The sequence below is a fragment of the Cryptomeria japonica genome, chromosome 7, assembly GCF_030272615.1.
Source record: "Cryptomeria japonica chromosome 7, Sugi_1.0, whole genome shotgun sequence".
Taxonomy (NCBI): Eukaryota; Viridiplantae; Streptophyta; class Pinopsida; order Cupressales; family Cupressaceae; genus Cryptomeria; species Cryptomeria japonica.
Genome location: NC_081411.1, coordinates 400,300,925 through 400,445,103, shown reverse-complemented (window position 1 = coordinate 400,445,103; position 144,179 = coordinate 400,300,925). Strand labels below are relative to the sequence as shown.

The following is a 144,179-nucleotide window of genomic DNA, read 5'->3' as shown; positions in this document are numbered from 1 at the left end:
CATCCAGTTCCCAAGGTTCTCCTACATCCGGATAGTTGGCTTTGAGGGTGCTCCTTTCCGACTTCCGCGATACCCAACCGACAAGATAGTTCTCCTGGAAGTCGCAAGACAGTCACGTCCAGCGAACAGTTTACTCTGAGACAGGAAGCAATCTGGATTCGCCTTCCCTATGATTATAGGTAACCTTGATGTCCATCTAAAGAACCCGGCCCAAGCAGAGGAATCCTTTGCAGAACTAGCCTCTTACAACCTACAAGAGCATTTTCCAAGGAAATGCTTTGATCACGACAATCTGGCAAAGAGAGCCTATGGCAGGCGATACAGAGCAAATGAATCCGTTGAAGATTATTGGAAGAACTACTTCGATGACTATGAGGTCCAATGACGCGAATATTCAAGGCTGAGTGTGCAGCAAATGCGACTCTATGAATATCGTTGGGTCCCATATCAACTAACAGATTCAGGAAATTGCCTACAAGTCCGGGAATTTGAGGCAGTAAGACATCTTTTGCCAGGCATCGATTGGTCGCAAGATCCAATCACTGATTTCGAGGCGGTTATGGCAGCCCCAGGAAGATATACTGACTAGTGGTTGCACCAGCAAATTGAGCGACTGGTTCATGAGGGAGTCCAATTCACCTACCACTTGATGGGTAACCTTGATTCTCAGTCCTCCGAAGATGAGGGAACATCCAGTGCACCAAAGGAAGAGGTTGAAAAGCCTAAAAAAAGGAAGAAGGCCAAGGCCAGCAGAGGAACTCGGACATCTAAAAGAACAAGAAGGGAAAAGATCCCTATTAGGAGATCGGAGGTCACTTCATCATCAAAGGACCCCAGTTCATCTGATGATGTAGTTGAACTAGATTATATACCTGCTCCGCCTTCCCAGAGTGATATTGACGCATTTGGAGTTAATGATCCTCCTGCACCCGACGTGATAGATGTCGAACTAAGAGCCATTAAATCAGCCGAACCTGATAATCAAGTTGAGGAAGGAGAGATTCCATCCGCCCAGGGGATTGAATTGCATGAACCCACCCAGCAAAGCCACCATGAATTGCAGCTCCATAATACTACCAATGATGACTCCACTGTTGAAGGAGAGCAAAGGACAAATGAGACCCGCGAGCCTGAAAAGACTGAAGAACAACCATCACATGAAAATAATAGGCAGTTGTTCAGTGAAGTGGGAGAGAATTCAGCTACGAGCAAGGAACTTGACACTTCCTCTACTCCTCCTGTAACGGAACAGGTACAAATATGTGATGAGCCGGCTGAAAACATTAAAGAATAGAGTGCTAATTTAACCATAGCATCAGCCCAGACTGTACCTCAAGAATGGTTAATTGCACGAGCTCAGCGTAAGGCAGCCACCAAGCCACCCATTGACTTGGAGGACATCTTCTCACGCATAGACCAAGCCAAGGCCAAGGGAAAGAAAAAGCCTAAGGCATATTCCCGGATAACCCATGATGAGCAAAGGAACCGTACCCTTCATATGGCCACCCCGCCTGTCGACAAGCCAGCAGATCAAATTAAACTAGCTGATTATAACATCACGACTGTCCCCATCGAGCAGGCCACTAAGGAGCAAGAAAGGGAGGAATTCAAGGATTCCGTACAAAACGTGCTCAGACAACTCGAAGAGATAACAGCTGAAAAGGACATGTATAGAGTTCGTGTTGAGCAGACCGAGGGGTACATTGATCAACTCCTGAGACCATTGCATAATGCTTCCGAATCCCACATTCCCCCTACAGCATTGGCGGAAAGGACCACCACAGAATTTGAGGAAGTATGAGATACTGCCAAGGCCGTCAAGGAGTGGATGCGAGGCATTAAAGAAAGAGGAGAGCAAATCTTCAAGGATCTACACGAAATGACCCTCCATAGGGAAGCCATTATTATCAAAATGTGTAAGCTGAAGAAAGAATGCTACAATACTCATGAGGCGATTGCCAAGGCATTGCCCCTCATTAGGGCTCTATTTTGGACCTGCTCTCAGATCCCTGCTGCTGATACTATCTTAAATCCCTATAGTGTCAATGCTTTCAAAGAATGGTATTGGACCCTCAACATGAAAGACGACATGAGGGATAATATCAATAAGATGCATGATAAGTGCGATGACACATTATCAAATGTGAAAGATCTTGGTGAAAGAATCCTCAAATCCATGGTTCTCGGTTGGAAAAATAGTATGGAGGATAGTGAGGTGCAACCGCAGTGGGAGGACAGGCTTAATCCCAGGGTCACTTATTTCGTAGAGGATCTAGATTTTGCTGCTGGGCTACAAGCAGACATATCATGTTTTGAAAATCACAAGTCATACTAGAGAGAGGAGTTGGAGAATTTGGATAGCCTCCTATAGGGTATCCATTACAAAATGTTCAATCCACCTATGCCGCCGACGACTGAATTATTCAAGTTATGCCTGAGATTTCAAGACTACGTTCGGGTAGAGCGTGCAGCCGATCGAGATATCTGGGGAGAGTACCTGCATGATGAGGTCGAGTTCATCACCGAGGAATCTAGAGCTGGAAAAGAAAAAAGCTTTCTTTTTGTCTCAAATCTTGAAAAGTGCACTTTTTGGCCAAAGGGTCATATTTGACTTCCAAGTCAACTGTAAACTTTGTGTATGTGCACCTTTTGAATTATTTTGGATAAGTTTTAATTACCTTTTTAGGTAGCTATTACTCCCTTTGGGGTAGTTGCTGATATTTACCCTCCATTTATGGGTATGGGTACCTTTTGTAAGGATGAATCTGGGCCACTTGTTTAGATTAGATCTTGGCCATTCATCTGTTTTTGGAAGCCTATTTAAAGGGGACTGGTTTTCCCTCATTTGGTAAGAAGTTCATGGATTGTTGTTGAAGCTCTGGCGAAATTTACACAGGATATTAATGCAAAATTATGACTGTTCCAATTTCATTGTGAGTGCATGGTCTCCTTCTTCACCAATTTGAATCATTCTGTTATGTTTCTTTCATTTCTATAGCATTTTCTAGATAAAAATCTGATAGAATCCTCGCTGTTCATACCATTTGGGATTGACTGACTGTCATTCCTTTTGCATGGTTAATCTGAACCGTCTCATATGCTTAGTTCGGCTATTGAACAATTATTGAATGAATGTTAAAGTTCTGAAGATGTGTTTAATAGCATGAAAACTCTATTTTCCTTGAAGATCGCACTAGATTCATACAAGTATTGTGCTTAAATGGCTGATAGTGTTTAATCTAGTTATTTGGAGGTGTCTATCTATTTTTCTTAATATGCTATCTTAGCTAAATAATTAGATTTCCTGTATCCCTTTTCCCTATCCCTCTTTTTTCCCTTTTTTTTATCAAGAAAAATCCACTGTCTTGCTGAAATAGTATCATCCAATCGAAACCAACTGATAACAAGACTGTTAGAATTTTAGGGAACTCATCCAACAATTATCCATATCACCGTAAGTCCCCTTTGTGTTTCCAGCAAAACACATCAAACCACTGAGTGATCCCGCAGTCAAGACCTGACAATCAAAACCTTGAGGTCGTCCCCTTTGATCAACAAAACCAGCATTAGGGATTTCCTTATCTCAAGAGAGGATAGGATACTCAGCGAGTACATTCTATTCTGCATTGGCCGGATGAAGTCTCAAGTTCAACGATTTTAGAGGCGTCAACAGTGATCCACATTGAAAGTGAAAGGTGTCGCCAGCAAGTAGTGCTGAAATTTTTGTATGGCATAGACCATTCTGAGGGCTTCCCTCTCGGTGGTACTATAATTCTTCTCGGCTTTCGACAGCAAGCGACTGGCAAAATAGATGGGATGGTCCAACCCATGTCCCCCTTCCTATGCTAGCGTAGCCCCAATGGCATAGTTCGAGGCATCCACGTGTACGTGGAATTCTCGGTCCCAATTTGGATAGGCCAGAATGGGTACGGCCACCAGTCTCCTCTTGAGTTCCTCAAATGCTTCCCCCTATGTCGGTCCCCATATGTACGGTTCGCGCTTCCTTGTCAGTTTCTCCAATGAGAATGAAAGTTGAGCAAAGTTCTTAATGAACTTCCGGTAGTATCCTATATGTCCCGTACCTTATCCGGGTCAGTTTTTAATCCAGCTTTACAAACAATATGGCCTAGCAACTTTCCTTGCGGTACCATAAATCTGCATTTCTTCGGATTCAAGGCCAGCCTGGCCCTCCGGCATCTCTCCATGCATTCTCGCAATGCCACCAAGTGAGTGTCTTCACTACTAAAAATCGACCCGTCATCCAAAAAGGCCTTAAAATTTCCCACAGACATCTTATCGAAGATGTGAAGGACTATCCTCTGAAATGTTGTCGGAGCATTGCACAAACTGAACAGCATTCAGTTGTACGCATAAACTTCGTCCTCCACCACAAAGGTGGTCTTCAACTTGTCTTCCTCAGCGATCGAAATCTTATTGTATCCGGAAAAAGCCCTCAGCTATCGAAATCTAATTGTATCCACGAAAAGCCGTCCAGAAATGAGTACATTTCATGGCTAGCCACCTCCTTCAGGGTGTTGTTTGTGAAAGGTATAGGGAATGGATCCTTGATGGTGACTGCATTGAGGCACGGAAAATCCACGCAGATACAGATCTAGTTGGCCTCCTTCAGCGAGATCACGATCGGCGAGAGCCACTCACTTGTCTCCAACCGAAATATGATGTCGGCCTCCAGCATCCGTTCGATTTCTTCGTTCACCTTGGCTGCATAGTTCTTATGCATGCAGTACGGCCTCTTCCATACTGGCTGGGCTCTAGGGACCAACGGTATCCGATAGACACACCGTTTAGGTGGGACTCCTTTCAGATCTTTGTAGGACCAAGCGAACACGTCCTTGTATTCCATGGAAACTTTGAATGCTGCAGCCTTCAGCACCGGGCTCCAATCGTCTCCCACCCAGATATTTCGAGGGGTGGCAGTGTCTCCTAAGTTTGTCTCCTTCACGGTGGGGTCTTTGTACTGCATTGATTTGTCCTTTGAAAACTCATACGCCGGAACATCATTCACTCTAGCGTCTCCCTCCTTATACTCCCTGTATTTTGGCGAGAACTCATCTTTCTCGCCTAGCTCTTCTTCAATTTGCAGCATGTGGCACACAGGATGGAATACTTCATAATCTTCCATCTAGTGGAAGAGTCTATTCAATGAGACGATGTCGTCTTCCGAGCAGCCATCGACTTCAAGCACTCCATTATTTGGTTCCATCTCGTCTCTGCCTTCATAGGAATCCCACTCCAATCTGTTTGAGTCTTCTAAGTCAAAGTCGGATGAAGCAAACTTCTCACTAATGGCCTGAGTCCTCAGATCAATAACGTACTTCCGCCCCCCTTTCTCCATGGAAAGAAAGGGTGTTCTTCCAATTGTGGTTCACTTTTGCTGTGACCAGCCACCCTCTCCCTAAGATGGCATCATAGCCCTTCTTTTTAAGTGGGATTACCACAAAATCCAATAAGAAGGGTTGTGTGCCAATGGTCACGGGCTGGGCCATTAGGGTGTCGAGTGGCTTGATACCGTGTTGGTCTGCTCCCACCAAATTGAATGTGGGTGGCCATAGTGTCAGCTTCCCGAGCTTCTTCCATGCATCCTCCGATAGCACATTCACCCCAGATCCTTCGTCCACGATGGTGTCCTTGAGGATAGTCCCGAGGATTCCCATTTCCACTACCGTAGGATGCCGACCACTATTTAAGGCCAACAACATTAGATCAGCCGAAGGGCTGATCGAGACTTCCGTCTGGGTCACACCTGAAGGTGTGTGTGGTGCTTTGTACGATACTGAGAATGGTGGTCCTTAGTTGTGGCATTGTGTCCAGAAGGTCCTTCACCCTTATCAACACCTCCATCTGCGAGACATGCCCAATAATGTTCTTTTTTGCTTCAATATGGGATGAGGTACTCACCACCTCTGCATTTTTTCGTCATTTTGTCGTCATCTCCCACTCAATGTCGGCCTTTGCCTCCCGTAATCTCTCCTCTGTACAGTGGTCGCAATAAGTGGCCTTCTTGGCCTGAGCTCAGTTGATTGCCAGCACTTCTTTATCATCGCCAGTTTTCTCAATATTGAGAAGATTAACCCCTGGCTTGGGGCAATTTGTGTCGTCGTGGTCTCCAGGACCGCACCATCTGCACAAGTTCTAGGGTGTTTCCTCTTTCTGGCAATCCCACGCGAAGTGTCCCCACTGGTTGCAGGCCCGACACTGAATCATCGGCTGTCCTTTGGCATCATACTGCATTCGACTCCGGTTATTATTATTATTATTATTGTTGCCTTTCCCTCCCCTTCGGTTACCTCCGTAACCGTCGGATGATGTCGTGGTGTAGGCTTGAGGTTTGGATGTGCCCGCTGTAGCGGAGGGTGATGGTTGCTCCTGGGTGAAAAGCACCTAATTCCCTCGTGTCTTCATGCTGTAGGGACATTCTTTGGTGGAGTGTCCCAACACTTGGCAAATGTCGCAAAAGGCCTTTTTAGGACAGGAGCCTTTTGTATGACCTTCCTCCTTACACTCCGTGCACCACACTTCCTCATTCTTACTGGTGCTTCCCTTCATACCTTTAAATTCCTTCATCATGCAATGCATGTCCTTCTGGAGGGGTTGCACCTTCTTGCTCGACCCCTCGTCGCTGTTACTTCTCTTGAAGTCCTCCTCCTCCCTAGAGGATTTGTCTTTCTTCTTCCTCAATGTCTTGCCTTCACTTTCCAGGTCCATTGCCCGGTTATAGGCATCTTCGTAGGAGGTGGGTGGTACAATTTTCATTTTCCTCCTGAGGGATGATTTCAAACCCTCCACAAACCACCTTTTCTTTAATCCATCACCAGGCTGGTTGTCCATTTTGCCCAGCAATTACTTCAGACGCCGACTATACGCTCGGACGGTTTCGTTTTTCCCTTGCTTGGTACTCAGGATTTCCGCCACGATTTCATTATCGTCTCTAAGAAGTCGAAACTCTATTTCGAAGGCTTTATGTAATTCGTCCCAAGTTACCAGCTTCATTTTATCAGCATCATAGTACTAGTTGATGGCTACCCCTCGTAGGGTGGGGGGGAATTTCACCACCCATTCCGCTTTGTTAGTCACACCATTGGTCGACCAGATTGTTTCACACGTACGGCGATGCTGTACCGGATCTTCTTTCCCGTCTCCATTAAACTTAGGCATTTTTTGCCGATTCGCCATCACGCTCCTTGGCGGCGGCCCAGTCTACCCTCCGGAGCTCGAACTTGACCCTCCAGGAACTCCTCCAGACACTGGTCCTCTCGACAGTGCTCCGGACAGTGGTCCTCCCGACGGTGCTCTGGACACTAGTCCTCTAGATGGTGCTCTGCTCAGAATTGGCACGTTGGGTCCCACCAGGTTACTCCCCCAATCGAGGTATGATGAGCCCGAACCGAACAGATTGCTTCTAGTATCGTGCCCTTGTGTCCTCCTGACACCTTCGGTTGCACCGGTATCTCCAGCCTCTCTGTTTTTAGTCTCGGTCCCCTCTTCTCTTCTGGTCTCGGCACCTCTATATGGCTTGTACGGCTCTACCGTACTCCCCTCACCAATCTCTTCCAACGTCAAGGAAAGGTCCCCCAACCACTTTCTAGTGGTTTCTATTAGTACGGAAACTTGGCCCTCAGCACCCGAGCCATCATTGCCAGTTGCGCTTTCTTCAACAAGTTTCTTCAGTCGTCCTCGACGTTCCGCTTGTTCTAACCTCAGCGTCCTCATTGCTGCCTCGTGCGCGTCTTCTTCCTATTCCTTCGGCACACGGTTTCTATCCTTCTTCAGCGTCAAGGGCATCAATTCCTTCTTGTCGTGGGGTTGAAGGTTCGTCGACGGCTTTTGTCACGTTCCTCCTCCTCTCGTCGACTCATTTTCTTCAAATTGCTGCAAAATTTGTTGCCAACGAGTCTCGCAGTAGGTTTCTTCTCAACGAGTTTGGAGAGCAAGGAATGCTTGTGCCAACATGCTAGGCAAGTTGTTCATCAACTGGTTTACGGCCGGACTTACACCAAGGGCACTCCACACTGTGCTCTCAGGGACATCCTCAGTTGTGGCCTCCCTCTGTACGTGAGTTTCGATCGATGCCTATAGGAAGCAGGTGAAATCCCTTGTCAGTGCTCTCTCTCCTTCGAACAACTCCTCTGGCTCTTCCTCGGGATTACTACTTGTCCCCTAGCTCACTGGTTCCCATTATCATTGTGCCATGTAGTATGTTCCTGTCATTCCGGGTTTAATTTGGCAACGACACCAAATGTTTTGCCCCTGAGGGATGTGTGTGCATTCAATGCATAATATTACAAGAATATAGAAAAGGTAGCAGTACACAAGGATGCAAGTGAGAAGAACTCATATGTCTGTATTCATTGATTCCACAATACCAGTACATTCAAGCATAGTTTCCGTTCCGCCTATCACATCTCGAAATAGAAGCCCAAATACATATATATAGGTGTCAGTACAGGTTGTCCGGTGCCAACTGCCGACAACCGTCATGTAACCACCGACCCTTAACACCCGTAACATTCTAATTACACTATGACATAATTACCCGACAACAACTGCATGGAATCCTGATTGCGTATGAGATGTGTACCAATTTTGAGAACTCATTAAAAAGAAAAACAGCCTTTAAAGCTTCGAAGAAGGGTAAAGCAAAGGAGCAAAAATCCAGTGAAAGCTTAGAAGAAGATTCAGAGGATGAAGTTGCTCATCTTGTTAGAAAATTAAAAAGAGGATCTAGTAAATACAAGGGAAAGTTGCCTTTGAAGTGCTTTAGCTGTGGGAAGATAGGTCACTTTGCATCAAAGTGTCCCTATGAAAAAGAAGAGGACAGTGATGATGAAAGAAGTTCGAAGTTCAAAAATTCCAAGAGGTTTGTGAGAAAAGGAAAGAAGTTTCAAAGATTCAAGAAAAGTCTTTATTCGAAAGAAGTGATTCCTTCTTTAGCAGTGAGGAAGAAAATCAAAATGATGAAATTTTGTTTATGGCTGTAGAAGACACTCAAGAAGAAGAAGAATATTTTGATGAAGTAGAGGTTGATCTTGAACAAGAGCTGATTAGTGCTCTAAATGAGATTAAAAAATTAAAGAAGAAAAATCAGAATCTTAAGCAGTTGTTACAAGAAGAAAATAACAAATTTTCTAAGAAATCTATGGCTTTAGAAGCTGCTAAAAAGATGGTTGCTGATCTAATAATTCAATCTGAAGAAGCAAGAAAGACAAAGGAAGAGCTGAGAAAACAAATAAAAGAAAAGGAGCTCAATTGTGAGAAACTTGATTGAAGCTGAAGTTGTTTCTTTGCGTAAAATTGGAAAAACTTCTAAGTTGCACAGCTTGGAGTTCGAATCATAAAAGAGTACTTTAACTCTTGATGGACTACTGGATTCCCAAAGAACATCTTGTGACAAGCAAGGAGTTGGACATGAAGAGGGTCAATCTTCCAAACCACCTAAACAGGAGCAGCTGAATACCAAAGCTAGACGTATAAGAAATTCTTATGGCAATGATAGAAATTTTGGTTTTCAAAGATTCAATAATTCCTTCTTTAATGGATACTGCTATAATTGTAATTATTATGGTCACAAAGAAACAAACTGTAGGAGATATCCAAGGAGGGTTGTTAACTTTGAAAGTAGAAATTCATTTGCTCCTTTACAGAACTACAATATTATTTGTTATAAATGCAATAATTTTGGTCATTCTACAAGGTTCTATAAAAGTGTTTTGATAGATAAGTCTAAGAAGGTGGTTCAAAAAGAAAAAGAGGAGAAAAACAAGAAAACTTGGAAGAATGAGAAGTCTAAATCTGAAGTACCTTTAGTTGTGCAAACAGCCTTTCTTGCACAAAACGAGAAGGATATATGGTATGTTGACAGTGGTTGCTCTAGGCATATGACGGGTGACAAGTGTAAATTTATTACTCTTAAAAGGATGAATGGTGGTAAAGTCGGGTTTGGAGGTAGTTCTTCTACAAGAGTTGCAGGTATAGGCACTCTTGTTTTAAATGATGGTGAGACTAAAGTAGAAAATGTTCTTTATGTCAAAGGCTTAAAACATAATCTATTGAGTGTCAGTCAATTATGTGACCAAGGATATGATCTTTCTTACAATTCAAATTGTTGCACTATAAGCAAAAGTGAAAAGCTAATTGCTAATGCTACTAAGGATATGATCTTTCTTTCAATTCAAATTGTTGCAGTATAAGAAAAAGTGAAAAGCTAATTGCTAATGCTACTAGGTGTTGATGTGTTTTTTATGCACATGCGAACACAGAATAAAATACCTAAAGGGTACCTTATCCTCTCTTGAATAAAACCTCCGAATGCTGAAGATGTCACGAAAAGGATCAATCGGGATGACTTCAAGGTTCTTTTTGTAGGATCTCTACGTGTGGATAAGCTCTTTGTGGTATGATGTGATTTTTGCTGGAATCACAAGGGGACTTACACTTGATGACCTAAACGTCTGATTTGTTGGAATCACAAGATTTTACTGGCTTAGATTTGAAAAAAAAGGAAAAAGAACGAGGTCGAGGAAAGGATCTAATTCTGACACTAGGAATGTAGGAGCAATGAATGATCTTTGATGAAATTCTAACTAAGTCTTGTTTTGGCATCCCAAGACCATCTCCACAAGGTTAGTGCGATCTTTGGAGGAAAGCTTTATGATGTTCAGATCATCACTACAAGCATAGACACCATCAGGCTGATGCATATCAATGAAGAAGCGACAATTGAAGTTAAGCTTAAGCTGAATGATTCCAGTTGACTACACAAGGCAAGTCTGCAATCAACAAACTGCTATTAGTATGGATATACGAATTTCACCATCAATCAAACACGTTTCTTCCACTCATCTAATAACATGAAATCAAAACTAAGAAGTATAGAGACCATGCAAATTGTTGAATCGACTCATAGATTTCACCATTCCTTCAATGAAGTTTTACAAGTCTTTTACAACATCTTGGCAACAATCTTTGCCTTCTCTCTCTACTCTACTCTAATTGCTATACTATTAACTGACTATTCACTATTTCTAACTATTCACCTTCTAACTACTGACTATTGACTAACTATTGACTCCCTATTCACTAACTATTAGCTTTCTATTAGCCTTTACAAAATGAAGAGCTGGGGCTTATATAGTGCCCTTAATACAATTCAATGGCTAAGATCAATTTGAGATCAATGGCCAAGATTCTACAATGAAAACCCTAATTAGGGTTTGTTACAACAAACTCAATTCTGACCAATGAAATAAATGTATTAATTGGACACATGTCTTCTCTGGAATATTCGACCAATGGATAGCCGGGGTAGGTACATCGAAGTTTGTGCCACCTTTAATGAGTCAGGTACATTGAATCTGGACATGCTGAGGTGGACCAACCCGACTGGAGGAGTGATGACTAGGATGCCACCTTGTCTGATACTTGCAACTTGGTAGATATCCAATTCGATGATGCTGAGAAGCTAGCTTTAATTAATTCATCTGAAACTATCTGCTTCTTCAACGAACCCTTGCTCTGACTTCTTTTGTCTTTGATGTGCAGGATGATGATGTACCTCGCCTTGGAATGCTGGATTGGAAGAGGTTATTCCTGATGATGCTTGACCGAAGAAGGCCGTCCTTGTCGATGCTAGACGGGAGGTCTCCCTTGTCGATGCTAGACGGGAGGAGGTCGCCCTTGTCGATGCCCGATCTTCTTTGTTGAGAGTCTGCTAAGTAATAGATCCTCCGGCTTTGGGTGGTTATTTGAAACCTACACAAAAACTTAAAATTAGTCTTTGAGCATCATACCTTAAAGCATGAAATTTAAGACCTTTCAAGGGTATAACTGAAGATATTAATTTGAAAAAAGACATCATGCCTTTTAGCATCATGCCTTTTATCATGTCTTTTTTCAAATTAATATCTTAAGTTATACCCTTGAAAGGTCTTAAATTTCATGCTTTAAGGTATGATGCTCAAAGACTAATTTTAAGTTTTTGTGTAGGTTTCAAATAACCACCCAAAGCCGAGGATCTATTACTTAGCAGACTCTCAACAAAGAAGATCGGGCATCGACAAGGGCGACCTCCTCCCGTCTAGCATCGACAAGGGAGACCTCCCGTCTAGCATCGACAAGGACGGCCTTCTTCGGTCAAGCATCATCAGGAATAACCTCTTCCAATCCAGCATTCCAAGGCGAGGTACATCATCATCCTGCACATCAAAGACAAAAGAAGTCAGAGCAAGGGTTCGTTGAAGAAGCAGATAGTTTCAGATGAATTAATTAAAGCTAGCTTCTCAGCATCATCGAATTGGATATCTACCAAGTTGCAAGTATCAGACAAGGTGGCATCCTAGTCATCACTCCTCCAGTCGGGTTGGTCCACCTCAGCATGTCCAGATTCAATGTACCTGACTCATTAAAGGTGGCACAAACTTCGATGTACCTACCCCGGCTATCCATTGGTCGAATATTCCAGAGAAGACATGTGTCCAATTAATACATTTATTTCATTGGTCAGAATTGAGTTTGTTGTAACAAACCCTAATTAGGGTTTTCATTGTAGAATCTTGGCCATTGATCTCAAATTGATCTTAGCCATTGAATTGTATTAAGGGCACTATATAAGCCCCAGCTCTTCATTTTGTAAAGGCTAATAGAAAGCTAATAGTTAGTGAATAGGGAGTCAATAGTTAGTCAATAGTCAGTAGTTAGAAGGTGAATAGTTAGAAATAGTGAATAGTCAGTTAATAGTATAGCAATTAGAGTAGAGTAGAGAGAGAAGGCAAAGATTGTTGCCAAGATGTTGTAAAAGACTTGTAAAACTTCATTGAAGGAATGGTGAAATCTATGAGTCGATTCAACAATTTGCATGGTCTCTATACTTCTTAGTTTTGATTTCATGTTATTAGATGAGTGGAAGAAACGTGTTTGATTGATGGTGAAATTCGTATATCCATACTAATAGCAGTTTGTTGATTGCAGACTTGCCTTGTGTAGTCAACTGGAATCATTCAGCTTAAGCTTAACTTCAATTGTCGCTTCTTCATTGATATGCATTAGCCTGATGGTGTCTATGCTTGTAGTGATGATCTGAACATCATAAAGCTTTCCTCCGAAGATCGCACTAACCTTGTGGAGATGGTCCTAGGATGTCAAAACAAGACTTAGTTAGAATTTCATCAAAGATCATTCATTGCTCCTACATTCCTAGTGTCAGAATTAGATCCTTTCCTCGACCTCGTCCTTTTTCCTTTTTTTTCAAATCTAAGCCAGTAAAATCTTGTGATTCCAACAAATCAGACGTTTAGGTCATCAAGTGTAAGTCCCCTTGTGATTCCAGCAAAAATCACATCATACCACAAAGAGCTTATCCACACGTAGAGATCCTACAAAAAGAACCTTGAAGTCATCCCGATTGATCCTTTTCGCAACATCTTCAGCATTCGGAGGCTTTATTCAAGAGAGGATAAGGTACCCTTTAGGTATTTTATTCTGTGTTTGCATGTGCATAAAAAACACATCAACACTAGGGCAGCAAACAATCTTTATATTCTTGATGATTCTAACAGTGAAACTTGTTGCTTAAGTCAGTTTGATGAAGCTTGGCTATGACATAGAAGACTTGGGCATATGAATTCAACTTGATTCAAATCAGCAAGAAGGAAGCTATAAGAGATATGCCACCACTCGAAAAACCAAATAATATAGTTTGCAAAGACTGTCAAATGGGGAAGCAAACAAGAACCAATTTTCAACCCAAAGACTTATCCAGTTCCAAACCACTTGAGTTAGTCCATATTGACCTATGTGGACCAACTAGAACAGCAAGCTTGCAAGGTGAAAAGTATATTATGTTGTTAATAGATGACTTTCCACATATGACATGGGTTACTTTTTTTAAAGAAAAATCAGAGGCTTTAGAAAAATTTAAAGCATTGGTTGAGAATGAAATGGATTTGAAAATTAAATGCTTGCGCTCTGATAATGGTGGTGAATTTACTTCTAATGAATTTGTGAGTTTTTGTGAGCAACATGGAATTAGGAGACAAATTTCAGCACCTAGAACACCACAACAAAATGGTGTTGTTGAAAGGAAGAATAGAACCGTGCAAGAGATGGCCCATAGTATGATGAATGAGGCCAAGGTTAGTGATGCTTTTTGAAGAGAAGTTGTTCACACAGCTATGTATATTCAAAAAAGAGGCTTGTTAAGAGCCAAATATAACAAGATACTTTATGAACTATGGAAAGGTAAACCAACAACTGTTAAGTACTTTGACATTTTTGGTAGTCCTTGTTATATCAAAAGGGATGATGATAATCTAGGTAAGTTTGATCCTAGATCAGATGAGGGTATTTTCTTGGGATATTCTTCAAAGAGAAAAGCTTATAGATGATTTAACAAAAGGTTGCATAAAATTGTTGAGAGTGTTCATGTAGAAGTTCATGAAATGACTAACACTTCTCATGAGAATGGTAATGGCAGCAACAATGGTCAAAAGGAGGAGGCAAGTAGTGTTGTTCAACCCTCTTCTTCACAATCACAAGGAGGAATAGCAAATAATAATGCTCAGAATACTCCAAAAATTTCACAATCACAAGCTGGAAATGCATCTTCTTCTAGTGCACAAGTCGGGACAACAAAGACACATTCTGAAAATGAATCAGAGAATGATTTTGGTAAGACATTCTACAAGACTCCTTCTAAGTTTGAACAAAGAAATCATCCTATTTATCAAATTTTGCCTGAAAATAGGACTAGAGCTACTAGAAGGAATGTGAATTATTTTGAGGATGAAGATGTTTCTTTGCTTTCTATGTTTGAGCCTAAGTGTTTTGAAGAAGCAACTGAAGATAAACATTGGATAGCTACTATGAAAGAGGATTTTGAGCAGATTCAAAAGAGTGACACATGGGAGTTAGTTCCTAGACCCAAAGACAAGAATGTCATCGGCACGAAATGGGTCTACAAAAACAAGCTAAATGAGGATCGTCAAGTGGTAAGAACAAAGCACAATTAGTTTGTAAAGGGTATGCTCAAATAGAAGGTGTGGATTATGACGAAACCTTTGCACTAGTAGCACGTCTAGAAACTATTAGACTCTTTCTTGCTTTTGCCTCATATAAAGGTTTCAAGGTGTTTCATATGGATGTTAAATCTACATTCCTTTAAGGTGATTTAAGTGAAGAAGTTTATATTGAGTAGCCTGATGGTTTTGTGTTGACTAACAAACTTGATTATGTTTGCAAGCTGAAAAAGGCTTTGTATGGACTTAAACAAGCTCCACAAGATTGGTATGACAGGCTGGACAAGTACTTGCAGCAGCAAGGTTTCAAAAAAGGAGTTGCGGACAGCAACTTATATATAAAAGAAGAAGGTAACAGCATTTTAGTTGTTGTTGTTTATGTAGATGATCTGATTTTTGGGAGTGATTGTGTAAGTATGAGCAAGGAGTTTGCTGAAAACATGAAGAAAGAATTTGAAATGTCTATGTTGGGTGAGTTGTCTTACTTTCTGGGTCTTTAAATTCAGCAGTTATCAAATGGTATATTAATCTCTCAAACAAAGTATGTTAGAGAAATGTTAAAAAGGTTCAGAATGGAAGATTGTGATCCAGTTAGTACGCCCATGGAAACAGGATGTAACTCAGTAAAAATGATGAATCTCCTAGTGTTAATCATACATTTTACAGATCTATGGTAGGCAGTCTTTTGTATGTTACAGCTACAAGACCTGACATTATGCAGGTTGTCAGATATGTAGCTAGATTTCAGGCCACGCCAAAAGAGATTCATATGTAGGCAGTGAGGAGGATCTTTAAATATCTTAAGGGTACAATGAATTTTGGTTTATGGTATTCTAAATGTTCAGATTTCACACTAACAACATATACTGATGCAAACTGGGGAGGCTCTGTAGATGATAGAAAGAGCACAAGTGGTGGTGCCTTCTTTGTTGGTGGCTGCCTTGTTTCTTGGCTGAGTAAGAAACAAACATCTATTTCTTTATCCACAATAGAAGCTGAGTACATAGTTGTTGTATCTTGCTGCACTCAGGTGATATGGATGAAACACACATTGCAAGATTTTAAGATTGAGTATGCAAATCCTATTTCTATTTTATGTGATAATACGAGTGCTATTGATATTTCAAAAAATCCAGTGTTGCACTCCCGTTCTAAGCATATTCCCATTAAATATCATTATTTGCGTGACCAAGTTGCTAATCAAATTGTCAAGCTGGAATATGTGTGTTCTAAGGAGCAGATTGTTGATATATTCACAAAGCCGTTGCCACATGAAAGTTTTGAATATCTTAGGAAGAAACTTGGAGTGCTTTTCACTCCACCACTGATTTGTAGTGCCATTGATGTCAAAGGGGGAGCAGCAAGACAGGGGGAGTTTGGTTCAAGTTTTTAAGTTCCGTTTTGTTGCCATCAATGACGGGGAGATTGTTGCAGTGTCATTGATGACAAGTCTAGCCATGTGTTCTTGGCTGCTCAACTGTCTAATTGGTGGCTTTAGACAAGTTTATTTCTTGCCAAATGGATGTTTGCAGAATATGTTTTGTCTATATTTTGGTCACTCTATTCGGATCTGCTTCCAATTGCATTATGAACAGCTGTTGAGTGTGTAGTGTTGTGATGTGCTAGGTTTCTTCCATAACTGTTCCAACTTCTTCAAAACTTGTCTTCAGTTTTTTAAGTTCTCTGTCATTGCAGGAGAGAATCCATCAGAGAGGAATCTGAAACGTATTCCTCTGTCTGAATGCTTTCAGATTGCTTAAGCTTATGTTTGTAACTATTATGTCTCAGCTGCATGGAAGTTGATTGCTTATTCCTGTCGATTCTGGAGTTTGTTTTGTAACTGAAGATTATTTTCAGAAGTATTGTTCTTACCTGTAAAGGAGATGATGGCGATGAAATGTTCTAGAGGCCCGATGTTTGTTTGAATAATAAAATGTCACGTCTCCTGTTTTTTTTTTAAACTGAGAAGCATAGAAATCTGATGCATGAGATATAATTCAGTTTTTTTTCCAAAAAACTTACGGATTTGGTGAAGCGTCTAGAACGTTTTTTTTAAAGCATGTCGACGGGATTGGTGGATGTCAGTAACAGCTGCGTCGGGTTCATTCTTCTTATTTTGTCTTCCAGTTCGAAATGATTTATTGCTCTTTTTGATGTATGAGAATATAATGGATTGTTTTGGTGCTGAGAAAATGTTGATGTGAGTGCATTTTTTTGGATGATGTCTCTGCGCGAGAAAAAGATTAGCTGGAAATATTGTGCTGAGTATAATACTTTTCTTCTGAAAATAAGTGTAGTGAAAATTTTGGAGAGCTGTGTATATTCAGGATCTGAGAGTACATTGATCAGGGTGCTAAACGTCTTAAGAAGTTTGAACCTTTTCTATACAAAATGTGGAGATATTGTGTTAAGATATGTAGCTAAAAAGGAGGAAAGCGGTCGAAGTTACTAAGTGAAAGATTTTATGTGCGAAAAGGTTGAGTGCATACCAAGTAGTGACTGCAGCATATCTAGAGTTGATAAAATATTGTGTATGTGCAGTATTGCAGTTTCTGTATATGATTTGTTGTTTGTAAAAAGGGAAAGTGTGCATTCTTGTAGGTATCTTTTTCTCAGCATGTTGCTGGTAGGGGTTTTATGAGTTTCAATATAAAACAGAGAGCTTATCTATGTATCTCTTTCAATTAATTTCATGTAAAGGTTGGAGCCTTGTAGCTAAGGTTGGTGCCTTATGTAGTAAGAGTGGGTGCTCTTTGATGTAACTGGGTTGGAGCCCATTTTGGATAGTGAGTACTATGGTTTTTTTACTCAGTTGGGTTTGCCATGCGATAAACCTTGTGTCTCTGTCTTCTGAGTTTCAAGTGTTCATTTTTCATCTTATGTTCTTATTTGTGTTGAAAACATTGTTCACCCCCCCCCTCCTCTCAATGTTTTCTGCTTGCTTTTCAGTGTAATATGAAGCCTTGTTTGTGTCTGATTTTTTTTGTTTTGGCCTGAGTTTGTTGTGTTTTGCTGTGGTTTTCAATCACAGATATAGTGCAGATTTATATATAACTTTGCTATACTTAAATTGAAAGAATTATTCAAATAGCTTCAAAAATAACACGGCTGGAAAAATCCAGATTTTAACTCAGACTACAATATTCATTTTTTCTTTGCAATAATGACAACCTAGATCACAAAATATCATTTATTCTCTAAATAGCACATAGCCACAAAATGTAGCAATGATAAAGTCCTTGCTATTCACAAAATCTGCATTAAACAAGCTCCAAACCCTAGGTGTCATCTCCAAAATGTCTTCAAAATGATACGGCTGGCTGGGATAGTCTTCAAACAGCAAATATTAATATTTTTGAGTTATTTCTGCCTCCCAAACCTTAGTCAGCCCCTTCTCAATTCAGACGTCTAGCTCCCAGCTTGAAATCAGCAACCAAACATGGTACGACCTAGCCAAAAATGGGACAACCAGCAATATAAGAACAACTAACAATCTCTAAATCTGAACTCCAAATGATCAATTAATACAGCTGTACTTCCTGTGTGAAAGCACCAAGTGATTCTCCAGACTGTATCTTTCAACAACGTGAAGAATGTTGCTCATGAGGGATTTCATCCTCACAAACCTCTAAGAAATAATCTCCAACAAACAAACTCTTAAAATCTCCAACCAAGCATGCCGAATGAACTTCACTACTTTGCTTTTATAACAATCTCAAGGGGCTTCACTCTTTCCACCAATCAATGTGAGATAAATAGAGTCACTTTTTAGTTTTCCCAATGTGGAGTACAAAATAATAAAGGCCCCATTCACTTCTTTAAAAATAAATCATCTTTACTTTATAATTGGCCCTTTAATAATAAATAACAATAAAGTTAAATCTTTTAATTTAACTTTATTTAAATATAACTTTTTATCGTTATTTTATTTAAACCCACTGAACTAAATGAAAATTGAGTTGCTCACCAAAACTGAATCCACCGACTATCCTCAAAATTGTTAGCCTACCAGATGACTTTGTCAATGCCCATGACTGACTTACTATAAATAGTAAGTATGCAGAAACCACACCAAATCACCTCGAAATTGACTGAAACTGAAACTATCTAGGCCAAATGTCCCCAAGATCCCTTAGATGTCCTGGTTAGCCTACGGGACCATAGAAAAATAGGCTAACAACAAAAATTTATCGAATATGCTAGAAAGGGGACATTACAGGATGACCATCCCTATAGCCACCCAATAATCTTCTTATGAAGAGCACACGAATATACTAAGAGTGGGGGGAAGGGGGTGAATTAGTATATCAACAAACTTTTACTTTTCAAAACTTGATTAGATGCAATAGCAATACTTTAAAGCATGATCAACCACAAATGCAAGATCTAACAATTAGAAACAAAAGAACACACGACTTATGTGGAAACCCTTGCAAGAAAAAACCATGGCAAAATATTGCTTTTATAACTTCTTACAGATTTCGTAGGCTCCAAGCCACAGGAGACACCAAATTACTTCAAATGATTTCATTAGGCACTAACCCACTGGAGACACCAATCCCCACAACTAATCACCAACTCAACAAGAGACACCAATCCCTTTGAGGCATCAACCTCCAAAAAAATAAAGTGAGTCGGATGCTAAGTCATCATTTGATAATCCGCTCTTTGAGTAGGATGATGGAGCACTTCTTAATTTCAATAATACAAGTGATAACAATAATAGCATATGGGATCCAAGTGTGGTGTTCAGTAATGAGATGGTATTAGTTGATTTTCTTCTTAAACCACCCAATATCGTTGATGTTTTTCTTCCTATGGTGGTTCATAATGGATTGGATCATGACGGTATGATGGTTGACCTTAAGGGCTCACCACAAGGAGAGGAGTGTTATAATGGTTTTGAGATTGAAGAGTTGTAGAGCATTAGTGTTAAAACTTTTAGCATTAGAAAATGTTCTCTAGATGAAGATCATATGAAGATCAAAGTAGCACACCTCAACATGGTGGAGATACTTACTTGGTAAGTTTGTTAAAGATCATCAACATGGGTTCTTGGTGACTAATGATGATGGGAGAAGCATACCGTGGGAGGTTAGAGACCAAAAATGCAGAAATAACGTTGTTACCTTTTCATACAGCCACTAAGTCCATTTGTGTTCATACAAGTGGATTAGAGAGAGGTTTTGAGCAAGATATGGAGTTCTACTAATTTGGTCACACTTGGAAAGGTGTTTTCAGCTGAGTTAATGATCATATTGTTCATTTGGCTTCAATATTTTCAGTATTGTTGAAGTTGTTCTTTGGGGGTGCTGATTTTTTAAAAATCAGAACATAAATTGTTCATTTCAGACTTGAACAGCTGTAAGTTTACACATTTTCAGACCATTTGGCCACTTGACGGTGTTAGTTAATGATTTCAGATAAATGGAATGACTATTTCAGCTGACCAAGTTCTATGTTGGATAGGTATTTTGGTACAAAATAGTTATTGTTCCATACCTTCAGCTTACATTTGTGATTTGGGCAGCAAATCACCACTCAGTCATGACTACGTTGTTAAATATCAAAAACTTAAAATTGAAAAACATAGCAGCAATTTTCTTCAAACTATCCAAATGGTGCAAAAAAATCATAATAACAGAAAACCAAATTCTGAGGAGCTTTCTAATTACATGCAAATAATTGCTTCTCTGTTGGCTAGAGGAGTTGGGGAGCTTTTCATGGCGGATGTGTTATAGCAAGGTACATCAAGAAGGTGTTACAAACCTCCTATGTTGGTTTGGGATCCAAGAATCTTATTGATGATGCAAGATTGATTAGATGTTTGAGAGCAAGCAATTTTGGGGAGGGAGGACTGTAATATCTCCACTTTTATGCAATGTTGTTCTGTGAGTTTTTGGCCAGTTTTCGAGTTTTCCTGTAAGCTTTTGGGTGGTATGCTTGGGAGAAATCCAAACTTCTTGGAGGATGCAGGTTCAACATTTCAAGTTTCATGTTGGTGGCATTGAGCTCATTTGGTGTTTGTCATGCCCCATCAACATAAGGTTAAAAATCTGGAGTCGCTTAATGTTTTAATCCCCACAACCAGGGTAGAAATGTTATCCAATAGAGATACAGCAATCAGTTTAAGCAGTGATTACGAGAAATCCCATAAAGTGTGATTGATAATAATTAATGTAATCATTAAAGGTCATGATGCTGTTCTAAGGACAGCGAAACATATTGAGTGTTATTAGTAATAAACAAAAAATATTTAATAAGCAATGACCATATTAAGAGAGCCCAAAGATTGTTAAATATCAGCAACCTCAGAATATTAAAGCAGCGATTAAGATTGTGTATATTGAGTATCAATAATAGAGATCAAGCAGCAACTAATTGGTTAACAAAACAATTATTGTTTAAGCAACGATTAGAGACTGAAAAGACATGTCCTATTTGGAAGGAGGTATCTAATCCCAAAATCATAGGAAGAAGAAGAGAGAAGGAATTTATCAAAAAATCATCAAACAAGAGAACAGAATCTGATATAAGGGATCAGACTTTCAGGTATACAGTAATTACACATTGCACCAATAATTTGGTATGAAGACTAAATGTCTATGGCATTGAAGGAGCAGATCATTATTAATTACTGGCAGATCATACTTGCTGCTGATCATATTAATTTACAGGCACATAATATAGAATTACTGGCAATCATCGTTATTACAACAGATTGGTATGATGTGTCCTACTTATGAATCAAATACTTATTTACAGTCATAAAATATCTGAATACTATTAGGAATAAGGGCAGATATATGGCCTATAGTATAGCAGCTATAGCTGTTACATGTATTCTTATTTACACATATAACAGAAATAATAAGATCTATATTTGTTAATTAACAATTTGCATAATTTCACATATATATTCATAACACATGAGAAGTTAGTATACTCATAGCCTAATCCTTATCATTCTCTATTGCCCCTCATGATGATAGGTTGGTTTTGTTAGGGAAAGGCGGAGTAATACCTCCCAAAATAGATAAGCCCCAAGAGGTGGTATGAACAGGTGTTCCTGAAACCCTTGGGCCTATTTATGGAGATTGGTTTCCTAGCGCCTTAGCAAGTAATTCCCATCCTCTATTAGGGTTGATGGTTAGGAAAGAAGTAAGGATGGGGGCTTAAATATAGTAACTATCAATTGTATTATAAATACTAATTGTTCTCTAGTTTTAATAATCTAATTTAAGGCATAATGATGTATAGTGATGTATGTTAATCATTGGGAAACAGGCAACCTCCTAGTAGGAGATGTTACAGTGTTAGAGATTGCTATGACGCTTTCAAAAGCATTTTCAGGCTCCTGTTGTATTCTCCAAGCTTCTTGGTGAGCACGCCTATTTTTAGTAAGACACTTGATTGGCTCCAATCATTGTCCTACATCTTCAATATCATCCAAGTGTGATCAGAATTTGATTCAGATTCAATTTCAGTGGATTCCACAACTTGGGTGAGTTATCGAATAATTAATTAATATTTCACTAATGTTGTATAATGTTGAGAATAATAAAAGGACAACTTAATGTAATAGCCCATTGGAAAGGTAATAAAATGCTTTACAAGTTGGATGCCAAGTTGAGGGGGCCTTCACACATGAAATATAATAATTATTTCAAAAAGGTCAATTTTTAAGGAAAAGTAATCATTATAATTTCAAATTGATTACTTTCCCTCCAAAAGCTATTAAAGGAGGTTGAGGCGTCTTATTTTCTCATGCTAAAGATTTTTTATGCTGTTATGCTGCCAGATTGAACCTATTTGTTCCTCGAAAATCATTTGAGGACAAAAACCCTCCTTTGATTGCTAGTTTCCAATTTGAAAGACAATCCCTAGCTAGGTTCGAGTGTTTCCATTCTGGGAACACACTGTGCTTCAGCAAACTTCCAGTTTTGGGGTTTCTAAATGAAGATATTCTAAGTCTTTTAATTGCAGATTTGGGGTTTGTATTTGGTAATCATTTTCAATTTTTTTATTGTGTTTCAACAGAGTTCCATAAGGGTTTCCGATCATGCCATACACCTATGTTGGAACAATTTGTACCATTCTTTTCTTGCAAGGAATGATGTGTTAGGGTTTCAAAATACTTAAGACTATGTTTGTTGTACTCCTTTTAGCTAGATGACTCATCCAAGGTGATTTTTGGAGCTGTTTGTAGATTGTATCTTTTACCAAGAGGGCCATATCCCTGTTTGCAAGACTTGTGGAGCAAGGTGTGTGGGTTTTAGATTTTGAACACTTAGTTTTGGGGATCTTTTCTGTTGGTTGAAAATTTTGTACACCTAGGAACGCGTGCAAAATTATGGTTTCAGCCACAGTGTGTTAGTTAAAAACTCACCTAATTCTAAGGGAAGGCTCCCCTTTTTCCTACTATTACAAATTTACTATAACATATAAACACTAATCTAACTTGGGTGGGACCACATCCTTTTCTCTTTTTCAGAAAAGATGATATTCTTTTCTCTTTTCAGAAAAGAAACTATAATTGAAGTAACAAATACAGAAACTTAAGAAATTCCAACAACTACGAAGATGCTTATATAAAAGGAAGCAAAGTTTCCATGAAAGCACAAAGTCTTCCGTCACTTCTCGGGACGGGAATGTAGAAGCTAAACTCAAAGTCTTCACTTTTCTACTATCCTATCTACCTTTCAAAATGATTAGTGTGATAACAATACACAACATACAACAGCTCAAAGTCTATTGATATGATGCATTCCAAACTACTATAAATAGGAACAATTACAAGCACAAAGTTCTTGTAATTTTCTCTATCATGAACACTTAACTATGCTAATTTTATCCTCAATATTTGCAGCACAAAGTCTACAAGAAATTAGATTAAAGCTCTTTCCAACAACCTCGCTAGAACCTTAAGTGTATGCAGAAAAACATATCACTGTAAAGTAAGAACACAATGGATATATGAACGAAGCCTCAACACAAAGTCTGAAACTCAAATGTCCTCTTTATATTGCTTGAGAATCCAATTTACAAGTACATAGCACAAAGTCTTTATCGCTGTAAATTTCTACAAAGTTTTCTTGTTTGCCATAAAGATAAAAATTACATAGAACACCCTCCAAAATATATATGAGAGGGGCTAAGAGCAAAAAGTGGGAGAAGTCCAACTAACTAAGACTTATTCCACAACTAACTATGACTTATTCCAAATTACAGTCCTGTTGTCTTTCAGCTTGTAATTTGTTTACATGTAATTACAAGTTACAAAAATACAAGTAATGTGACTACTTGTAATTACAAGTTTTGATATTACATGTAATTTGTCCAAAAGGAAAAAACTTTCTACAATAAAACAAAGACATAATTCAAGCACCAAGAGACACTTCTTGTTCTTCTCTATTCTTGGCCATGAAAGCTTGAAACTTGCTAATTGATTCCTACAATTCATCAAGATTTGGACCTGTTGTATTCCTTGCAACAACAACAGTTTTGATGATGACATCGAAATATCTTACTGTTGATACTATATGTTCTTCAAGAACAATCTGCATCTTATCAAGGGAAATTTGGCAATTCACAAATCTATTGATTGAAGTCACTATAAACTACTCGGATTCAAGCTCCTGATGAAGCCTTGATTCCAACTCATAGAGTATCACATTTTCAAGAAGCGACTCTTCATCTTGACTTACCATCTTGCAGGACATTTTCTCAAAATTGGAGATAATATCCTGCTCCACTTCAGTACTCATTTCTAGAGCAGCTTCTATATCTTTAATCAGGTCCTTGATAACTAAGGATTTATTGATCATAAGCTCTTCAACTTCAATGTACCTTTCTCTATTTGGTATCACAGTGTTGTTGCACAGGATTTCCTATTTTCCTTGATCCATTTCATGCCAAACTTTCAAATCTTTTTCAATGGATTCCAGACTTTTCTTAAAAGCCTCTAAAGTCTGGTTTAGCTTCATCTTTGATGCCCTTACATTGCCCAACACCTATAAGGATTTCTTCACCACTTGAGTAGTTTGATCTACCAGTTGATCTACCCAAGAATCAATAGCTTTTGCCTTTTGAGCAGCTCTTTCAACCTGTTTGATGGATTCCTCAAAAGTGGAAGATGTTAAGGGATCAACCTTTTATGAAGATCCGGTGATCTTTTGGAGCACTAAGATGAGTTGTGCATTTTCTTCTTTGAGCTTATCTTTCTTTGCTAAAAGCTCATCATAACTTTGAACTAATGAAGCTACAGAGTCTTGAGCATCATGCATCATTCCAGCATGTGTATGCTTTCCTAATTCCACTCTTGTGAACCTGTAATCAGATAGCTGCATTACCCCTTGTGTCTTATCAACAAGAGGTTCCGCTACCTTTAAATACTTCATCTTGTTACTATACACAACCACTCGTGAAACTATTTTGGCTTTCTGGCAACCTTTGATTTGGATTTTCTGAGTTGTTGAAAGACAAACACATCAAGAGAAATCTCTTGCTTTTTCCTCTTTGGAGTGATTGAGCTCAACCATGGTGGTAAATCTAATGAGCTCGCCTCAATAACAGCAACTGCAGTTTGTGTAGAAACGGGCTCAACTTGTACTACAGTTCTCATTCTAGGGGAGGCCTCGGTCTGAACTGTTGGCCGCATTATTGTACACGGGAGTAACATTAGTTAATTATGTGTAATTGTTTTGGTTAGTTGGCAACCGAGGGGTGGAAGTTGCGGTGCGACGGTTGGCGCTCGCACCCCCTCGGTACCCTTTAATACTCCGGAATGTAACTTGTAAAACACACTTATTAGGAATAGAACATCTGATACACTTTGTCTGATATTTACGGCATTATTCTGCGTTATGTCCTCTATGTCTTAAGTTATTCACCCGAGAGGGCAAACATTTGGCGCCGTTGCCTAGACGAACTCGGGAACGGAAGACACGGATGGCGCACAGACACAATGGGCCTACCCGTTGGTGAGGTAAACCCGGAGGCCGACGACGCGCAGACAGAACTGTACACACGAGAAGACACGGCAACACGAGAATTTTCGATTTTGCTCCAGGTGGCCATTCAGACATACGTTCGACGAGAAGCAACGGAGGCAGAAATCCCACCAAGTGCCGTGTGGACAGCGCTAGAGGTTAGCCTAGCAGTAAACCGGTTGATGAACCACCTCCCCCGGTTGCTTGCACAGGCATCGCTGGCACAACAGGCCCGCTTGGAGGAGATTGCCCAGGAAGAGCGACGACAACAAATCCTGCAACGCTACGAAGAGAACAGCCGACAGGACAGGGAAAGAGATGGCGACAGGCCAGGAGGGAATTGAACTGTGAACTTCTTATTTTCAAATAAAAGTGTCATTGACACGAGTTGTACTTGAGCAGATGAATTAATAAAGACATGTTTTGATTAAAGAATTGAGAGTTATGGAAATGTGCGACAATTAATGCCAAACCTCTTGAATAAAGATAGAAATAGAAAACCGGAAACGAACGAGTGGGAGGCCGCGCAGAGGGCTTTGATTCTGGAGCAGCAAGTAGAACGTAGACGGAGGCTGAGGCAACTTGCCAAAGGAAGACCTGCCGAAGGGGGGCCCGAGGGGAACCAAGGAGGTGTCACGGAAGGTGCAGAGGCCGACGGAAATTTCTACGCGTCGCCAGATCATCGTAGGACGCGGAGCCACGAAGAATTTTTAGAAGAAACAAGGTTACGGCGAAGTCTAGTCGAGGAGCCTCGGGATCAGTTTAGTCGAGGAGCCTCGGGATCAGTTTAGGAACTTATCCCTCACGCCACGGAGTGAAGATCGCCAACGGGAAGCAGGAGTAGGAGCGTGTCAGAACGAAGGGGAGGGCAACAGTACGGGTGTAGGTGCCACACGTGACAGGCAAAACACCGTACCTCCAGGACACACCACCAACACTACCGGAGGTAGCAGCGCAGGGCCACAGACACAGACACAACCGCCTCCAAGAAGACGACCAGGGATGGTGAGCAAACAGAAGTTACCAAAGTTCACAGGGGACGGCAAGGAAGACCCCTTACGGCACTGTCGTACATGTGAGACCATTTGGTCCGCCAACGGAGTAACAGACCACGATGACCGGGTACAGCAGTTCCCAGCCACGTTACGAGGAGTCGCCATAGATTGGTACTCCGATATAGATAAGCAAAAAGTGGCCACATGGGCTACCCTACAGAAGGAATTCACGGAGGAGTTCCGGTTGCTTCGTGATGACAACGAAATTGTGACAGAGATATATAGTACCAAGCAAGGTACTAAGGAGACAGTACGAGCATACAGTCGGAGGCTGAAAGAACTCTTGGGTAAAATGGAGAGCCAACCGGCTGAGGGCTTAAAAAAACGATGGTTCGTGGAAGGATTGAAATCCTCCCTATGGAAAAAAATGAAGATTGTACCCCCGACGTCAAATGACGACGCCTATAACAGGGCAATGGATTTGGAAAGCGAGTACAAAACATCAAGAAAGAAGAAAAGTAATAGATATTCATCTGACGATGATGAAGATTCTGACGGAGAGAGCAGTAGCAGTAGCGAATCAGGTAAAAAGGTACATGCGCTCCAGAAGGACATGGAACGAATGCTGAGAGAATTCAAGGCCATGAAAGGGAGTACAAGTAAGACGGAAGAAACTGAAGTATGGTGTACAGACTGCAGGAGTGATGGACACACAAAGGGTACTTGCCCGAAGAAGGCATTCTGTGAGATTTGCCAAATGATGGGACACTCCACCAAGGAGTGCCCATACAATATGAAAACCCGAAGCCCGAACCAGGTGTTGTTCACAGAGCAGGCCACAACATCCGCACCAACGGGTACGGGCCAGCAGACTAACACAACAGCATCATCTGGAGGATACCGGGATAATAGACGCGGCGGAGGAAGAAACAATAAAAATAACAACAACAACAACAAAAACCGGATCCAGTACAATGCCAAGGGCCAGCCGATGATTCAATGTAGGGCCTGCAATCAGTGGGGACACTTCGCCCGCGATTGTCCGAAGGAAGCCAACACTCAGCACCTCTGCTGATGGTGCGGGCCAGGCGACCACGAGGACGCAAATTGCCCGAAACCTGGTGTACACCTTCTAAACATAGAACCTACGAAGGCAGAAGTATTGGCAATCACAAGGGTGCAGGCTAAAAAGATTGCCTACCCAAATCCCCACACAGAGACCGAGAGAGTACGGGAGGCCAGAGACGAGATCACAAAAGAAATGGCCGCACACGGACAAAACAGTCACCAGACAGCAAGTCCACCATGGACGAAGGGAGAAGAGGAAATCTTACGGCAAATCTTGCAGGTAGAGGTACCGGTAAAAATTCAAAACCTCCTGGAGAGTATGCCGCAGCTAAAAACGGCTATTTTAAACTCTGTACCCCCACAAGTAAAAACGAAAGAGGTCGTGCGCCCCACAACCAACCCCGCGTTTAGGGAGATCGCGAACCCCGCGGTCGACCCCATGTTGTTGGTAGTCAACAGCGGACGCCACCCGGCGGTGGTAGAAATGGGTATACTAGGGACCACCCTAATAGACACGATTGTGGACGGAGGGTCAGGAGTAAATGTACTCCCAGAAGCGACATGGAAAAAGTTGGGAAAGCCTACGTTGTGGCCCCCTACGTTCAACCTACTAGGGGCAGACCAACATGGGATTAAACCCATTGGTACCCTCATGGGCCAGCAGGTGATGGTCGGCACGCAGCCATTCGTGCTGGATTTTGTGGTAATCCCCTTAAAGCAGAAAGGATATGACGCCATCCTGGGGCGGGGGTGGCTCATTGCAGCAAAAGCCAACCATAACTGGAAGCGGAATACCCTTTCTTTGGAAAACGTCGGGAGGAAGTACGTAATCGATCTCTGTACGCAGATGGTGAGCGAGGAGTTAGCCTCTTCCTCCGACTCAGAGTCCGAGGGACACCAGTTAGCGAAGGGTGGAAATAGATGCCGCATGGAGCCCAGTGATGAAGGGGTGTTAGAACTGGAGGCATGCTCAGGGGACGATGAGGACTCCTTGAATGGCCTCTTCCATTGGCAAATGGGAGATTATGAACTATTTACACCATCGTGCAACGTATTGAGCATCGAAGAAGAACCAGATATATTTCCCCCAGAATATGGCGAGTATAAGGAAGGGGAGGCAGCAGTGAATGAGGCGCCGGCACACCAATTCCTGAAGGGGGAGCCTATTAAGTATCAGGAAGCCACGTTAAAGGAAATGAATCTCGGGGAGACAAGTGACCCCAAGATCATCCTGGTCGGAGATGATTGGAATCCAGTGTTGAAGGCCGCAGCCTTCAAAATTTTCCTGGAATACAAGGATGTCTTTGCATGGACATACAAGGACTTGAAGGGCGTGCCCCCAGAGCTATGTGTGCACCGAATAACGTTGGTACCAGGAACCCAGCCAGTGAGGAAGCGGCCGTACCGAATGAACAAAAATTATGCTGTACGGGTGAACGACGAAATTGAGCGGATGTTGGAAGCAGGCATAATCTTCAGAGTACAGACAAGCGAATGGGTGTCCCCCATTGTGATTTCCCTGAAGAAAGAGGCCAACCAGATCCGGATCTGTGTAGACTTCCGGTGCCTAAACGCTGTCACTGTTAAAGACCCGTTTCCCATACCCTTCACAGACAGCATCTTGGAGGAAGTAGCTGGACATGAAATCTATTCCTTCATGGATGGATTCTCTGGTTACAACCAGATATCCATCGCGGAGGAAGATAGGCTGAAAACAACTTTCGTGGTGGAGGACGGTGTGTACGCATACAACCGAATGCCCTTCGGTCTATGCAATGCGCCTGCCACCTTTCAGCGCATCATCTTGCACATCTTCGACAAGATGTCGGTGGGGAACTTCAAAGCATTCCTGGATGATTGGTCTATTTACAGCGAACAAGACATCCACTTAAAAACTCTTGGAGAATGCCCGGAGAGGTGTCGGAGGGCAGGGTTGGCCCTCAACCCGAAGAAATGTAGATTCATGGTACCACAGGGAAGATTGCTGGGAAACATTGTGTGTAGAGAAGGATTCAAAACGGACCCGGACAAGATTCGGGTAATAGTAGAAATGGAACCTCCGACGGAGGTCACAGGGGTAAAGTCCTTCCTTGGTCATGTGGGGTACTACAAGAGGTTCATCAAGAACTTCGCTGAGGTGTCCCACCCGTTGGATAAGTTGACAAGGAAGGGGGAACCATACATTTGGGCAGAGCCACAGAGCAAGGCCTTCGAAGAGCTGAAGACAAGGTTGATGGCAGCGCCCATATTGGCATACCCGAACTAGGATAGGGAATTCCACGTTCACGTAGATGCCTCAAACTATGCCATCAGGGCTACATTAGCCCAAGTAGGAGGACACAGGCTGGACCACCCCGTTTATTTTGCCAGCAGATTGCTCTCGAAGGCGGAGAAAAACTATAGTACCACAGAACGTGAAGCACTCGGTATGGTCTATGCCGTACAGAAATTCCGTCATTATCTCTTGGCCACACCATTCACATTTTATGTAGATCACCAGGCACTCATGTATTTAGTAAACAAGCCCATTATCCAGGGGAGGATAAGTCGTTGGCTATTGCTACTACAGGAGTTCACATTTTTAATTGTGGTAAGACCTGGGCGAAGCCATGTCATCGCCGACCAGCTGTCGCGGATCAAGTCGGGGGAACCTCCAGAGGGAGTAAATGATGATTTCCCGGATGCACACTTGTTCCAAATAGCCGTGCTCCCTTCGTGGTACAAGAAGATTGGAGAGTACCTATCGACGTCTCAATTTCCGGAGGGTACGCCTCCTAGGGAACGAAGAAAGCTCGCATTAAGGAGCAGGACTTTTTCGCTCATCAACGGGTTACTTTACAAGATGGGGCCGGACCAGATATTAAGGCGTTGTGTCATGGAGGAAGAAGTCTCGAGTGTATTAAGGGAGGCACATGAAGGGCCCGCAAGTGGACACATGGGTCCAGACACCACAGCTCGAAAGGTGCTTCTCGCAAGACTATGGTGGCCAACGGTATATCACGACGCCAGGGAATGGGTCGTGAGGTGCGACACTTGCCAACAGGCGGGCAAACCTCTGAAGCGGGACTTGATGCCCCTCAACCCGTCACATGCACAAGAACTCTTTGAGCGATGGGGACTCGACTTTGTGGGTCCTCTTAAGGCCAGTCGCGCACGACGGTGCCGATACATTATAGTTGCGACAGAATACTTGACCAAGTGGGTGGAGGCAAGGGCCCTCCAGGATAATTCGGCAGTAAGCACAGCGAAGTTTATTTATGAACAAATCATTACGCAATATGGTATACCTATTCAGTTGACCAGTGACCGGGGAGGCCACTTCGTGAACCATGTCATACACCGGTTGACATCAGACTTCAAGATTTTTCACTCATTCTCAAGTCCGTACTACCCACGTGCCAATGGCCAGGCGGAGGCCACAAATAAAATAATAATGTCGGTGATATATAAGTCTTGCGGAGTGGAGAAGGATGACTGGGAGGAGTGCCTACCGTCAGTACTTTGGGCATACCGAACGACCTACAAAGTAACTACTGGACAGACTCCTTTCCAGCTGATGTATGGACAAGAAGCCATGGTGCCAGTTGAATTCATGGTACCGAGTCCGCGGATTGCCATCGATAATCGCCTTGGCGACATGGAAAGCCTGAGGGAGAGGCTGTACGCGTTGAACAAATTGGACGAGCGAAGGATGATGGCTCAGTGGGCGACAGAAACAGCCCAGCAAAGACGGAAGGTGTGGCACGACAAGCACCTCCGGCGAATGAATTTTACTCCCGGACAGCTGGTGTTAAAATTCAACGGGAGGAACGAAATTAAACCGGGGAAATTCAAAGTCCGATGGTTAGGGCCCTTCCGGATACGTGAGGTCAATACGAACGGGGCGATAAAGTTATGGACACTGGACGGGAAGGAGATACCAGACGCAGTCAACGGGTCGAAACTGAAGATCTATCACGAACGGAGGGAACCGGGAACCCCAGTCAGTCAGCCGCTACAAAAAATTGAAAAACTTGAAAAAAAATATATATATAAAAGAAAATTTGAAAAAATATATATAAAAGAAAATTTGGAAAAAAATATATATATATGAAAAAAAAAAAAAAAAAATAGAAGTCACCGTACGGTGGGGAAGAGAAAGTGGCCACCCTACGGTGGGCCCACCAAAGGTGGCATCACCGCACGATGGAACCACCGTGCGGTGAAACCACAGACGGTGGAGCCACCGTGCGGTGGAACCACCGACGGTGGAGCCACCGTGCGGTGAAACCACCGACGGTGGCACCATCGTGCGGTGGGACCACCGACGGTGGAGCCACCGTGCAGTGGAACCACCGACGGTGGCACCACCGTGCGGTGGAAGCCACCGAAGGCCGCGAAAAACATAAAGCGCCGCAAGGTTAAAACGCCGCACACCGAAGGAGACACCACGCTGAAGGGAAAAGGAAAGAAGACGCCGAACCCCGCACCACCACGCAACGCCGCACACCGCCGAGGAAAGGTAGAAGCTACCACGGCGAGGAAAGGAAGAAGACATGACCCCGCACACCGCCATCACCACACAGCAAGGAGTGAAGGGAAGAAAACACCGAACACCGCCGAAGGAAGAACATAGGGGCGCACCGCACAGTAAGTATGGAGAACAAATACACCATTGGTGCGCACAGGCAGGTACCTCCACCGTGCGGTGGGTAAAATCGCCACAAGGGGACCGCTTAGGGAGAACGGGATTTCGTGGCCAACAAAGAAAACGGGAGGAGTGGCGTCACCTAATTCTGCAACTCCCCGTCGCCAAGCGGACATTACAAGTGTCGTGCACTTTTTCTTGGAGGTAGTTACCACCGCACGGCCACTCCAAGTCCGCACAATCCCACGCAGCCACAGCAAGGGTTACGCGCAGCAGCCGCAAAGGGAAGAATAGAGCCACAGGTAGACCAAGTAGCCGCACGAAAAAGAAGGCCGTTACGAAGGGTAGAATTTTTATAAACAAATCGGTTACAGGGAGATTAATGGATTCAGCAGGGAAAAGAAGCTGGAAGAAACAGCTGCACGCTTCCTCCAGTAGCAGCCAGAGGGATAGGAATAGCAACATCAGGGTCTTAGCATCGGGAGTACGTATTGCAGGCGGCACCATGGATGCCAGCGCCCGGCAAAAACAAAAACAGAAAGTACCACAGGCCGCCGCAAGTGCGAAAAACACAGTGACGCCACAGAATGTTACTTTCGAGGGCCTGAATGGATTCGAATGCCGAAAATGGTGGCAGGACACCCCCGATAATGACCTGGTAAAGCAAAACCTCTGGAAAGCACAAGTAGAGTGGGCTATTCGGATGCCCGTGTTCCCTATCCGGGAGTACGAGGGTGCCCTACACTTCATGGTGGACACCTTCGACAGGCATACATGCACCAGCACATTTGAATACCTCCGGAGGGATGTCACTATATCCTTCAAAGCGAGGGATTTCACGAGGGTATTCGGCATTCCGGGCAGCCAGGGCAAGAAAATAGACCTGAAGGCCAAGAAGATGACACAGGAGGAGAAGGAGCGGTGGATTAAATTAGTCTCCCGGAATTTGACCACAGCAGAGTTGGACAACGTGGCTAGAGCCACGAAGAGTCGCGGAATCCGCAAGACTTTTGTTGCGAAGGGCCACTGGAGGTGCATCATGGATGTTATCAAGAGCAGATTGACAGGGTCGGGCAGGGCGTCGGACATTGCCCTCCCTCAGATTATGCTGATGAATGGGCTGATGAATGGCATCGTATATGACTGGGCAGCGTTACTGGCAGAGCGTATGTATGAGTTTCTGACGCTCCAGCATCGCACATTCTATATGCCTCATTATGCTATAGGGTTATTCTTGGAGGCCACGCGGGAAGTAGTGCCGGAGGACGAGTTGGAGGTACGGCCACAGGGACCGTTGGCAGCGGGAGAGCCTCCAATAATGTATTGGAGGCACTTGGACATTGGGCACTCTTCCGCGAAGCGGAAACGGGCGGTGGATAGGGCCTCGACCTCAGGGGAGCCTGACAGCGGGAGGGAGTACAGTAGCACGGAGGATTCGGAGGAGGAAGATGAGGAGGACGATAACAGCCAGGCAACGGAGGAGCCTATACGAGTCCAGTTTGCCCCACCTTTGTTACCGATGGGCACAATTGTGCCAGCATCTGGAGTAGGCGGCACTTGTATTCCGGCCTTCGGGCAGAGCCACACGCCTGTTACACTTGGTCCCCTCCAGCACGAGCACCAGGGAGCACCGTCGGGCCCAACCACAGCGGCACTTCCCGAGGACATGGCAGAGTCAGGGATGGAGGAGTCACCGCACCGAGTAGTGGTCGAGCAGGGGCCGACGGAGGTGGCGGATACCGAGCCTCACGTGCGGTTGGAGGTCGTGGGTAGTGACGCTGTGGTGACTGTTTCTGCTTCGTTGTTGGAGGAGCCGACGACAGCGACCCATCCCCCGGTCACAGAGATGCGTGCTGACCTCGAGGCTATGCAGAGCTGGCTCACACAACGGTTTCAGATGACCCTGGCATAGCCGGAGGGAGCTGTTGTATTCTCACCGTGTCAAGAGATTGGAGCGGAGGTAGTCTACTTGGATGACTCGTCAGGGGAGGCACATGGACTCACAGTTGGGCACGAGGCAGGGGAGGTCGCCTCTGGGCAGGCACCAGGAGATGGTGCACCTTCGATGGCGGAGGCGATACCTTCACAACAGGATGCAGTAGTGACCGTTCCACCAGGGATTTCCTAGTCTTCGGCACAGACGGGGGAGGATGTTGAGACTTATCTCGCTGACATGGCTGATATGGTAACGAGCGGTGGGCGGGTAGTGGCCGCCGCCCAGACGCAAACATTGCAGCAGGTGGTGGTGGAGCTAGAGCAGGTCCTACAGTTTATGCGGGTGGGCTGCCCGATAGCCTTTGCTACTTGCTTTGAGTCTCAAGGGTGGCCGACTACGGAGACAGAGGAGATGCTCCAAGCTTGGAGGCTGCGTCAGCCCGTTGTGGAGAGTCGGGTGACGGCAGTTGTCCGCGAGATCGAGCAGGTCTACCGGGATGCCTATTATACATTGAGGCGTACACAGTAGGAGTCTGCAGTCAGGGAGGCTTCCCGAGTAGCGTTGGAGAGAGAGGTGGCCAATCAGCAGGCCTCATGGGCAGCCGAGAGGGCGCAGTTGTTGGCACAGCTAGAGGTGGCCCGCACAGAGACGGCTGAGATCCGGACAGCGAAGGCCGAGGTAGAGACCCGCCTGGCAGCCGAGCAGACATGGTTGGCCTGCGCGACGGAGGCAGTGGATACTAAGGAGAAGGAGCTACTGGAGGCAGCACACATGGTGAAGACAGCTCTAGAGAAGGTCCTCGTAGCGGAACGGGATGTGCCTGCACGCACTCAGCAGGTGTATGAGCTTCGTTCCCGCTTGGCGACCCAGACACCGCCATCTCACACTTCTACTTCAGGGACGCTTTCTCAGCCCCCTCCCTAGTCCTTCACATATCTTGTATAGGTTGCATTATCTCCATTTTTGTAAGTCGCCTGGAGATGACACTTCTTTTTGGGGGGGATGATGTTGGCGGCATTATTGTACACGGGAATAACATTAGTTAATTATGTGTAATTGTTTTGGTTAGTTGGCAACCGAGGGGTGGAAGTTGCGGTGCGACGGTTGGCGCTCGCACCCCCTCGGTACCCTTTAATACTCAGGAATGTAACTTGTAAAACACACTTATTAGGAATAGAACATCTGATACACTTTGTCTGATATTTATGGCATTATTCTGCGTTATGTCCTCTATGTCTTAAGTTATTCACCCGAGAGGGCAAACATGAACAACAACAAGTGTTTGCTCGGATGATACATCATGACTGGCTTCAGTCATGAACTTATCAAAGCTTACAGCAGAGGTATCAATTTCAAGAAGTGACATACTCGATAGAATAGCATATGAAGAATTTGCATCAAAAACATTCTCCAAGTTATCATGTGAAGCATTCATAGATATATATGTTGCTGATGATGTTACAATGATACAAATAGACACACTTGGCACAACAAGATCAATGTGAACTATAGAAAAAGAATCCACATCTGTGTCTATTGGAGACATAGGGACATCCAAAGACAATTGGGGTATGCCCATATGAGGAGAATATAAGTTCAAAGTAGTAGGAGATTCTGGAGTATTCTCCTCTTGTGATTCGTCCTCAGGGTCAATGACCTGAATTTGCCCTTGGGGCTTCTCTTTTCCTTTCAAAGACACCTCTTCTGGAGGAATAACCAAAGCTCTACTAACTCTTAGCTTGATTCTGGTATCGGAGGAAGAAGCACCCTCTTTGTACTTGACTCTCACGTCAAACTTATGCCCAACTAGTCATGTTGAATCATCCTCTGCTCCAACTTTAATCTTTATGGTTTTAACATTATTGCTCTTTAACCAAGCATGGGTATTGGCAAGGATTGACTGAAATCTGTCAAAAATTGAAGTGCATTCCTTTTGTGACCATTGTATAGATGGAAGAGGAGCCTCCACGACCCTTTGTTTAGTATACTCTGGATCAAGTATTTTCCCGTCATCTACCATGCCTTCTAGAATCTTGGTTAGATTCAGATCTACAATTTACTCCAAGGTAAGCCTACTATAGTCCATCTTCCTGATGTCTTCCTCCGTACGAAGATCAACCCAGATATCCTCAAGGCAATGAACATGAGTGAAGGCTCTCTGGATCTTATCTTTCATCCCTCGATAGTCAAAATCTTTCCTTGCTTTGAACTTCTTCAACTTGATTTCTTGAAGCTCTATGACCATTGCCTTGGCTCTTCAACTTGATTTCAGTATCTACCAATTTGAAGTGGATTATGTGAGGATATATTGATCCCTAACTTATGTTGAGCTAATTGGACTACATGAACTGTCATCAGCTATCTAGCCAATTCCATCAGGATAATCTTATCAGTAGGGTATGTTGGAAGCATGTATGGATGGCCTTCAAAACAGCCAACTCTCATGTAAGTGAAAGTCAGGAACTGAAGAAACAGGCATCCGTACTCATTCACTTTCTTCCAGGCTGCCTCGGACACTCTCTTGTTCTTAAGTGTCTTGTCAAATAGACACATGAAATGACCAAAGAAAGCATCCTGCACCCTCTTATAGTGAATCCTGCTAGGTCTCAAGGTGAGTTGATCATAATATTTCCACACTGGTACCAGCGACTTGTCACTTTGGTGGACAGACCTGGAAACTGTCTTAGTGACACTACTATGTATACCAGGTAGGAGTCCATGTAGAAAGTTAGAGTGGTTGGAACTTGTAAGAGTTGCTCACACAGGTTATCGTTGATCACTTCACCCCAAAAGATATGAAACTGAGCTTTTCTCATGACCACAATGTATTTGTACATCCAGACCTCGAACACATTAGATTGCTTCAACCCCATTATCCTACTCAGGAGCATGATCATGTCACTAATTTCTTCAATGAAATAAAAACTATATAATTTGGGCCATCAAGACAAACAGGTCCTGGGAGTCTTAAGCCATTTGGAATTGATGTGCCTTATGCAATCTAACATTTTTTGGTTGTAGTGATCAAGAGCACTCTTCATGGAGATGTCTGCATACACTGGAGCAGCAGGAACCTTAAAGATTTTATCAATAGTTTCTGCATCCAATCTAATAACAATATTGCCATCATCATCCTTGATTCTAGTTCCAAGGTAGCCATTGGGAAAGTGGAAACCAAGTGGATATGACAATTCAAAAGCAGTTGCATGCTATGATTCGGTGACTCTTTTTCTCTCTCATGGAACTTTGACATATCAACATGCCCAATCTCCATATCTTTGATTTCATCGACAAGAGAGCTCACTTGAGAAGGAGAAATCTCATTCTGGTACTTGTCATATTTATACTTCATCTTCTTGTTGGAAGGAGATCCTGGTTCTTTTGTCATCGAGCAAGAATCTGTAATGCTGTGATGAAAACCCCAAAGAGTTAAGACATCATCACAGGCTATTGGAGAGGACATGACACCGTCTTCAAATGAAAGATCTTACAAAACAATGCCCAACTCTCGACTTATCATGAGATTTATTATGGGAAAGGGAAAAAGAGTGGACAAACTTGAACGATGAGTTATGAACAAGACACTGATAGTGACATGGGCAAAATTTTGGATCTCAGGAGGTGGAATGCAAGTGGATAGCAGCAAGCTTGGAAAAGTGGAAATGATCAACTCAAGTTAGGGAAAAACCTTGACACTTGCACTTGCAATCGGGTCTTGGAGACCCGAATGCATGTAAGCAAGCTTGCATAATAGGTATAAGCTCTTGAAGACCCTATTGCAAGTAAGTGTTCTTTGAATGATAGATGGAAGCTTGCAGTCAGTTCTTCAAGACCCGATTGCAAGTAAGTGTAAATGCAAAAGTGTTTAAGTATAATCAAGTTTACCATAGTCATTCTTGATTGCAAGTGCAAAAGATAGCAAGGAATACACAAACTTGCAGTCGGCGGTTTGAGACCCAACTGCAAGCAAGTACATAGGGAAATGCCAACGTATGATAAAGATGAGCTTGCAATCGGATCTTGAAGACTCGATTGCGAGCAAGCGAACAATGAAGGCAACAATCTTAGAGAGCATACTTGCAATCGGAATCTTAAGACCCGATTGCCAGCTGAACGTAGAGGGGAAAAACATTGAAGCTGAAACATGACAAAACCAAGGCTTGCAATTTGGTCAAATTGCACTGTTAGCCAACAAAACATACGCGAAGAAAAGAAATAAAAGAAAAAGCAAACGAAAACCATGCTCTCCTTGGAAAAACAGAAACGAGGAAACAAGGAAAACGAAAAGAAATGAAAGCAAAAAAGAACCTACCTCTGAAAATGAAACCCCAAAGTGACGATAAACAAGAACTCGCCCAAATCCAAACGCAGCGCCAAAAGGAGAAAATAAAATGATCTATAAATCTTCACACAATGGCTCTAAAACAAAAGGGCGTATAAAGAGAAACACTCCTATCACAACTCAAAAGCGCCTTAATGAGGCTCCCTTGAATATTACAGACCTCAAAAAGGCAAGAGCCAAAAAGGAATCGGGTTCTTAGGAGTTCGATGCAAGTGAAAAATATGCCTTACTTCGCTTATGCAAAATATACTTGTAATCGGGTCTTAAGAACCCGATTACAAGTAAAGCAAACCTTTTCTTTTATTTAAAAAATAATGAAGTGACTTGTAATTGGATTTCTAAGACCCGATTACAAGTGAGGTTCATTTACTTGCAATGACATTTGAAAGTTCCTATTACTTGCAATGACCAACTTAAAACCCGAAATTGCACAAAAAGGAGGAAAAAAGAAAACCAAAACCAACCAAAACTTAGACTAAGACGATAAACATACGCAGGACTAGACACAAATCAATACGAGCTTTTGCCTCGTAAAACGTGCCTTAGAGAAATGAATAATAAAAATTCATAGGGGTTGTACCAGAGATCAATTCAGACCTGCTGTACCTGGACAGTCATATTCAGACCTGTAAATTGCATTTTTCTTACCTTCATGGGTATGTTAGAGAATGCTGGAGGTGTGCAGTATGTATTGGATCTTTGGTATTCCCTTCAATGCGAAGTTGGTGAGTAATTAGAGGTATCTACTTGATGTTATAGGCTGTAACAGCCATTTAACAGGTTTGCAACTCAATTTCCAGTCCATAGTAGTCCAGCACCTTACTTGTAGAAGCATATAATGTTATTTCAAACTTGCTGTTATCATTCTAATTTCTAGGTTCTGATTCCAAGGTATTTTGTGGTTATATTCACTTTGATGACTATCCATGCTAGTAGGAGTTGATTGTGAATGTGTGTATCATTGTTGTTAGTCATTACTCAGAACTGTTTGCGTCAGCACTGTAAACTTATATCAGCATTTAAAGACAGCTATATCTCACTGTTGGCAAGTTCCTACTGATGTTTTATACTGGGAAAAGAAAAATTAAAGTTAGGGGTGGTTATAGAACTCCAATAGCACATTGAGATGTTGATCTTAAAGACGTTAGGTAGATTCATGACAAATAGGTGCAGCCAAGATTGGTCAGGTTTCCATTGTACAAGCCAAAGGTAGCTCTTTTGATATTGATTGCCTAGATGAGGCATAGTTGTAGTACAATGTTTTATGCTGTTGTATATCAAAAACTTTGAAGTTTGAACAATGAAATCAGAAATTATTATTGTTAATGTTAAATTATTAGCTATGAATCTGAAACATGATATATTCATTGCTGATATACCACTGTTACTGCTGTCATGATATATTTATTGCTGCTATGCTGTTGTCACTGGCTTAATTTTGATGTCACGTTACTCAATATTAGTTAAACTTGTAGAAATTTGTCTGCATGTACTTTTATACTGCCATCCCCCACCATCCCCAAAAATTAGCCCCTTGACTGCCATCCCAGAAACACATTTCCCACCATTCATGTCCCTGAAAAACATCTGGAACATGGCATATATCCATATTTTGTTGCCCACTCTTGTGTGCTGTTGCTGTTGCTTGAACCTTAACCATGTAATGCATGTTTTAATTTCTCATAATGTACAAAAGCTTTGCAGCTTAATGAACTTTCAGTCTACACTTTTTCCCTAATAGAAACTAGTATTTTTAAGGAACTAATTGCAAACAACCACTTATTGAGACCTCCATAAAATGCAAGTTAGGCGACCTTACCAATTTTAAGCTAAGTAAATCAATTTAGGTACAGATCAACCAATCAAATATAATGCTAATCAGATAGGAATGTGCTTGAACATGCTATGGCTTTACTGAATATGCAATACCTTCTTGTCAACTTCGCCATTGTCACATTTCTTTGCAACAGAATAGACAAAAGCCCTGCAAGCACAAGGATGAGTTTGCAGTTTGTTCTGAATGTTATTATCTGTTCTCACAAAAAAATGAGCGTGTCATGCCTTACCTGGATGCTTGCAGAGCAGTGTACATATCAGCCATTTTTCCCTGTCTCTCCAAAAACAAATGCAACCAGTAAGAATCTGACTATTCACCACCAATTCAATATAACTGCTATTGCTAATTACATCTTCTGTTACATTCTTGTTATCCCTGTGAAAAAGTAAGCAATGAAAAAGTTAATTCTGAAAATCTGATTTTGGCAACATGTTGTGAGCCAAATGCAACCCAAAGATCTATTTTGCAAGGTATAATATTTGAACCTGTATGAACTGAAACTCCCCAATTGGGTGACCAAATTGTTCACGCTGGCGAACATATGGAAGAACAGCATCCATTGAGGCCTGCATTAGACCAATGGGCCCTGCTGCCAGGACTAATCTCTCCAAATCTAATCCCGACATCATGACATAGACCCCTAAAAAAAGAAAATGATGTATTATTTAATTTCACTCTGGCCTTCCCAACCCACTATAAAAAAGGTTTTCAAGCCCTTGAACCCAAGAAAACAGTTCAAGCAGATCAGAATTAATAAACACATGTCAATATAGTAGCAGCACAATCAGAAATTTTCGTAATGTATTCGTGATTTGAACAGAGGGTGCATACCAAGATAATCAACAGAATAAGATTAAATAGAATATGTTCAAAAAAATTGCAGCAAACTCTCTCAAAAATTTCCTTTTAAAAAGTAAATTTCCAATGCATAAGAAATTAGAATAGTGGGAATTTGTTAAAAGACATGATAAGTCATACCACAAAATTAGTAGAGCACCTATGTTGAATAAGTGTCTTACAAGAAGCTAAATGTACAATGACAGGGCAAAAAACAACCCATGCACAAATTTTACAAGTGAACATTATTGAAAAACCTTTCGTTCATGGACGGTATATGACTGTAATTAGTGCTTGTGAAGTTCAACATGACGAAAATAATCATATAGATATCAGCATATTCTACAAATGTTGCACCATAAATGATATCATAAAATATGGCAAATCATAATATTCCACTATCTAGTTTCCCTGTCTTTGTGACATATGGCAAAAGTCAAGCCAAGAATAAGCATGCAAGCATCCTAGTCAATCCTAACAGGTAAAAATTGAAGTCACATAATTGTGATTCCTTGTTATGCAAACATAGATGACAACAATTTTATCTAATTACAAATGTTAACATAATTAGCATACTAGATTATATTTTGGTTAGTATGGTCTGTAGACTCTGTACCTTGATGGTTGAAGCTAACTGCTGCACCTCTCAAATTAACAGCCTATATGTAAGATGACAAAGGTTGGGGACAGGAAATTTCATATTATCATACTCTCCTTGGACCATAGCTACAGGATGTACACCACCTTATATCAATAAACTACAGTTATCTAAAGTATGTTTGTTCTTCTATGGTGTTTTACTATTGTGTTCTTTAGTAGCATAACAAAGATACACAAATGATAGGCCCGTTAATGGGCTATCAAGGGTTGATCCTTCAAAGTCTTCTAGGCCTAATGTACAATGGATTCCCCTAGATAAGGACTGGATTAAGGTGAATTTTGATGGTGCGATTCGAGGCAATCCTAGTCAATCAAGAATGGGGTGTGTAGCAAGAAATCATGAGGGTGAGGTTTTGGCAAGAAGCGGACAAGGCTTAGGGATGACTACCAACAATATTGCAGAAGCAAATGCAGCTCTTCTTGTGATTCAGATGGCAAAAAGACTAGGGGTGAGATTTTTGCAGCTGGAAGGTGACTCAAAGATTATTACTCAGGCGATAATGAAGGGGAATGCAATAAACTGGAAAATCGATAAAATAATACAGATCATCATCATGCAACTAAAGGAATTCCCAAAATTTAGGGTATCCCATACTCTAAGAGACGGAAACTAGGAGGCGGACATCCAAGCTAAGGAGGTCGTAGATTACCCACAAGGCGACATAAGGTGGAAAGAGGAGCGGGTGATGGTCGCAGAGCAAAATTAAGGTGTTGAGAGAGCAGCAAAACCAATTAATGCCAGAAGTGTAAAGAATGATGAAATATATGGCACATAAGCGAGGGGGAAGTCAGAAGTGTGTTTGGATGTGCGATTGATAGAGGATGGATGTACGAATGAAAAAATTACATATCACTTGCATCAGAGCCACAATTGGCAGCAAATAGCGGTGGCCTTTCTCTTTAAGGAAAAATGGCGAGACTATATGTGCTATACTGACAATTTATTATGGAGATCATTTCAAAATGGGAGTTCAAAAACCAAAAAATCTTCTTGCTGGGCTGGATCCGTATCCAAGATAATGTTGCCAAATTTATTGAAGGTAAACAAGTTGGAAGTGGCATTTAAGGCGCAGGACAAGAGAAAGATGATTATATACCTCTAGTATTTTCAGATGTCATTTATGTTTTCTTTGGTGTCTCGATGAAGATTGGTGTGTGTAGTCTATGAAGTGATTGAAGATGGAGGCCAATTTTTTGATATAGACTCATAAATAACAGGTTGCTTTTTGGGGTCGAATTACGGATGAAAGGCTCGCAAATATTTTCATCTTTGAGGACAGAACTTTTATCACCCGAGCAAAAATTGTGCTAGGAGAAGAATATCTTAATGGGGAATTCTGATATCGCACCAATGCGGATATCGCATCATTGTTCATGGTGTGGTGCCTTGAGTTGGAGCCAAGAAGCAAGGTGGTGGAGATTATGAACAGGTGCGTGAAGAAAAGTGGTTGTAGGGGATGGAGAAATTTTGGAAATGGCCCACAATAAGGAGGCGTTTGAATGTCCAAGTGGGGTGTGGATTCATGTCAGCGAATTTGCTCCTCTAAGGCCTTTTTTACTATGGAGCGCTAACTGCAACAAAGAAGTGAGGAGGGTGATGGCTCAGATTGGGATGCAAGGGGTGAAGTTGAACATCAAGTCAGTGATCACTTGGGAGATCAGGTTGGAGCAAGCAAAATGGGGACCACGCGAGAACTATCGAACTTTGAAGGCGAAGTCAACCCCTCCAAAGTGCAAACGAGGCCGTCTGGTGGGATCGAGAAAGACAAGGAGGGTCTGTGGTATGCTGCATGGCGAATCATCCGGTAGCAGATGCAAACCAGAGATTGTGAGCCAGAATGGGGCAACGGTGGTGGTGGCGGAAGACAAAGGGAAAGCAATCTTGGAGGACTAGGATGGAGGGCGGTACTGTACTTTGTTTTTGGTTTTTTTGGTTTCTATTGACTAGACCAATGCGTAATGTTTGGGGATGGGATCATAAATTTTGAATTATGATGTAAGGTTGTATATGTTGGACTGGTTATTTAACTTCTATTATGCATAGCTGATGAACTGATAATATGGGATGTAACTTTCTTTCAAATTAATACAAATACCAAATACCGATTAAAAAAAAAGATACACAAATGATTGTAATGAAGCCTCAAGTTGAGGATTGAAAATTTTAAATATTCATCACCATGTCTACTATGCAATACAAGTCAGATGCCATTATGTGTTCACTTGACAGGCTTTGTTTGTTATTTGAGCTAGCTGATTGATGATTACAATAAACTCCACCATACCCATTATATCCAACTAAAATGCCCATGAAGATTAAGAAAATGTATGTTCATGCCTGTTCAAGGGTTAATAGCGTATAAATATTTAGAAGTCAATATTTGAATTGAACCTTGACAACGCCTCTCAAAGAAATCTGGGCTTAGCTGGTGCAGGATACTTAGTAAGAGATGGAGGTGGTGTATTTTTGATAGCTGGTTCTCATTTTTTTGCTCATAAAATATAAAACCAATAATTCTGCAGAATGGGAGGATCTTATTGCTGGTTTATTCTTGGCCTACAATGCAAGATACAGATATATCACAGTTGAAGGAGATTCACAAGTTGTGATTAATGCTCTCATAAAAATAGCATTGTTCTATTTGGAGGATGCAGACATACTTAGAGGAGGCACTTCTTTGATCTTAAAACTGACTCCATGCATTTCAGACATTGTTAACATGAGCAGAACACAGCAGCAGACTTACTAGCAAATAAGGTAACTGAGAGTTTAAATTTGTAGAGTTTGGGCCTAATGGGAACTTATCTCCTATGGCATTATTTGCTAATGTGCAGGATGAGATTTCATTCCGATTCAGGGGAACAGTCAATGGATAGTGTTGCATTGCTATGCTTGACACTGGAGCAATGCATAATTTTATCGATGAGAGCTTTGTGACCAGATATAGACTTCAATCAGAGGACTTCAATGGATTTAGAGTCTGAGTTGCAGATGGATATACCCTCACATGCACCAAGCGAATAGGTAATCTCACCTTACAGTTGAATGATTATGAGTTACAGGTTGACTTCTATCTGGTCAACATGGGTGTGGTGGACATAGTATTGGGTATGAAATGGCTCCAAGACATTGGAGAATTTACCCTCAACGTACCTAGATTGGAAATGAAATTTGAGTTGAATAACAGAAAATATCTGTTGAGGGGAATTGCAGATGGGAGCTTGCATACTATCATTCTTGTTAGTAAAGGGAGCAGGAAGATAGAGCATGAGATTATTCAAGAGGAGCGTGAGATGATCCAGGAGGAGTTCGTGTTCGCTCATGATTCCAGGGTTTCAAAGTTGTATGATTTAAATCAGCATGGAGGTATTGTTCAGTTTGTGAACAATCCCTTGTTTGAGGCAGATGCTACATTGTCTTATGATAATCCCCTTTTTGAGTTAGATGTTGATCACTCTCTTGACCCCAGACCTGAGATGAGCATTGATCGTACAATTTGGGACCCTTCTAGTGCATCGGGTCTTCAGACAAGGTTCGCAGAGGAGTTTTCTGAGGTGTATATAGTGAGGAGTGCATACAATTTTACATTTGATCCTCATGTACATGATCTATTTCAGATGTACAATTTAGTGGTGCATGTGCTAGACAGTGTGTATGACAGCTTGCTTGGCGCAGAGTTGAGAAGCAAACATTGTCAGCACTCCAAGTTGCTCCCTCATGAGATTTATGTTCTGGCGACACCTATGGTTGGGGTTGATTTGGTTCGGCAAGTATTATCAATGCCATTGGTGTTGGTGTTACAGGAGTTGGTTGGTGATATCAGGGACATTACACAGTTCTTCCCTTGGGACCCAGGTGGAGTGATCCTTCAGAGGGTTTTCTTTTTTGAGCAGTGGAAATTGCTTGGGGACAAGCAATTTCAAGGAGGGCGGACTGTAATGTCCCCTCTTAGCTTGTTCCTTTTTTTTGATGGTTTAGCCTATTATTTTGGCCCTCGTAGGCTAAAGCAGATGGTCAGAGGGTCTTGGTGGGCAGTTGGCAGAGCGTTCTCTTTCCGGAACTCAGTTTGATTCAAAATTGGCCTTCGTTTGACTCAGTTTCACACACTTACTATTTATAGTAAGTTAGTGGATGATTGAGAGGGACCCTTACTATTTTTAGTAAGGCAGATGGATGCGCAGTGGATGACTCCCCGGTTCAGACGGGATCAAGAAATAATGAGTATTTGTGGAGTTATGTTATTCTAATTATTAATGAAGTACTAATTAATCATTAAAGGCATAATATAAAAAATTTATTTGCACTTCATATTCGATGAGGCCTTGACCCTTCATTTAAGTGATTAAAAGTGCAATTAATTAATTATGTTTTGGAGGCCAAATATTAAACCATTTAATAAAGTCAATGTGCAAACATTTATATTATTTTAAATGATATTAAATGCACTTAAGATGGGTCGACTTCTTTAAGAGAGGTATAAAAGGCATCAAAAGAAAAATAATACTAATTCATCATATGAGCTTTGATTGCTTTGAAAGAATTGGAGAAGAAACCAGGTTTCTGCCATTGTTGAGCATTGGAGAATGTAAACTCTTCAGTGTTTGTGCAATTTTGAGGCTGTGAGATACCAGCTGAGATTATTGCCTGATTGTGGGTTGCATCCAGGAGTCCAATTTGTGCTAACAGGTGGAATATTCCATCTAGGGTTTGAAGGTTTGGGAGGTATATCTACAGCAGACTTGGAGATTCATATTGGCTGTCATTATACATCAGGAAATCAAGCATTTAATTAGCAGATTATATACAGCTACAGCAGCGATGTGTTTCTTTAGACTCTAGCGCCTTGTTATGTGTGCAAATATCCTTGCTAGTATGGATGCCTTCATCTCGGTAATCATTTGAATGTTTGTATGTCTGAAACAAGCATTTCCAGCTGCTAGGTGTAATGGAGAGAAGAGCTCGATCGATTCTCTTTTGTGCATAAATTTGTCCAGTACCTAGCGCCCAGCTTGATGAAGTTGGTTGACATACATTGTAGAGTGGAGGCCATCATTTGCAGCAGGCATTTTACATACCAGGTTCTCTGACTTTGCTATCATAAGTTCTGGGAATTACATGCTATATCTATGTAACTATTTGGCATGAGAATAATCAATAAAAGACTTCATTATGCTGCTGCCATATAATTTCTAGTTTGCATGCTAAGTGTTTGTTAAAATGACAATGGTGATATAGATGCATATTCATCATCAATTCATTAATATTGTTGCATTATTAGTTGTTGTACATCATTTCAGACTTACATATCGCTCCCAAAGATCAAATCAGCAATTCAAGTATCTTCAAAACTTCAAAAACTCTAAACAAGTTTCAATCAGCAAGTTCAGATTTGGTTTGTCAACTGTTTGACAAATTTACAAGGGCAGCAAGTGAATGGTTTTGAGTCAGATTTGGTTTGACTCACTACAAATGCTCCATTCTTTCTTCCTCCCTTCATTCCATTCTTTGTTCGATGCCTACACTTTTCTGTATTAAACTCAGAATCAATATTCCTATTCCCTCCTCTTCTTACTCTTTTTATACCTTCATATCTCATTGAGGAGACACATCTCTTTGGAAAGAGACATCCCTTTAAAGGGTCATGTCTCCTCATCGCTGTCTTATTATTCAAATCAGATCTGCACTTCTCATTTTTTGATTAAAAATCCCCTTTCAAATGAAGTTCTCTTCTCCCTTTTATACCTCATGTTTGAGGGAGTCGCAACTTTTCATTTCATGCCTTTTGACCATTTATTAAACTTAACTAAATTTTAATAATTTTAATTCTATTCTTTTATATTTTAATTTTAGTTTTGTTTTTAATCTTTTATATTTTAATTTTATTATTAGTATTTATTATTAAATCCTATTTCAAAATGGGGGCATTACACAGTGTCAAGCAACAGCGTCTCCAATAGAGCATATGATCAACGGAGATATGCTCCTATTGATGCAGTGATTTCTCAGTGTGGTCTCCCTGAACTATGAATGTTTTATATGTTTTTTGTTGTTATTTCCTGTTGGTATGCTCAGTACCGGTTGATCTGGCTGTTTATGCACCCATTTTCCCATGCTAGTATTATGTTATGACATAGATTAGAGCAATGTGTGTAGTTCTGGAGTTCTATTTTTCGTTTTCCTGTTAGTATGGTTTATTATCTCTTTTCTTTGAGGTTATCACCCTTGCATGGGTATTGAACAGGTATTTTGATCTTATTAGTATGTGTAATGGTATTGTAGGGATGGGGCCCCTTAATTAAAACTCCATATTCTAATTTAAAAAACAAAAAGGTAAATGTGTGTTCAAGGGATCAAGCAGCATATATAACCAATTGCTCTCCAAGGGAAATTCCAAGTAGCACCAACCTGACTAACCACTCTTCACAGAGCTATAATTACTCCTGAAAAGTTGTAACAGTATATACATAATTTTTGTGGGCTCCACAAGGCACACTGTTGATGTGTTTTTATGACATCATGCAACACAAAATAAAATACTAAGTATTCTATCCTCTCTTGAACAAAGACCTCCCGGATGCTAAACAATGTGATCAAATGAGACGACTCCAAGGTTCCGATAGTCAAGTCTTGACTTTATATTGTGAATAGACTCAGTGATTGTGATGTGATTTGCTAGAATCACAAGGGGGACTTACGTTGAACCTGAATGTTTGAATGCTGCTGGAACATGGAATTTTACTTGATTTGGAAAAAAAGATAAAAAGATTGAAGGTTTAGAGAAATCTAAACTACTCCTAAGATCAATGATAGCAGTGGATCACACTAGGATGGACACATTCCTTAACCAAGCTTTGCTTTGCCATGTTGCCAACAACTACACAAAATTGATGCGATCTTCCAAGGGAATTGAAAGGTTTTCATATCATGAATCATTTATCCAAATACCCAATACACTGGTGTAACTTGGATGAAAACAATCCATAATTGAACTTAGCACATTTTGATGTCCAATCTAACTATGCACTGCAATTGAAAGTCATCCAACCACAAATAGTATGAACAAGGAATTATCAACATCCACACATTACTCCATCACAATCGAAGAACTTCATCTAACATGCGGATCCAACAAGAAACCATGCAATTATGTAGAAGAAACAACACATTCCACCATATCTTCAATGAAAAGGATGTCTATTTACAAGCTTGGCAACAATTTCTGCCTTCTCCTATTCTATTCTAACTATCTGCTTGCTATCTAATGCTTATTAACCTGCTATTAAGCTTTACAAATGAGTAAGCAAGTCTTATATAGTGCTCTCAATACAATTGAATGGCCAGGATCGAATCCACATCAATGGCCAAAATTGAAAGATAGAAACCTTAATTAGGGTTTGTTACAACCATTAGATAGCATTTAATGCATGATCAATGATAAAATTACAATGAATAGGACACATGTCCTTCCTTGAAAGTTTGACCAATGAATGATGAGGTTAGGTAGATCGAACTTTGTGCCTCTACATGTGGTAGTTATCCTCCTAGTTGGGTGAGTCAGGTGAATGAAGATGAATGAAGATGACTAGGCGCCACCTTAGCTTGCTCCTCCCTATAACTCATCACAAGTGTTTGTGGTTGAGACATATCTCGATACTCAACATCTCCAAGCGCCTGCATCATCTTGCCTAACTTGATCATCTTCACCTAGTCTTCACCTTGATTGCTCTTGACCTTGAAGCCTTCGTCTTGGATTACTCTCTTATTGCACTGCATAATGTCCCCTTTTTTGGAGAGGAATTAATTAGTTAAGTTGTCCAAATTATTATTATTTTTCATGGATAGCTTAATTAATTATTTTATTTAATAAATTAAGTTAATTATTTATGAAGTTATCAAATAAATAAAAAATTAAAAGATGACTTTATATTTAATTAATTTAATAAAGTGACTTAGATATTATATCATAAAGTCACTTAAGTGAAATAATATTATATTATTTCTAGAAGCTTCTAGAGATGGGCTGGAAAAAGTATAAAGGGAGATCTAGTTGAGCTTCAAAGCAGCTTCGATTATCGATTTGGATATTGATTTGGTTTGGTGGAACCGAGGGGTTTCTACAAATCTTCATCTTTGGGAACGAAAACTCCCATAGATAGCATAACTGAGGGAGTAAAAGATCTTCTGAGGGGCTGGAGCTAAGAGTGGGAGACAATTCAGTCTTCCATATTGAGCTTATTGAATTTGCTACATTGTCATGGTAGTTGGGAAGGACAAATCAGTCCTTTCACTTGAGCTTCATTGGTGGCCAAGGGCCGATTTTGATTGAATTCAATTTGGAGATCATTGGAGGCATATTTTGGTGTTAGAAGTATTCAAGAATTCCGCTATATGAGAGCCGATTACATCTTCTATTTTCTGAGTTTACATTTCAGACATTTTCAGACTTTTATCAGCTTGTGTGATACCACGATTTTGTATCACTAGGGCTCATTTTGATCCACACTTGTATCTACAGTATGGGAGGAGTTAGGCGATTCATGTAGGAGCATTTTGGAGGTGGTTTGAGGTGAATGCATGTTCAAAAACCAGTCTGAAGCTAATTCGACCAATCATCCTAATTTCCACGATTTTGCTCATTGCTCCATTGTTGTGCATTGAATCTCTTCAAGATTGGGACGGCCACTTAGGAAGGGTGTGCAGATGAGGTTAGAAGGTTGAAGGGCAGCGAAAGAGTTGAAGATTATTTGTTTGGGCACTCATAGCAGAAACAGGGGCAATTTGGATGAATAATTCCATTTGGCACTGGGAAGGCATCAAGACACTTGAAATTGTTTGCTTCTTCATTCATACTTCAAGGCGCTTTATCCAAGTTCACTTTGATATTGTTTGCTAAGTTTTCAATATTGTATGTGTGAATGCTTGCTGCCAATTAATTCTCAGAAAATTCTGAGACATACTTCAGTGACAGCCAAGAGTCTTGGCCATTATTCATTTGTAACTAGTCTATTATCTATAATAAAAGGAGGAATAAGGTTGCTCTTAGTTCATATGTTGTTTCTCCAACCTTCGAGATGCATACCAACTGTTTGATTAAATGTCAGTCTGTTGTAGATGTATATTCTCTCTTTGAAAGTTATGTATATGCATAGGAAGGGTTAAATAGAAATTGTTCATGCTTTGTGCTACTAGTTTAAACATTATAGAAATCATTTTGTATAATGTCCCCATTTTAGCAGACATGGATTTTGGATGATTAGTCTATCATTCTGACCCTCGTAGGCTAATAATTGTGGATAGAGGGTCTTTTGAGGAAGAGGCTTGGTTAATGGAGGTTCTTGTCTTCCCCGGAATTCAATTACCAGTATGTTCCAGTTTGGTCTTCGTTTGGCTCAAATTGGACTTCGTTTGGGCTTAGTTTCATATACTTACTATTTATAGTAAGTCAAGATGTCATGTCCCCACTTCTCTAGTTGCTATATTGATGTTTGGATTTGCCTGATATCCATCCCCACAGGCAAGTTTACAGTGTAAGGGGATGAGTGGTTAGCCAAAGGGGTTGTAAGCCAGTTAATTAGTAAATAAGGCTTTTTAATGCTTTAAGAGAAAACAATAGTATTAAGTTATATCCGCGGGTAGTTAGTTGCCTGACGATTGGTGGCCTAACCAACCGCACTCTTTATATTGTAAACTTGTAGCACATTTTGGACACATTGGATTGGAGAGAAATATGAGATACATCGGTGTTACATGAATTTATCTTGGTATACTGTGCTGTGTGTTATTGGTTCCATGCTAATGAATTACTATGCTCTAGTGTTGTACATTGTATATTGATGTTCCCTATGCTACCACCTGAACCACTTAGCCTACTAACATTTTGGCGTCGTTGCCTAAATCAAATCTGAAGGTCTGAGGAGGGAAAGCTGGCGGGATGGAAGTATAATGGGTCGTCCATTCGACCAAAGTATCCTGGTGATAGACAGTGACATAGAAGATAACACGGAAGTAACTAGGGAGGATCAGTTGACACGGGACCTGATTCACGCGTGGGACGTTTCCGTGGACCGGTACGTACAGCAAGAACCGGAACTGAGCGCTATCTCGGCTGATACGGTACGGGCGGAACTCAACGTGAACCAGGTGGTACATGATCTCCTGGGTAGCCTTCCAAGGTTGTTGGCACGTGTACTCGTGGAACGTGAAGAGGAACGAGAGAACACACGAAGGGAGCAACGCAGGCAACAAGTGCTCCAACAGTATAAAGAAAGGGATCAAAGGGAAGAAGAGCAGAGGGACTACACACAACGACGAAACCGCCGTAATTCCAATAATTAATGCCAAATAGACTTAACAAAGATCGAAGCCGAGAAGCCTCGGAGGAACAAGAAGGGAACCAAGAAGACATAGTAAGAAGATCCCTACATATCCAAGAGCAACTCGAGAGGCGCCTAGAACTCTACAAGATAGTGGAAGAAAGAGGGAGCCTAGCGGAAGGTTCTCGACAACATACACAAGCATGGGACAGGAGTCACAACAGCCCAGAGGCCAGTGATCATTGGGAACAAACAACCGCGCCAACCGAGTCATTTAACAATTCCCAGGATAACTCAAGGAGTATGAGGAAGATGGCACATAACCCCGAAAAACAGAAACTTCCCAGATTCAATGGACTAGGATCGGAGGATCCCGCCCGCCACTGTAAAACTTGTGTCACCATATGGCAGGCTAATGGCGAGGATGATGAGGATAACTGGCTGAAAGCATTCCCAGCCACCCTCCGTGGTATTGCCATTGACTGGTACACGAACCTACCCACCACTTCGAAGGATACCTGGAAAAAACTTGCTAAGGCATTTGAGGAGGAGTTTCGGCTACTGCGGGACGATGATGAGATCGTCGCAGTAATATACAACACCAAAAAGGGCAAGAGTGAGACGGTACGGTCCTACTACCGCAAACTAAAAGAATTAATTGGCAAAATGGACAATACCCCGGCCGACGGGTTAAAGAAGCGATGGTTCATTGAGGGTCTGCAACCATCATTGCGGAAAAAGATGAAGGTAGTACCCCCATCTACTTTCATGGAGGCATACAATAGAACCATGGATATTGAAAGCGAGAACAAGACATCAAAGGGCAAGAAGCACACAAGCGATGAAGATAGTAGTGATCAGGAAAGCAAGGAGGAGTCACATACGATACAAGCACTCCGGAAGGATATGAGACGGATGATGCAGGAAATGCGGACGCAAAAGGAAGAAAGTAGGGAGGGCAGAGACCTCTGGTGCACAGAGTGCAAACTGGAGGGACACACAAAAACCAATTGTCCAAAGAAAGCTTTTTGTGACATCTGCCAAGTGTTGGGGCATGCTATTAAGGAATGCCCCTGCAACTTGAAGGCAAGGAGTGCCCAAGTACTATATACTCAAAAACAGGCAACACCAACCACTACACCCACCAAGAACACAAACTCAGACGCCTCACTAGGTGGCTATAGGAACAGCCGGAGGGGGAGTAACAACAACAGTAATAATAATACACCACGGGGTTGCATCCAATACGATGCAAAAGGAAGGCCAATGATACAATGTCGACGATGTAACGAATGGGGCCATTTTGCACGCGACTGCCAGAGTGGTGTTGGGCAAGGAGGGCTACTCTGCAAATGGTGTGGGCCGGGCAATCACGAAGATACGAAATGTCCAAGGCAGAAAGGCGTGAACATGTTGGAGGTAGTACAGCCAGAACCAGACGTACTGTGCCCAGAAGTACTAGCCATTACCCAATCTCATATAAGGAAACTAATATACCCTGACCCAGGCACAGAGAAGGGAAGACTAAAGGAGGCACAGAGGGAAGTAGAAAGGGTAATGAGTGAGGAATGGAGAAAGCCAGCATCCCACAAAACCACCAACACCATACGAACCGACTCCGAAACAACCATAATGAAACAGCTACTGCAAACCACCGTGCCAGTCCGTGTAGTGGATCTGTTGCAAACACTACCGCAACTACGGATAGCTATAAACCAAGTAGAGGAGACCAGGAAAGAGGGGAAGACGCCAAACCACAGGGAGGAAATGGAAGAAAGGAACCACTCAAAGGGGACTAAAGACCCTATGTTGATGACAGTAGGGGTAGCCAGCACACCAGCCGTAGTAGAAACGGAGATTCTCGGGTTCAGGCTTACTAACACCATCGTAGATGGTGGGTTTGCTGTAAACGTGCTACCTGAGGAGACATGGAAAACCTTGGGGAAGCCGACACTCTGGCCGCCTACATTCCACCTCGTAGGAGCCGATCAGCATGGCATCAAACCATTGGGCACGCTTATGGGCCAAAAGCTAACTATCGGGACACAACACTTCTTTCTAGATTTCATGGTCATATCGTTGGAGCGGAAGGGATATGATGCACTTTTGGGAAGAGGATGGCTTGTCACGGCCAAAGCAGACCACAACTGGAAGAAAAATACCCTTTCCATTGAAAGTGAGGGAAACAAATATGTCATTGACCTGAGGAACCAGCAGGTGAGTCAAGAAATGGCCTCAGATTCTGACTCGGAGGAGGATACCGTGAGGGAAAAAGGCGAGATAGAGCCGAATGGAGAAGGGGTGCTTCGCCTCGGTAATTGCTCAGAAGATGAAATGAGTTCTCTCAGTGGATTATTCCACTGGCAGATGGAAGACTATGAGATCTTCCAGCCAGAGTGCAATGTATTGGAAATCCTCAAGTTAGGAAACGATGACACCTACCCGCCACAATTTGCTGAATACGAGGAAGGAGGGGCAGAAGTAGACAGCACCCCGACACACCAATTTGAGAAAGAAGTGGTACAATACAAGGAACCAAAGGTTCAGAGCACCAACCTGGGAGATGAAAAGGACCCAAGAGTAACAATGGTTGGAGATGATTGGATCCCTGTACTAAAGATGGCAGCATTTAAGATATTCTTGGAGTATAAAGATGTGTTCGCTTGGACTTATAAAGATCTGAAGGGAGTACCCCCCGAACTATGCATACATCAAATACCTTTGATGGAGGGGGCAAGGCCTGTGCGGAAACGCCCCTATTGCATGAATAAGAACTATGCAGCCAAGGTACAAGAAATAGAAAAAATGCTAGACGTTGGGATCATTTTTCGAATGCAAACTAGTGAATGGGTTTCCCCCATTGTTATTTCCCTGAAAAAGGAAGGAAACCAGATCCACATTTGCGTGGACTTCAGAAGCTTAAATGCTGTAACCATTAAGGACCCGTTTCCGATACCGTTTACTGATAGTATCCTCGAAGAGGTAGCAGGGCATGAGATTTACTCCTTCATGGACGGCTTTTCCGGTTATAACAAGATCAGCATCGCGGAGGAGGACAAACTCAATACCACATTTATTGTAGAAGATGGAGTTTTTGCGTACAACCATATGCCATTTGGGCTATGCAACGCCCCAGCCACTTTCCAGAGGATCATACTCCACATCTTTGACAAAATGGCCACTGGGAACTTCAAGGCCTTTCTGGACAACTGGTCAGTATATAGTGATAAGGAAAACCATTTGAGGATACTGGGAGAATGCATGGACCGGTGTCGACGAGCAAGACTTGCACTCAATCCCAAGAAATGTCGGTTCCTAGTGCCACAGGGGAGATTACTCGGCCACATAGTCTGTAAGGCAGGGTTAAAAACAGACCCAGATAAGATCAGAGTTATTCTCGACATGGATAGCCCAACAAATGTTACAGGGATCAAATCCTTCCTTGGCCATGTTGGGTACTACCGACGGTTCATTAAAGGATTTGCAGAAGTGTCCCTTCCACTTGAACGCCTAACAAGGAAAGGGGAACCATTTGTATGGGACAAGGAGCAGAACAAAGCTTTCCAAGAACTCAAAACCAAATTGGTAAGTGCACCTATTTTGGCATACCCAAATTGGGAGAATAAATTTCATGTACATGTGGACACTTCTAACTTTGCAATTGGAGCCATCTTAACACAACCTAGATCCTCAGGCTTAGACCACCCAATATATTTTGCTAGTAGGTTACCTTCAAAGGCAGAAAAAAATTATAGCACCACGGAAAGGGAAGCCTTGGGAATGGTATATGCAGTACAAAAGTTCCGCCATTATCTTTTAGCCACACCATTCACATTTTTCGTGGATCACCAAGCACTCATGTACCTGGTGAACAAACCGGTTATTCAAGGACGAGTAAGCCGATGGTTGATCTTGCTTCAGGAATTCACTTTCAATGTCGTGGTGCGACTAGGGAAAAGTCACGTAATGGCTGATCACCTGTCTAGAATAAAATCCGGGGAGCCAGGGGAAGGAGGGGTGAGCAAAGATTTCCCCGATGGCCATTTATTCAAGATAGCCGTGTTACCTTCCTGGTACGAGAAACTCGGGCAGTATCTTTCTACAGCAACATTTCCAAGCGACATGAGCCCAAGCGAGAGAAGGAAGCTCGCACTAAAAAGTACCACGTTTCAATTGATCCAAGGGCTCCTATATAAACTGGGGCCGGACGGCATCCTGCGAAGATGTGTCCTAGTGGAAGAAATTCCTAGAGTCCTAAGAGAATCTCACGAAGGACTAGTGGGAGGACATATGGGGCCAGATACCACGACACGGAAAATTTTGCTAGCAGGGCTCTGGTGGCCTACACTTTATGCAGATACGAGGGAATGGGTGACCAACTGCAACACATGCCAAAGGGCAGGTAAGCCACTCAAACAAGACTTCATGCCCCTGTTCCCGTCCCAACCACAGGAATTGTTCGAAAGATGGGGACTGGATTTCGTAGGACCTCTGAGGATGAGCAAGGTGCATAGATGCCACTACATTGTGGTGGCTACAGAATACCTCACTAAGTGGGTCGAAGCCAGAGCTTTACCCGACAACACAGCCTTGAGCACCGCCAAATTTCTTTATGAACACATTGTGACCCGGTTCAGGATACCCCTGCAACTCACGAGTGATAGGGGGGTACACTTTGTCAATCAAGTGATACGCAATATGACAACAGAATTCAAGATTTTCCACACATTGTCTAGTCCGTACTATCCCAGGGCGAATGGCCAAGCGGAGTCCACCAACAAAGTACTGGTATCTATTCTCTACAAGACGTGTGGAGTAGAGCAAGGGGATTGGGAAGAGCGATTACCAGCAGTATTATGGGCCTACCGGACAACGTACAAAGCGACAACCACACACACTCCCTTTCAGCTTATGTATGGACAAGAGGCAGTGATGCCAGTAGAATACACTATGCCAACCTTGCGGATAGCAATGCAAAACAAATGGGGGGATGAGGAAAGCCTAAAGGAATGACTTATGACCTTGCAAAAATTAGATGAGCGCCGCCTAATGGCACAATGGGCCATAGAAGTGGCTCAGAACAGAAGAAAAGCTTGGCATGATAAACATCTAAGGCGGATGAAGTTCTCGCCAGGACAGCTGGTACTCAAGTACAATGGCCGGAATGAACTCCGACCAGGTAAATTTCGACTTCAATGGCTAAGACCATACAAAGTAAGGGAGGTGGGAAAAAATGGAGCTATTAAATTGTCCAACTTGGATGACAGCCCCATCAAAGATCCAATTAATGGATCAAAACTAAAAATCTACAAAGAAAGGGAGTCCATAACCATTAATATGGTGGCCATTAAAATGGTGGAACCCATAGGGGGCCACAAGGACAAAATGATGGTGATTGGAAAAAATAAAATAGCCAATTTCCAAACAGAAATATTGGAAGGTAGAGTAAAGTGGAACAAAGAAAAAATAAAGAGAGAAGAGGACGGAGAGAGAAAAAGAATAAGAAAAAACGCAAGGCAAAAATATTTAAAAATAAAAGACCAAGGCAAAATATCAAAAAATAAAACCAAAACATTAAAAATGGTAGCAAGAGAAAAATATAAGAAGGAAAGCAAGGAGAAAAGGCACATCACTCATACCACCGTACGCACAACCGTGGGAAGGAAGGGGAAAAGGACATGGGTAGGAAGTGGAGCAACGAAGGCCACGCACGACGTAAGGAAGAGACACATTGCACGCATAGGGGGCGTACGCGGGGTGAGCGTACGCAGGGTGGAGGAGAGAGTACGCAGCGGGGAGGAGAGAGCACGCAGAGGAGTGAAGGGGAGCGTAGGCAGCAGGAGGAAGAGCGTACACAGCAAGAGGGAGAGCGTACGCAGCGTGGAGGTGTGTGTACGCAGCAAGGAGGAGGGCGTACGCGGAGTGGAGGCCAGTGTCCGCAGCAGGGAGGAGGGCGTACGCAGAGTGGAGGCAAGTGTACGCAGCAGAGAGGAGGGCGTACGCAGTGTGGAGGTAAGCGTACGCAGTGCGGAAGGGAGCTGTGGCGTGGGAGGAGGACACAGCATCAGCGGCACAACACAAAATAGCAGCGCAAAGGGGGCAGCACGTAGGGAGAAAAGCACGGAACCACCAGCATACGCAATCAGCAGACGGAGGGGTGGAGGAATTCGGCTACGACGTACGCAACCCCCAGGAAATAGGCTACCGATCACGCGGCACCTAAAATATGCAACACCTCAGCCTCAGCCACAGAGTATAGGCCCACAGCCCTCTGGTACAGCACCATACACGCACGAGATGGTGAAAGGGAGTCACGGCAACCCTAGAAGGGGAAGTTATGATATAAATTACAAAGCTAGTACTTCTAACAAGCAAGCAATGGCCATGCCAGGAACCAGCAAGAAAAGCCAAGAGAGGGCATCGGAACAGGTGAATGTAGAGAATGTCACGTTTGAAGGAGTGCTTGGAAGCGAGTGCAGGAAGTGGTGGGAAAACAATGAGGAGGACCACCCCCTAAAGAGTTCATTGAAGAAAGCAGAAGTTGATAAAATCATTTTCATGCCCATCTTCAACCTATAAGAATTTGAGCCTATATTGCGTGCCATGGTCCATGGGTATGAGCAGGATAGGCATAGATCAGTAATTGACTATTTGGGACAGACAGTGGTCATTTCTTATGCACCCAAAGAATTTAGCAAGGTCTTCGGCATTCCCAGTAGCGGCGATTCAGCTATGAAATCGTCAGCAAGAATGCCTACAGAAGAAAAGAAGTGGCTTCTGGAACACATCTGCGGCGACACACTCACAGAAGAACAATGCAATAGTTTATGGCAGAATAGCAATAGAAGGGGCCTGGAGAAATCTTATCTCACCTCACCAGAATGGAGATGTGTCCTGGATATCATAAAGAGTAAGCTAACAGCAGCAAGCCGAGCATCCGAAGTTGCAATATGGATGCTACGCCTCATGCACAAATTGAGTAATGGCAAAATTTATAACTGGGGCCGCGTCCTTTCCAGCCGAGTGAAGGAAGCCATGCTCCTCAAACACAAGACTCTATACGTGCCCCATCACCTCATTGCCCTCTTCTTGGAAGCATTGAGAACTCAAATGGCGTTGGAAAATAGAGAAGGTTTTGTGGCCTCAAGTCGGGTGGAGCCCTACAAGCCAGCCATGCATTATTGGCTACACCTGGACACTTTTACAGTAACCACAGAGACAACACCGAGGAAAAAAGCAAGGCAAGAACTGGCGGGGAGCATAGAAGATGGAGGAGAAGAAGACAACAATTCTGAAGAAGAGGTAGGGACAAGGGAAGAAGAAACATACATATCATCTTCAGAAGAAGATGAAGGAGAATTCAGGATGGAGCCAATGAGCATGGAATAGGAAGGAGGACACGTAGGAGGGTTGCGGCAGGTAGGGACCGAAAGCCATATGGGGGGCATACCAGCCGTACCAGGATGGGGAGTAAGGAAAAAGGTACTTTTCGAACCAGCACAGATTCCCATCACGACACAATTGGTAACTGGGGTCACAAGGACCCCATCTCAGTTAGTAGACTTGAGGGGACACGCTGGGGCCCACACCCTCCATATAAGCACAACCAGGGGGGTAGAAGCGGCTAGAGCTGTTGCATTGGTAGTGGCACCAATAACTGATCCACTTGCAACCATGGAGGTAGGAAATGCCGAAGGGGGAATACACTGTGAAGAACCAGAGAGAGACAAAGGAAAGGAGACCAAGGAAACAGACATGGAGACAGAAGCAGACAGCCTGCTAGTGAGATTCCAGATGGACATAGAGGTTCCACCTCCTTCACCATCACTGGGGACTAATCAGCAGGAGGAGAGCCTGAGGATTGAAGAAATCGGGAAAGGGCACAGTACGTCCTCACCAGCAGAGGGGATCCAAGAGTGGGAACCGGTTGCGCAGCATTTTCTTTCTGAGTTGGAAGTAATGAGGGCAGCCACGGAGAGGATGATAGATCATTCTCGAGGATCTGATATGCCTGCTATAGTAAGAGCAACGGAAGCACTACTGGCGTTTATGACAGAAGGCTACAAGAGGGAGTTCTCAGAGAAAATTAGGAACCAAGGTTGGCCCGACACGGAAACTCCGGAGATAGTAGCAGAATGGGGAGTACCACAGATCCTTAGTGGGCATACAGGAGGTAATCAGGAAGTAATGAGAGCTCTCACTTCCATAGAACAGACTTTCCGTACTACATTCTTACAACTCCAAAGGATGACCTGGAAAGCAAACAGAATGGAAGGAGTCCACACCTTAGCCCTACAGCGAGAGAGTGAGCTGAAAGAAAGGATCCAGACTATGGAGCAAGAAATGGTTCAAGAGAGAACCACGCGACGTAAAACAGAACGGAAGTTGGCTGCCTTAGAGAAGGACCGAATGGATGCACTCAGGCTTTTGAAAGCCACTCGAGAGAAGTAACTTCTTGCTGAGAGGGACCTAAAGATACTCCGAGAACGGACCACTACGGGAACAGGGACGTCCTCTTGTCCCTCTAAGTAGATATTTCTTGTTATTTTGCTCTGGTGTTCGTCTAGAAGACGAACAAGTTTTGGGGGGGATGATGTAAGCCAGTTAATTAGTAAATAAGGCTTTTTAATGCTTTAAGAGAAAACAATAGTATTAAGTTATATCCGCGGGTAGTTAGTTGCTTGACGGTTGGTGGCCTAACCAACCGCGCTCTTTATATTGTAAACTTGTAGCACATTTTGGACACATTGGATTGGAGAGAAATATGAGATACATCGGTGTTACATGAATTTATCTTGGTATACTGTGCTGTGTGTTATTGGTTCCATGCTAATGAATTACTATGCTCTGGTGTTGTACATTGTATATTGATGTTCCCTATGCTACCACCTGAACCACTTACCCTACTAACAGGGGTCATCTATCTAGACATAAATTGCTTTGGTCAACTTTTAATAATATAACTTTATAATTTCATGTTGTGAAGTTACTTTTTCTAAAAAATAGAAAAAGGTTAATAAAAGTAACTTATAAGTTACTATTTAATTTAATAAGTAACTTTGTTTTAAAAGTTACATGACTCACATCCCTAGGCAAGAATAACTTAAAACGTGGTTAAGAAATTCATGATGAAATGATCCTTAAGACTGGGCGTACAATTGGAAAGAGAATAGAAGATTCCTTAGCATCTTGGAGATGCCTCTTTAGGGTTCGATGCTTTGATGCAAGGAGGAATTCATTTTGATGATTATTCCATTATTTATTCCTTTGTGAGATTTTCTTGGTTTGCACAGGTTGCAGCAAAATACACAGGTTTGGGAGCCTGAGAGGGCGAAAATCCTCCATTTGCTGAAGGTGTGGACGTCATCCCTCACCCCCAGCATTCCCACAGCAGAACACAAGGTTGAGATTTGACCATTAAGGATCAAGATCAACAAATCACTCCTCCATTAGCATTGGCTGGCCAATGACAGCAGATCTGGGCAGTTTGCAGGTTGCTTTCAACAGTTTTGGTGACATTTAATGCAAGCCGTACTACTACAGTTGGGCCGTACCACTCTTCTTGCCTATGGAGGCCAATTAAATAAACTAAGGGGTTTTGGCTCCTCTATTAGTGTGTGAATTCATTGTTGGGGTATTAATAAATGATCACAGTTGGTTTGGTGTGAAGAAAATGTCAGATTTGGGGAGCAACAGCAATTCATTGAGGAAAAGGGGCATAATTTGGGAATCTTGCTTGACAAGAATTTGGAATTCCAACTGGGTCTAAATAATTCTTCAGTATTAGTTTTTGGTAATTATGCTAGAGTTAAATAAAGTCATTTGCAACCCTTAGTAGCAGCTGGAAGTGCTTAGAGCGGCCCTTGCTTCAGTTCAGGCTCAAATCCTACCTTCAAACCCTAGTGTTGGTCTCCTGGTAGGCCTTGAACGGCTTATTTTTATTAAGAATCCTCTTTATTATTTATTTGTACTTGCTGCAATTAATAATCAGAAGTCTGGAAACTATTATCAGTTCTATATTTATTGTATTGCGTTTATTATTTCTCATGTATTGTCAAAAATCCAAAAAACTACAAAAAAAATTGAAAATACAATAAACTTCCAAAAACACTTTTCGCTGGTCAAAGAATTTGAATTTGAAAACAATCAGCAGTTTGGGTAAGAATTCTAGTCAGGGATCTTTCAGTGCTATCAGAGCAATGATCCTACCAGCCTGGGGGTCATCATAGTAATTCTATGCAATGGGGCAGATTTGGTACCTATAGATATTACACACACAAGAAACCTAAAGTGGATTTAAATTTTGTCACAGAACCACCCTTTGAGACTAATATGGGAGATATACCTGAAGGATAGAGGAGCCCACCCAGGCAGGAGAGACAGATTCCACTCAATCCTGATGAGATTATGAGGAGCTTGGTTGAAGCACAGCCAAGAATTGTTGAAGCAATCAACAGGTTACAAGACACACTTGACAGAATGGATTTAGGAAATAATAGGGGAAGGCACAAGAGCCGTAGCAGGACAGTATCAACTACAGGAAGTAGGGGCAGCAGTAGAATTCCATCTTCCCTGAGCAATGCATCCATCTCACCACGGAGGGATAGGACCCATACTAGGACAGCGGTTAGGCCTATGCTCCCACGGTTCACTCCTAGAGATGTACCACTGTTGGCTGAGCCTCAGAATGGAATCACCTTCCAGGACACAATTATGACTGCCAGCGATGAGTGGACATGTCTACCAGCACATGTTAGAGATGCATTCCCATTGCATCAATATTGTATGCAGCACCGTGATTCCATGAGAGGACAGAATGATAGGGGACCCAGACAGTAGTGGAATAATGATCTGAAGAAGGCTACAGATAAGCTGATTTTATCCACTTTTGATGGCAGCGGTTCCACTAGTGCACGAGTGTAGGTTCACAAGCTAGATATATACCTCTCCTTGAAACCCATGGCTAAAAATGAGGTCATTCAGATTGTTGTCCTACATTTGGAGGGTGTCGCATATGACTAGTGGCACCATGGATTGGTCACGCAGAATCACAGGAAAGATGTGGAGCTATACTATAGGGATTTAGCTCTCCTGAAATAGTCGAGTCATGTGGATACATATATTAATGAATTTCAGTGTATAGCAGTGATGGTACCGGAGATGCCTGTTAGGAGGGTAGTTATTCTCTTAATAGAGGGACTTCATGAGAGATATCGCGGTTTGGTTAAGGCCTTCACGCCTAAGACTCTGCAAGAGGCTATTCAACTCACATAAGATTTGGACACTACTCCACCATCCTCTACTTTTCAGCAAAACAAAAAATTTCCCAGGAACTCCAAACCCTTCCAGAAGCCTTTCAATCCACAGAAGGGTAACACATCTTCACCTAGGATTGATCAGGTTTCTAGAAATGAATTGAGGAGGAAGAAACTGTGTTTTACTTGTAAGGAACCTTGGGAACCGAGACACAAGTGCCTTGGCAAAGGCAAAGCTCATCTTATTGAAGTGAGCTCAGATGTGGAGGGAGAGCATATTGAGTCTCCCCAAATTGACCTTGACTCTACTGATGCACAAGCTACGGCCAATGTTACCATGGCCACTCTTTCCAGCTATCCTAAGTTCCACGCTTTCAAATTGAAGGGAACTATTCAGGGGCAGCGTGTAGTGTGTTTAGTAGATAGTGGAGGGACCCGTAACTTTATTGATCAGGATATGGTAGAGAGACGTGGGTTACAAATAGAGGGATTTTCAGGATTTGGTGTGAAGGTTGCAGATGGTGCAGTGTTGGGACTACACTTTGACAGATAACTTTTATGTTTTACCCTTAGAGAACTATGATACAGTTATAGGTATGCAGTGGTTACAGGGAATTGGCAGATATGTCATTGATCACCGCAAAATGCAGTTGGAGTTCTTAGCTGATGGTAAGAAGAGAATACTGAGGGCACTATCGGATGGAGGCCCTAAGGAGGTTTCCTCCCGCAGGATGGAGACTATTATCAGGCACAGAGATATCCTTTGGGCTACACAGTTCTTTATTTCATCTAAAACACCTTCATCTCAGGATGGCAAATCATATCACATTGATATAGAGCAGATTTTAGATAAGCATGGGGTGGTGTTTGGTGATATACCACCTAGAATACCACCTAATTGAGGCTTTGAGCATGTGATTGAATTAGAGGATGGAGCAAAACCAATCATGACCACTCCTTTCCGCCATCCTAAGGCCTACAGAGATGAGATTGAGAAGACCATCAAGGAACTTCTGGACATGGGATTCATTAGACCGAGCTCTAGTCCCTTTGCTTCTTCAGTTGTGTTGGTGAAGAAGGATGGGACCCTACGCATGTGTATTGACTATCGTGCACTTAATAAGAAAACCATAAAGAATCGGTACCCCATTCCACGCATAGATGAGTTGTTGGACGAGCTTCATGGCTCAATTTATTTTTCAAAGATTGATCTTCGATCAAGGTATCACCAGATTAAGGTGTGGAAGGCTGATATTCACAAAACAGCCTTCAGATGACATTATGGTCATTGTGAGTTCTTAATGATGCCTTTCAGTCTCACTAACGCCCTTGCTACATTTCAATCATGTATGAACCACATATTTAATAAGCATCTGCGTAAGCTTGTATTGGTATTCTTTGATGATATATTGATTTACAGCAGATCATGGGAGGAGCATCTGAGGCACTTAGATGAGGTGTTGAGCATTATGGAATTTCAGTCCTTTTATGCTAAATGTCCAAATGCGAATTCGGGCTCACTGAGATTTTATACTTGGGTCATGCGATAGGAGTTGATGGAGTCGTCCATCAGGAAAAGATCCAAGCTATTATTGATTGGCCACCTCCCAGGAATATTTCAGAGTTGTGTGGTTTTCTTGGTTTATGTGCTTATTACAGGAGGTTTGTAAGGGGTTATTCTCAGCTTGCAGCACCTTTGACAGATCTCACCCGAAAAGGGGCTTTCAGATGGACTCAGGAAGCACAGGAGGTATTTCATAGGCTTAAGCAGGTGATGAGCACTTGTCCTGTGTTGGCACTTCCTGATTTCACCCAACCTTTTGTGCTTGAATGTGATGCTTTTGGAGAAGGTGTGGGTGCAGTACTTATGCAGAATCATCATCCTATTGTGTATGAGAGTAGAAAACTGAAAGACAATGAGAAATTATACTCTACCTATGATAAAGAAATGTTGGCTATTATGCATGCTCTCACAAAATTCAGACAGTACTTAGTGGGGAGGAAATTCATTGTTAAAACAGATCATAACAGCAACTGCTGGAGCTAATATGGAATGCTTTAAGAAAAAAACTTACGACTGAATGATTTGCGTTGGAGGATCACCCTCATCCTCACTTCATTCACATGAGTACAGAGGTTCCCTAAAATTCGGCCCCCCTACGGGTGACCTACGTAACAAGAATGATAAGTACTTTTTAGGACAAAAAGATCTTAATCAGAGGCAGCAAAAATGGGTTAGTAAGATCCAAGCATATGATTTTGATATTGAATATGTCAAGGCGAAAAATAGTGTAGCTGCTAATGCATTATCTAGGAAGCCATCCATTGCTGCCCTTTGTTCATTGAGTGAGATTACAGCTGAGTGGAAATCTCAACTTTTAGTAGAGTATTCCAAAAATCAGCATGCATGTGAAATTATGGATGGGATCATTCAAGATGACCAATACACAGTTGTGGATGATGTGATTTACTACAAGGGGAGAATTTATTTAGTTCCGGAATCTAGACTGAAAAATCAGATTTTACATGCTTTTCATGACACTCCTGTAGCAGGACATCGGGGGTATGGTAAGACTTACAGGCAGATTAGAGAGAGGTTCTCCTGGAAAGGCCTCAAAGATGATGTTTTACAGCACGTAAGAGAGTGTATTACTTGCCAACAGAATAAAACTAAAAATACACACCCTGCTGGTCTACTGCAACCATTACCCATTCCGGAGCAAAAATGGACTAGTATTTCAATGGATTTCATCACGGATCTTCCCAAGGTGCAAGGGAAAGATTGCATATATGTAGTAGTGGACAGGTTGACAAAATATGCTCATTTCTTTCCCATGGCAGCAGCATAGACAACTTCACAGGTTGCTGATCTGTTTTTCAAAGAAGTATTTAGGCTCCATGGTCTTCCAAAGACCATTGTCAGTGACCGTGACAGCCAGTTCATGAGTTCTTTTTGGCAGGAGTTGTTTAGACTTACTGGCACCAAGTTGACACCTAGCACCAACTGATGGATAGACTGAGATTGTGAACAAGTGGCTTGAGGGGTATTTACGCAACTATGTGTCAGGACAGCAACGTACTTGGGTCTATTGGTTATATTTGGGAGAGTTTTGCTACAACACGACACATCACATGTCTATTGATATGTCTCCCTTTCGTGCACTATATGGTTACGATGCTATGGCATTCATGGATCTGGCACTTGGAGATAGTAGAGAACCATTAGCACAGGATTGGTTTCAGGAGAGCCAAGACACACTTAAAGCACTTAAGGAGAACATCCAGCGAGCCCAGGATCAGCAAAAGTTATATGCTGATCGCCATAGGATTGAGAGATCATTTGAGGTTGGAGACTTGGTGTTCTTGCGCCTCCAACCTTACCAGCAGAGTTCTATGAAGATGAATGGGGCAGAGAAGCTCAAGCCCCGATTCTATGGTATGTACCATGTTTTAAGGAGAGATGGGGAAGTGGCATATGAGATTGAGCTTCCACCAGAGAGCAGGATTCATAACGTCTTTCATGTATCTTGCCTCAAGAAGGCAATTGGACAACACACAATGACTTCTTCGGTGTTACCTCCCATAGATGAGGAAGGGAAGTTTGTTATGGTTCCAGTTGAAATCCTGGATAGACGTGAGAAGACATTGAGGAACCGGGTGATCAAAGAATTCTTTATTAGATGGAAGGATTTGCCCATAGAGGATGCCACTTGGGAAGGAGAAGCTATTATGCAACATCCAGCTCTTCAGTTGCTTGAGGACAAGCAATTCCGAGAAGGGAGGAATGTCATGTCCCCACTTCTCTAGTTGCTATATTGATGTTTAAATTTGCCTGATATCCATCCCCACAGGCAAGTTTACAGTGTAAGGGGATGAGTGGTTAGCCAAAGGGGTCATCCATCTAGACATAAATTGCTTTGGTCAACATTTAATAATATAACTTTATAATTTCATGTTGTAAAGTTACTTTTTCTAAAAAATAGAAAAAGGTTAATAAAAGCAACTTATAAGTTACTATTTAATTTAATTTAACAAGTAACTTTGTTTTAAAAGTTACATGACCCACATCCCTAGGCAGGAATAACTTAAAAGGTGGTTAAGAAATTCATGATGAAATGACCCTTAAGGTTGGGCGTACAATTGGAAAGAGAATAGAAGATTCCTTGGCATCTTGGAGATACCTCTTTAGGGTTCGATGCTTTTATGCAAGGAGGAATCATTTTGGTGATTATTCAATTATTCATTCCTTTGTGAGATTTTCTTGGTTTGCACATGTTGCAGCAGAATACACAGGTTTGGGATCCTAAGAGGGCAAAAATCCTCCATTTGCTAAAGGTGTGGACGTAATCCCTCATCCCCAGCAATCCCACAGCAGCACACAAGGTTCAGATTTGACCATTAAGGGTCAGGATCAACAAATCACTCCTCCATTAGCATTGGCTGGCCAGTGACAGCAGATCTGGGCAGTTTGCAGGTTGCTTTCAACAGGTTTGGTGACATTTAATACAAGTCGTACTACTACAGCTGGGCCGTACCACTCTTATTCTCCATGGAGGCCAATTAAATAAACTGAGGGGTTTTGGCTCCTCTATTAGTGTGTGAATTCATTGTTGGGGTATTAATAAATGATCACAGTTGGTTTGGTGTAAAGAAAATATCAGATTTGGGCAGCAGCAGCAATTCATTGAGGAATAGGAACATAATTTGGGAATCTTGCCTGGTAAGAATTTGGAATTCCAACTGGATCTGAATAGTTCTTCAATATTAGTTTTTAGTAATTATGCTAGAGTTGAATAAAGTCATTTGCAACCCTTAGTAGCAGCTGGAAGTACTTAGAGCAGCCCTTTCTTCAGTTCAGGCTCAAATCCTACCTTCAAACCCCAGCGTTGGACTCCTAGTAGGCCTTGAACAGCTTATTTTTATCAAGAATCCTCTTTATTATTTATTTGTACTTGCTGCAATTAATAATCAGAAGTCTGGAAACTATTATCAGTTCTATATTTATTGTATTGCGTTTATTATTTCTCATGTATTGTCAAAAATCCAAAAAACTACAAAAAAAATTGAAAATACAATAAACTTCCAAAAACACTTTTCGTTGGTCAAAGAATTTGAATTTGAAAACAATCAGCAGTTTGGATAAGAATTCTAGTCAGGGATCTTTCACAAGAGACGATCGAGAGGGACCCTTTCTATTTTTGGTAAGTCAGTGGGTTGGACAAAGGATAAAATGGTCAACTCCCCAGTGCAGGCAGAATGAAGAAATATTGATTAATCGTGGAGTTATGCTTATTTGATTATTAATAAAGTGATAACTTTATTAATAAATTTTATTATGAGGCCATTTAATGTTATGTTATAAGTTATTATTATTTTATAAAGAAAGGGTCATTTTCATTGTTAAAGAGGGGGCCAAATTATTAATTAATTATCCGGCACATTATTCATTTATGAGCAAATGAAATAATATTTCATTTAAATGATTAAATGTGTCTTTTTGGAAGAGGTTCGAACTTCTTATGGAGAATATATAAGCATGAAAAAAGGGAAGTTTGATTATTAGGTTATGCATCTATTTTCTTTGAACTTGGTTTGGGAGAAGAGACCGAGGATTTCATGCTTTCAACAGCCATTGGAGAACGGAAAACCTTCAGTGTTGCAGCCATTTGATTTGGTGAAAGATCCAGTGAATTTGGCATTTAGGAGAACTTCATTCAGGAGTTCTAATTGGGCTAAATTGGTGAAGTTTCGTGGACATTCAGAGCAGATCCAAAGGGGTTTTCAATTGGCAGATCGAGATTATAGTGTTGGTGATTTCCTTTAGTCATTAGCTTGCTTCTTTAAAATATACAGTTGCAGCAAAAAGCTTGCCATATGCCCTCATTGCTGGGCACACCTGTATGGTGCAATTTCTATTTAGAAGGCACAATAAAATCAAAGGAAATCATCTTTGGCAGCATTGGTATAAGAGAAGAATAAACACAGCATTTGGAAGGCCAAGATAAAGTCTATCAAAAAGAAACAATACAGTTTATGGTTGCTGCTGTAGTTAACAGGTTCCATACTTGTTATTACCATTGTTGTTTGCTACATTCCAATAAAGACTCTTCAGATTATTGTTTATTGTATTGCCATGTATCTTGAGTTGCATTACAATTAAAGCTTTATGGTAATTTGTATTTGGTTTATAATCAGCATATGGTTTGTATGCCAACTGTTTGCTTAAATGCCTAGTGGTTGTAGGTGTACATTGGGATGCATGGCAAGTGTTTGTCTTAAAGTCAACTAGCTGTACTAGTTAATTTCAGTCATTTACATGTGTGTGTAAAGGTCTGAAACAGCTAGTATATCATTTCTATAACAACCTTGCATTGTTAGAAGCCTTCAATAACTTCATTTGCAGCCTACGAACTCAAGAAGACAATCAGAAAATTCATAACAGCGGTTTCATACATTGTATACTAAGTGTTTGATAATATTCCTTGAGCCTATAATCAACATTTTGAGGATAATTTTGGCAAGGTGTCATGTCCCCCTAATAAAATGATTATCGAACATATAAACATATTAATTATTTTATATAAACTCCCATCTATTTATATAAATAATTAATATTTTAAAGCATGTCTTTTAATCTCATATTTTGTTTATAACTCCATAAATAGTTTTAACTATTACGGGAGTGTTAACTAACTGGTGTCAATAAAAGATGGGCATTCGAGATGTTGAGGGGGGAAGATTTTTATGAAACCATCGCTGAAGCGAGAATTGATCATCATAAGAGATCGGAGATTGTTAGGAATTCCTTTCGCCAGCCAACTAGCCTACTGGAATTATTGATCAGTATATTGTATTACCGTAGTAGAGACGGAGGTTCATATCCGAAAGGAAGCAGCACGGGAAGACCCGTTATCGGGTTATGTGGATAACTGCGGGTCATTGTGGCCGTCATTGCCATTACTAGGAGCGCGGCAGTAGCACCCGATAGTGGCTATCGCGTGGAGACATTGCTGCGGTGACGTGAATGCTAACCCGTGGAATAGCAGAGGAGAGACGGGAACTTGTGGAATGCAGGATCACATCTGCGGAGACAGAGGGAACTTCGCAGAGGAGTCACGATGACAGAAAAGCCCAAGACGGATATAACTATGCATCCCCAGGTGTATGTACGCGCAATTGCAGGAGCAATTTCGCGATTGATTGCCAATGGACGAATGAAGATAATTCCGGAGGATCACTAAGAACTGCCGACATCGCAGGACTATAGGTGCACGGTGAATGTTTAATATAAGTTTTATGTTAAATGTCTGTTCAAACAATATAGAAATGATCAATTAGCAGAGGAAGTTAATTTTGAACCGCACTGGTTTTAGTATTGAATGAAATTCACAAGGTCTTTTTTTTAATATCGACCAATCAAATAAAAGCACCTCAATTAAATTGGTCACACCATTTAATTACAGTCAGAAATAGTAAGGAATTTTACACAAGGGATATTACATTTTGTAAGCTGCATTAGTGTTGTGATGTCAATAACATGCATTACATCAGAGAAAACAGCATAACACACCAGTTATACTGCAGTTTACAAATTGCATAACACGCAGGTTATACAGACTGAGACTTGGAACAGCAGGCTGCCAGCTGAGTGTTTGACGATATCCCTTGCATGTTTAGTCTTATAACAGCAGGGGATATTTCACATTGGCAATGATTCTTGGATTTCTGGAGGAAATTCAAGATATTTGTAAAATTCCTTCCTTGAGTGCTTGATCCTCCTTGTATAATGTGATCCTCTTCATTCCTCCGCATGCTTGCTTCCTTTCATTCACTATCTTCACTCTCTTGCATGTCTAGACTTTTGATGCCCTTGTTGATTCAACCTTGAAGAATGTGCCGGACTTTTCAGGCAGTGAGGAACATGCATCTTTCATTTGTCTTTCACCTCCAACATTGGAGATTCCTTCACTCAATTCTCTTTCAAAACATCTCACCTTCAGTGATCACATCCTTGGTTTTCTAAACTTCATCTCATCTTGCTGTATTGTGGATTTGAGATGGTGAGGAATATAGCAGACTTTTGGAGGCATCGAGCATGTCGCAGATTTTAGAGGGTGAGGCATATCGTGGATTTGGAGCAGTCAGGCATTTGTTCAGGGATTTGAGGAGGTCAAGCATGTGTCGGGGATCTTGGATGGTGAGGAACATTGCTAAGAATGTGTCGTGGATCTTGCAGAGCAAGGTCGGATCTTTTGATGGATGAATAAGGTGCCAAACTTTTGGGGCTGCAAGGAACATTACCAAGGATATGTCGGGCTCTTGAAGGCATAAGGAATGTGCATCTTAATTAATCTCAACATTGGAAGCTCCCTCACTTGATTTTCCTCAAAAACATTTTTCTTGATTCGCCAAGGCAATGATATCCAAGTTTTCAAAACTTCAAGTCATCTTGCTAGGTCAGCAATTCAGAGTAGGGAGGAACATGCTGGACTTTTGAAGGCATGAGGAACATGCCGTGGATTTGGAGGCAAGAGGAACATTCCCCACTTCAATCAGTTTTACTGGACCTAGCGTATCCTTCTGTCCTCACTAAGGCATTGTCTTCATTCAAGCATTCCAAGTCAAGAATTGGGCATGTTTATGCTTCATCTTTTGAAAATTGCTCCCTTCTCCTTGCCTATCCCTGACTACCAAGTTTTGACTTGAGGGCACCACTTGCTTGGCATCTTGACCAGACTATCACCCCTAGAACCACACCTTGACCTGACCGAGAAGTTGCACTGCATCTTCTCTCAAGCGAGAAGTTAATAGCTAAAGAAACTGTTGCTAAGCTAGATGACCAAACTAAGACTACTATCCTATAGGCAAAAAGTAGGGGTCCCCATTTGCAATGGGGCGATGTGTGAAAACGTCACAACACACACCTAATTAGGTATCAAGTGAACTTGAATAATCTTAATGAAATATTGTAAGGATATTACCAACAAAGAACTTATGTATTTTCCTAAGGCATCGCATTTGACATTTTGTAAATAAAACTATTAGAAAAACAACAAATGATTTAAGGTGAAACAACTAAGGTAAAAAACAATGTAACACTAGATGAAATCCTCATTACTAACAAAGCCACAAATGATAAAGTGGAATGACATGAATGTTTAAACTTTAAAGATTGAACTCTAATGTACAGATATATGGGGCTTTCTATGATAACTGCAGTTTCTAAGTTTTGGTCAAGTTATATTGCAAAGTATGAGTTACTCTGTTGTCTCAATCTTGGCAAGTCCAAGACAAACTAGGTCTTGGACATATGTCTAAAAGAAAACCAAAAGTAAATAATCTAAAACTAAATTTTGATAAAGATTTAGGAAGAAATAAAATAAAATGATCATTGGATAATCCTAATGAGTAAACCATAGTATTGAGACTTGGATTCGGCTTTCACACACTGAACACATTTTAGGCTTGAAATCAGACTTGGCAGATAACTCAACTTAACTCACAAATTAGAAGAGGGTAAATAAACTTTTTTTTTTCAGGCAAATTAAGAACCCTCACTATTGGTATCACAACATGTGGCAATAACAACTATCATCCCTATAGACCCTGCCAAAGTTTGCATCACATGCTTGAAATGTTGCTTATGCTCTAGGTCCTTTTTTTTGACCCATCACAAGTTACCAATCTAACTACTCATAAAATAGAACACCTTGGTCAAATCAAGTTAATGTTGTGTGTTACACCCACTTGAATCTTTTTGTTTTGGGAGATTTTGCTTGTTTTTGTATGTTATGGCGGAAGTTTAGAGTTTCCATGCATTTTGCAACTTTTACAACTTGCATCCCATCTCTTCTTCACACTTCCTTTGTTGCCTACAGAACTTCAAACCTCGCAAGAATGTAAAGATGCATCCAAACCCGCTTCGCACTTTCTCTCTTCCCCGTGGAATTTGAAAACCCACAAGCATATTTGCAACTCTTGCAAGCTACATCCAAACCTTCACTTCTCGCTTCTATTGTTGTCCATGGAACTTCAAACCTTGCATGTATGTTTGCCTCTCTTGCATCCTTGCTTCCATATTCTACTTCCTGCCATCTTGCTTTCCACCTCCTTCCTTGCTTGCAAAATTCAAACCCCACATGCACCTTTGCAACTCTTGCAAGTTGCATCCCAACCTCTACTTCACACTTCCTTCTTTCCTCACGAAACTTTAGAGTCTCCATGGATATAATGTCCCCATTTTCAGTCACTTCAATATTGTAGTTGGCTTCGACTTTCTTGATAACCATCAACCTTGTCAAAAGAGATGTTTGATGTTAGCAATGAGTGCAATTGGTTTGGAGGACTCCTATGACAATTTCTAAAGTGAATTCCAGCTTCTAGTGTGTTCTCCAAGATTCTTGGAAAGAGTGTCTATTTATAGTAAGTCACCTAGTTGGCCCCAATTTTCATTATTCATCATCAGTATAATTCCAATATGGTTTGATTTCAATTGTGATGCTTTCCAACAATTTCTGCAACTCGAGTGTATTATTGGCTTTAATTTAATTATTTTACTAAAATTGCTTAATTTAACTAAAATAATTTTAAAAGCACCTTAGTGTCATAGCTCGTTGGAAGGGGGATATAAAGTTTTAAATCATGGATGCATAATACTGGGACCCTACATATCAAATATATTTATTATTTTATAAACAGGGTCTTTTGGAGCAAGAAGGGGTTCTTTAATTAAAATTGAATTTTAAAATGTCTTCTAGAAAGTTTGGTAAGAAAAAAGTATAAATGGAGGTTTGGTGAGCTCATTTGGACTATGCAAATTATTTCTTGCTCTTGTGAAACCCTTGTAGTTTTGTGGGATTGAACTTGGTTCATCTCAACCTTCTTCAAGATGGAAACCCTCTCGAAGAAGGTTAATCATGATGGTAAAAGATCCTCCTTGGTTAATGTAGTGTGGCTCATTTAGAGTTACAAGTTGTACGTAAAGGATATTTTGCAAGCTCGATTGAAGATTGTGAAATTTGCAAAGTCTTGTTCCAAGACAAATTTCATAGATTTACAAATAATAATTTGATGCTTAAGGTGAAGATTTTCTAATTTTGTTTTGGTGAGGAATAGATTGTAATAATATTTCCTAAGTGCTGGAATCTTATTGATCCTTTAAGGATGAGGCTCCAATTACAATCCAGATTGCCCAAAAAGCTGCCATCCCTCTTTTTGAAGAAAATAAGTTTAAGATGAAGTGGTGCAGTCACAAGGAAGGTGATCAAAGATTCTAAGTTAGTATTGGAGCTAACAGTCAAATAATGTAGAATCAGATGACGAGTCAAACTTATTTGTATTCAAATAATGATAGCATAGAAGGTTAATACTTAATACCATGATTGGCATGAGTTTTTCAGGATGCTGGGTAGAGTTCTAGAGCGCTTGATTTCTATATGGTTAGGCGATTAAACAAGGTAATCCTTGGGCAATATTAGTGTCATAGAGGTGTAAATCGCAAGGTATGGACAAGGACGAATTGCGAGACTATTTTGTTGTTATTTTCTACTTTGAATAAGCATGTGGAAGAGACTTACTTGGCATGAAAACTCTCTTTGTTGGAGCGTGATTCCCTTAAGATGTTGGTGTGAGTTTGTTATGGGATGGTTGTAATGTCCCTTAATTGGGAATGCCATAATTTTCCCTAATTCTCAATTTCCAAGTAAATAAGTGGGGTTAGAAGATACCTTTCACCTAATTGAAACCCTGCAAACAGATTAGAAACCATTTACAACAATAATTTCAATAAACAGATTTTTATAATTAGATTAATGGCAGATTTATCAATTCAATCATAAAGCATTTAACTATGTTTCGAAGGCTCAACCATAGGAGAGCATGGGAGAGAGTGACTTTGATGGGGTGTCTCGGATCCTCTACCCTAGGCCCAAGAGCGGATATACCATCCCTCTTGGCCTCATGTGGCCCATGCCATCCATATGAGGTGATTTACCCGGTGAGGTGTCCCCTTTCCATTCCCCCTCATCTTGCCAATCATTTCCCTGTCCCTATGATTGGACTTCTTGTGTTGATCCACCATGATAGGGGGATAAGGTTACAACAGAGTGTGCCCTAGAAGCCCATCTCTCCTAAGCCCGAAGGCAGAACCCTCTATACCCCTTGGCCTCAAGGGACTATCTAGTCCCCACCTTGAGGTGGCGTACCTAGGAGAGTGTCCCATCACCATACCCCTCTTGCAATCCTTATATCCTCTACCATGGTTGGAAGCATTCTAAACATATAAAAGATTCCAGTATCATGCATATATTTTACATATAATAAATAAATTGCAGAGATTCATAAATCAGATGCAGTAAATGTTTACTATGATATATGTATAACAGCAGTGTATTATTCAGTCATTTAGCGTGCAGAGGTATATTTATTAATGCAGCATTTATTCTGTTATGCACTTGAACTGCTGAATGTTTAATATCTTCTAAAATACCAATCTGAAGCCTGTGATTCCTATCCTTGGACTGCTGGATTTTCTCTTTATATCTCTCCTTTGGTGGTGGAGGGTCATGATCTCTTCCTACAGTCACAACCTTCCTAAGAGTTGTATCCTTTCAAACTATCTTTAGCCTAACTAAACAAATTACTGTTGTAATCTTATGTAACCCTAGCTTAGGTCAAACTCCTATAACAAATAGCTGCCTTCAGAAATTATGTTAATCACTGCCCCTCCCTCTAAACTCTATCACTGCTCCTTATTAAATAATCCCATTCCTTGTGGAGATAATCGCACCTATCTACCTTAAATACACGCCCTTTGTAATTATAGAAAGGAGAGTTGGCCCTGAGATTATATATATATATATAGTTTTCAATTCAGTTACCAAGCAGATCGGCCCATTGTTTATTGCATAAGATGAGTGTTGACCTAGCAATTATTAGTCAACTAGGGCTGATTATCTTTTTAATTGTTATTACTTCTTCCCTAGTCGGTTAGGGTTTATTAGGGATAGACCCTGGGCTATTTATAGATGCAATTTGTATTGACCTGGTTTTTGGCGAGGACATGACAATCCGCACTTCCTAAAATTGCTTGTCCTCAAGCAATGATCGTTTTAACTAAACTTTCTATATATGAGGATTAAAAGCATGACACGCATCTATGACCTCAAATGCAATGTTCTTTTCTGAATAGATTCATATCCTTTGGTTCGTCCTAGTTATTAGATCACTCAAAAATAGAACCCTCATGACGATAGGAATATGTTTATAGTGATCATAGACATTCATGGAGCAGACATAAATTGTGCAGTGATCATTATGTTCCACCATTCAACATAAATTGTCTACACCTCTTTAAAGAAAGCTTCTTGAGAATTTTGCACTTTTATATTTATGACGGGTTTCATCTTCTCGATCATTGAGTCAATCCCATCATTTACCCATTCTAAACATGACTTTTCCATATCAGTAAAGTAAATCATACTCATGATGGACTCGGTGAGACTAAGAATATATTCCATGCCATTCCACCAAGTAAATAAAGCAGATCATACTCATGACGAGCTCAATATCATCTAGGATCTACTTTACATTGGTTGCCCTCTTGTTAATGATTTATAGCTTCAGTTGGAGTAATCTCATCAAATCATATGTATAAGTAATGCTGATTATACCATCAACATGATTAATGATTTGTTAATATGTATATATACATATTAATATATGTAATAACAATAAGTGTTCTTATTATTATTATATATATGATTATTTATATATACATAATGGGAATATTAAATCATTAATCAAGCTGTTGATAAATCAGAATTTATAGTCACGTTGTTTATAGCAAATTGAATATGAGCACCGAATTATTTATCATTTGCTAAATGATCATAAGTATCGATTATATTGATCAAATGGAATGATCAATATAAATCAATCATCCACATTAAACAGTTTGATATTATTAATCGCTGTTTGAATCGACTATGGTCAATCTTCATATCAAAACAATTATGTGAATCGTTACCTGCTGTTAATAATAACCAACGATTATGTGAATCATTACCTGCTGTTCATTATTAACAAACGGTCATGTGAATCTTTATCTTGCTAACAAACGGTTATGTGAATTGGTATTTAGAGAGGCATGTCTATTCATCAACATGTCTCCACGTACGTAGAGGCATGTCTATTCATCGACATGCCCAAACTGTGTTATATATATCATGATAGATTTTGATTCTAAATGCAAGTACATAATCGAAAGTGCATGCCAATAAGACATCGATCTCCTTCATTTGCAGTCCAGCAAATACTTTGTGAATTAAGTTGTGTTCTTCTCATATTTGCAGCAACCTGCACATAGAGTTCATAGTCATATAGCTTAGTTGTGAACTAAGTAATAGAAATAAAATTAAAACTACTCACATATCAAATCTGATCCAAACTTAACACCTCTCACTATTGGATTGCCTCCATAGAGACCAAAGTTGGCTAATGACGATGTTAGAAGTACAAATCGAATCACAACCTATTCAAAAATTAAAAACTAAAAGCCAAAAAAAAATAAAGAAAACATAGTTAAATTTTTTTAAATATATTACTAAAGCTAAACATAAAACATTAAAATTGCATTAATTCAAATGTCTTCAACAACTTTGTCTGATGTGTTGTGCACACAGTCCCCGTCTCCGGCAGGGACCTGTTGAGCGGTGTTTTGTGACCACACCAACACAGAATAAAGTTTTCCAATGGTCACTTTATCCTCTCTTAATCAAAATCAGATGTATGCTAAGATTGCAAGTGTTGACGGGAATAATCATTATGTTATGTTGGTATATTATGTTTATGTTGTCGTCGGTAATAATGAGTTACGACGGTCAGTTAGTTAGCCGACGGGTAGGTAGTTGGAGTCGCGACGGTTGTGTCGCACCCCTTCGGCTGTCATATATTGTACCACCTCCGGGTGTTGGAGGACATGTAATATTGATGACAGATATAATATGGACATCCTTTGACATTAATGGAAAGCTTATTCTGGTACTTCTTTGGTATTTGCATTGTGCATTGCTGTTCAGTTTCTGTATTCTTCCTGTTTACCCAGTGAGGTAAACATTTGGCGCCGTTGCCTAGACGAACTCAGGAACGGAAGACACGGATGGCGCACAGACACAATGGGCCTACCCGTTGGTGAAGTAAACCCGGAGAACCGACAACAGCAAATTTTACGAGAATTTCATGAGCGCCAGGATGACGGACGTAGGGAAGACCGACGAAGGACAAATAATCCTTAAATTGTGAAAGGAGAGAAATAAAGAACACTGTTAGAAGCAGAAGAATTATGTTGATTGTATACAAAAGAATGAATTAATAGAGACGTGTTGTGTTTTGATTTATGTGTTGAGAAACATGAAATTGTATCACAATTAATGCCCAATTTACTGAATAAAGACAGAAATAAGAAATTAGAAACCGACGAGTGGGAGGCTGCGCAGAAGGCTTTGATTCTGGAACAACGTGTAGAACGTAGACGGAGGCTGAGGCAACTTGCCGAAGGATGACCTGCAGAAGGGTTGCCCGAAGGGAACCAAGGAGGTGTCACGGAAGGTGCAGAAGCCGAGGGGAATTTCTACGCGTCGCCAAACTACGGTAGAGCGAGAAGCCTTGAAGAGTTTCTGGAGGAAACTAGGTTACGGAGAGAACTAGTTGAAGAGACTCGAGATCGGTTCAAAAACTTATCTCTCACGCCACAAAGGGAGGATCACCGAAGGGAGCCGGGCACGGGTGACGACGAAGCGCCACAAAGGGAGGATCACCGAAGGGACCCTGGCACGGGTCACGACGAAGGGGAAGTTAACCGCACGGTAGGTATAAGGCAGAACACCGTACCTTCGGTCACCACCACAGGAGACATCAGCGGCATCGGAGGAAGTAACCGCACGGTAGGTACAAGGCAGAACACCGTACCTTTGGTCACCACCACAGGAGGCATCAGCGGCATCGGAGGGAGCAGCACCGGAGGGCAGACACAGCCACAACCACCTCCAAGTAGACGATTTCCATCAATGGCGACCAAACAGAAGTTACCCAAATTCAACAGGGATAGCAAAGATGATCCCGCACGGCATTGCCGTACATGCGAAACCATCTGGACAGCCAACGGGGTGACTGACCAGGGTGAATGGATGAAGCAGTTCCCCGCCACACTGAGAGGAGTGGCTATTGACTGGTATGCAGACTTGGATAAAACCAGTGTAACTACGTGGGATGAATTGAAGAAAGCATTCGAGAAGGAATTCCGGCTTCTCCGGGATGATAACGAGATAGTTTCCGAAATCTACGGAACAAGGCAAGGAAAGGAGGAGACCATACGGGCGTACGGGCGCCGACTAAAAGAGTTAGTCGGGAAAATGGAAAGCCAACCGGCCGATGGCTTGAAGAAGAGATGGTTTGTCGAGGGTTTGAACCCTAAGCTACGACGGAAGATGAAAATTGTGCCTCCAACATCCTACGACGACGCATACAACCGGGGGCCATGGACCTGGAAAGTGAAAATAAGACGGCCAAAAAGAAGAAGAATAGATCTTCATCATCATCCGAAGATGATGACACATCGGAAGAAGAGAGTAGTAGTGACGAGAAGCCGAGGAAGAAAGTCACAGCCCTTCAAAAAGATATGGAAAGGATGTTCAAAGAATTTAAGACAATGAAGGGGACTACAAGTAAGGACGATGAACTATGGTGCACGGAGTGTAAGGAGAGCGGCCACACGAAAGGTGCCTGTCCCAAGAAGGTATTCTGCAACATCTGCCAGATTATGGGGCATTCTACGAAGGAATGTCCATACAATCTGAAGGCACGTAACCAACAAGTGCTCTTTGCGCAGGAGCAGCCATCCACATCGGAGGCAAACAATAATGCATCATCTGGAGGATACCGGGACAACAGACGCGGCGGCGGAAGGAATAGCAACAATACCAATAACGGAAGCCGTATCCAGTATGACGCCAAGGGCCGGCCAATTATCCAATGTAGGGCCTGTAATCAGTGGGGGCACTTCGCCCGTGATTGCACGAAGGAAGCCACCCCTCAGCACCTCTACCGTTGGTGTGGGCCAGGCGACCATGAGGACGCAAATTGCCCGCAGGCAGGGGTTAATCTCCTCAACATTGAGAAGGCTAAGAAGACTGGTGAGAAAGAAGTACTAGCGATCACCCGCGCCCAGACGAAAAAAGCCACTTATCCCGACCCCCGTACGAAGAAGGAGAGATTACGGGAGGCAAAGGCCAATATTGAACGTGAGATGACGACCGAACGACGGGACAACGAGGTGGCGAGTACATCATCCTGTACGGAAGCAGAAAATAACATCATTGGGCAAATCTTGCAAATGGAGGTGCCGATAAAGGTAAAAGACCTTCTAGACTCTATGCCACAATTGAGGACTACCATCCTCACCAATGTGCAAAGCACTACATCGTCGAGTGCACCACAGATAGGGGTTCCCGCCACCGCATCGTCGAGTGCACCGCAGGTAGGGGTTCCCGCCACCGCTACGAAGAGTACACCACAGGTGGAGGTTTCCGTCAACCCTTCGACTGACCCGATGTTACTAGCCTTGAGCAGTGGTAGACACCCAGCTGTGGTAGAAATGGGTATCCGTGGGACCATTCTGAAGGACACCATTGTGGACAGTGGATCTGGGGTGAATGTACTACCAGAAGAAACATGGAAGCGGCTGGGGAAGCCCATCCTGTGGCCACCCACATTCAACCTGGTGGGAGCAGACCAACACGGCATTAAGCCACTCGGCTTGTTGATGGCCCAGCAAGTGACAATTGGTACGCAACCATTCTTGTTAGATTTCGTGGTTATTCCCTCGAAGAAGAAAGGCTATGACGCCATCCTGGGGAGAGTGTGGTTGATCAACGCAAGGGTAAACCACAACTGGAAGAAAAATACACTTTCCATGGAGAAGGGAGGGCGGAAATATACCATTGACCTACACACCCAAGATGTCAGCGAAGAGCTCGCCTCTTCAGACTCGGACTCAGAGGATTCTAATAAAGGGGAAGGGGGTCCCGATGAAAGTAAGGGCAAGAACGCGATGGAGCCGAACAGTGAAGGGGTGCTAGAATTGGAGGGAGGTTCTGAATATGAGGTATGCTCAACTAACGGGCTCTTCCACTAGCAAATGGAGGATTACGAAATGTTCCAAAGCTACAGGCTCGAAGTAGAGGAACCAGAGCAACCAACAGAGGTGTACCTGCCGGAATACAAAGAATATTGGAAGGGAGACGCCCCAAACCCTGGCGACGTAAATAATCCGAAGAGTGTCGGCACCGATTGGAACCCTGTGTGGAAGGCCGCAGCCTTCAAAATCTTTATTATTCTTCTTCTTCTTCTTATGTACGAGAAGAAGACCATGGTCCCTGTAGAATTTGTGGTTCCAGGTCTTCGGATGGCTATGGAAAATAAACTTGCCACCAATAGGTTCAAATTGAAACCCTACCACGAGAAGCGCGTAGGGGACCTAAGAGGCCGGAAGGACACCTGGGAGTCCGGAGGGGGACCCGAGAGGATGGAAGGGGACTCGAGAGGCCGGGCAGGCGACTCGCCAGGTATAGGACCAAAACAAGAGACTCTCGAGCGAGGAAAACCGAGAAGGATGAAGGGCAATCCTAGAGACACGGGACCCGAGCAGACGACTCTCTAAGACATCTAAATTAGGAGATGAGATAGAAAAAAAAAACGTACGGTCGTATGACAGGCGACTGTACGGTCAAAAAAAAAAATTTTAAAAAAAAAAGAGAGAAAGAAAAAGTGGCCACCATACGGTGGACACAGCAGATGGCACCACCGTGCGGTGGCACCACCGACGGTGGGACCACCGTGCGGTGGACCCACCGACAATGGGACCACCGTGCGGTGGACCCACCGACAGTGGCACCATCGTGCGGTGGAAGCCACCGAAGGCCACGGGAATATAAACGCCGCACAGCAGCCGATGAACAAAACACCACGCCACGCCGCGCAAAGGAAGAAAAAAACGAACGCCGAGGAGAGGAGAAGCCACCACGTGAACAACACGCCACACACGGAGGATAGAAAGAAGACACCGCACACCGCACAACACCGACCACGCACCGCACGGCCTGATCAACACGCACAGCAAGGGTTATGCACACCAACACGCAGCAGCCTAAAAAAAAAAAAAACGACGACGGCCAGATTTCAAATGATTTGCTGGAGTTTGAAGCCAGGACACTAGAAAAGAAAGGTTTTTGGCATCTTGAAATATCACAGAAATGCAGTGCGCCATGGACTTTCGTGGGGTTCTGAAGGTTGTAAATTGGTTTTCGTTTTTGGACTTTCCTCCTGCCTTGAAATTCTTCACCTTGGACACATCTCTTCCCCGAGGAAGGAATTTTTGAAATTTTGAAATTTCCTCAGCCTTGAATTCCACGTTCTATTTTGCCCTTGGGCACATTTTGAAGGTGATGAAGGATTTCTTTGGAATTGACATTTTCCTTCTTGACCATGTTTTTACATTTTCTACTTGTCCTTGAGTGCATTTGCTAGGGAATGGAGGAATTCTAGAAAATTAGACTTTTATTCCTTAATGTCACTTTGGCGTCCATTCCTATCCTAGAGGATATGTTCTCCATGGTGAACGAATTTTTGATGTGGAGAAAAATTCCTCCTTAACCTCATTTTGGCGCCCAACCTTGACCTTGATTCTACTTTGCCCCATAGGAAGGAAGTTCTTCATGCCTTAGCCAATTTTTTTACTATGTCCAAGAATTACATCCTGATGGAAGGAATTTCCAATACTCAGTCAATTTTTCACTTCCTGGAATTTTCTTCAACTTGGGTGTAATTTATCCCTGAGAAAGGAATTTCCTTGAGTTTTGATTTTTTTCTCTTGCCTTGAATTCCACACTTTACTCTATCCTTGGGTGAAATTTCATCTTGGAAGGAGGAACTTTGAAAATTTTAGAAATTCTTCTCCAACCTCCTTCTAGCGCTCCTTTCCAACCTTGGGCACTATTTCACCTTGATGCAGGAATTCTTGTCCAAGGAGGAAATTCCTCCTCAAGACCATTTTGGCACCTTGACTCCTCTTTGTGTGGATTTAACCTGTGGAGGCGAAATTTTGCTTGGGGGAGGAAATACCTCATCTACCCTTGTTTGGCGCTTCGTTTTCAACTTGGCCGCTAATTCCTCTATGAGCAGGAATTTCATCTTGGAAGGACAATTCCTTCCCTACCCCATTTTGGCGCCCTATCTCATGTTTGGGCGGAAATTTGCTATGCAGGAGGATTTGGACTTTAGGAGAAAATTCCTTCACAACCCCCATTTGGTGCTCTAGCTTCAATTTGGGCGCTATTTTAACATGCAAGAGTAATTTTGACAATTTTGGAGATTCTTCCATGACCCTTGTCTGCCACCCTATGCACAAACTTGGGTGGAATTTTCACTTGGTGAAGAAATTTGTGAAGAATTAGGAATTCTTTCTTGCCTTAGACATTTTTGCTCATCATCTAGATTTCTTTGCCACTTTCAGAATGAGGTAGTTTTTTTGTGCCTTAGAAGATTTTTCATTCTTTTTCCTTTTTAGGAAAGAACTTCATACTTAGCCATTTCTCTAATCAACAGCCTAATTTTTCAACTTTCTGGATTTAGACTTGGATTTTTAGGAATGCTCTGCCATCAGTGTCGTGATCACTGCCTGGGATGGACCTACCAAAAATAGACTTACTAAAAATAATTACTCCCAAACATCATATTAGAGCAAACCGGGACAGGGTGACAGTTACTAAAAATAACTTACTATAAATAGAAACTGCTCAAAATTCGCTCAAATTTCACCGGTAGCTTTCTAGAAGGGTCCTGACTTCATTGCAACGTTCAAATTTTCCAAAACCCTAAGGAAATGACCTCAAATCTAAGTATGAAGGGCAAAACCCTAAAATAGACAAAACAGGTTCCAGACTTAGTCAAATTTGCTCAAAACACTTGCAGACTTGATCAAAATTCATCAAAACACTTGCAGACTTGATCAAAATTCATCAAAACACTTGCAGACTTGATCAAAATTCATCAAAAACACTTGTGAACCGGGGAGACCAAAGGAATTGCTACGAAAAGACCCAAAGAACCAAAACCAAAAGACCAAGAGGCCCTAAAAAGTAGAGGGGTCCCCATTTGCAATGGGGCGATGTGTGAAAAGGTCACAACAGGACCCCCCTTCCTTTTTGTCCTACTGGCCGTGAGAGAGAGAGAAAGAGAGCCTAGGGGATATAAGAAGTCAGAATCAAATCCGCATGGCATCCTGGAGACAAGGAGCTTGGTGTGTAGAATGAGGGTGAGGTTTGAGCGTATGAGAGACTAAGTAAATGAGGAGAGGAAAGATTGATATCCTAGTATCTTTCCAAGTGCCTAACTTCACACCTCCTAAATTCAGTGTTTTCTATCAAAAGATGGGAATGGGCCTTAGTCTTTTGACCCACCTTCCGTGGAGATTTGTCTCTGGTTTGCTCCCTAGAAGAGTCCTGAGGATGCCTAAGCATACACCAAAGTTCATTCTTCATCCTGCAAAGTTCGGTTGGGGCATCAAAATCAGACTTATTGCTGTTTCAAGGACTCTTGAAAATGCCAAACCAAACACCAAAATTCATCCCCAAACCTGAGTAAAGTTCAGCTCTGGCAAGGAAAAGGTGAATAGTCATGTTTTAAAAGCTTCTTCCAATCCCTAAAAAACACTGAAATTGACCAATTCTTGAGAAAAGTTTGGTACTTTCAAAACTTTTAGCTTGAAAATCCCTTGGAAAATGCCGAAGAAAAGACCGAATTTCACCAAAGCATAAAAGATTTCAGTGTTTTCTAAACTTTGGGTCTGAAAATGTTGAGGTTAAGGCCAAACTTTAGGCTGAGATCATGAGTTTGCAGTGAAAGGAGATGAGTTTCAGTCATTTTATGCAACCAAGTTTTAGTCCAAGGGTATCAAAGACCCCTCATGAGCATGAGCAAAGGGGGTTGCAGCATCAAACCTATGTGTTTAAGAAGACTATAGACTGAGGAAGTGAAATAGAAACAAGGCATAAGCTGAAATTCAGACCTAACCTTAGTGTTTTAACCTCATTCCCTAAGCCTTGTCGAATTCAATGTTGTTCCTAAGCAAAGTTTGGGGATTTTTGAACCTTTGGCATTCCAAAACGACTGAAAAGGCCGAATTTCATCAATGCTTGAGAAAAATTGGTGTTGGTATTCCTTTTGGCTGGAAAACACTGAAGTTATGGCCAAAGTTGATCAAACCTGAGACAAGTTCGGAATTCTCTAGACTTTTTGCTTGCAAATCCCTTGGTAAAGGCCGAAGTTTAGGCTGAGTTTTGTGCATATCTTTCGAAGTTCGGTGTTTACAAACTGGAGGGAGTAAAACATTGTTTCAATGACCCTTCCAACACCTAAGTTCAGTCCGAACTTCTTGAGTTTGTGCCAACATTTGGTGATGTCCTAATCCTCCTTCAAATGTCGAGTTTTCATTCCCAAGCCTGCTTCCCAAAGTTGGATTTTGCAATCACAAAAGGTGAGATTGAGCCTCTCCTAGACAAACTAAGAGGCATTCCAAAATCAGCATTGATTGAAGCTCGAAATTAGGGAAAGTCTTCACTCCCAAGGTGCCTCTCTCATTCATCTCGATCTTATGAAGTTCATCACTTTCTCAAGGCCAAAAGATCCTCATAGAGACAATTGTATAGTACTGTTCAAATCCTTCGGGGGATGAGTAAGAAATAGGTGATGGCATAGGATGAAGTGTGATGATGAGAATGACTAGCTAAACAAAATGATGATTGATCTTTGACCTATGTGTTCATGCAGGGTGGAGGAATCAAAGGAGGTCATGTGGAGATGCTTGGGACAAAGAGAGCTCTGCGGCACCACCCTCCAAAGGATTCCCAAGATAAAGCCAAAGAAAGAATTCCATGCCAACATCCTAAAGATGTCAACGAGTGGAGCCAAAGACCAAGTAAGCAGGGTTGGATGAGCAAGGATCCCTACCACCATCATCATGGCAACAAGTTGAAAACCAGGGCATGAGATTGAAGGCAGATGCATGCACAGAGTGCTACAGGACATGCAGAAACAAAAAAGAACTAGAGATAACAAAAAATAATTTTATTGTAAAAGCAATTGCTTTATTGTAAGATGACTACTTGTGGGTCCAGTTTAATGTACTTCAAAAGGGGGCCACAAGTCAATTATTTCCCAACTACCAAATTCACCTTTTTGTGGCTTGAGCCCTGTGCATTTTTGTCTTCTAGTAGAATTAATTGAAAATAGTTGTAGGTAGCTGAAAAAGTGGTTGATGGTTGTTGAAGTCATTAACCAAAAAGTTGTCAAGACTTCTAGAAGGCAAATCAAAGCCATTGAAAGGATGGAATCCTGGCCATTGATTCAGAATGTAAAACCTATAAAAGGCCAATGCCTCTCCTATTGTAAGGGGTTAGATAGTTAGGATTTTTTGAAAAGCTAGCAGGTTAGAAGTAGTTGTAATTAGGAGAAGTAGAATAAAGTAGGATTGTTGGACAGAAATTGTTGTAATAACAGTTAGAACAAATGAATAAAGCATTGAAGAATGGTGTTTTTGCCATTTGCTCTAACCTATCTACATGGTTTCTTTTCATCAAGTTAGTAAAGTTCAGTGATTTTAATGGTGAAGTGTAAGGGTATTTGATTTGATTTCAGGTTCATACCATTGGAGGTTCAACTATAAATGTTTTGTTTAAGATTGTGCCAGAATTGGGTATCTAAATGAATATTCCTAGTCTGAAAATCCTTTTTATTTCCCTTGGAGCTTGCACTATTCCTATGGAGTTGAGTTTATCTCTGTCTGAGCTGTTGTCGGGAATAATCATTATGTTATGTTGTCGTCGGTAATTATAGGTTACGGCAGTCAATTAGTCTTCCCGAAGGGCAATTGGACGTGACAGTTGGTCGCACCCCTTCGGGTATTATATATTGCATACCTTTCCTTCTTAGTGGGATCATGATAGTCGTATCTGGGTGTGATGTTATAAGCACTTGATGTACACGGAGTGTTGAATTAATACAAGGACTGGTTCTTTAATATATTCCTGTTATGTTCTGTGCATTTACTTTCTGCATTTAATCGTTTACCCGTATGTGGCAAACATCTGGCGTCGTTGCCTAGACATACTCGGGAAAGGAAGGAGCGGATGGCGTACGGACACAACGGGCCTACCCGTTGGTGAGATTAACCCAGAGGCCGACGACGCGCAAACGGAGCTCTACGACGGAGAAGACACTGCAACGAGGGAATTCTCAATCCTGCGTCAGGTGGCCATCGAGACCTACGTCCAAAGAGAGGCCACGGAGGCTGATGTCCCAACAAGTGTCGTGTGGACCGCACTGGAAGTTAGCCCCGCAGCGAATCGGTTGATGAACCACCTCCCCCGGTTGCTTGCTTAGGCATCACTAGCACAATGAACTCGCCTGGAGGAGATTGCCCGTGAGGAGCGACGCCAACAGGTCCTCCAATAGTACGAAGAAAATAGTCGTTGCTGGGAAGCAGAGCGTAATGGCAAGAGGCCAAGGGGAAATTGAACCCTGAACCTCCAGGAGGAATAAAGAACATTCTATATTATAATAATGGTGTCGTACTATTGACACAAATTGTATCCGACGGGATGAATTAATAAAGAAGTGTTCTATTTTTATGTGTTCTTGCTATTTATGAAGATGTATGGGAATTAATGCCCAACTTATTAAATAAGGACAAAAATAAGAAGGCACAAAGTGAGGAGTGGGAGGCCGCACAGAGGGCCTTGATTCTGGAACAACAAGTAGAACACAAAATATTCAAAAATGCGCCATGGAAGAACACAAAATATTCAAAAATGCACCATGTAAGATATTCGTATAATCAGCAAAAAACCAGCAAGCTTGAATTCAATGTTTATGTGCCAAGCCCATGGAAACTACTTAAGCCCATGCTCACTTCCAAGTACCTAAAATCCTTCAGAGTACACCATGTAGAACTCATCATCCAAATCCTTGTTCAAGAAGACACTCTTCACTTCCAATACATCCTCCAACTAAATTGAGCAACTATGTAGACAAGAAACCAAAATGTGAGCATCTTTGTTAGAGAAACAAATTCTCCTAGCAATTTATCCTTCGTATTGTGAATAAACTTTGGCAATAAGACAAGCCTTCGACTTGTTCAAACTTCAAAGTACCATCAGCTTTACATTTGATCTTATATACCTGTTGTGACGTATTCACACATCGCCCCATTACAAATGGGGACCCCTACATTTTTGCTTTCTGGGGTTTGTTTCTAGGTCTTTTAGGGTTTTGTCTATTAGCCTTTGCATGCTCACTATTGCCAAAGGGATCACTAAGAGAGCAGGCTCTGTTTTAGCTAAAGGTGAGTTAGTGGATGCTCCGGGTTAGGGTCATCTTTGAAAGTCTTCCTTAGGACAAGGTTTTCTTCTTGTTGCTAATTGTGTCTTGTTTAAGTTTAAGGAGGTCAATGAAGCTTGGTAAGTGAATATCATCTTTGAAGGTCTGAGTTAGGTCAAATTGGTGAAGTGATGAAGTCTGGAATGCAATCCTGGTCTTCAAATGTCCTGAAATTCGGCTGTCTGGAATGTCATCCTGATCCTGAAATCTGACTAAGTTAGGAAAATTGAAGAATCCTCCAAAAACTAGATTTTGCATTATAACTCCTGGAGGTCCAAAACCACTCTCAAACATCCTGACAGTATATATGGAATATAACTTAAAGTATAAGTTCTTATACTTAAATGTTATATTCCATATATGAATCCTGACGGAGAGACCAAAATGTCAAATTTCGCTCCTGACCCTTCCAAAGGGTCCAAAGAGAATTTCAATTTCGCTCCTGACCCTTCCAAAGGGTCCAGAGCGAAATTCTCCATAAGACATTCTACTTTGACCCAAACATAGAACTAACTCATTCCCAGGCATTATTGAGGGCAAAACACTTGTTTGGATGAAGAAATGTGAGATATGAAGTCAAGATTTGAGCCTAAATGTGAATTTCGCTCTTGACCCTTCCAAAATCCTCCCTAGACACTATTTTCTCCCTTGTTTGGGTTAACATCCTTGTTCCTTGGACATGGTGGGGGTAGATTGATATGTTCTTGCCTCAGGAAGTGATTGAAAGCATTGAGGAATGAAGATTTTGACCTAAGACATGGATTTCGCTCCTGACCCTTCCAAAGGGTCCAGAGCGAAATTCATATTTCCTCTATTTTTCTCTTTAACTTGACTGAGTTTGGAACGTCTAAGGCATGGTTTGGAAGACTTGGATGCATATTTACCTTGGAGAGGAGGTTTGAGGTGATGAAATGATGGAAATCAACCTGGAAGGAGAATTTCGCTCCTGACCCTTCCAAAGGGTCTAGAGCAAAATCCTCCATTTGACCTTCTTTTTTGCCTTAAGCCCTAGCTAAGCCTTGTCTGGAGCTAGTTTGATGGTGGATTGCCTTGATTATGATGAAAGGACCTTGAAATTGATCAAGTTTGAGAGAGAATTGGATAAATGAAGTGGAAAATCAACCAAGAATGAGGATTTCGCTCTTGTCCCTTCCAAAGGGTCCAGAGCGAAAATCCCCATAGCTCTCATTTCCTTCCTAGTTTTGGCCAAGTGTTGGTTTCTAAGGCATGTTGGAGGGTGATTGATATGTTCTTGCCTTGAGAAGTGGTTGAAAGCATTGAAAGATGAAGATTTTGCCTAAAGGATGAATTTCGCTCCTGACCCTTTCAAAGGGTCCAGAGCAAAATTCTTCATAAACCTCATTTGCTTCCCTGCTTAGGCTACAAACCTTGTTCCTTGGGCGAAGAGTGATGTATTTTTGCCTTCCGGAGAAGATTGGAGTTGAAGAGATGAAGAGTCAAGCCTAGAGTAGGAATTTTGCTCCTGACCCTTCCAAAGGGTCCAGAGCGAAATTCCACAAAACCACTCTTTTCTCCTAGTTTTGTGCCAAGTCAAGTGTAAGTCAAGTGTGAGATAAGATTGGATATGTCCTTAGGAATGACTTTGAGTTGCTAGTGATCAATAAATTTGAAGGAATTGAGCAAAAACTAGGATTTCACTCCTGACCCTTCCAAAGGGTCCAGAGCGAAATTCCTATGATCACCTATTTCCCTTGCAAATCAAGTCAAACTTTTGGTTTTTATGGCTTAGGGAAGAATGGAGCAACGTTTCCTTGACCTTTGAGGTGAGTTGAAGTAAGAGACATGATAGAATTTGTCCTAAAATGCAAATTTCGCTCCTGACCCTTCCAAAGGGTCCAGAGCGAAATTCCAAGAAGACACCCATTTCTTCCTTGTTTGGACCAAGATCTTAGTCCCTTGGGCGTATTTGGAAGTAAATCAACATGTTTTTTGCCTTAGGAAGTGAATGAGAGCGAAGGGAATGAAGAATCAAGCCTAAATCTTGAATTTCGCTCCTGACCCTTCCAAAGGGTCCAAAGCGAAATTCTTCATAAGCCTCATTTGCTTCCTTGTTTAGACTACCAACCTTGTTCCTTGGGCGTATTTGGAAGGGAAATGACATGTCTTTGCCTTTTGAAGTGATAGAATGTGAAGAAGTGAAGGATTTTGGCCTAAAACTAGAATTTCGCTCTTGACCCCTCCAAAGGGTCCAGAGCGAAATCCTAGATGGGTCCTATCCTTGACCATGATTTTTAGCGAAATTCTCCTTTCTAGCCATTTTGAGGGTCAGGCAAGTGTTGCATGTATGGGAGAGGGATCCAAAGATGAGAGTCCAAGTATAGAGAGTGAAAAGGATAGACCTTGGTGAAGGAAAACAAGCAAGTCAAGAATTTCGCTCCTAGCCCTTCCAAAGGGTCCAGAGCCAAATTCTCAATTTCACCTAATTTGCTCATGATGAAGGTCAAGAGATGGATTCCCAGGCCTTGGTGGAGAGAAGACTAGTGTGCTTGCCTTGGAAGGCATTTTGGAGTAGAGAAATGATAGAATTTATCCTAGAATGTGAATTTCACTCTTGACCCTTCCAAAGGGTCCAGAGCGAAATTCTTAAAACCTCTATTTTGCTCCAATTTCGCATCAAGCCTAGTGTTGATTGAGATTAAAGGCATCCTTAGACATGCATTTGAGCAAGTTGTGGTCACAAAATGTGAAGATTTTGTCCTAAAATACAAATTTCGCTCCTAACCCTTCCAAAGGGTCCAAAGCGAAACTCCTTATAGGTCCTATTCTTGGCCAAGGTCCAAAGCAAAATCCTCTCTTTTGGTCTTTTAGGAGGTCAAATCAATGATGTCTTCAGGAGAAAGCAATTCAAAGGTCAAGGGAAGTTCAAGGCAAGGAGATGATGAAATTTGAGCTAAAATGCAAATTTCGCTCCTGACCCTTCCAAAGGGTCCAGAGCAAAATTCTTATAGGGCCTGTCCCTAGAGAGGATATTGAGCGAAATTCCATTTTGATGTCTTCTCATTAATGATTTAAGGTGGAAAATGCTATGTTGAAATGAATATGTCATATGTACTTAATCATCCTTTGATTTATTTTGCAGATAGGAGGAGACCAAGCCAAGACAAAGACGACCTATTCCAGTCCATCATCATCAAGGACGTTCCACATGCAAAAAGGGAGGACTCAAGGTGCTTTGAAGCATTGGAAGACTACAAGCGTTCAAGAAGTTGTCAAAACCTTCACCTCACCACACTAAGGAACTGCATGATGACAAAGAAAGGAGTTGCTAGCACTTCAAGGCAAGGTATGCTACCGAAGAAGGAAGACTTGACGATAAGAAAGCCTCATCAAGCACTTGGGAGTAAAAGAGGTACATCATTCATCAAATTGAGACAGAAAAGAGATCAACCAAGACACAGATGTCAGACAAGGTGGCATCCCAATCACTTTTCCTCCAGTTGGATTGGTCCACCTCAGCATGTCCAAATTCAATGTACCTGACTCATCGGAGGCAGCACAAAATTCGGTGTACCTACCCCTGCTTCCTATTGGTCCTCGCTCTGAGAATGTAATTTTCTAATTGGCTAAGGAAGTTTGTTGTAACAAACCCTAATTAGGGTTTCTATCTTGTAATCCTAGCCATTGGTTCTAAGTCAATGAGAGCCATCAATCTGTAAAGGGTTCTCTATATAAAGCCCTGGCTCCTCATTCGTAAGGTTTAATAGTTGATAGTTAGTGAATAGTTAATAGTTAATAGTGAGAGAATAGGAAATAGGTAGAGATATAGTCAATAATTAGTAGCTCAATAGTAGATAGCATTTTAGAGTAGAGTAGAAAGAGAAGGCAAAGATTGTTGCCAAGACATTGTTGCAAAAGACATGTAAACTTCATTGAAGAAATGGTGAATTTTATGTGTCGACTCAACAATTTGCATGGTCTCTATACTTCTCAAATTTGATTTCATGTTATTAGATGAGTGGAAGAAATTTGTATGATCAACGATGAAATTTGTATATCCATACTACTAGCAATTTGTTGATTGCAAACTTGCCTTGCGTAGTCAACTGGAATCATTCAGCTTAAGCTTAACTTCAATTATCGCTTCTTCATTGATATGCATCAACCTGACGGTGTTTATGCTTGTAGCGGTGATCTGAACATCATAAAGTCATCCTTAGAAGATCGCACTAACCTTGTGGAGATGATCCTAGCATGTCAAAGCAAGACTTAGTTAGAGTTTCATCAAAGGTCATCCATTGCTCTTACATTCTTAGTGTTAGAAATAGATCCCGTTCTAATCCTTATCCTTTTTCTTTTTTTCAAAATCAAGGGCCAGTGAAATTCCACGTTCCAGTAATATCCAAAGCAAATCAGACGTTCAGGTCGTCGAAAGTAACTCCCCTTGTGATTCCAGCAAAATCACATCATACCGCAAGAGCTTATCCACACATAGAGACCCTACATACAAGAACCTTGGAGTTACTCCGATTGATCCTTCGGCAAGATCTTCAGCAGTCGGGAAACTTTGTTCAAGAGAGGATAAGATACCTTGGTATTTTATTCTGTGTTTGCATGTGCATGAAAAACACATCAACAATACCCATTTTCATTCAATAAGGTTTTTTCCTAGAAACAATTCAACCAGCTCCTAGATAAGATTTTTCATCAAGGCATCATATTCAACTTGCATGGCAGCCTTCCATTTAGGTTTACCTTTCATTTCTTCTATTCTACACACTATTGTGGTTCAAACACCTTGAAAAGTTCAAAGCACTTATGAAATGTAATGTGCATTTATGATAAATCTCCAAAAATATGCAGTCAATAGTTTATGTCAATTTATTATCTAGAAAGACTCTCACAGCTGATTATGTTGCCTGGACTTCGGCACTGCTATACTCAATTTAGGTTGATCTGCAGACACTGTTCTGACTCCAAATGAACATAAATTAATAATGTGAAGAAGACTCGGAGTTAATTTGAACATAGATTTGTAATATATCACCTAAATCCTCATAGTACACTTTATAGTGGTGTGGCAATCATTTCTTTATGATCTCAACAATTTCCTTATGGATTTCCCTAATAGTTGGACAGTAACCTTGCAGGCTCACACAGCAGTGTCCAAAACCCACATAATATAAGTCAGCTTACCATATACTGTTGGAAAACTACTGGATTGCACTTCACAACACTGTCTTATTCCATGTTTACATAATGATGAACATAAATCTTATAGGCTTAGGTTTTCCGTATCAAACAACATATTAAGGATTATACTTCTATAATCAATCACTGATATAGGTGAGACTGATTTTAGGCTTCTTTCAAATTATCTTAAAGCCTGTGAGAACAATATAATGCAATCTGAGTAACTGTCTGTCACCAGAGACCAGCAACAGTCTGCAGCATCAATATGTTATCATTTGGTAGAGAATAATAGCAAATTGCAAGAACCACATTGGACAGCAATGAATCAGAATATGATCTTTGCTGGAGCTAACTTAAGGTACCCTGCCAGTGAATAATCCAAATAATGTGGCTTAGAGAAATTTGGCTTAAGGCCAATGTTAAATAGGATGTTACTATTGTTTCTGTGGAGTTGTGAACCTGTCCAAACAATTCTCTCGTGAAGAGATATCACGAACGTAAAATCCCAATTTGATATATTATGCCGACAAACATCTAGAATACAAGAACAAGAGAAATCTGTGAACAGCATCAAAAGCCTTCTGTAAGCCTACAAAACAGTAGCAGACAATGATGTTTCTCACTTGTCCTGTGTTTTGATGTAAAGCCTGCTAGCCCATATGCATGAAGGTTTTCAAATTCACTGAAAAGCGGAGGTCAAATTGTCTTGTAGGAAATAGCTTGGCTAAAATGTGGCCAGCAACAATGGTTATCTAATACATAGTCATAGAACTCTTTTGTATCCCTCTACAATTTTGAGGGATGAAAAAGACCATCTAGCTCTGTCCTTATTTTTACCACTTTGAAGTATTCAGTGTGCATTAAATTAACAACATAGCAGATTATGAATCAGGATAAGGATATCATTTATACAAAGTTGAACATTACTTGATATAGTCAATCTAAACAGAAAATATACAAAAACACGTTTATAAAATCCATTGAGTTCTTCCATACAGATAAGCAACTATATGAGTTTCTTTGATGGTATTAGTTCCTTCCTTCAATATCGATAACAAATGTCATTGATTCATGAACAAATTATGGTATTTGTCTTCAAGAATTAATAATCTTAGAAATGCAAATGAACATATCTTTACGAGGACCATTGGAAGTGATTCTCAGCATAAACGATTAGCATTTCCTTGATGAAGCCAGAAGACAGAGTAATCTTGAACAAACATGTATTAATATCTTTTCTACATGTTAGATTACCTTTCCCTTCTTGCCCTAAAACATTCTCTTCAGGAACAAAACAGTTCTCAAAAACAAGTTCACATCTGCAAAGCATAACTGTAACATGAGGACAAAATAAAAATATCAAAATTAGAAGAAAAAAATTATAGAAAATTTTTGAAACTCACGTATCACTGCCTCTCATTCCAAGCTTGTCAAGTTTTTGAGCAGTGCTGAAGCTGCAGAGCCATATAGCATATTTAACAGCAAAAAAAGGCAACAGTCTATAAGCCATCAACTAAACAGAAGAAGCTTGATTTAAATAAGTACCACTTAGCTAAACTCTACTTGTCGAATACTAATTCATTTTCTAACTATACAGGGAAAATTTAAGGAAAGTAACTACAAAACAAGAGATATCAAACAGAAATTCCATGTCTACAGACTTTGGCAAACAAGATGCGAGGTAACTCATATGTTGATTGGTGTAATATAAGAGACATTTCCTCCAAATAACATGCTATATAATTGTTAGACCATGCACAAAATAAGACTTCTATAAAAACCATGGTAATAGGGTCATGTTAGTGTTTCTGTAAAGGAATAGTTCAGACAGCAGAGTTAGATAGAAGCCTGGAGAAAAACTCATCGTACTCCTTCAAAAAGAAAACCTTTTAACTAAAGAAAGACTAAAATTTTCATAGAAAAGTGGGACTAAACAACTGAAAACAGAATGGATTAACGAATAAATGTTAAAGGAACTAGGTGTCCATTTCTGGAAAAGAGGACTTGTGGTCAACAAATTAATCAGTGATCACAAAAGAGCATATCATAGCTAAACTACCCTTCCATGCCCTTTTCGATAATGAATGCAGTGATTCCTTTGGAGCCTGCATTTAGATCTGTTTTTGCATAAATTACCTGCAATCAAAGAGACAAATTTTAGAGACAGCATCGTACAGAACAAGCACCTTCAGAGCTCAGCACGTACATTGAACAAATACATAATTTGCTTGTATGAGTAACCCTATGATTTATGGTACCAGTAGATTGCATAAGAATTGAATATGTTAAGGTATCTTTCTGGATCAAAAACCTTTCTATGATAGTGAGACTGCAGCTTTGAGGACAAAACAAAAGATTTAGATGTAAAATGTGTTTAATATAATTAGCAGAAACTGATACTTTCTTTAAGCTCTCAGCATTGCATCATTCCATGATCGTGATATTAACCTTTTCATATGTCATTATCAGGAAGAAGATCTAGTAGCCTAGCAGTCATTGATCAGACACATTCAAAACTTTGTTAATATCTTCATGGAGTGGTTTCCTAAAAATTTGACATGCTAAATATTACTGACCAATTTTTTGTAACCCAAGAGGCAAGAGATTTTCAAAAAGTATTTCCCCACAAAAGAATAAGAAGGAAAGTTATCCAGATTTAATTATCCACAATACATAAAGATAAGAGAAAATTATTGCAATGTTAAAAGAGCTTTATTTATATCAACAATACATAAAGAAAAGAGAAACAATGTTGCAATGTAAAATGAGCTTTATTTATATGAGAGAGTTTTGCGCGACAATAGCAATCTCCACAAAGAGATATGGCACAGAACTACTCTGATATTTTTATTTCACATTTGGATGTTACTCCTTTCATAAATTTCAAGTTATTATTTTTGAAGGGTTAAACTAAAAAAAGAATCAAGTGATTCTCCTTGGGAATATGAAAGATTGTCTGGCAATTTTCCCCAAGAAGTTAAGAGAACTTGTTGACAAGTAACTTGGAACTGATACAAACATGTAATTCACTTTTTTCCGAAACTTTCTACAATTTTGTAGCTTTTGGGAGAATTTTGGGGGGTTCGTAGGACATTAGCAGTGGTTTTTTAGTTTTTTGGTCACATACTATGTTGCACTGCAACACCTCCATCCCCTGTACAAGCCTATACCAAATATACCAAAAAAATGATAGGGTTGGTGTTCCCAACCATTCCTTGCTTCTCCCTGAACAAGTTTTCATCTGTCTTGAGTTTGTAAGTTGACTTTTTGAGGTCTAACTCTTGACCATTCTATCAAAAAAAACTATCTATGCTTGCCTCACCGCAATTGCTGCAACTTGCAAAGTCCACACTTCTCAAATATACAGCTTGATTGTGATTGTATCTTTCAAGGGCAGATAGACCACAATCTCCAAGCACCATGGGTCCCTTCATTTGGCTCAAAGAGTGAGCATGTCAAACGCAAAAATCATCTGCATAATCTATGAGAGCTGTAACCTCAGCCAGAACATTGGTTCACCACATGGCTTGCTCAATGTCAAGGGTGCACATGTTGGCATAAAGCTGTCCATGTGTGTGAGGAACATTGCTCATGAGAGCTTCCCTGCAAAGGTTCACTACACATTCTAGTTGTACCCATACAGATATTTTGTATGGTGTCAAGTTTAAAGATGACATCTATTGTTTTCCGAAGAGCAAGTCATGATCAAGTCTTGTCTAGTTTGTTTTTCTTATCAACTTTGTGGCACTTTTCTAAATGTTAGCAAGATCAGGGAATGGAGCTCTTGAAGTCATCAATCTTGGCAAAGAAAGAAGGTTGCTGCTGAAAAAATTTGTTGAGTCTAAAGACCAATCATACAGCTGACATAGGAGTAAGGTACCATGTTTTCAAAACCAAGGACAATAATTCCTTATCAAGAATGCAACTATGCAAAGAAAATAGAAAAGATGGTAAAGAGGTGCACACTTATGACAAGAAGACTTTCAAGATTAGAAAAAAAATAAGTATCAAGGTGTGCGCTTGATCATGGATATGAAAGATATGTAGACTGAAAACAAAGAGCAGAATCAGGTAAAGTAAATTCAAGTTTCAAAATGCACTCATAAGTACCCTCTTAGAAGGAAAGATTCATCCAAATTCAATTCTAGAGTTTCCCTTTTAAGGTGTTGACCTCTGTAAAGAGAAAATGGTTAGGTGCATCTTCGATAAGGAGAAGATCAAATCAAAAATTAGTTATGGCATTGACTCTTGTAGTGTACACTTGGAGCAGAGGGTGCACCAATAAAGGTAAAGTCCCAAGTTTCAATTTTCATTATCAAGTGTGCAAGGGAGCATGAAATGCATGCATCTATGATGGGGGAAATTGAAATTTCAGTTACATTTAGAAGTGCATGTCTAAGTAAAGGGTGCATAGCTTCAAATTGAAATTTTCTAGGTATAATTTATAAGTGCACACTTTATAAAGGTCGAAACACATAGTTATCAGGTATGCACCTAGAGCTGAAGAGTACACCTTATAAAGCGAAATTTGATTTCAAAATTAGAAGATCAAACATCAATTCACAAGGGCACATGAGAGCATCAAGTGTGCACCTAATTGTGGTGATCAAAAGTCTTCAAGTTTTATATTGACAAGGCTGCACCTAGAGGAGAAGTGCACATCTCAAGAAAAGAATTAATGCAAAATGCAGAAATCAAAAAAGCCTTTGTCAGGTGCCCATCTCGGGTGTACATGTGCACCTCACCAAGAGAATATTCAAACCCAGTTATCAAGTGTGTGTCTAAGGTACATATCACCAAATAATATCTGATTTCAAACTCAACTTTCAAATCTAATTACTAAGTGCACATCTAGGGTGTCATGCCTCACCAAGAGAATACTCAAGTCCAATTATCAAGGGCACATCTCGCATGCACATGCACAACTCACTAAAGAAAATGTGATTTCAAAACTTTCAAATCTAATTATTAGGTGTACATCTAGGGTGCACATGCTTCAAAAATTGTTTTAACATATGTTCACAGGGGTGCACCTAGTCATGAAGTGAGCACATATACAAAAGAAATCAAATGTCCAAGTTCAAAGTCTGTTTGTAGTGTATCGGTGCACATGTAAAGCAATATTGCATCACTATCAGTATCAAAGAAATTCAAAACGTTAAAGTGAATTTTAAAGTTCTTTTAGATGTTTTCACAAGGTCAACCATGGTCAAAAGAAAAACCACCCATCTAGAAATCTACTTTTACCCAAGTAATTTTTAGCCATCACCTTTTTTAGAGGAAAGGGCATATTTTCAGTTTTTCTATTTTTAGTCGGACCTATTTATAGCCTATGATATTTTTATAAATTTCCATTTTTAACCCTAAGTCAACTATTTTTAGATCATCTATCTTTGGATCTCTTGTCAAACAAGAGATGCGACTTCAAGTGTTAGTTTGTAATGATCTTTACCATTAGTCTGACTAACAATTTAATGGTTTTAGTTTTAAGTTTTAACAGATAGGGTTTAATATGAAAACTTGCATTGCACGCAAGTACTCAATTCGTAAAGTAGAAGTAATGGTCATCATTTTATTTATTTTCAAACATTATTTGTGTAAACATTATGATTTTTACTTAGTTTTCTAATGGTAATTTCCATGTTAATATGAAAACTTGTGTTGCACTCAAGTAGTCAATTCCTAAAGTAGAAGTAGTGGTCATCATTTTATTTATTTACAAGCATTATCTGTGTGAACATTATAAATTACACTTAGTTAATTTCCATGTCTACTTGCTAAAATTGTCAATATATGTTATTGTTAATTTAGAATTTGTCATCAATTCAATACAATTAATTATGTCTACATTGCCTCTAAATTGCAATTCTAAGGTTTTGAATTGCTTGTTATGTGTGTTGAAGTAGATTAATTTTTTTACAACAAGTTTATAAGCTTTGTACTGCAAGTTTGGTTGAAATTGAGATTGTGGCTTTGTACCAACCCCTAATCTAATTTACCAAAGTGTTTGTGTCCTTCTCTTTAAACTTATCTCACTTTGTGTACTTAAACTATTCAATCTTTGACTTTACCTTAGCAACATATGTGTGTAGTCATAGGATTTATTTTCACTAAAAAATACAAAACTATTTTCCCTTGAGTTGAAAAGTGTTTGTCTTTTGCCCAAGAGAATAAAAAACACATTTATTTATATTCAACATGAGCATAAACCACCCCAAAAAAACATTGTGAATAATTGTCCTAACCAGAGTTTTGAGTTTTATTTTGTTTATAGGGTGCCTCCCCTTCTAAATAAAAGAGTGGTTCTATAACAAATATGTTCCATTTTACGTCGCACTAAAAGATGTGAATTAAAAATTTAAAAACACTAACAATTCTTCCAATTAAAAGCTTATCCTCCGCAATGCATAGCCTCCTAAAGTTGTGTATAAGTAATCAGCCTTAATAACTGCCAACCTTAAGTTTTGCATGCTTTGCATTGTTAAACTATTGAAATTTCTAGCAATACCACAAATCTCACAAACTCATTCTCTGCCAACTCTTTTGGAAGTGATTCTGGTGACTTGACAATGATTATGGAACACATTTAACTTGGCTTCTGGAACCAACTTTGACATCTACATGTCCATCAATTTGGATATAGTAGCCTCCAAGATGTGTGAATTTTCTTAATCAAGCTTGTAAAGGACCCTGTTCAATCTAAGCTTGCAATACGAATGTGGTGGACTTATATCCCATCATGCAACAAGAGGACTATGTGATTGATATATTATTTGATTTTCAAACCATGGTATTAAGACTCACTAGGGACTCACTCAAACTTGAAAGTCTAAGTCCGAGTCACCCTTGCTGAGCCTATGGATTTGTACTTATATGCCTCATGAATCTAATCTCAAGACTTGCAAGTCTCGAAAGGGCTTTGTGGCTGAAATATCCAAATTGTTGTGTTAAGACTCACCAAGGTCTGGTCCAAATTTGAGAGTCCAAGACAACGGCACCTTTAACATGTCTATGAATTTTTAATTGCAGGCCTCACAACTATCAAACCTGCACATGTGACAATCACTTAAAACATCATTCTGAACCCTAAATAGGCATTGAAACTTTATAAATATTGCTCATTTTGAGCTTATTTTTCAATTGCCCATTTGTGTTATTGGTTGAATACGGAAAATTTTCAAGATACCCTAATACAAATATAACGAAATTTGGTAATTATAAAAAAATACATATACTCAATTATTTATACATCTAAGGGTATAGGACATTACTTTTAATTAATATGATACTTGCATATACAAGTCCCATCAAAGAAAACAAAATGCAACTGTTACAAAGAGAAAACTGCCAATTTGACAAATTTTTTGAAGTTAATGTTTCCAATGGTAAACCCTGATCCATGTCTCTTTATCATATTTCTTCGCCATTTGTTCTTTCAAACATATGGAACAGGATCGTATGCATTTAGTTGTTTATGGGACGATTCTCAATGTTTGGATTGGGATTGTGTTGACGTGTATTTTGTACACTATCAAACACAGAATAAAATACCCAAGGGTACCTTATCCTCTCTTGAATAAAGTCTCTAAATGCTGAAGATATCGCGAGAAAGGATCAATCAGGGTGACTTCAATGTTCTTCGTTGTAGGGTCTCTACGTGTGGATAAGCACCAGTGGTCGTTGTGAATGTCGTTTCTTCAAGGGGCCTTACGTTTTCGAATTGCAGGAACAGAATTTTCCTAAAACTAACAAGTTCTCAAAAAAGATCAAAAGATAGGGTTAACAAGGGATGAATTCTAATCTAACCCTAAGGATGACTCAACGTAGGCTAGACTTGGTAAGATTCTACCAGTTTCAGTATTGCCAAGGAATTACAACTCTACTAGAACTGATGCGATCTTCTAAGGTGATTAGTGATTTTTTCAATTCATCAAGAATTATAGACACTACCATGAAGGTACATATCAATAGTTCAACAATGATTGAAGGTTCAAGCAATATGGATATCTCCAGTTGACCACACAAGGCGTCCTTACAATCAGTAAGAAGCTAGTGGTTTGGAACATGAATCCCACCAAAGATCAAGCCTAACACTTAGTCCTTCAAACTTAAATACTACTTCGACTGAGAATGATTCAAGAAAGTAAACAACCATGAAGATAGCCACAAGAATTGCAACAAAACACCATAACTTCAATATTTTATTGATCACAAAGCCAAAATAGACAACAATTGCTTGAAATTCTTTCTTCAATGCTCAATCTTGCTACAAAATAACTTTCTTCTCTCCAAAAGCTCTAATCTTCTAATTTCTAACTATCCAATCTCTAATATCTAATGACAAAATGAAAATGAGTGAGGGTATATATAGCATCCTCAATTACAATGAACGGCCTAGATCAAAAGAAGATCAACGGCTGAGATTCTGACACCTAAACCCTAATTAGGGTTTGTTACAAAAAGTTCCCTTTTTAGTTGAACATTATTAAATGCATAGCCAAATATTTAATTGGCACAAAAATCGAGGGAACATAGACCAATGATAATTAAGGTGCCACATCATCTACAACAACCTCTCTTCTAGAACCTTATTCCCTTTCCAATGTTCCTTCTTAGCATATGCAATGAATCTGGACACAATTCCCTCAATCTCAGCAATAGGAATCTCGGGAAGATTCCTCATTCGTTCCTCCAAGTGGATAACCTGATCAAAGGCCTTGAGGAGAGCCGTATCCCATCCAGGTTCGAGCTCTTTGATCTTCTCAATCAGGAGCATAGTAGCGAACATTTGATCCCGTTGCCCATTTGTGATGACATTCTCATCTTTGCAAAAGATGACCTTGACTCTCTCTTCCAACTCTTGAAGGTCCACATCGGTCTCAACTTCGATCCTCCTGCCAAGAATGGTACATAACACCTCAAACACCTTATCCTGAATTGGATGGATGACGCCTTCAACTTGATTGCATTTGGTGCTGATGTCCTCGAAAAGAATATCCTTCATCTGAAGTAGAGTTGACCACTGAAGTAAATTATGAGCTCCTCCATCCATTATCTTTTCTTGTGCTAGGATCTTCCTTGGTGTTTGCCTGATTACTTGCAGAACAGGAATGATAACATCTCTAGTGTGAGCGAAAGCGGCTACTGTTATCATTAGGTTGTGGACGATCTCAAGGACCTGGATAGCTCGGTGGATTGTCTGCATCAATCTTGTTGCAAATTCAACGGCAACTGTGTGGGATTTGTCAATCCAAGAGCTCATAAGCTGAACCAAGCTCTTGACTCTCTCTGCCTCGCCAACTGATTCAAGGGGAAGTGCTTGCACAAGAGACACTGCTGGACCCTGACGTCCCAAGGGCTGATTGAGATGGCTAAAGTAGCCTCTCCAAGCACCGACCTCTCTCTCAAGCTTTCTATTCTTTTCCATTTCTTCCTTAAGCTTGTCTTTAAGTACTTCAAATGAATCGGTTGCCTCATCCAGTGCCTGCTCAGCAGTGAGTGGACCAAGCTCAAATGTTTCTACATCGTACTCTTCTGCAAGGATTTCACCTTCATACTTGTCCACTGTCGGTGTAGCTATCTGCAACTTCCTAGACCCTGTCTCATCTCTTATCACTTTCGACATCTTGGTGGCCTTCTTCTTCTCCGTTACTTCCTGAGAATTTCCTACAAGGCTCTCTAAGTCAATTACATTATCTTCATCCTCAATCACAATCACCCTTGTCAGTCTCTCCTTCAACCAATCTGGAATGGCAAATCTCGTCTCTCTAACTTGTATTTCTTTAGGTAATGGTTCATCTTCCCAGAGAGGAGATGTCACTTCATCATCATTCTTCTCTTCATGTAGCTCATTGACTTGGGGGGATTGACTTGATGAATGCTGAGGTGCCTTCCCCTTTTCAAGTTTATCATTTTGTACTATTGACTCCATAGATTCATCCACCTCAGGCATCGTCATCTCTTGTCCTTCAACTTGACTTGTCCTTTTCTCATGTCGAGATGATGTACCTGATGAGCGATCTCGATTGGCCCCTTGCTTCTACTTGGAGGGTTCCCTTTTCTCAGGTCTTTCTTTCCTCTTCGCGCCTCTAGGATGAGAATTGTCTTCACTTGCGCTTGCTCCTCCTTCCTCTGGTCTTTCCTCCAAAGTAAAAGTCATTGGTACGTTCTGTTCTCTTAACTTTTGATGTTGTACACCCACCCATCTGCGAGTACATGACAAAACTGGGGCCATCAAAGCTCTCAAGTCTGAGATCTCAGGCTCGTTCCAATCTATCTTCACTGCCTTGTCCTCTCTGTCATAGGACAACTGGAGATGTCTGCCACTGTCCTGAGCTTGATCGACTACTCTGTAAACTTTGCATTTCCTAATGAAATCTAAAGGTAATCTGGAATGCATCTTTCTTTTCACTTCTAAATCACTTGAGAGATTCATCCAAAAGTCCTCTACCTGAAATTCGTGCTTGTACTTCCTACCATATGTCTCTTCTATATACCCATAAGGATCAAAATTCTCCCTTAAGGCAAAGAATGTGAATGAATATAAAGCCAATTCCCTCTCTGCATCATCCAAGGCTTGAGCATTAGGACATACCTCAACTGAATTCCCCAATATGATGGGCACGGGAATTCCATTTCTATGCCTGTGTCTGAATGCCTTCGCATAGTCTGCCAACTGCCTAGTCACCTCGAGTAGCACTATCCTGTCTGTCGGATACCTCGGCAACATGTAGGGAGGTGAAGGACACCCATGAACTCTGATATATGTAAACTTTAGAAACTGGATGAACCAAGCACCATACCTCTTTACAAGCTCTTGTGCATCCAGAGATAGTCGATTGTGAATCCCGCCTTGCAATATCCTAGTGATGTTCATCGTGAAGGTATCATTGACTAACTTGTAGTCACTTCCAGGTGGATGATGCAAATGAACATAAGAGTCACAAACTCTCACCTCTTCGGGTCCTCTTCCGATCACTCCTCTGTGAGGTAGTCCTGCATATTCAAAACTCCTGATCAAGGTATATATGACGTATGAGCTCATGTGGAATGACTTGGTAGGCTTTAGTCTTCTCAACTGCACGTCCAAGCAATGGCTAATAATTCTAGCCCAATGAATCGTTCCTTTTCCTTGAACTATCACTTGGATGAAGTAGAACATCCACTTCTCAAAATAGAAGGCTTGAGGAGCCCCTGTAACTCGATTGAGCAAAGTTATCAAATCTCTGTATTCCTCCTGAAAGTCGATCCTATGTGGTGTATTGGGAATCTTGCTCAGGCGAGGACGACTTTTGAGTAACCAATTCTTATTGATGATGCTCAAGCAAGTGTCTGGATCATCTTCATACATCAACCTGGCTCCTTCTATCTAGGCTTTTGTAAATCATATCTTTATGTTCTGGGAGATGGAGAGCTTCACTTATAGCCTCCTCTGAAAGGTAAGCCAAAGTGTTCCCTTCCTTGGATACGATTGATCTTGATTGTGGGTCATAATGGCGGGCACACTCGATCATCAGCTCATGACACTGGACCACTGGAGGGAAACCGGCCGCCTTGATGATGCCACTTTCAATTATTTTCTTTGCGATAGGTGATGGCTTTCCAATGTAAGGGACCTCTCGAAACTTCTTCACACTGAAGTTTCCCAAGTTGGTATCTCCAATATTGCTCCACTTGGACACAATCTTGGTCTCTAATTCTTCATTCCTCTGATCTTCCTTCATGAGAGCTGGACGACTAGTAGATGCTCCTGCCTTTGGAGTCGCCATCTTGACACCTACACAATATTTCATAATGAGTAACCTATTTTGAAGCGAGTAGCAATGAAAATTCAAAAGGAAGACAAAAGATATTAATTAGGAAACTTCATGATAAATCTTGAGTTATCATTTCCTAATTAACTACGCAATTTTCAAAAACTTAAAGTTCAAAATTCAAAACTTCAACATTGGGACTAGGATGATCTCGCCATACCTCCACTTGAGAATTAATTCTAAAAAATGATGCAAAAATAAGGTGAATTTTGGCTAGGCAAAATGTAGATCGGAGTCCTTCCTTTAGCAAAATGCGCCTCCTTTAGTCTTCACAAGCATCAACTCCACCATCTCTAGTCTTCAACACTTGAGGACAAATTCGCTCCAACTAGACCAGCTTTCGCACCTTCTTCTTGATCTCCAAATTCGCACTTAAAGTAATGAGTGAATGATTGATTAAAATTGCTCAAAACACCCCTATTATATAGGGCGCTCACCACTTCACCCCCCCATAGGCCGACTTGACAAAATAAGCCTAAAAATAAATAAAATTGCAAAAAAAGGAGAGGCCGACTTGATAAAGTGAATGAAAATAAACCTCCAAGCGCTCCATCTTTTAATTTTTAGTTAATAAAAATTAATTTTAAATGCCTTTCTAATAGGAATTCGATTTTCTAAGGCTCAAAATCAATTTATTAAATGCCCATGCGTCTTTTATTAAATGCCAATTTAATTTTTTTTTTTTTTCAAAATTTCGAAGTTGGTAATTTTGGTGATTTTAGAGGATATCAACGTTGAAATAAGGTAAAAATAATGAATGCCAATAACCTCGCCTTGGTCCCTTGGAGAGGGACAGGAGCAAACTTGCAATTTAAGCCTTGTATTCTTTATTTTCACGTTCAAAACTTCATCTAGGCATTTTAAAATGGCATTTTTGATTGGAGTCTTGAGTTTAATTCACTTGATCTCTAGAAGGAATGTGCCTTTAAGGCTTTTCGCCCTAGACCCTAGGTGAGGGACAGGAGCGCCTTTTCACTTTTGTCCTTGATCCTTCATCTTTTAATTGCCAACTCTCAAGGCAGGGTAAGTGATGATCTCCTTCACTTGTTCCATGCATGCTTAAATTGTTCTTGAAAGGCAAAATAAGTTCTCCCAAGATTTTCAACCTGGTCCTCCAGTGAAGGACAGGAGCGCTTTTTGTATTTTAGGCTAGGATTCTCAAATTTTGAAGTCAAATCTTTGTTCACCATGCTTTAGAAGATCCTTCCCATCTTCGCACAACCTTGCCTTAGCATAATCTCGGAGGGAAATTGTTGATTTCATAAAAACCGCCCTGGTCCTTCAGTGAGGGACAGGAGCGCTTTTGAGTCCATGGCACAAATTCTTGATCACATCAACTTCAAATTACCCTCAAGGCATAGAACATCATTCCCCACTCCTTGAGTCCTGGAAACAGAAATAGCATTTCAAAATGTAAGGTAAATGGGCATATTTGGAAATTTCGCCCTGGTCCCTTGGTGAGGGACAAGAGCGCTTTTGCCAATTGTCATCAAAATTTGCAACTCTTGCATCTCAATTCCACCTCGAAGCATTTTAAACATTATTTCAAACTTGCGCCTTGGCCTAGACTTGTCCAAATTTGGAGAGAAAAGCTAGATAATATGTTTTTCACCCTGGTCCGTTGGAGAGGGACAGGAGCACCTTTTGTAAATTCAAGTTTGTCTGTCCTTTACTAGCCTTCCAAATTATCTTCAATGGGCTAATCATGTCTTCTTCCATTCATTTCGATCATAACACTTGCCTTGTCTTTGCAAGAAATTTACACTTTTTAGAAAATCGCTCTGGACCCTTGGAGAGGGACAGGAGCGCCTTTTTACTTCATGGTATATTTCCTTGTCTTTTAAACCTTCAATCGCGTCTAAGGCATAAAACATCATTCGTCCTTCCCATCCAAGTCAAGTTTTGCCATAAAATCTCAAACAAAGAGGAGAAACTTGAAAAAACGCCATGGTCCTTCAATGAGGGACAGGAGCGCCTATTGTCATTTGGGTTGATTTACTCCGTTGTGGACCACTTAAATTATATTCAATGGACAAAACATGCTTCCCTTGACCTCTTCAAATCGTGAAATCACTTTAATCTTGCAAAAATAGTGCAAATTTGAAATTCAAGCTCTGGTCCTTCAGTGAGGGACAAGAGCGTTTTTTGTCACCATGATCAAATTGCCTCACCCTTCACCTCGAAATTCCTTTGCTAGGGAAAATTTCATCTTACTTGACGCTATGAATAAGAGTTAATGTCCAAGAAAGGTCTAAAATTGTGCATATAAAGAATTTCACCCTAGTCCCTTGGAGAGGGACAGGGGCGCTTTTGACCTTCTAGGCAAAAACTTCATCATTTCATTGTCTTTAATCAAATCTGGATGCTCTATTACGTTCATTTCACCGTCCACCATGCCTTTGATGTTTCAATTTGACCAAACAAGGTCAGGAATGACTCTGCTAGGTCCTTTCGCCCTAGTCCTTAAGTGAAGGACAGGAGCGAATTTCTCTTAATCCTTCAAAATTCATTATTTTCATGCCTTCAAAATCTTCAAAAGCATCAAGTCACGTCCAATTATCTTTCCTGGAGACCCTGCACAAAACAAAATAGAAAAGTCAGTGACAAATATGCATAAAATAACATTTTCACCCCGGTCCCTGAGAGAGGGACAGGAGTGATTTTGTCTCTTCTGGCTAAAATATTCAAAATTTAAGTCTCCAAACATTTCACAAAGCATAGTTAGGTCATTTTCAAGGCCAGGAATCAATTAGCAAGCCCTCGCAAAAACAAGAAATTGTACATAGAATAAATTTCGCCCTGGGCCTCCAGCGAGGGACAGGGGCGATTTCTCTGTTTCAGGCATCATCTTGCCTCCAAAATTTGATCAAAATTTACATAGGCAAGAATACACAATTTCACCTTTAAAATGCTAACACTTAGACAAAATTTTGGATTTTACCTCAAAAAACCCTGACTAGACCTAACCTGGGACCTATCTGACTCCTTGACAGACTTACCTTATTTCAATAATCTCAACCCTCAAAAGGATGCTTAATGACTTTCAAAATTTGACTGGACTCAACTTGAATAATGTCCAAAAGAAACCCCTAAGGCTTAGTCCTAGCCCAGACAGACCACTCACTCACTCAAAACCCTAAAAGCAGAGAGAAGAACAGGCAAAACAAAAGCGAAAAAGAGGGGGTCCCCATTTTAATGGGGCGATGTGTGAAATGGTCACAACAGATTGCCATTGTGATCTTCAAGTTTTGGAGCAGAAGAAAGTATCAAGTTTGTAAATTTAGGTAGTCAATTTTAACCTGGGCAAGAACTCCAGCAATCTATGCTATGCTATATTGAAGCACTTGCAAGTAATATACCTTCACAAAGAAAGAAAATGTTCTTTCAATGTCGTCTATTAAAATAGATAGCATCGGTCAGATGAACCAAATGTCTAATTGGCCTTACGGCCTTAGACATTTGTCTTGTATTTATTCGTAAATCTATCCTTATTATTCTGATCACATAGATAGATATTTATCTATGTAACTATTTATTTATTGATCGGCTAATATTATGATTAATATTATAATCACTATTATGAATAATTAGTAACAACCTTGTGTTACTAATTATTCATTATATTAATTATATAATTTCATTTTTGACATTTCCGATTATTGTAAATGGTCATATTTCACTATCCGTTTGGTGGACCGATCATGTGTTATAAGAACCCGACGAGATTATCATGGGTTAAGCATTAGTTGATGGCTGACGGCGTGACTCCACATAGGAGTCACAACTCCTTGAAGAATCATGTCGGTTCCACAAGGAGTCGTGACTACTTTGTGGGGAATCCTTTGTGGATCGACCATTGTGCATAAATGATATGTCGTCGATAGAAGCAGAGGTCAGATGATATATACATTGCAGATCGACTTTCCATCACAGTTGAAAATAGAGACAGCCGTGGAGGTGATAATACTTGTATGTGAATTACGTACAGCCGTGTAGGTGATAATACGTGTATCTGAATTACGGTTTACACTGTAATCTGCAACAACTCAGATTAAATACGAAGTTGTTGATAACAAGTGCAGTCGGTATCGTGAGGAAAAACTGATAGCAGTTGATATTATTGTGACAACAGATAGCAGTCAATATTGTTGTGATAGCATACAGCAGTGATCTGCAATGCTATAAGCTGTTATATTATTCAGAATATTATGTGATCTTCATAATTATAATTTAAAATTACCTATAGATAAATCCGATTCACTTCAACATGGTATCAGAGCCAGCATAAGAAAAAGATCAGATCATATTTATGTAGGTGAGACTACGCTCTGTATATTCTCGAATTCTTCAACTCCCTTCTTCGCTTCAAAATGGTGAATGGTGTTAGATTTGAGGATCGACTTGAAGGGGCTTCCAACTTTGTATCTTGGAAGTTTAGGATCATGCTTGCCTTAAGTGAAAACGAATTAGATGGATTTGTGAAGAAAGCCATACCGGAACCAGAAGAAGAAGATGAAAAGCTTCAATGGATGAGAAAGAACAATAAAGCCATGAAGATGTTAGTTGACTCAGTGAAAGATCATATTGTGCCACTTATCTCCAAGATGGAGACTACCTATGGCATGTTCAAATCATTAGAGAACATGTATGAAATAAACAACACAAGCCGAGCTCTTGCTCTTAAGCAACAACTCCATCATGTCAAAATGACAAAAGGCGAATTCATCACCTCATACTTCATGAGGATTACTGAATTGAAATATCAACTCTCTACTATAGGTCACACAATAGAGAGCAAAGAGTTAACCATGCAGGCACTAAATGGTCTCCCCTCCTCATGGGAGGCATTTATTCAAGGGATAAGTGCAAGATCAAAACATCCTAAGTTTGATCGATTAAAGCAAAATTGCATTCAAGAAGAGTCTAGATTGGCAATAAGAGGCATTGGCCAAAGCTCTATAAATGAAGATATTCACGTTCTTGCCGCACACTCCTCAAAGAAGAAGGGTAAGAAAGGACACTCCAAAAGAAAGAAAGATGAGGAATCAAATGGTGCACTTTTATGATTGAATAATGTACACGAATTCCATATCTAGTTATTATTTCATGCAATTACATTATGCATTTCTTTTGTGAATCAACATTGTCAACAGATGACTGTTTACGACAAGTTGCAGCTGGATATCTTATTTACTATGAGAAACTTGTCCCTTACATACAAGACATCTTTAGAACCACAGGCTGTTGGTTTTTCAGGCTATTGTGTTTTCAGTAGAGAATCTAAGATTTTACATTTCCATTTTTTATATTTACCTACTAAAGTGCATTAGTCCATTGGAGGTAATTATTGAGACATTTGTACAAGGGATGATGATATCTAGGGTTACAAAGCAAAGTTGAGACAAGAGGGCTCTCCAAGTGAGAGGGAGCATACTGCTAGGGGATTTTGTTCTAAATCTCAGGACGGTCATATTCCTGTCTAGGGCTCGATCTTATGACTATAGTTCCATTGTGATTTTGGATCTTGCACTTTCAGACATATGAGGATCATACTAGAAAATGAGAGTCTCTTGAAGCAAGACATCTTCTATTATTGGTCCATGTGAGCAGGGGATGCTTCCGTGACAGAGGGAGAAACTAAGAAGATATGCTTCAATTGATATCCGAGAATCTTGGTCATATTGATTCGGAGTGGACTATGTCGAGATGATTCCTTTAGTGATCAGTCAAAAGATTATGATTCATGGGATGGAGTCCCATGTAGACTGAAAGGGCCTTTATGCTGACTCCTAAGTCATGATATTTTTGGATAGATGAATACTTGATGAGCTTGGAATACACCAAGAGTGATGCAGACTCCAACCTTGTATTTCATGAAAGGTCAAAGCATGTGGAGGTCAAGTGGAAAGGTATGTTATTCAATTAAGAAACATTAGTACTAATGAATTGACGGCAAACATTCTCACCAAGCCTCTCTCCAGAATAAAGTTTGTGTACTTTCGAGATAAGCTTGGTATGGTGTAAAATGTAGCCCTAGCTGAGATTGAGTCTCAGCATCATTGATTTGGTTGTATTGTTTGTTATACTAATGTATTCTTTCTTATTATAAGATGTTTAAAGTGTAAACTCTTATTAATGCAACTTATTAATCTGATATGGTTCATGATTAATGTCATGTGTGTGACTTTATGACAACATTGGTTCAGTGCTTGGTGAGCCCCTGTGAACATTATTGTGAGGTGACGATCTCTCAATAATGAACACTTGTACATCTAATTATTATCATAAGGTGACGATCTTACGATATTGATTGATCATACCATTATGATGGATATCATGGGACGTGATATCTATGGACATGTCATAATGGTTTATATCTCTGCAGTAATATCTATGGATATGGCATAATGGTGGATATCATGAGACGTGGTATCCATGGATAAGCCATAATGGTGGATATTACATAAAGAGATACTCATGGTGGATTTTCATGTGACGTGAAATCCGTGGACATGCCATGAAGTAATATCTTTAGTTATACCATGATGGGGGATATCATGACATGATATCCGTGGACAAGCCATAATGGTGGATATTACATTAAAAGATTTATGGTGGACATCATGTGACGTGACATCTATGGATATGCCATAACTCCTGATATCACAATGAGGTGATATCTTTCTCTCACACAATATATGAAGCTATTGTGTTCACAGTGAGGTGATATTTCTCTCTCTTCTAGATGAATCTATTGTGATCATAATAAGGTGTTGTAGGATAGAAGATTATCCTCCCTTGCTAAGAGGGAATGTTAAAATAGATAGCATCGATCAGATGAAGAAAATGTCTAATTGGCCTTACGGCCTTAGGCATTTGTCTTGTATTTATTCGTAAATCTATCCTTATTATTCTGATCACATATAGATAGATATTTATCTATGTAACTATTTATTTATTGATCGGTTAATATTATGATTAATATTATAATCAATATTATGAATAATTAGTAACAACCTTGTGTTACTAATTATTCATAATATTAATTATATAATTTCATTTTTGACATTTCCAATTATTGTAAATGGTCATATTTCACTATCCGTTTGGTTGACCGATCATGTGTTATAAGAACCTGACGAGATTATCGTGGATTAAGCATTAGTTGATGGCTGACGGCGTGACTCCACATAGGAGTCACAACTCCTTGAGGAATCATGTTGGTTCCACAAGGAGTCGTGACTCCTTTGTGGATCGACCATTGTGTATTAATGATATGTCATCGATAGAAGCAGAGATCAGATGATATATACATTGCAGATCAACTTTCCATCACAGTTGAAAATAGAGACGGCCGTGGAGGTGATAATACTTGTATGTGAATTATGTACAGCCGTGGAGGTGATAATACTTGTATCTGAATTACGGTTTACACTGTAATCTGCAACAACTCAGATTAAATACGAAGTTGTTGATAACAAGTGCAGTCGGTATCGTGAGGAAAGACTGATAGCAGTCGATATTATTGTGACAACAGATAGCAGTCAATATTGTTGTGATAGCATACAGCAGCGATCTGCAATACTATAACCTGTTATATTATTCAGAATATTGTGTGATCTTCATAATTATAATTTAAAATTACCTATAGATAAATCTGATTCACTTCAACATCGTCAACATCATAGATGACTGATTTTGCACTAAAGAAGAGATTAATAAACACTTTTTGCATCTAATCATACTTTGTTTTCTCCAGTAGTCATAAAACTCATCCATAGACAGTTTATTCATCATCTATTTCACTTTTCTCTCTGCATCGCCAGTGGCCCTGTTCCTATTCTCTTCTAACTTTAGATTTTAATATGCATATCAAGAATATGCATATCAAGTTAGCAACTGATGGTTGTGTCGGGTCCCAATTCATGAAGCTAATTTTGTATAGGTTTCTAAGGATGTATCCTCACAGTTTATTCATCATTTTAATGATTAGTAAGTATCTGTAACACATATGACATGTCAAATTATCCCAAATAAGTACCATAAGCAGTGTGAAAATACACAAAAATTCCTAAAGTAAATCAATTTTATATTTTTCTAAGCTATCTTGAAGAACAACTCGTCTTCTAGAAAGCTTTTATGGCATAGTACCAAAAATATCATCTGTAAATAGTTTCAGATTTGACAATCTATAAATTTCATGAAAATGGGTAATGTTTTTGTCCCAAAATACAAACATATGGGAACAAAGCTTGTGTAAAAGTTATAATATACCAAAGTCTGTGCCACCGGTCCATTTGTACACCACATTTTGTTTCCATTAATTCGATAACCACCATTTACACAATCAGCCTTACATTTCATGCTGACAACATCAGAACCAGCTGAAAATGAATCTATGTCAGCTTCCTGGGCAATAAACTTGCATTTTGTAATGCATAACGAGGTAAAATTTAGTGTAATTCAAAATTCTAGAAATTGTACTCAACTCACAATTTGGCTCACTCATTGCCAATGCGCCAACATGCTCCCCACTGATTAGCTTCAAAAACAAACAAGTACGTCGAAATGTTCATAAGCTTGTGAAACAAGAAGGAATGAATAATAGCATTACACAACTACAATGTATTGAAAATTTTAATACATTTCATAGACAGCTTTAAATAGAGTAACATAGCACTCTGAAAACAAGAAAAAGAAAAATCACATGAATCAACTCAAAGGACATATCTGGTCAAACATACGCACAGAATCTGAAAACATGGAAGAAAATAGAAGATATACCATGCAGTGAAGTTAACTTCCATTTAAATGCTTTTGACTTTACCAAAAGTGAAATAAAAAGTAGAATCCAAGATCTATATATGTAACCTTTCCAATTAAACCCTCTATATAATTCAAATTCAAAAGTCAAAAGAGCATACAGATGCTACAGACGTCCACTTTATGTAATAGTTGCATGCTCTTGTCAACAAATTAACACATACATGTTTAATAATTTAATTGTCCCATACAGACAGAAAGAAAACAAGCTCATATGTAAAGCAGTGGCTAGAATATACACAATATTATGAGTCAAAATCAGTAATATATAATAAAAACTTTACAAGAAAGCTTCAATCTCTTCTCTCTTAAAGCATAGCAGAAGATGGCCCATGCATCAATCTGTTCCAGGAAATAGGCAATCAAAAATGATACATTTCATTAGCTTGTGCGAATGATTTATAGTATGAATTTGTACAACAAGATATGTGGCATCTTTGACACCATCAAGCCCTATAAAATGAAGTACATAACAGGTCAAGGATGCATTTCAAAAATCATTACATGAAAACAGTATTTACTTTCTCCTAGGGGTACCAAAATCATCATCATTCCCTGTCAAATGGCATTTCTGCATGATATAGCTGAAGATAAACAATAACATCTTCTAAGGAACTCCTTAAAATTGAAACTCTCATTTTAAATTTTTCAGGAACGACACAACATGGGCAATGTCACAACTGTAAATGCATATTGGAAGAAAAACACTCTTACAAGATAATAAATTACCAAAAACAGATACAAATGAATAGAGAAATGTGCATAGTCAGCATCACAGATGTAAAAGCTGACAACCATACTGTTTAAATAAGCTGACTAACTTAATTTTTCAAATAAGAAAACATGGAATTGTGTTCAGAACACTGCAGTAGTTTTGAGGTTAACAATGTATACATCTGATATTACAAATGGAACTAGCTTCTGCAGTTTCTCAAAAAAAGGTAAATTGGCTTGCAAGCTAGTAGTAGAATAACAAGCTTTGATCATTTTGCCATGATTTGATTCCTAGAAGAATCTCTATTCTTGTGAATTTAATTGCAAATTCTGTTAGCAAAGATTTAGTTCACACAATGTAATTTGACCTTCTTAACTTAATACTCTAAATAAAAAATGAAGATCTTAAACAAACGGCCAATGATTACTCGATACAGTAACAACAGCTTCATCTTTTGTATTCATCATGTTGCCTTGAATGACATTAGTATGTAAGTTAACTTGAATTTTCCGTAGGGTTTTCCATTAAATTTGGTCAATGAGAGCTCTTCTATGGTTGTTTCCATTTGTGAATGTAATCCATAATGAATGGAATACATAAATGTCCTAAAGACAACTACTGATTTGATGTTTACTGAGACAAGACATAAGCAAACCTTTGGCAAGTACTTCTCCTTCTGTGCAGCGGTACCATGCCTTACCTACACATCATCCAGCAAAAAATTAAGGCATAATAAGACTGAAACAAAATGGTAAAACAGTGAAAAGATGAAACAAGTCAGAGCATTCAAATCATCCATACATACTATTTGGTTTAAACATAGATTTGAATGCGCTCCATATGAAAGACCAACAGACCCCGAAGCACGACTGATTTCTTCCATCGCCATGCAATGATACGAGTACCCTAATCCAAGCCCTCCATATTCCTCTATGCAAAATACCGTTAATATATCAAAGATCATTACAAAAAAAAAATTCCTCTTCCAAAATAGATCTTGTAGCTATCAGCATCTAATTAGACAAGAAAATCTTCTAGTCTCTCCTGTTAAACCAACATATATAAGAGTGCAAAATCACCTTATTAGGACCTTCCAAAAGATTTCTATTTACTATCAACATCACCATAGAAAAACACTAAGGGTTTCAAGGCATCAAACAGACATATACATAAATGTTACGTCAAACATTAAATTTGCATACAAAGCAGAAAACAATGTCCAACTGCACCATTTCGTTGCTAAAAGTAAATTGCAGTCTCATCAAGGAACTCCAGCATAAGGACCTCATACCCACATCCTCCGATGACTATATATAGGTAATGTATCCATATCCTTAGTCATAAATTTCATTATATCATGCTAAAAGAAAGTAGAGTAATCTGTACTCATCTTTTTTAAATATATAGGGAAAAACTCCCTGATAAAAAAATAATTGCATTTACCAACCTCGAAATCGACCTCAATTTCAATAGAAAGAAAGAGATTATTTTGATATCCACGATTGACCAAAGAAGGTCAATCAGACTCAAATGTACATTCAGGCACAATAGAAATGTACTAGGGTAGAATAGAACCCTAGAAGCTGATAAGGTGACTAAGGCTAACAATAAAACACAAACAATTGAAAGCACAAATATCAAGCCAATCGAACACAATGCAATGCACATACAAATACAAACACTAAATTGAGGGTGGCACCCAAATAAAAGAAGCTCTAAAAGCACTGCAAAAATCTGAGCATCAAAGTAGTTTACCTGGGGCTGTGATGCCATGTAAGTTGAAGTCTCCCATAGCTTTCCATAAATTAATATCCTGCACATGAACGAAAAAAAACACAATGCCATAAGCATGGGTTAAACAATTTAATTCAAATACTAGACATACAGATATAATATGTACCTTTGGAAAGCTATTAGTAGCATCCACCTTGGCAGCATGAGGAGCTATATTCTCTTGTGCAAATTGCTCAACACTTTGTTTGAACTGCAAAAAAATATTTTAACATATCAGGATATACATTAACATGCATGTCATATTAACAAACAATAAACAATATCTATTGGACTATTTTGAAGAAAATCAATCCATTATGTATGATTTTAGTAGACAGAAACTATACTTCTATCCACAGTGATAAGATTTCCAGTATTGGGAGACATGAGAATCGCCTGCTACTCAATAAAAGAATTACTGAAGGACACAAATTAAAGTTCATAAAAAAGAGTAAAGGAGGGCATGTGCCATGGGTTTTCAAGATCTAGGAGGGATCCATGTTTAGGCATTCCAGTAGATGCATTTTAGAGTACCCTCAGGATATTTTCCACCTTGGTTTGCAGGGAGACGAAGATGACTGTCTGGATGAATGGACAACTGTTTCAAACAGTAGAGTTAAATTTCAAACGAAAGTTAGATGGAAATGCTTATAGCCCGACTGTCGGCTAGTTCTCTGCTGACTGTTTCTTGGTTCTGTGTGACCTAGTTTGGATCGCAGGCCTGCTTATTGTTGATCTTGTTATGATTGCTTATTGACTGTCAGTGAGGTTTATGCTGAATGTTTTCCTGGTTCTGTGTGCCCTGGTTCAGTTTGCAGGCCTGTTTGTAGTTGGTCTCTAATATGTGCCGTCACGCTGCTATCTTTTCATTTTTGTACAAGGTTCTGAGGCCTTTCAAAACCTTGGCTTTTATCCTTATCAAAATTAATCATAAAAATCATCCAATATGAAAAATAAAAACACATTGATGAAACCAGTGACTCTTGCTATGAAGAAAATGTCTCAATAAGGTAAAACACTCCATACAAAAAAAAATTATCTAAATTATATAAATACACAAGTACTTCAACTATAATCGAGTGGGAAGTAATAATAAATCAAATTATTAGTAACATCCATGAAATATACCCTGCTAGAGGGATTAATGCAAGTATGTACTCAATGATTAAGGACCATTGAAAATTTTCAAATGAGCTTCCAGAAACTAAACTCTAATGATGCTTCCAAAGGGAAACCTAGCAAAGCTGGCATACGAGAAACCTAAAAGGATTCAATGTGAAGGTGGAGACCTTATATGATCTAGACTTGTCTGCATCAACAAACAACATGGTTAAGGTCCCTTCTCTGCTCCATAGAAACAAGTTTACCATAGCCAAAGGCATGTATTTAATCTAGAGTATAATGAATGCTATGAAATAAGGTAAAAAATTGGATGTGATATTAAACTATATTCAATGTTAGTAGATTTCCACAATCCATTCGACTGTCTGTGTATGCTTCTGGATTTTATTGTGTGAGTGTTTTTTGCATCATACTTATACAAGCAGTAGCAAGGTAGATGATTCCCTTTGAGCCACCTTCTGGAACTAATAAAGGAATAAGGATTACAAACTCTGTATAGCTCCTTAGAGAGCCTTCATTTTTAAGTGGACTCATCTTTAATTAAACTGTAATCATTCTACATAGTTTCAAATCATGAAACAGATTAGCTCTTTTCATTATTCTTTGTTTCCCTTAATACTTCCTCTGAATATGAGCAATGTGTGGGCCATATGCGTTTTATCACCAACAAAATACAAAGCGGACTAAAAAAAAGACCTGTCATATAAAACAAAATATGAAAACAACAATATCTATAGTTTTTATGTTATGTCCTGTTATTTTTGATATACAATATACAAGATGCCACATTTTTTAAAGTTTACCATTTCCAATAGCGCATTTGTATCAGATATTGTATCTATCTCCATACAACACTGTCCAGTAAGAAAGAAGTAAGACAGGCAGCTGTAATTCAGACTGACTGCCTTGATGGTGAGTTACCAAAGTCCCGTGAAATTGTTAGTCTTAAAAAGCAAAGAATTTTAAACACTAATGCATATGAGGCCACTGGGAACATACGGAAGTTTTTGATATACAGAAATGATATTTAACTTGAGACTAGACCATTGTTAGAAATTGAAAAGGGGCAGAAAGAGCAAACAAGCATTGGCAAAATAAGAACCACCGTGCGGAGCCTTAGATGCCAGAGACAAATTTGCTCGGAAGAAGATTCGGAAACATTTGAATTTCTGGCACAATAGGGTGTGTAAATGAGCTTTTGCAGAACATTCAAACTCTTACTGATCGTCACAGTTGCATAGACGAGGTGACTACAATTTGAGTAGGGATGAGGGTTCAGATTTAAGCTACTCAAGGAAAACTATCATCAATTAAATTAGAAATTGGTGTCGACCTAGAATGGCAAATTATTAGTTAATTGTTTTCATAATATACGTCTTTTCAACCTCGTGCTTCTGAGCAGTATTCATAAATGTATCCCCACTCCTTTGTCCCTCTCCTCTTCAGGTTGTGCCACTCCGTCCCTGTCCGCCTCCTCATCCCCATTTCATTTTCCTATTCAACTAACATTTTTAGGATTCTTGAGGTACATACAGACATCCCTTTACTACTGCCCAGTGTTTTACATGGCCTCAAAGGAAATAGTTTTAGAGTTCTTTATACAAGAAGGTCTGAATATAATCTCCGTTCATCATTCATGTTGCTGATTATTTTAAAGTGGTATCCGAAAAATTAAAGTTTCATGAATTTTAACATAATATTTTCACAAGTATCCGCTCCCTAATCTGAATAATATATCAGTCTAGGTCCAAAAAATATAAAGGAAACAAACAATCTACAGAACAGTTAGAGATATGAACTACAGCTGGAAATCAAATGCAAAAACCTGTATTTGAGTTTCATCGAGGAGTAAAGAAGTAGAAAATTGGCAGCAACTGGACCGAAATGGATTGGTATTCCTGTGCCTTATGCCACTTGCAACAAATTTGCTGTACAATCGATGCATTTTTTGCGTACCCAACTTGAATCACGGAATACTCAGTGTATAAGTTCAATATTTTCGGAAGTGGGTGGTAGAATGGAAGTTAATATAATGACAAGTCAATACATAGAATCAAAGAGAGATGAAAGGATCACAGTGATTGCGTCTGCACGCCTATCTTTATAAGTTCCCAATATTATATTTCTTGGACGGTTGGAAGTGCCGAGCAAAACGGAGATTCTCATAAGATGTATCCACATTCATATTAACTTTAGACCCTCTCTTATGTTATGATTCTGATTTCAATTAGCTTTTATATATATGTGTGTTTTTTTTTTTATTATTGGTTTCATTTCTTCCGTCTTATATAAAGAGAAGTGGCTATTTTTCATATAAAATAACGTATATAAGATATCATAATATACAAAATAGTATGTATTTTATATTTGTCGTACAAAATGAAGATGGAATTTACAATAATCACTATATTTTAAGAATGTTTGATATTCCTTCTCGTTATTAATCATCGTGATGTAGCACTAGTTGTTGTCTCATTTTTCACCATTGTCGTGATATGGCCCAAGCTAGAACTTACAAATAGGCATTTTTATTATTTGTTTTAATTCAAGAAATTAAAATCGAGTTGTAGATGACTCTACTAGCTTCATGATTGACAAGTTGTAGATGACTTTGCCAACTTTACTAGTTACAAATGGCAAAAGGTCTAAAGGGGGATACAATCGACTATAACTCTATAGAATTTTCCACTCTACGTAAATATGCAATGTTTAGATATTTTGGCGAATTCATGAAGAAACAAAGTTTAATTCATATTAAAAAATATTAATAATAATGTGTGCCCTATCTCATTTTTTCTACCTCATCCACTGGAATGTGGTAGGAAGAATGAAATAGGTACATTGACTTCAATTTTAACCTTGCCATGTCACATTTTAAGTTTATGTTAGAGTATTTTTGTTTCATATTACATAGGCAAGGTTTCACACGTTGATCTAAGTGCATCCATGGGCATTGTGGAAATATAGTATCATATCTAAGAAAGTGAAAATTATGGCTTAGTTTAACAATTTGTATATGTGTAATTTTGTGGTCAACTGATTGTGGTAGAAGAAGTTAGCGAATTTCACTACAATAAGAAAGTATCTCTTGCAATTGTGGTATTAGTTCTATTAGTAGCTTGTTTATCTTCTATGGACAATTGAGGTCAGTTGGTTGAACAAAAGTTGGTAACTTAGATTAGCAAGCATTTATAGATTGACTATGTGTCTAGATAGATCTATTTTGATTTACAACAAGTTATTTTGTGTTTGTGCCAAGAGTGAATATTTTGGAAGGTTGAGATAATTATTGGAGGAGTTTGTGATGTATTGCATGAAGATTCCCTACCTTTAGAATTTATAAGTTATTGTTTTTAGTCAAATAATGTTTTATGTGATTTCAAGTTTTGTGCCTCCTTAAGACACACAAATTATATGTAAATTGAGGAAGGGTATATATGTGTTTTCAAGTCATTCATAAGCAAGGGAAGAAGATTGAGAAAGAGTAGAAACATAATAAGTAAGCATAGTAGTGAGGGAGCAAGGACTAAGTGGCTAATCAGTGTAACAAGGAATATGATGTAGGGTGCAATTTGAGTGAAAGTGGCAAGTGAGAGTTTTGTTCCTGTACTCAAAATTATTATGTGGTTTCTTGCAACAATTTAGGAAGCACGAGCTTTAAGCTTTTGTGCTATCATATTATTAAAGTGTTTGTGCAAAATTTGAGAACAACATCATTATCATTCATCAACAAGAGCTCAAGAAGACAATGGAGATAAGAAAAAGCATATGTGTGAAGGTATTATTCTTTGTTTTGATTCATTTATTGTTTTTACATGCTTCACTGGTAGATTGGATTTAATTATGAGTTTGAGGGTTTTTATGGTTGAACATGCTTGGTTATTCACATGATTCATTTCTATTCCACATTTCAGCTAGGTGATGAGGTTTGTTAGTAGAAGGCATTTGTGAATTGCGAGGTATATGATGGTGATTAGGGTGATAACATGAAAATGTAGAGGTTGGATAATTTTGAGGCATGGGTAAGTTGGATTGGTATGATTGATAGGTTATTTGTGATATCATGGTCTCACAAGGCAAATAAGGTTGGTACGATAGTGATGTTGGTTGGATTGGAGGTATGGTTTGATGAATGGGATTTGACATACATGCATTAAATTCCATAACCTTGTCAAACCAATCCATTACGTTTGTTTATAGGTTTTGTACTGAGATTAAGTATATCTCGGACAAAGATTTGGATTTGGTTTTGATGTTGGATGATGATATTCAAATAAAAATATAGATTGTATGATGATGAGATTGCAATTATGATGTATTGTACTTAAACTATACTAATGGGCCCAAGAAAATATATAGGGGTAAATATATCAACTTAAGAGTAGCCCAAGCTCCTAATTGTTGGCATGTTGGCATAACTGATGGAGATGATGATATATTGAAGGATTGTTGGTGATGATATATTGATGGACTGTTGGTGATGATATAACTATGATATGATGCTTGATGATCAGTTATTTGTGTTTTCATTGATGGCAACCATATTTGTCCATGGTTTTTTATGCTTGGTATGTCATCTAAGTCTGTCAATTAAGTCTAAATGGTAATGGATTGAATTGAATTGAGTTGGAAAGCAAAACTGCCAAGTGACAGTGAACCGGTAAGTGGGAACAGAGAAGGAGATGGTTGTGGTAGTGATCTGTCTTGAGTGAAGTGTTGCGGTTTGGAATGTGTGCTTATGACATCATAATGAGTCTATGGCATGAACCACATCATGTTTGAAGAAGTGGAAGTCATGTTTGTAATTGACTGTTGTATAATTAGCTAGGGTTTGAGAACCGGTAACAAGATCTTTGACCAATGATGTTTTATGGTTTGGCGGTGATTCTTTTCATGTTCATAAGTTGATGATGATGTGTTAGAATCCATGTGAAGAGATAAGATGTTGTTTTGGCACGTACAAGGATCGAATTTCTTGGGAAGCAGTGAAGTTCTTAGCAGAATGTGTTAAGGGTTTGACAACTTATCATATCGATGTGCGGTGATGAGTTATGATCATTCAACGGCTATAATTGTCTTGTAAGTTTTTGTAATGATTTGTAATGATTTATAATGATCTGATATGATCTATAATGTAGATTCATTGTAGGTTAGGGTTTGTAACCGACCTATTTGTAAAATGTATTTACGTCAAGTTTGAGAAGGTTGAGTGTGTCGGTGATCAGATAAGTGTGTGTGCCAAACCAGATTGAGATGTCTGCATAAGAGAAACAGATTAGAGCTGACAAGGATCTGCAATAGCAAGCTATGAAGTGCTAAGTCCAGATCATTTATCTGTTGTTTCCTAACAGTTGTGGCAGCATTAAAATCCCTTAACCAGGTAGGTCCTAACAGGCCTAATCTTGTAAATCCCTTCATCAGGTGGCTCATTAATTTGGGTTTAAATCCTTCAGCTAGGTTACTCCTAATAGGGTAAAGCTCCTAACAGAGCTAAGTTGTAAAATCCCTTGACCGAGTGACTTCTAACAGGGTCTACTCTTAACCGGGCATTGTTGTAAAGCTCCTAACCAGGCTAGGCTCCTAACTAGGCTAGGCTCCTAATAGGGCGCATTCCAAAAGAGTGCATATTTTGTGGGTACCAATTCCCACCGTGGTTTTTCCCATTTGGGTTTCCATGTGAAAAATCCTTGTGTTCATGTTGTGGATGGATTGTTAAGTTGTTCATTTGATGTCTTTACTATATTTGCTTAATGATGAACACTTAAGTTGCTACTAGTAATGTTTTGGTAAATTTGCATTAATTGATTGTTTGATCAGCTACCAGTACTGGTGATGAATTTTTTTGTGAAGTATTTTGCAAATTGGTGAAAAGTTGTAGTTTATCCTTATTATTGATTCACCCCCCCCTTCTCAGTAATAACTGGATCCTCACAATAACACTAATATGCTCTAGATCCACAAATGATGATGGGATAATTTGACCTTCTACTTGAGATAGGAAAAATTCCAGGTAAAAGGACAAATTAGAAGTAAGGGATGTAAGATCTAGATAACTTAGTGCTGATAATATTTTGTTTGAGGATCAATGATAAGTTTGTACAAACCTAGTTTGATCTAATTCTAGTGGTTTGTGATTATTTTTTTAGGATGACTAAGTGGTGTGTGCATTTCATAATGGATGAAAAATTGAATTTGTGGTATGGTGATAAGTTTCAAGTGTAGTCTTTGGTTTGTCTATATACAATTCTGACAACAAATGATAGAATTTCAAAGTTTTCTAGTGTCAAACATAAGTGTATTAAGATGTGACAATATCACGAGAACACATGATAATTGTGTAGCAATATGTGACAATCATGTAGGAACTAATGACAATTGCACAAGTACTAGTGGAACTTGTGAAAAAACCTATAACAAATGTGTAAGAAGATGTGACAAATACACAAGAAACCCTAATAGATGTGTGGAAAAGAATTTTGATATGCAAATTTGTCTCAAATTTGTATTACTCCATTTTTAATTTAATCTAGAGAAGATCCAATGTTCAAATCTATGAAACCATGGCACTATAATTATCTCAATAGGAATGTCAAAGACTAGTTAATGTTGATCCTAAGGTCTTGTAATTTGTGTATGTTCAATTAGTTTGACTCAATTTTCTCATAATGATAGTATGACGTGTTTGAATGATAAATTAATAGATTATGATGACAGATGTACAAAAATGGGTGACAAACATGTAGGTATAGAGTACAATTGTGCAGTTATATGTGACAAAGGTATGGTTTCATTGAACAATTATATAGGTTTAAATGGCAATTATGTAGCAAAATGTTTTAGAAGCGAATTTCCCTAGAAAAATTGTGAACTATTTAGAAAATCTAATTGTCTTGACAATGTTTTTGGCAACAAAATATATTCAAACAATGATTACACAATGTTTGTTGATATTTTTAGGGCATAAGGCCAATTAATTTTATCAGTCTCACACACGAAAGACATGCCAAACATGATAACAACCTGTATATGGTGAAAATGGATAGCAATAATAACGATATTGAAAGGCTAAATGAATTCAACCACAAAAACCCTAGCCTAACAACAACAAAGATCCACCATAACATATGAAGATTACCTAAGACAATGCAAATCAAATGAAATCACAAATATTATACCATCACATGTCCAATAGGGTTTGGATCTCCATTCTTCCTATCTCCATTGATCTTGCTTGATATATTTGCTCTCAGATTTTATGTGCACAAGAGCTCAACAAAGAACGGAATGTGGTTGCAAGTAGGATCGTAGTATAGTCAATTTATCAAGTAGTTCATTAGTTAGGGTTTGATAATGAAGGAAGCATCTCCTTATATAGAAGACACAATATGAAATGGAGGGATAAGATTGAGAGGTGTAAAAGGAGGTCGGCTATGATTAGAGGGTAGGTAAAAGAAATAATAAAATAACAAGAGGGGTAGGTAGTGTATGAATTAAGAGATGAATGACATGTGTCATATGTAGAAAAGGTTAATGAATTAATTAAATAAATAAAGATTTATTTAATTAATAGAAGAAGTGGGATCAATTAAATAAATAAGATATTTATATAATCTAGGAAAAGGATAATTTAAATAAATAAATGTATTTATTTAAATGAGAAATAAGGCTAGAAGAGGATGAATGAATGAATTAAATAAATAAAGATTTATTTAATTAATAGAAGAATTAGGCTTAGATAATTAAATAAATAAAATATTTATTTAAGTAGACTGGACAATTTTGGGTGTCTACATTTTGCCGCTCTTTGAGACAATGCGGCTTGTCACGTTGTTTCAAAGAAGATAATATGAACTGATACAGAGTTGCCCCAAGATGGAAATGATATGCCCCCTCGAGAGATTGGATGAAAATGTCTGAAAAGATCGTAGACAATCTCTTGATAAGAAAGAAAGGCTAGAATGGATAAATCGGATAAAGTGACAAAGTCACGGGATAAAGAAGATTGACTCGAGAAACGAGGGCTAGGGCAGTCTATAAGATAGACCACGAGGGAAAATACATCCTCATTGTCATCCACACATCCACGAGAGCAGAATGCAGAGCGAAAATAGAGCAGAAGCAGTCAGCAGCGATGGCCTTCGTTCACAGATTCGACCGCGTTCGCTGATTCCAGAGGCTAGCAGAGGCAGTAGAGCCGGTAAGTACCACCAAACCTCCTCGTACTTTGATGCATTTATTGTTGTCATTATGCATGGTAGATAGGGCAATAAATGCGCTTAGAATAGGGTCCAAAAAATGTCAAAAAAAACATCCAGGTGCGTCTGCGTTGGTGCCAGGCGCGTCTATGCTCGCGAGGCGCGTCTGCGTTGGTGCCAGGCGCGTCTGTGATGGAAACCGCGTCTGTGCCAAATGCGGTCGCATTTGTGATGTGTAGGCGCGTCTGTGCCAAGAAGGCATGTCTATGTTGCCCAGGCACGTCTGTGCAGAGCATAGGCACATCTATGTTTTTCAGGCGCGTGCAGTCTTTAAGCGCGTTTATGTCAGGAAAGCGCGTTTGTGTCCAAAAATGTGAATTTGTGTCTTCTAGGTCAAATCGGCAGTTCTGTGATGAACATACGCTGTCGATTGGATAAGCTGCTGAGAGGATACACTCAAGCAAGTCCTCTAGGGAAGACTAGGATAAATCAAGGCACTTTGTGATGAACAGTGAGTACCAAGATATAGTACTTTGTGATGAACAGGGAGTACTAAAAATAGCAGCACTTTGTGATGAACAGTGAGTGCAAATGTGAGGAGCACTTTGTGATGAACAGGGAGTGCAAATGTGAGCAACACTTTGTGATGAACAGTGAGTGTCACTAGGATAGATAGCCATATGCACTTAGATAAAAAGTAGCATTTTGTGATGAATAGTGAATGCCACTATGATTGACATGATTGATTTGCTTGACTACAATAGTATCTGCCTATGTTGGAGTCACGGGAGAGATTCTCATCAACACAGAGATTGCGACCGGAGTTGATAGCCGAGGACCGAGCTGGGATTGAGGCTATGGGATTGAGACATATTCTGTATGTGCCTGAGTTTCGAGTGAACATGGGTCTGCTGACTGCACTGGCGGAGAGGTGGCACTCCGAGACTTGTACATTCCATTTGCCGATGGGGGAGATGACAGTCACCCTGGAGGATGTATATAGGATTTTGTGGATACCGATCGACGAGGAGCTGATTCCGTACGATCGAGATGGAGATAGGGAGGCCCTGAGACGAGTGTTCCAGGACCCAGGACTGGAGATGAGGGCAGGGCATGTGGCTTGGGACACTATGACAGCTACAGGACTGGCACTGCCAACAGTGATATGAGGAGCGATCAGTGGATTCTTGTGTCCGGATAGGGCGACGCGGGGGTTGGCTGTAGGCTGGGGAGGTGCACTAGAGACACTAGTGACACAACACACTAGATATGCTTGGGGATCATGTGTGTTGGCACACCTCTACTATGAGCTGCATCAATTTGTATACCACGGATCAGTGGGATTGGGCTGCGGGGTGACATTGTTACAAGTGTGGGCCTATGAGCATCTGCCAGTGACGAGACCAATACGCTTCAGAGGCAGAGGTCACAGACGCAGTTTTGTTCACTTATACGACATGATCACATCGCAGCCACGGATTGGCAGGCTAGAGCACTAGCGGCGGGTGATTGATGACATTGACATGGTCATATGGAGGCCATACCTAGGATGTGAGCAGTGGGAGGATGATGCGGTAGAGCTTCCCTACACCTTCCAGAGTAGGTACCTGATTGGGCGGACGCCCTATGTGCTGGAGAGGCAACTAGTGGACAGGGTTAGTAGGCAGTTTGGCAGGATTCAGCGGATGCCACGGGGTTCAGGCATGTATGCACGAACTGTGAGAGATCAGGCGCAGTTTGGGCCCCTATTATCATATGATCAGGCTGTTACGCAACTTGTAGAGATGATGCCCCTACCCTAGGACATGTGGTCAGAGATTGAGGATGTCGGCATGGATGCCGAGTACACAGCATACTGGGCCGAGCATCCATTCCCACGCCTGACGAATCCGGGAGAGCTATTAGATGGAGATGGTGGTGGGGATGATGATGATGATGGAGCTGATGGGGGCAGAGGCCGACGGAGGAGGAGGGGGGCAGTTGGAGAGAGGAGGGTTGCACTACGGAGGGAGGGTGGAGAGGATAGGTAGGCTCGAGTGGTGAGGGGTCGCAGTGGATTGCCGCTACAGGTGCTAGTAGCACAGGGTCCCAGACAGGTGCAGGTACAGGGACAGGTACAGGGATAGATATAGGGACAGGTACCCGTACAAGAACCAGTACAGGTATAGGCACAGGCACAGGGGCAAGCACCCATACAAGGGGAGCCACAGGGGGCTGAGGCTGAGGAGGATGAGCTGACGAAGTTGAGGGAGATCTGTCAGGGACAGGCAGATGAGATCCAGGAGTTGGAGAGGGAGAGGGATAGGCTTAGGAGGCGGCTCCGAGATACTGAGCGGGAGCGAGACCAGGCCATTCAGCGCTACACAGAGGCTGAGACAGCACTGAGGGTTGGGAGGCAGGCAACAGAGGACACAGGGGCCAGATATGCCTATGTTCTACGGGGCGGGGAGGAGATTGCCTACTGGCGGGATCTCTATTATGGTGCAGTGCCAACGGATCAGCAGGCAAGGAGCTTCCATAGACCATCGCGGACAGCGACAGCTATGGGAGGGAGCCAGAGGAGACAGGCATCTAGTGGTGGGGTTATGGGTCCTCCACCACCACCAGATAGAGGGGATAGGAGGGATGATCCTGGGGCGGGTCCTTCAGGGGCTCATATTCCATCGAGGCCAGGCAGCTCCGAGGGAGGGAGTTCATCATAGCCATAGAGGGCTCCCTATGTATCAGTATTGTACCATTTTTGTATGATGATGTAGACACCTTTGGGTGATTGTAGCCATATGATTTTTTTTGACATCATTGTATTATGACACTTATGATATATATATGAGATGATTCATCTTTGCGGCAGCTATATGCATGTGTACCTATGTGATGAGATGTTCTTATGTGATGTTTGTTTTATGTGATGCTTATGATATGGATGCAAATATGTACATGATGCAATGCAATATTTTTGTTCTTTTATGTTTTATATGTTTATGCATGATGCAAATGTGAATGTATGAAATGCAGATGAATATGATAATGCAAATGTAAATTGTGCTAACAGGTGTTGTGTGCAGGATGTGATGCAGTTGTGATATCTATGTGTATGTATGAAATGCTAACATGTGGTAATGCAGGTGCAACTACATGAAATGCATATTTTTAGGTGTATCATTATACTCAGTCATGTGATAGCAAGCTACGCGGACTCGAGAAGGACGATGGAAGTCAATCAAGAAAGGGGGATGGAAGACAAAAGATATGAAAGTGAAAGAGCTTCTTGTGCTTTATCATCATTGAGCTTTATTATGGCAAGTAGGTTATGACAATCGAGGCATATGTTCGACCCAGAAAGTCATTGTACCTGTTTGCATGGAGATAAGACAGTCACAAACAAAGAATGCCCCAGTTCATACTAGACTCATAGTGTCCTCATATAATTGGACAAGTCATAGCATTACTAAGAGACAATCCACAGACAACAAATACAAATAGGTGACAATACCCCATCCTTGCCTTTCTAGTCAAAGACATCCTGGAGATAGAATCTCTAGTCAGAGACATCCCGAAAAAGCTAAAAGAAATGTCACCAAAAAAAAAAAAAAAATGAAATCAAAAGAAAACCAAGACTCGACACCAACATCCACTGTAGTCCTCAAGTTTAGTGTCTCTTGTCACTTGTATAAGTCTTATTTGATTGTGGTCACAATGTTTACTTTCACAGAAAGGATAGATAGCACTGAACCATATGTTGTCTGAGTCTGTTGAAAGATTTGATTTGTTGAAGCCCATTGTTGCTGCTGTGTCTCATTTGAAACTGACTGAATCCATGAAACTAATACTTTATTGCGGAGAAGATGAAACTTTATTGCGGAGAAGACGAAACTTTATTGCGGATCTGTGATGCAAATGTTGCTTTATTGCAGATTGTGCGCGGATAGACTGAAGAAAGCTGGAAGAAACTGTACTCCTCGAAACATGTGATGTTCTTAGTTCCACACCCATCACTAGACGTAGGATTTGCCTTAGCCACAGATAGGAGCTAATTTATTATGGATGGAAAGGGAGGTTTATTATGAATGGCTAACCAATCTTAGGTAGATCAATAACAAGCCATGATGGGAATGGGTAAGTTTATTATGAACGAATAGGTTGTGAGTGTGTGCAAAGTGAAAGGATGAAAGTGAATCCTGAAGGAGGGAGGAGCAATGTCTCTACACATGGCGCTGGTAACCCATTTTTCACCATGGTACTTGCCCAGGGCGCCACCGAAGTGGTTTTCACCGTTGGACGAAATTATTTCTCTTTACTTTTTCGATTTTTCAATGTTTTTTGTGTCACAAGGCGCCTGTTTGCCAGGTTTTCACCAAGTAACGATTTTTTGTTTTATTTTAATTTTTTTGTATTTTTGAATTTTTTGATTTTTTTGTATTTTTGAATAAGGATACTCCAAAGAGCTATGTGTAGAACCTGCGAAGGTGTATGTTGTTGATAGGATCCTCCAAAGGTTCACCTTCTGTAATTGAGAGCTCATATGCCCCAAATCCATATGCTGCTGTAATGATGTAAGGACCAAGCCAATTTGGTTCGAACTTGCCCTTCTTCTCTCTGTCTTGCTGATTTTTGGGATTTTCTCTAAGAACCAAGTTAGCTACCTCAAATGTGTGAGGCTTGACTTTGTGATTGTAGCTGCGACTCATTCATTGTTGGTAAGCCTTGAGATGATTAAAAGCAGTTTGTCTTTGTTCATCCAGTAGTTTCAGTTCTTGTAAGTGAGAGACCCTATAGTCTTCATCACTGATGATGTTGTGCAAAGAGACCCGTAAAGAGGGTAGCTCAACCTCAATAGGCAAGATGGCTTCAGCGCCATAGACAAGTGAATAGGGTGTAGCTCCTGTAGGTGTGCGGACACTTGTGCGGTAAGCCCAAAGTGCAGAATTAAGTTGGATATGCCAATTACGACCAGCCTCGTCGACTGTCTTCTTTAGGATTTTAAGGATTATTTTATTAGACGCCTTAGCTTGACCATTACCTTAGGGGTAATATGGCGTAGAGAAACGATGGGAAATATGGAAGCGATCACAGAGTTCACGAACATCCTGATTTTTGAAGGGACACTCGTTATCAGTGATAATGGAAACAGGAATACTGTATCAACAAATGATATAGTTGAGGATGAACGTAGCAATCTATTTTCCAGTGACTTGTGTGAGAGGCATAGCTTCGATCCATTTTGTGAAATACTCTGTGGTAGTGATAATGAATTTATGACCATTGGAAGAAGGAGGGTGAATCTTGCCTATGAGATTGAGTCCCCACTGACAAAAGGGCCAAGGAGACGCAATTGGTTGAAGTTCTTGTGCTGGCGCATGTATGAGGTCTCCATGAATTTGACATTGCTTACATTTCTTGACAAACTTATATGAGTCTTTTTCCATATTGGGCCAGTAATATCCAGTCCTGATGAGTTTCTTGGCCAAGGTAGGACCACTAACATGTGGACCACATATCCCTTCATGCACTTCCCGTAACGCAATCTGAGCTTCGTCACTTTCTAAACATCTAAGAAGAGTGCCATCTAGACCTTGCCGGTATAGGATATCAGCTAAAATGACATATCGAGAGGATTGGCGAATGAAAGTGCAATGTTGGTTATTTGATAGATCAGGAGGTAGGGTATTGTCACGAAGGTATGTGAAAATGGAACCATATAACTGGGACTCGAGACCGACGACACATATCATCTCAGTAGGAATGATTTCATATGACGGAACCAAAAGGTTATCGACCAAGAACTCATAGCAGGTCTCATTTGGAGGTAGATCGATCAGGGAAGCAATTGTAGCCATGGCATCTGCGGCGCAATTCTGTTCTCTTGGTATCTGCTCAAAATCTATCTTTGTGAAGTGTTGTCTCGGGTCATCCACCATTTGTTTGTAAGGTGCTAATTTTTCATCTTTTGTTTGGTAATCATCAGTGGCTTGACGGATTACAAGTTAAGAGTCCCCAAAAACACGAAGTTCCTAGATCTTCCACTGAATTGCAATCCGTAATCCAGTTGTTAATGCCTCATATTCCGCTATATTGTTAGTGCAAGGAAATGATAAGCGGTATGACTTTGGTATAGAATCCCCTTAAGGAGTTATAAAGAGGATGCCAGCTCCTGCCCCATGCTGTGTGTATGAGCCGTCGAAGTACAGTTGCCATGGCGTTGCATGTGACATTGTTAAAATGGATTCATCTGGAAATTCTGAACTTAGAGGAACATTATCTATCATGGGGGCATCTGCTAATTGATCTGCGATGGCTTGTCCTTTTATTACTTTTCTGTCCACATACTCGATGTCGAATTCACTCAAGATCATTACCCATTTGGCCAGTCGCCCAGTAAGTGTTGCTTTATTGAGAAGGTATTTCAATGGGTCTATCCTTGCAACCAACTTGGTCTTATGAGTGAGCATGTAATGTCGTAATTTTTGTGAAGCAAAGACCATGGCGAGACATGCACACTTAATTGGTGTGTAATTTAGCTCATATCCTACCAATGTGCGACTGATATAGTATACTGCTTTTTCCTTGCCCTCAGCAATTTGTTGTGCTAAGAGTGCCCCCAGTGCTGTTGGAGTAGCTGATATGTATAGTAAAAGAGGTTGATCTAGAACTGGTGGCATCAAAACTGGCGAATTTAGAAGATAATCTTTGAGCGTCTGGAAAGCCTGTTGACAGTTATCATCCCATTTGAATTTGATGTTTTTATGTAGCAGGTGTTGATAAGGATTACACTTATCTGCCAGTTGTGCTATGAATCTTCGTATGGACTGGAGTCTGCCTTGTAAAGACCAAAGTTGACTGATATTTCTTGGTGGTTGCATTTCCAAGATGGCCTTGACTTTTGCTGGATCAGCTTCGATTCCTCTTTTGGATACAATGAATCTTAGGAGCTTCTCAGAGGTTACTCCAAAGACACATTTCTTGGGGTTTAATCTTACTTTGTATTTTTCCAACCGATCAAAGACGACTGAAAGTATGTCCAAATGTGTATTTCTGTCTATTGATTTACCCAAGAGGTCATCGACATAATCTTCCATGGTTACGTGCATGAGATCATGAAAGATAGTAGTCATGGCTCTTTGATATGTAGCACCTGCATTCTTTAGCTCGAAGGGCATGGCATTCCAGCAGAAAGTTCCCCAAGGACAAGTGAATGATGTTTTGTGTTGATCCTCGAGTGCGATCCTTATTTGATTATAATCAGAGAATCCATCCATCAATGATAACATTTCATGACCTGTTGTGAGATCAACAATCAAGTCAATATTTGGTAATGGGAAGTCATCCTTTGGACAAGCTTTGTTGATGTCTCTAAAATCTGTACATATTCTAATGCTGCGATCTGGTTTACTGACAGGCACCAAGTTGGAGATCCATTCAGGATAATCAATTAGGCGTATGAATCCGACATCCAATAATTTCTCAAGTTCTGCTTTGACTAGTAATGCCACTTGTGGATGCATCTTTCTTAATTTCCGTTTCACTGGTTTTGCCCCCGGTTTAACTGTCAAATGATGCATTACCAAATCTGGATCTAATCTAGGCATATCAGTGTATGACCAAGCAAAGTTGATTTGTCATTCTTTGAAGAAACTTATGAATTTTGACCTTTCTGATTCTGTCAATGATTGAGCCAGGAATATGTTGTGTGGAACCTCTTATGTACCAATGTTTGTTTTGATAGTCTCCTCTACCAACATGGATGACTTTTCCTCATATGATGCTGGGAGAATGTCAAGCCTTCCATCTTCGGGTGCCTCAGAGAGGTTTTCGCCCTCAGATACATCCTTTCTTTTTACTTTTTTGGGGTCAGACAGCGCCACAGTGTGGTTTTCGCCATAAGACCCTTGGTTTATTCTTATTTTCACATTTTTGCGACTGGAAGGTTCGACACCCTCACCAAAATATGCCACGCTATTGAGTTCTATAGTGTATCCCGCTTTATGGTCCCCAGGAGGAAGATCATCTTGTATGCCCAAATAGTCAATAAAAGCTTCATCATTTTGGAATGTGTCAAACTGTGCAGGTCCTTCATGATCCCAGTCAATGAGTTGGTGGTGAACAAGGGGAAGGCCTTCAATGTCTTCGAAGTTAGCGAGGCTAAGAGTGAAGATGCAGTTATATTCGGGTATGTCAAGGTAATTATCGAGGTCATCGATGGCACTCTCCTCATCAGTCTCGATCGTGAGCGAATCCAAGTTATCATCACTAGTAGCGCAGTCTAGGATAGGGGTTCTCATCCTATGTGATTTCAACCTAGGACCTTGAGACAAGGACTGTGTGGAATCCTCATGGGTTGTTTCTTGACCAACTCTAAACTTGTTATAAAATTCCTCTTCTTCTGTGGGTTCATCTGGCTCTTTGAATGTCTCGGTGAGCTCATAGTCACTGGAGGACTTATCTGAACCCCATTCCCATTCATTGGAGTCTGTGGAATAGCGATCCTCTTGTTGAATTTTGGCAGCTTTGATTTGTAAGGCTTCTTCTGTCCTTTGAGTGTGGACCTTGGAAGTCAGGACACCAAGTCCTTTCGAGCGTTCCTTTTTAAATTTCAATTCAGGTTGTAAAGGTTCAATGATGCCTTCCTTTCGTAACCCAAGAGGGCTTTTTCCATCATACCCAAATTTTTGTAGAATCTTGAAGCCTTTGCCATATTTCTCACATGGTAGGCTGATGTGATCTTGTGTGTCACCTTCAATGCCTTTGTAAAGCATTTTGTATAAGTCTTCCTCTTCCAGTTCACCCCATCTTTGAAAGGTAGTAGGATCCCATTTGAGTACCATGATGGTTACTTGCTTGTTAGGATGTGGTCTTCCATATTCTTTTGGGGAACTCATGACTTGTCGTAAGTACATGGTCTGATTTAAAGTGTATTCCCCATGCCCTTGTCCTGAAACTTACCTTTAAGCTCACCTTGTTTTGATGTCGAAGGTTTTAATGACTCAGGATCAATGTATGCCGAAGAAGGAACAACTTCACGATTACTGGGAATGATGGTCTCAGTTTTTGATGTCAGGTTATTGCAGTATATGAACGGATCAGGATCATCGTTAACTGTTACTTCTACTCCATTGTGAGGAAACTTAATGCATTGGTGATATGTGGATGGGACTGCCCTCATTTCATGAATCCAAGGACGTCCTAGCAATATATTATAAGTGAGATCTAGATCCAAGACTTGACAAACCACATCCTTCGTAACTGGCCCAACTCTAAGAGGTAAGGTGACTGTGCCCTTGGATGAACGCTTTTCATCATCATATGCCTTAATGGTGATTTGATTTGTAGAATTCACAGCTTTATCAGAATATCCCAATTGTTTAATAGTGCTCAATGTACAAATGTTTAGACCTACTCCTCCATCTATCAGGACTCATTTTATTCGATGTTTGTGTATGAAGGCTTCAATGTGTAGTGGTGCATTATGTGGCTGACTTACGGAGGCGTCATCGGCTTCTGTGAATGTAAGGGAGTGTGGAATGGAAAGGTATCCCACCATGGCTTGAAACTGGTCCACATTCAGATCTGTAGGAACGACAGTGTCTCTCAAGGTTTTGACAAGAATAGCTTTATGTGCGGGGGATATGCGTAATAGTTCAAGGATGGAGATGAGCGCAGGTGTCTTCCCTAACTATTCTACAAGGTCATACTCAGGTTTGGTTGACGAAGAAGCGGTGTTTTTAGTTGGAGCACCTTGCAAAGTAAATTTACCTCAGCGGGTTGTGACATGACATTCAGAGGTAGGTTTGGAAGAAGATCCAACACCTTTTAGGACAATCTTGGGTCTCCGGGTAGAATTCTCAGGGTTTTTGTCCTTGATGATAATGGTAGAGACATAATTTTCCATCGAGATGTGATTGATAGTTGAATCATAGTTGTAGGATGCTCTGGTATAGTTGGTTTGGTCCTCTGTGGCTTTAGCTTTTCCCTTGTCATGTTTTGGGAATGGTTCCTTAAACATCTCATGTTCTTGATTAGACGAGTGTCCCTCAATCTCAATATCACCTCTATCAATGAGATCTTGTATGATGTTCTTTAGTCGATGACAATTTCCTATCTTATGACCTTTTCTCTTATGAAATTCACAATACTCATCATCATTCCACCAATTTGGTTTAACCTTTGGCTCATATGGTAGAAAATCTGGAACTGTGATTACCTTGTTTGCCACTAGCTTTTTGAAAATTGACTCAAGTGGTTCTCCTAGGGAGTGTACTTCCTTTGTGATCTGGAAGTTGTTTGAGTATTCACTTGATTGTTTGTAGAACTTGATCCCGAAAAAATGAATTTGGGTCGCACTGTGTTGGCGTCAACAACACCATCATTGACTGTGTTCTTGTTTTTGTTCCAAAATCTCGGCTTGTCTTTTCCCTTAAAGTCATCTTTGTTTTCCTTGAATATCTTAATGACTCCTTGTTCAATTAAGACCTTCTCTATTGCTAAGCCTTTTTCAATGACGTCCTTGAAGGTGGACAAACAAGCTTTCTTTAGATCATAGCCAATGTCTTTGTTAACGTTTTGGGTGAACATTTCTACCATTTTTTTTTGTGGAATTTCACAAGAGCATCTGCTGGCTAGATTTCTCCATCTTTGTAAAAATGATGCAAAATACTCTCCATTCCTTTGCTTGGTGTTGCACAAAGTAGTGACTGATATGTCTGTCTCTATGTTGTAGGAGAAATGTTGGATAAATGCCTCTGCTAGATCACCCCATGACTTAATACCAGGTGGGAGTTGGGAGAACCAATCCATAGCTTGATCACCTAGGCTTTGTGGGAATAATCTCATCAAATATGTCTCTTCTACTGCTACCTCAATGCAAGCTATGAAAAACTGTCTTATGTGTGCCTTAGGATCCCCTTTTCCTCTATACTTATCAAATTTAGGCGTCACGAAGTGTGTAGGAAAAGGAGGCATTGGAATGCTTTTGTCAAATGGATAAGGACATATGTCTCTCATTGTGTATGTTGGCTTTGGTGTATTTATGTCCTCCATTTTCTTTTGCAAGTCCCTGATTTGTTGCTCCAAATTGTTCTTAGGTGGAGATCGACTTCTTGGACCATACCCCATGCTTGAGGCACCAATTGGAGGAGGAGCATGTTGCATATATGGATGATATTGATCATACACATGTTCATATGGAGGAGGTCTATAATGATGCTGCGTATATGGACCACTTGGTATAGATTCATGTTGAGGAATGCCATATCTATTTTGTCCATGTATACCATACTCTATAGGCATGTCATGTTCTAATGTGTTGCCTCCAAATTTGACTCGGGGTTTCCTTGTGTCCAAATTTTGAGCCTGCCTTTGAATATCCAATTGCTTTGGTGGTTGATCCTTAGCATTGGTATGTGATTGAGCATATCTCTCTGCATAAGACTTCCATAATGGTCTGTGAAGGTGAGTATCATATACTTGACCATGTGTATGTGGGACCTCTGGTTTTTGAAACAAAGATGATGGTGATTCAGGTACCATATGTGGTCCTCTATTGCCTCCACTATTAGGCCTTCTTTGATCCATGTTAGAGTGAGGTTGTTGCAAAGGCCTATGTTCCATTATTTGAGACACGTCAAAATCATGAGGTATCTTGGCTCCACTTTGTGCCATCATTTGTAAGAAGTATTGTCTATCCCTCCTCATTATTTCCTCAACCAATCGATTGAAATGGGGATTCATAATGGATTCTTCCACATCTGCTGAATGTACAGAAAAATTATCCATATTGTCATTACATGTATCATTGTTGTTTGTAGTGTCCATGTTCTCAACATTTGGAATGTTTCTATAGGCATCCATGTCAGGTAATGTGTTATGATCAAAATTGAAAAAGATATCATTGTCATACTCATAAGAACTCATGTTTGCAGACTCTTGAGCCTCTTTAGTTTCTCTCCTAGATTTTTGAAGACGGGTTTCAACCATGAACTAGGTATTGACCAAGATGTGTGAGACTAGATGAAAATGGAAAAAGTATGGAAGACCAAGAGTTGAATAGAATGTAAATGAATCTGAGGTGTACTTGTAATGTCCAAAGTGTAAGACCAAGTATGTATGTAGTAGAGTAGGTGTGACTTCCAAAGAGAGGATAGTTTCTCTTGATGAGGTAAGTTAACCTTGACTCTAAGTAAGACCAAATGAGACCCAAAGGTAAGAAACCTTGATGAGGGACCACTGAGAAAAGTGTTGTTGTATGTAGTGTGCTGACAAAGTATAGTGAGGACAAGCAAGTGAACTTTTAACTCAAGTTTAGACAAATGTGAATGTAATGTAAGGTGTAAAGCAATGATGGACTATGTGAGACCCAAGGACAGGTTGACTGCTAAATGAAACCCTAGAGAAATGACCTAGGAAGCTCAAGAGTTTCGAAACTGACTGTGTTTGTTTGCTGGACTGTAAAAGTTTTTCAATTCTGAACACAGACGCGATTTTCTGACATAGATGCGGTTTTGTTCAACGCAGACGCGTTTCTGAGATTTTGTGCAAATTGCAATGTTGATTCTGGGAACACAGACGCATTTCTGCCCTTCATAGACATGGTTATACAACACAGACGCTATTATGTCCGACACAGACGCGTTTCTGCAAAATTTGTGCAATTTTTTCCAATCTATGAAGTCGTTTTGTTGTGACCAAATCTAACTATTTGACTATTTTTCGTGACAAGAGGACATAGTGTTGATGAAGACCCAATGTTTGCAAGTGTCTAGACTCAAATGACTCCAATAAAAAGTGTGTTGTTTGATGTGAAAATGTTTTGCATACACTTGAAGACACAAAAGACACAATGTTTTGCTGTTTGGTCTTGAATGTTTTGAATGTTTAAAATAAGTCAAGCACAATTCTTATGGCTGGCCAAGACAATAGTTGTTGATCCCACATGGGGTTTTACCCCTGAGGCTATGCTATTCAGAGCAGATACTTAGATGCTTGACCTCACTGGCTCCACCCTCGGCACTCACTTCTCGGGTCAGCCAAGCATCGGTCCCCACGAAAACTCCCCGTGGTGAACTTTGTATCTCTACTGAGAACCGTATGTGTGTGGGCCGCTACCAGAGGTCCAACCTCCTGCCCCAACAACTAGAAGGATTTGGGCTTCTAAAACAAAAAGGTGCTAGTAAGGGCATCTGCTTGTGTGGCCATACATGCGACACTTTCAGCTCTGTAAATATAGAAGGCTTCCAGCCGGTAGGGGTTATGCCCTACAACTGATCAAATAAATTTGATCAAACGGGTTTATGGGGAGACATAGTGTCGGTATGAACTAATCAACACACGTTATCCATAGTTTTCACCATGAATACAGTTGTTTATAGTGGTTCGGAAGAGGTGGGTTTTCCTCGCTACCACTTGGGTCATTCTCTTCTCACTAGTAGTCCTAATGACCACACGGGAAGACAGGCCCTCTAAAGATTAAACAAAAAGAGCCTATTGCTCAAGACACAAAAGACAATGATTCAATTTTAGTGCACCAATTGAAGTGTTTGCTAGTCTATGAAAACAAGGCACACAATTAAAAAAAAAAGTCCAAAAACCCTTGCCAAGGACCTGCAACAAAGAGTTGTTAGTAGTTTGGATTGTTTCAAATAATCACCCCTTCCTGCAAACACACAAGTTAGGTAAATTTTAGATCCAAAAGACTTTGTGAAATAGGGGCCTTCAACCAAATGATTTTGCTTTCAAGACAAGCTACACCAATTTCGTTAGCTAGATCTGAAAATGTTAGCTCCAAATAAACTGGATCTGAAACTTTAAATGCAAAACCCAAAACTGAATCAATAAACCCAAAATTTGAAACCGGTGAACACAGACGCGACCTCTGGACACAGATGTGCCTAAAAGCACCGCAGACGCGACTTAATAACACAAACGCGATTCCCGGAACCTACCAAATAAAATACTGCCAATAACACAAACACAATTCCAGATGTCGCAGACGCGCCAGAAAATAAAAAACGCGATCCGAAAGTGCGCAAACGCGGGAATATCAAAATGCTATCGAAAACGTCAGATCTGCAACTTCAAAACACAAGATCTGCAACAAAAATGTTAAATACAAAAGGGACAAGAGTCCCACCAGGCGTGCCAAAATGTATATGGTGAAAATGGATAACAATAATAACGATATTGAAAGGCTAAATGAATTCAACCACAAAAACCCTAGCCTAACAACAACAAAGATCCACCATAACATATGAAGATTACCTAAGACAATGCAAATCAAATGAAATCACAAATATTATACCATCACATGTCCAATAGGGTTTGGATCTCCAATCTTCCTATCTCCATTGATCTTGTTTGATACATTTGCTCTCAGATTTTATGTGCACAAGAGCTCAACAAAGAATGGAATGTGGTTGCAAGTAGGATCGTAGTGTAGTCAATTTATCAAGTAGTTCATTAGTTAGGGTTTGATAATGAAGGAAGCATCTCCTTATATAGAAGACACAATATGAAATGGAGGGATAAGATTGAGAGGTGTAAAAGGAGGTCAGCTATGATTAGAGGGTAGGTAAAAGAAATAATAAAATAATAAGAGGGGTAGGTAGTGTATGAATTAAGAGATGAATGGCATGTGTCATAGGTAGAAAAGGTCAATGAATTAATTAAATAAATAAAGATTTATTTAATTAATAGAAGAAGTGGGATCAATTAAATAAATAAGATATTTATTTAATTTAGGAAAAGGATAATTTAAATAAATAAATGTATTTATTTAAATGAGAAATAAGGCTAGAAGAGGATAAATGAATGATGTCATGTCCCCTTTCTAGAGTGGACATTGGAGACGAAGGAGTTGGCCTATCATTGGAGTCTCGTAGGCTAGCAGAGGTTGATTGGGACTCATTCAGTGCATATAGTGATTGGATTTTGGCTTTACAGGCAGTTTGGAGCCAGTTTGGAGCAGTTCCTAGATTTTAGGGGGTATCCCTAAATTTTAGGAGGTCGTGACAGTTGCCAGTCGTGAGGTTATTCATGACCTTTTAGATGGTTTCAGTTGCAGGAGATTTGGGTGTGTTTCCTAGTTTCTAGGAGCATCCCTAGATTTTAGGGATGAGACTGCCAGTTGATCCATGATTTCTGACTTCAGTCACAGACAGGTGGCAAATTCCGTTTCAGGTTTTTGGAGTCATTTGAGCCTTCTACAGCTATTTGGGATATATTTTTAATATATTTAAATATTTCTTAAGTTAGCGTTTAATTATTTAAATAAGGCTATGTTTATAGCCATTTTGGAGTGATAAGGGGTTTTTGGCCTCATCTGGATGCGTATCCCTTGGTGTGATAGCTCGTTGGAAAGGTCTTGGACTTTTCTAAATATTTCACTTTTGACTCAGATCCTTTCGGTGAACGGATTTCTTTATATTTGAAAAAAGGTCATTTTCTATGCACTTGACAACTTAAAATGAGAAATATAACAATTTTAACCCTAAACGCCCCATTGAGTCACTTTTAGGGTTTGAGCTTAGTGGGAAGGTGTTATAAGGAAGTTGAGACCTAATTCTTATTATCTTTTACACATTTTACATCTTGGATTTGAGATTTGGCTCTGGAAGAGCTTTTCAGCATCTGGGACGCCAACCCCAATGCCTTGCCTGTTTGGGACGTAGCCCCCAATACAGTGGTTTGGATTTGTTTGCAGCTATTAGCATCTTGGAGATTGTACGGTATTCTTTCTGGAGGTTCAGCAATTCTGACAGAGTTCAGCGTGGGGTTTGGGGTTTCTAACCAGTTGGGTGTACTTGGCAGCCGTACGGCTGTACCTGGCAGCCACTTCCCTTCCCACGTGCAGCACTTGGAGGGCTGGAATCTTGCCACAACTTCATTCCTAGTTATGTTACTCTTTCAGCATCCAGGTTGGAATTATTCCTGATTGTAATCTTCCTGAAATTATTGGAAATCTTCATCTGGTCAAATATTTGATTTTATATTCAGAAATCTGCCTTGAATCGAATTTGTTTTGGCTGTATATGAACTTCATTTTCAGTACTTTGTTCATGTACTTGTACTTCATTATTTACTTGTTGAAAAATCATCAAAATACAAAAAGAATTCAACCCTTCTGCAACTTCTGTCTATTTCTGAAAGAAAATATTAATAAGCAGGAAAAATCAATTTAAATAAATAAAAATTACAGCAGATTGGTAAAAGAGATCCATCAGGGATCTTTCAGTGGTATCAGAGCTTTGATCTTGCCAGCCTGTTGGGTGAAGATCAAGAGTTCTAATTCAGATTTGAGTTTAGTTTGGTTGAAAATCAAACTGGACATCATGACAGGGTTGTTTAGAAATAAACAAGCAAGAAAAGAATTTGAACAAACACCTTCAAGGAGTTCCAGACAGTCTAAGGGTACAACTCCTTCAACAAGTACAAGGAGAAGGTCTCCTGCCAAGACATTCAATGATATAGTTATGAACAACTATGATAAGTATTGCTCTCTTCCTGAAAAGATACGTGACCACCTTTCCTTCACACAATTCATGGGTGTACCAGTTGAAGATGACTTGATGTTTTCAAGTCCACGTCATCAACCAAGAACAAAACAAGAGTCAATTGAGAGCAAGGGAAGCAAAGGAAGAGGAGCAGATATGATGTTTACCAGTGAGATTGGTAGGAAACTATTTGAAGATTTTGAGAGACATGTAGATCCAATTGGTGCCTCTTTGGTTGGTTACAACGCTGTCCCATCATTTTTGGTGGAAGATGTGAAGGAAGAGTTTGTAACTTCAAACAATACACAAGACATTCATGAGAGGTTTGATGAGTTTTTAGATTGCCCAAAGACTGATTTTGAATCAGCAATTGATGAAGAACATGAGGTTGAAATGGACAGCGTAAGTTTGGATTCATTTGTCACACTACTTCCTCTTCTCAATTGGGAAGACCATGAGGAAAGTCGAAATTTAATGGTGTGTAGTGAATCCAAAGATTTGTCACCACAGTATGATCATAATTCTGAAGTCCATAACAGCAGTGACGTAACTTATCTTCCTCAAGATATGACAGCCTTTTGTCATGAAGAGAATAGAGATTTGCATTCTACATTTGTGGGTGCTTATGGTACAAGCATGGGTTATGCTGATGCAAATAATACAACTCACCATAAGTCTGATTTTGTGTACTTTGGGGCAGCTGATATAAAACATTGCCAAAAGTTGA

General features: G+C 40.3%; 2 protein-coding genes across 2 annotated transcripts; one reads left to right on the top strand and one right to left on the bottom strand.

Annotated features, from left to right (window-relative positions):
• Positions 1–8,591: 8,591 nt before the first annotated feature.
• LOC131062296 (uncharacterized) lies at positions 8,592–9,286 on the top strand. The gene is made up of 2 exons (XM_057995923.2): positions 8,592–8,878; positions 8,956–9,286. Exons 1-2 carry the CDS (start codon positions 8,592–8,594, stop codon positions 9,284–9,286), a joined length of 618 nt encoding a protein of 205 aa, XP_057851906.2.
• Positions 9,287–40,437: 31,151 nt separating this feature from the next.
• LOC131062295 (isovaleryl-CoA dehydrogenase, mitochondrial) lies at positions 40,438–120,971 on the bottom strand. Its single transcript, XM_057995922.2, has 14 exons — positions 120,602–120,971; positions 117,782–117,865; positions 117,637–117,694; positions 116,687–116,811; positions 116,537–116,581; positions 114,837–114,885; positions 114,618–114,727; positions 96,590–96,666; positions 95,934–95,984; positions 95,785–95,849; positions 41,311–41,465; positions 41,055–41,095; positions 40,904–40,972; positions 40,438–40,639 (listed from the first exon to the last, which is right to left on the bottom strand). Exons 1-14 carry the CDS (start codon positions 120,719–120,721, stop codon positions 40,438–40,440), a joined length of 1,251 nt encoding a protein of 416 aa, XP_057851905.2. The 5' UTR covers positions 120,722–120,971.
• Between the last annotated feature and the right edge of the window lie 23,208 nt (positions 120,972–144,179).

Bases quoted from the DNA above. Each gene is read 5' to 3' on its own strand.
- LOC131062296 (XM_057995923.2), top strand. From the start codon at position 8,592: ATGTGTACCAATTTTGAGAACTCATTAAAAAGAAAAACAGCCTTTAAA. The intron at 8,879-8,955 runs GTTTGTGAGAAA...CTTCTTTAGCAG, and splicing joins AAGTTCAAAAATTCCAAGAG to TGAGGAAGAAAATCAAAATG.
- LOC131062295 (XM_057995922.2), bottom strand. From the start codon at position 120,721: ATGCATCGATTGTACAGCAAATTTGTTGCAAGTGGCATAAGGCACAGG. The intron at 41,466-95,784 runs GTAATCTAACAT...TTCTTTTTTTAG, and splicing joins TTTAGGGCAAGAAGGGAAAG to GGGTCTATGTCATGATGTCG. The intron at 40,973-41,054 runs GTAAGGCATGAC...TTGTGCTTGCAG, and splicing joins ACTGCTCTGCAAGCATCCAG to GGCTTTTGTCTATTCTGTTG.